General features: G+C 47.8%; 7 protein-coding genes across 11 annotated transcripts in view; 4 read left to right on the top strand and 3 right to left on the bottom strand.

The window, feature by feature from the left end:
• LOC119791975 (IQ motif and SEC7 domain-containing protein 1-like) overlaps nucleotides 1-23116 on the top strand; it is a 169442-nt gene extending 146326 nt beyond the window's left edge. Inside the window, exons 12-18 of the mRNA XM_038298381.1 lie at nucleotides 1701-1840; nucleotides 1952-2077; nucleotides 3589-3688; nucleotides 7138-7299; nucleotides 16505-16726; nucleotides 19004-19053; nucleotides 21073-23116. Of these exons, the coding sequence (XP_038154309.1) occupies nucleotides 1701-1840; nucleotides 1952-2077; nucleotides 3589-3688; nucleotides 7138-7299; nucleotides 16505-16726; nucleotides 19004-19053; nucleotides 21073-22272 (2000 nt within the window). The 3' untranslated portion in view covers nucleotides 22273-23116. The remainder of the gene's footprint in view (nucleotides 1-1700; nucleotides 1841-1951; nucleotides 2078-3588; nucleotides 3689-7137; nucleotides 7300-16504; nucleotides 16727-19003; nucleotides 19054-21072) is intronic.
• Nucleotides 23117-31278: 8162 nt separating this feature from the next.
• zgc:86609 (TMCO1/EMC3 family protein) lies at nucleotides 31279-39435 on the top strand. 2 transcript variants are annotated; one of them, XM_038298363.1, is made up of 9 exons: nucleotides 31279-31354; nucleotides 34447-34668; nucleotides 34855-34912; nucleotides 35895-35988; nucleotides 36059-36163; nucleotides 36248-36329; nucleotides 38457-38536; nucleotides 38813-38895; nucleotides 39052-39435. In XM_038298363.1, the coding sequence occupies exons 2-9, from the start codon at nucleotides 34514-34516 to the stop codon at nucleotides 39178-39180; spliced, it is 786 nt and encodes a 261-aa protein (XP_038154291.1). In that variant the 5' UTR covers nucleotides 31279-31354; nucleotides 34447-34513; the 3' UTR covers nucleotides 39181-39435. The 2 variants fall into 2 exon arrangements, with proteins under 2 accessions (XP_038154291.1, XP_038154292.1); XM_038298364.1 differs by lacking the exon at nucleotides 31279-31354 and adding an exon at nucleotides 31391-31550.
• Nucleotides 39436-42654: 3219 nt separating this feature from the next.
• usp11 (ubiquitin specific peptidase 11) lies at nucleotides 42655-65508 on the bottom strand. Its single transcript, XM_038298403.1, has 21 exons — nucleotides 65267-65508; nucleotides 57647-57756; nucleotides 57437-57567; nucleotides 57250-57367; nucleotides 57025-57170; nucleotides 56886-56947; nucleotides 52481-52577; nucleotides 50145-50318; nucleotides 49922-50080; nucleotides 49616-49840; nucleotides 49461-49544; nucleotides 47439-47533; nucleotides 47167-47361; nucleotides 46996-47087; nucleotides 46327-46725; nucleotides 45317-45387; nucleotides 45128-45240; nucleotides 44910-45059; nucleotides 43775-43890; nucleotides 43608-43696; nucleotides 42655-43343 (listed from the first exon to the last, which is right to left on the bottom strand). Exons 1-21 carry the CDS (start codon nucleotides 65386-65388, stop codon nucleotides 43176-43178), a joined length of 2916 nt encoding a protein of 971 aa, XP_038154331.1. The 5' UTR covers nucleotides 65389-65508; the 3' UTR covers nucleotides 42655-43175.
• Nucleotides 65509-67696: 2188 nt separating this feature from the next.
• On the top strand, nucleotides 67697-73584 carry rfc2 (replication factor C (activator 1) 2). Its single transcript, XM_038298367.1, has 6 exons — nucleotides 67697-67975; nucleotides 70114-70219; nucleotides 70299-70400; nucleotides 72555-72813; nucleotides 72895-73155; nucleotides 73237-73584. Exons 1-6 carry the CDS (start codon nucleotides 67741-67743, stop codon nucleotides 73345-73347), a joined length of 1074 nt encoding a protein of 357 aa, XP_038154295.1. The 5' UTR covers nucleotides 67697-67740; the 3' UTR covers nucleotides 73348-73584.
• A 4267-nt stretch (nucleotides 73585-77851) lies between these two features.
• Nucleotides 77852-97350, bottom strand: LOC119791979 (protein NDRG3-like). Of its 2 annotated transcripts, XM_038298390.1 has the most exons (16): nucleotides 97093-97350; nucleotides 93317-93407; nucleotides 87500-87532; nucleotides 86258-86363; nucleotides 85898-86018; nucleotides 85597-85659; nucleotides 85456-85516; nucleotides 85298-85384; nucleotides 85170-85226; nucleotides 84997-85100; nucleotides 84851-84916; nucleotides 84727-84778; nucleotides 84571-84618; nucleotides 84230-84265; nucleotides 84092-84143; nucleotides 77852-78754 (listed from the first exon to the last, which is right to left on the bottom strand). In XM_038298390.1, the coding sequence occupies exons 2-16, from the start codon at nucleotides 93371-93373 to the stop codon at nucleotides 78603-78605; spliced, it is 1095 nt and encodes a 364-aa protein (XP_038154318.1). In that variant the 5' UTR covers nucleotides 93374-93407; nucleotides 97093-97350; the 3' UTR covers nucleotides 77852-78602. The 2 variants fall into 2 exon arrangements, with proteins under 2 accessions (XP_038154318.1, XP_038154319.1); XM_038298391.1 differs by lacking the exons at nucleotides 87500-87532; nucleotides 93317-93407; nucleotides 97093-97350 and adding an exon at nucleotides 87091-87336.
• Nucleotides 97351-99689: 2339 nt separating this feature from the next.
• On the bottom strand, nucleotides 99690-116839 carry LOC119791978 (PHD finger protein 20-like). 3 transcript variants are annotated; one of them, XM_038298389.1, is made up of 18 exons: nucleotides 116769-116839; nucleotides 114509-114588; nucleotides 114102-114276; nucleotides 108915-108999; nucleotides 108768-108841; nucleotides 108464-108695; nucleotides 108289-108372; nucleotides 106853-106912; nucleotides 106597-106780; nucleotides 106416-106525; nucleotides 106224-106346; nucleotides 105727-105798; nucleotides 105504-105643; nucleotides 103794-103893; nucleotides 103035-103230; nucleotides 102760-102949; nucleotides 100507-100726; nucleotides 99690-100431 (listed from the first exon to the last, which is right to left on the bottom strand). In XM_038298389.1, exons 2-18 carry the CDS (start codon nucleotides 114586-114588, stop codon nucleotides 100295-100297), a joined length of 2262 nt encoding a protein of 753 aa, XP_038154317.1. In that variant the 5' UTR covers nucleotides 116769-116839; the 3' UTR covers nucleotides 99690-100294. The 3 variants fall into 3 exon arrangements, with proteins under 3 accessions (XP_038154317.1, XP_038154315.1, XP_038154316.1); XM_038298387.1 differs by having other exon boundaries at nucleotides 99691-100431; nucleotides 105727-105801; XM_038298388.1 differs by having other exon boundaries at nucleotides 99691-100431; nucleotides 105727-105801; nucleotides 116664-116813.
• Nucleotides 116840-127576: 10737 nt separating this feature from the next.
• On the top strand, nucleotides 127577-132113 carry LOC119791994 (galactose-specific lectin nattectin-like). Its single transcript, XM_038298416.1, has 7 exons — nucleotides 127577-127627; nucleotides 127707-127772; nucleotides 127868-127898; nucleotides 128023-128120; nucleotides 131599-131733; nucleotides 131818-131932; nucleotides 132049-132113. The coding sequence occupies exons 2-7, from the start codon at nucleotides 127707-127709 to the stop codon at nucleotides 132111-132113; spliced, it is 510 nt and encodes a 169-aa protein (XP_038154344.1). The 5' UTR covers nucleotides 127577-127627.
• Nucleotides 132114-140299: the final 8186 nt, after the last annotated feature.

Raw genomic sequence — 140299 nt, 5'->3', positions numbered from 1 at the left:
TGTTTTTTTTTTTTTCTCTTCCTCGGTGGGGGGGAGCGGTTGCGGGTCGGTGTCTGGTGTCCGCTGTTTTTTTTTTTTTTTTTTTTTTTTTTTTAATTAAATTTTTTTTTTTTTGGGGGGGGGTTTGGCATGTCTGTTTTCTCGGGGGGCGGGCGGGCCTGCTGGGTGGGGGTCCTGCTGGCGGCGCGCCGCTGGTATGTGGGGGTCCGGCCGGCTCCGGCGGGGGGTGGTGTTGGGGGGCCGGTCTGGGTGGGCTGGCTGCGCTGGCTAGGTATTCAGGTGGGTTTTCCCTCCTGGAGGCATGGCGGGGCTGCTCTGTTCCCGCTGATCGCGGCGGGTGGGGCTGCGGGGCGGGTGGGGGCCTGGAGTGGCTATGGCCGGCGCGTGGTGGGGGGCCGGGGCGGCGGAGCTGCTCTGGCCGTGTGTCAGGGCCTGGTGCGGGCGGCGGGGGGGGGGGCGGCGGACGTGGCTGAGCTGCTTTGGCTTCGTCCGGTGGGGGGGTGGCGCGGTTCGCTCCGCTCTGGCTTTGTGCTGCCCCTTGGGCTGCTGGGGGGGGTGGTTGCGCCGGCTGCGGTCTGCTCTTCTTGTGGTTTGCGGTTTGTGGGGGGTGGTTTGCGCCGGCCGGTTCGCGGCGGATGCGCATGGGCCCCGGCCGGGGGCCCTACTTCGGGGTGGCCGGCTGCCGGCGGGGCCCGCGGACTCGTCCCCGCGGCTCCCCAGGGCGCCGGCATGGCGGTGGCTGGGGGGCTTCTTCGTGGCTGTCTCTCCTCCTGCCTTGGTGGGGGTCTGATTTCCGGGGCTGGCCCCGCCTTGGTGCCTTCGCTTCTGGGGTCCCCTTGGGCGCCTGGGGCTTTGGGTCTCCCGGCGCTGGACTCAGTGCTCTGGGGGGTGTGCCTCTCCGGCTCTCCACAACCACTATTGAGCATTTTTTTCTATGGTTAAAACTTTACATGCACAAGTTCACCCTCACAAACAACTACAGGTGCTAGGCTTCAGGTACTTAGAGATTCACTTCCAAACAGAAACCCCACATTCATATCTTCAGGTAACACAGAGTACATGTCAGACTTAATAATATTACTTTAGCGATAGTTTCAAGGTGTTTGCTTTATTGTATATCTCGTACCATGTCTTTTGGTTGTGCTGTTCTTTTTTTTTTTTTTTTTTTTCCATCTCATTACAGGTGATGAAGCAGACTGAAAATGTTTTGTCATTGTCTCCTTCCTATCTCCTCTTTCTTTCATCTTTTGTCCTGTTTTCTTTTCTTCTTCTTTTTACTTCTTCTTCTTCTGTTTTTCTGCTCTACTTACATTGCAGTGTCCATATGAACTGTAAAACTCCCTGCATAATTATAATAAAGCAATTTATATGCATGAAACAAGTGGAGCGGTATGGCAATTGCGATACCGCTACACTTGTGAAAGTAAAATCTGTTGGGCTCCTTTTGGCATCAAGACAATTATTCTTATTGCCACCTTGCCAGACAGGACACTGTAAAAAAAAAGAAAAGAAAAAAAATGTCATCTTCATCATCATCATCTTCCATTATCATCATCATCTTCATCATCATTATCATCATCATCCTCCAGCTCTTCTTTCCGTTTTCAGTCCAGATTCATAGAATAAACTTCTATCCCTGAAACTGAGTGTAAATATTAATGCTGTGTTTCTGTGGGAGTCTAATGGTTGGTGTCCTCCAGGTGTGGATAACGGTCAGGACATCCCCAGAGACCTGCTGGTGGCCATCTACGGACGGATCCAGAAGTGGGAGCTGAGGACCAATGATGACCACGTGTCTCAGGTCCAGGCAGTGGAGAGGATGGTTGTCGGCAAGAAACCAGTAAGACCCTGAACCGGTTTAACTGTTTACATCATGAAACCAAAATGTGCTGTTTTGTGATGAAGAAGGATCTGGTTCCTCCTGGAGCAGCTCAAACTGTCTGTGCTGCAGGTTCTGTCGCTGCCGCACCGCAGGCTGGTGTGCTGCTGTCAGCTGTTCGAGGTTCCAGATCCAAACCGAGCTCAGAGGAGCGGCGTCCACCAGAGAGAAGTCTTCCTGTTCAATGACCTGCTCATGGTAGGAACAATCAGATCTCTGATATCAGATGGAGCTTGGCCATTTAAGGCTTTATATGTGAGAAGGAGGATTTTAAATTCTATTCTGGATTTAACAGGAAGCCAATGAAGAGAAGCCAGGATAGGCGAGATATGATCTCTCTTTTTCATTTTCATCAGAACTCTGGCTGCAGCATTTTGGATCAGCTGAAGGCTTTTAACTACAGTTTGTGGACTTCCTGATAGTAAAGAATTACAATAGTCCAGCCTTGAAGTAACAAATGCATGGACTAGTTTCTCAGCATCACCCCTGGACAGGAGATTGCTCATTTTTGCAATGTTCCTCAGATGAAAGAAGGAAATTCTAGAAACCTCTTTGATCTGGGATTTAAATGACAGGTCCTGATCAAAAATAACACCAAGATTTTTTACTTTATTATCTGAAATCAGTTTAATCCCATCCAGATGAAGTGACTGACTAATCAGCTTCTTTTTCAGAGACTCTGGTCCAAAGACTATAACTTCTGTTTTGTCTGCATTCAGAAGCAGAAAGTTTAGAGTCATCCAGGTTTTTATGTCTTCAAGACATGCCTGTAATCTATGTAATGGGTTAGCTTCATCTGGATTATAGACAGATATAGCTGGGTATCATCAGCATAACAGTGGAAATTAATCCCATGCTGTCTAATAATTCTACCAATTGGGAGCATGTATAAAGTAAAGAGAATTGGTCCTAGCACTGATCCCTGTGGTACTCCACAGGTAACCTTTGAGCGTGTTGAAGATCTATCATTAACATGAACAAACTGAAATCGATCAGATAGATAAGATTTAAACCAGTCTAATGCTGTTCCTTTAATTCCAACAAAATATTCAAGTCTTTCTAAAAGAATATTATGGTCAACTGTATCAAATGCAGCACTAAGATCCAACAGGACGAGCACAGATACAAGTCCATTATCTGAGGCCATGAGAATATCATTAGTGACTTTCACCAGAGCTGTTTCAGTGCTATGATGAGCTCTAAAGCCAGACTGAAACTCTTCAAAAAGTTCATTATGGTGTAAGTGATCGCACACTTGATTGGCAACTACTTTCTCAAGAATTTTGGATCAGAAAGGAAGATTGGATATAGGTCTATAATTGACCAAGTCATCTGGGTCAAGAGACGGTTTCTTAAGCAGAGGTTTAATTACTGCAACCTTAAAAGCTTTAGGTACATATCCCTGTAACAGAGATAGATTAATCACATCTAAAATGGAGGAGGAGATCAAAGGGAATACCTCCTTAAATAACCTGGTTGGAACTGGATCTAACATACAAGTTGAAGGCTTAGATGAAGACAATAGTTTTGCTAATTCAGAAAGTTCAACTGGATCAAAGCAGTCTAAACCCGGTTCAGATTCCATGACTACCTCAGATGCGGCCCCCCCCCTCAAGAGACAAACCAATCGCGGATAGAGGAGTGCTAATGATCTTATTTATAATAAAATCAATCTTATTTATAAGATTCCTCCTCCTCTTCCTCCTCAGGTAACGAAGATCTTCCAGAAGAAGAAGACGTCGGTGACGTACAGTTTCAGGCAGTCGTTTCCTCTGCTCGACATGCAGGTCCACACCTTCCAGAACACCTGTAGGTACCACTGGTTCACCTGAAGGTTCTGTGGTTCTGATCCGTTTGGTTCTGATGAGTCTGGTTCTGTTCAATCCGGTTCTGATCTATCTGGTTCTGATCCGTTTGATTTTGATCCATCTGGTCACCATAACAACCAGCAGTGTTCCTGCTGACCAACTGGATTCTGATGAAGGCAGTTCTGCAGCAGAACTCTGCGTCTTTAAGCCGTCTCTCCTGGAGGGTTTCCATTGGCTCCTCCCTTGGCTGCTTCCCTTTAATTCCTTTTTTTTTTTCACATCAATCTTTGTACTAAAATATTCTTTCTGTCATGATTTGTGGACAAGATCTAAAGAGAAGCGCCATCTGCTGGTCAGACCCTGTAATTTAGTGAAAGGGTGCATGAGGGGGTCACCGCAGTGGCAGGAAGTTGGAGGGGATTTTGCTGCCATTTGGCTGTTTTTTTTTACTGGGAAGGACCATTTTTAATGGCTGCTACTGTAATCTATTTCCAGTTGAACTGGATAAGGTTAGAAAATGCAAGAAAATATGAAAATAAGAAAATGAACTCAGTTCTTTTCTAAAGACGTCTCTAATGGGTGTTTGCCAGTGTTATAGTCTATATTCTTTATTCTTTTAGTATTGTTTGTGCTGTTCTAACATAGATCATCATAATGAGGCTGTGATTCAAGATGAACGTAGCTTTGCTTACAGTGAATGGCTGAATTCCTCCATAATGACCACAATACACAACAACTTCAGGTTTTTCCTACTGAAACAGTAGAAACTAAAAAAAACTTTCTAATGTCTATTTGTTTTATTTTCTCTGAAGTGTTTTTATTGTTTAAACAGCAGATTTCTCACCATGACGCAGCGTTTAACTTTAGGTGACGTTCCAGCGGGAGTCACTTTGAAACATACGTCTGTAAGAGACGGATGATGTTGGAATCAGTGAAAGAAAATCACCCAGAAATTCGGATAAAATACGGTTTTCTATTTAGGTGGAGAAAAGGCAGATTGAAGTGAGCTGAACGTTGCCACATGATGTAACACATTGTGGTTGCCATGACAACAATAATTCAATTCTATTCAGTTTATTTCTATAGCTCCAATTCACATCATGTCATCTCAGGTCACTTTCCAGTTCACCAGATCATCCAGTCAGATTGATTCAAAGGTTTCTATCTAAGGAAAACCAGCTGATTGCATCGACTCATTGACTCTTCAGCAATCCCTCACACTAAGCATGCTTGTAGCGACAGTGGAGAGGAAAAACTCCCTTTGAACAGGAAGAAACCTCCAGCAGAACCAGGCTCAGTGTGAGCGGCCATCTGCTGTGGCCCACTGGCGTTCAAGGAGACAGAAGCAGACATAGAAAAATCAGCTGTAAAAGGCGTAAGTTGGGAGTCGGCACGCGGACGCTGCGTTATGTTATTATTGTTGTCAGGGCAACCACAATGTTTCACATTGTGTGGCAACGTTCAGCCAATCATGTAGCGTAACGTCACTGGCATGAAGCAGGACCCGAGCAGATCTGGGAGCTGCAGCAGATCAGGAATGTGATCCTGAGAACAAACCTGAACCCGTCAGACTTCCTGCAGAACCCTGCCTTCTCATCTCCGTTCCATCATCTGAAAGCAGCCGCTGCTCCTTCAGGTTCTGCTCAGTCCGATGCAGAAACTCTGTGATGTTGAACAGAAGCTTCTTTATAATCAAAGTAAAGCTGAGAAAATCCAGGAAGGATTCAGATTCGGAAGTTCTGCTCAGGTTCCTGGTGTTTCCCTCCAATCGTTCAGAGCTTCACTCATCGCTCAGATCAGCCGCTGCCTGTTGTCACGGCGCTGGGCCGAGGAATCCATGACATCATCTCCGTCATATCAGGATGCTGTAGTCGGGGACGGTTGTGGTTCAGCAGCAGGACCCAATGGGACCTGGCAGCGTGGCGATGGCTGTGACTGGGGGGAGGTCGAGTCATCCTTCATGGCTCTGCTTCCATTATCGACAGGCTGACGATGAGCGGAGATGATCTTCATAAGTAGAAGCTCTATCTGGTTTAGCTGCAGCGCCTTGGATTTGGCAACATGTTTGGCTAGAAGGGAAACCTTCTGGTCCTGTCCAGAATCATGCATCTAATGGATTCCTGATGAGAGAAACCTGAGATCTGCTCAGTTAGTGGGAATTCCCTGTTTTATTTCTGTTCAGTTGGTAGGCAGATAAAAGGAGCTGCCAGCTCTGTGATTGGCACGCTGCCATCAGAGAAGTGACTTTATGAGAGAAGTTTAATGAACGACCGTCCAACCGTCCAATCATATCAGTCCTCCCTCCTCCTGCTGCATGGATCCACCAATCAGAGCACAGCCTGTGAGGGTTTTTATTGAGAGCTTTGATATGAAATCAGTGGCCTGATGAAAAGGCATCCTGGGGGGGGGGGATCTATTCCACAGTACAAATGGCTCAGCACCAACATGCAATTTCTATCTGGAAGGGGTGTCAGTCATGATCATCCATCTCATGCTACAGATAGAGAAATGTTAATAGAATAGACATCCATTATCTGTTCTAGGTTGTGTCCCTCTCTTCTTGTCCCTTTTCTTCTTGTTTTCCTCTCTATGTTTTGTACTCAGCTGACTTTTCATGCTGTCTCTAAAGGAATGAAAGATTTTTTCCAAGCACTAAGCTCACTTAGCTGATTGCTCCTTCCTGTGTTTCCAAAAAGGCCAAAGTAAATAACCCAGTCCTTCTTTTCACTGTAGACAAGCCATGATCTGCTTCTCTGTTCTCCATTTTTCATTTGGATGAAATAATAGCTGCATGAATCATGACAGCAGACAAGATAGAGGAGAGCAGGAGGCGGGGTTACCAATCTACTCGCTCTGGAGAGCAGAGTTCGCTGCTTTTAGATGTTGTCTCCAAAGTCTCCAGTAGCAGAAAAAAGTCTCTAGATTTGGCGCTAGGAGCTTTTTAGAAATCAAAGTGCTAGAGGGGTCTGAAAAGTGGCTAAATATAGCGACTAAAGCGCTAAGTTGGCAACACTGCTCTTTGCATGGTTTGTTTTCAAATGGTTTGCTGCTGTCTGTTTGGACCTTTCTGAACATGTGCAGCAAATGGACTGATCCAATATGGTGGACACTGAAGGGGGGGGGGGGGGGGGGGGTGCTGAGACTTAACATTATAATCATTCTGATGACATTTTAGCCAAAGGATTTTTATCAAAAACATAATTAATGTAAACAAATAATGAATATTTGTATTAACTGTACATGGAAACAGAGTTTTATGGGGCCCCCAGGAACTTGGGGCCCTAGGTAACTGCCTAGTATTGCCTAATGGTAAATCCCCCCAGACTGTGAGTTCCACACAAATCAACCATTTCTATCTTCTCTCAGCTTGGGAGAAACTTTAGAAGCTCTTTGAAAAGTTGTTGAGGATTTCCGATGTTTCGTAACATGTTGCCCGTTCTTCCTGCTTAGACTACCCTCATGGTATCCGGCTGACGTCAGCAAATCCAGGAGGAGAGAGGAAGGTGTTGATCATCTTCACAGCGCCAAGTCAGCAGGACCGAGCCCGATTCACGTCCGACCTGCGAGAGAGCATCACAGAGGTGCAGGAGATGGAGAAGTACCGGGTGGAGTGTAAGCATTTCTGTCACAGCACAGCTAGAAGGGTCTGCTGCAGGTGCTAGGTCTCTAAAACATGCAGGGGAAAATATGTGGCATTTTGACAATAATAATTTCAAAATATTATCATTAACATCAAGTGGTGAAGAAGCTTTTAGCACCTTTAAAGTTAGTTTGACCAAAATACAGCAAATGATATAGATGTGCTGGGCTTTAAGCTGACCTAGCATGCTAAAACTAAAATGAACACGCTAGCAATGCCCGCTAATGCAACAACAATAATGGGGGCATAACTGTTACCCTCAAGTGTGAAATAAGGAAAACTCATCTCCTTCTGCTAAGAAAAGTTATTTGTGGTAGCTAAAATTATTAACGATATGTAGATTTTCACTTAGCTTAAAACCTGAAATGCTTTTTGGTAATCATCATAAATATCTGCAGATAGGCAGTGTTAATTAGTGGTAACTAGATAATATAACAGTTATAGGTGGAAATTAGTAGTCTGAATGTGTGACTGGAGTCAGTCTTAAATCCTGGTTAGCATTTAGCGGGATTTGATTCCAAAGAGGGCGCTTAAGTGTGCTTTTTGCTACCGAGAGGGCTCTTTAGCACATGCTCCTGACCGCCGAGAGGGCTCTTTAGCAAATACTCCTGACCGCCGAGAGGGCGCTTTAGCACATGCTCTTGACCACCGAGAGGGCGCTTTAGCACATGCTCCTGACCACTGAGAGGGCGCTTTAGTACATGCTCCTGACCACCGAGAGGGCTCTTTAGCAAATGCTCCTGACCGCCGAGAGGGCGCTTTAGTACATGCTCTTGACCACCGAGAGGGCGCTTTAGTACATGCTCCTGACCGCCGAGAGGGCTCTTTAGCAAATGCTCCTGACCGCCGAGAGGGCGCTTTAGTACATGCTCTTGACCACTGAGAGGGCGCTTTAGTACATGCTCCTGACCACCGAGAGGGCTCTTTAGCAAATGCTCCTGACCGCCGAGAGGGCGCTTTAGTACATGCTCCTGACCACCGAGAGGGCTCTTTAGCAAATGCTCCTGACCGCCGAGAGGGCGCTTTAGTACATGCTCTTGACCACCGAGAGGGCGCTTTAGCACATGCTCCTGACCACCGAGAGGGCGCTTTAGCAAATGCTCCTGACCACCGAGAGGGCGCTTAAGCACATGCTCCTGACCGCAGAGAGGGCGCTTTAGCAAATGCTCCTGACCACCGAGAGGGCGCTTTAGCAAATGCTCCTGACCACCGAGAGGGCGCTTTAGCACATGCTCCTGACCGCTGATAGGGCGCTTTAGCACATGCTCCTGACCGCTGATAGGGCGCTTTAGCAAATGCTCCTGACCACAGAGAGGGCGCTTTAGTAAATGCTCCTGACCGCCGAGAGGACGCTTTAGCAAATGCTCCTGACCGCCGAGAGGGCGCTTTAGTACATGCTCTTGACCACCGAGAGGGCGCTTTAGCACATGCTCCTGACCACCGAGAGGGCGCTTTAGCACATGCTCCTGACCACTGAGAGGGCGCTTTAGTACATGCTCCTGACCACCGAGAGGGCTCTTTAGCAAATGCTCCTGACCGCCGAGAGGGCGCTTTAGTACATGCTCTTGACCACCGAGAGGGCGCTTTAGTACATGCTCCTGACCGCCGAGAGGGCTCTTTAGCAAATGCTCCTGACCGCCGAGAGGGCGCTTTAGTACATGCTCTTGACCACTGAGAGGGCGCTTTAGTACATGCTCCTGACCACCGAGAGGGCTCTTTAGCAAATGCTCCTGACCGCCGAGAGGGCGCTTTAGTACATGCTCCTGACCACCGAGAGGGCTCTTTAGCAAATGCTCCTGACCGCCGAGAGGGCGCTTTAGTACATGCTCTTGACCACCGAGAGGGCGCTTTAGCACATGCTCCTGACCACCGAGAGGGCGCTTTAGCAAATGCTCCTGACCACCGAGAGGGCGCTTAAGCACATGCTCCTGACCGCAGAGAGGGCGCTTTAGCAAATGCTCCTGACCACCGAGAGGGCGCTTTAGCAAATGCTCCTGACCACCGAGAGGGCGCTTTAGCACATGCTCCTGACCGCTGATAGGGCGCTTTAGCACATGCTCCTGACCGCTGATAGGGCGCTTTAGCAAATGCTCCTGACCACAGAGAGGGCGCTTTAGTAAATGCTCCTGACCGCCGAGAGGACGCTTTAGCAAATGCTCCTGACCACAGAGAGGGCGCTTTAGCAAATGCTCCTGACCACCGAGAGGGCGCTTTAGCACATGCTCCTGACCGCCGAGAGGGTGCTTTAGCAAATGCTCCTGACCCCCGAGAGGGCGCTTTAGTACATGCTCTTGAACGCCGAGAGGGCGCTTTAGTACATGCTCTTGAACGCCGAGAGGGCACTTTAGTACATGCTCCTGACCGCTGATAGGGCGCTTTAGCACATGCTCCTGACCGCTGATAGGGCGCTTTAGCAAATGCTCCTGACCACAGAGAGGGCGCTTTAGTAAATGCTCCTGACAGCCGAGAGGACGCTTTAGCAAATGCTCCTGACCACAGAGAGGGCGCTTTAGCAAATGCTCCTGACCACCGAGAGGGCGCTTTAGCACATGCTCCTGACCGCCGAGAGGGTGCTTTAGCAAATGCTCCTGACCCCCGAGAGGGCGCTTTAGTACATGCTCTTGAACGCCGAGAGGGCGCTTTAGTACATGCTCCTGACCACCGAGAGGGCACTTTAGTACATGCTCCTGACCGCCGAGAGGGTGCTTTAGCAAATGCTCCTGACCACCGAGAGGGCGCTTTAGTACATGCTCTTGAACGCCGAGAGGGCGCTTTAGTACATGCTCCTGACCGCCGAGAGGGTGCTTTAGCAAATGCTCCTGACCGCCAAGAGGGCGCTTTAGTACATGCTCCTGACCGCCGAGAGGGCGCTTTAGCACATGCTCCTGACCGCCGAGAGGGCGCTTTAGTACATGCTGACCGCCGAGAGGGCGCTTTAGCACATGCTCTTGACCACCGAGAGGGCGCTTTAGCACATGCTCCTGACCGCCGAGACGGCGCTTTAGCACATGCTCTTGACCACCGAGAGGGCGCTTTAGCACATGCTCCTGACCACTGAGAGGGCGCTTTAGTACATGCTCCTGACCACCGAGAGGGCTCTTTAGCAAATGCTCCTGACCGCCGAGAGGGCGCTTTAGTACATGCTCTTGACCACCGAGAGGGCGCTTTAGTACATGCTCCTGACCGCCGAGAGGGCTCTTTAGCAAATGCTCCTGACCGCCGAGAGGGCGCTTTAGTACATGCTCTTGACCACTGAGAGGGCGCTTTAGTACATGCTCCTGACCACCGAGAGGGCTCTTTAGCAAATGCTCCTGACCGCCGAGAGGGCGCTTTAGTACATGCTCCTGACCACCGAGAGGGCTCTTTAGCAAATGCTCCTGACCGCCGAGAGGGCGCTTTAGTACATGCTCTTGACCACCGAGAGGGCGCTTTAGCACATGCTCCTGACCACCGAGAGGGCGCTTTAGCAAATGCTCCTGACCACCGAGAGGGCGCTTAAGCACATGCTCCTGACCGCAGAGAGGGCGCTTTAGCAAATGCTCCTGACCACCGAGAGGGCGCTTTAGCAAATGCTCCTGACCACCGAGAGGGCGCTTTAGCACATGCTCCTGACCGCTGATAGGGCGCTTTAGCACATGCTCCTGACCGCTGATAGGGCGCTTTAGCAAATGCTCCTGACCACAGAGAGGGCGCTTTAGTAAATGCTCCTGACCGCCGAGAGGACGCTTTAGCAAATGCTCCTGACCGCCGAGAGGGCGCTTTAGTACATGCTCTTGACCACCGAGAGGGCGCTTTAGCACATGCTCCTGACCACCGAGAGGGCGCTTTAGCACATGCTCCTGACCACTGAGAGGGCGCTTTAGTACATGCTCCTGACCACCGAGAGGGCTCTTTAGCAAATGCTCCTGACCGCCGAGAGGGCGCTTTAGTACATGCTCTTGACCACCGAGAGGGCGCTTTAGTACATGCTCCTGACCGCCGAGAGGGCTCTTTAGCAAATGCTCCTGACCGCCGAGAGGGCGCTTTAGTACATGCTCTTGACCACTGAGAGGGCGCTTTAGTACATGCTCCTGACCACCGAGAGGGCTCTTTAGCAAATGCTCCTGACCGCCGAGAGGGCGCTTTAGTACATGCTCCTGACCACCGAGAGGGCTCTTTAGCAAATGCTCCTGACCGCCGAGAGGGCGCTTTAGTACATGCTCTTGACCACCGAGAGGGCGCTTTAGCACATGCTCCTGACCACCGAGAGGGCGCTTTAGCAAATGCTCCTGACCACCGAGAGGGCGCTTAAGCACATGCTCCTGACCGCAGAGAGGGCGCTTTAGCAAATGCTCCTGACCACCGAGAGGGCGCTTTAGCAAATGCTCCTGACCACCGAGAGGGCGCTTTAGCACATGCTCCTGACCGCTGATAGGGCGCTTTAGCACATGCTCCTGACCGCTGATAGGGCGCTTTAGCAAATGCTCCTGACCACAGAGAGGGCGCTTTAGTAAATGCTCCTGACCGCCGAGAGGACGCTTTAGCAAATGCTCCTGACCACAGAGAGGGCGCTTTAGCAAATGCTCCTGACCACCGAGAGGGCGCTTTAGCACATGCTCCTGACCGCCGAGAGGGTGCTTTAGCAAATGCTCCTGACCCCCGAGAGGGCGCTTTAGTACATGCTCTTGAACGCCGAGAGGGCGCTTTAGTACATGCTCTTGAACGCCGAGAGGGCACTTTAGTACATGCTCCTGACCGCTGATAGGGCGCTTTAGCACATGCTCCTGACCGCTGATAGGGCGCTTTAGCAAATGCTCCTGACCACAGAGAGGGCGCTTTAGTAAATGCTCCTGACAGCCGAGAGGACGCTTTAGCAAATGCTCCTGACCACAGAGAGGGCGCTTTAGCAAATGCTCCTGACCACCGAGAGGGCGCTTTAGCACATGCTCCTGACCGCCGAGAGGGTGCTTTAGCAAATGCTCCTGACCCCCGAGAGGGCGCTTTAGTACATGCTCTTGAACGCCGAGAGGGCGCTTTAGTACATGCTCCTGACCACCGAGAGGGCACTTTAGTACATGCTCCTGACCGCCGAGAGGGTGCTTTAGCAAATGCTCCTGACCACCGAGAGGGCGCTTTAGTACATGCTCTTGAACGCCGAGAGGGCGCTTTAGTACATGCTCCTGACCGCCGAGAGGGTGCTTTAGCAAATGCTCCTGACCGCCAAGAGGGCGCTTTAGTACATGCTCCTGACCGCCGAGAGGGCGCTTTAGCACATGCTCCTGACCGCCGAGAGGGCGCTTTAGTACATGCTCCTGACCGCCGAGAGGGCGCTTTAGCACATGCTCTTGACCACCGAGAGGGCGCTTTAGCACATGCTCCTGACCACTGAGAGGGCGCTTTAGTACATGCTCCTGACCACCGAGAGGGCTCTTTAGCAAATGCTCCTGACCGCCGAGAGGGCGCTTTAGTACATGCTCTTGACCACCGAGAGGGCGCTTTAGTACATGCTCCTGACCGCCGAGAGGGCTCTTTAGCAAATGCTCCTGACCGCCGAGAGGGCGCTTTAGTACATGCTCTTGACCACTGAGAGGGCGCTTTAGTACATGCTCCTGACCACCGAGAGGGCTCTTTAGCAAATGCTCCTGACCGCCGAGAGGGCGCTTTAGTACATGCTCCTGACCACCGAGAGGGCTCTTTAGCAAATGCTCCTGACCGCCGAGAGGGCGCTTTAGTACATGCTCTTGACCACCGAGAGGGCGCTTTAGCACATGCTCCTGACCACCGAGAGGGCGCTTTAGCAAATGCTCCTGACCACCGAGAGGGCGCTTAAGCACATGCTCCTGACCGCAGAGAGGGCGCTTTAGCAAATGCTCCTGACCACCGAGAGGGCGCTTTAGCAAATGCTCCTGACCACCGAGAGGGCGCTTTAGCACATGCTCCTGACCGCTGATAGGGCGCTTTAGCACATGCTCCTGACCGCTGATAGGGCGCTTTAGCAAATGCTCCTGACCACAGAGAGGGCGCTTTAGTAAATGCTCCTGACCGCCGAGAGGACGCTTTAGCAAATGCTCCTGACCGCCGAGAGGGCGCTTTAGTACATGCTCTTGACCACCGAGAGGGCGCTTTAGCACATGCTCCTGACCACCGAGAGGGCGCTTTAGCACATGCTCCTGACCACTGAGAGGGCGCTTTAGTACATGCTCCTGACCACCGAGAGGGCTCTTTAGCAAATGCTCCTGACCGCCGAGAGGGCGCTTTAGTACATGCTCTTGACCACCGAGAGGGCGCTTTAGTACATGCTCCTGACCGCCGAGAGGGCTCTTTAGCAAATGCTCCTGACCGCCGAGAGGGCGCTTTAGTACATGCTCTTGACCACTGAGAGGGCGCTTTAGTACATGCTCCTGACCACCGAGAGGGCTCTTTAGCAAATGCTCCTGACCGCCGAGAGGGCGCTTTAGTACATGCTCCTGACCACCGAGAGGGCTCTTTAGCAAATGCTCCTGACCGCCGAGAGGGCGCTTTAGTACATGCTCTTGACCACCGAGAGGGCGCTTTAGCACATGCTCCTGACCACCGAGAGGGCGCTTTAGCAAATGCTCCTGACCACCGAGAGGGCGCTTAAGCACATGCTCCTGACCGCAGAGAGGGCGCTTTAGCAAATGCTCCTGACCACCGAGAGGGCGCTTTAGCAAATGCTCCTGACCACCGAGAGGGCGCTTTAGCACATGCTCCTGACCGCTGATAGGGCGCTTTAGCACATGCTCCTGACCGCTGATAGGGCGCTTTAGCAAATGCTCCTGACCACAGAGAGGGCGCTTTAGTAAATGCTCCTGACCGCCGAGAGGACGCTTTAGCAAATGCTCCTGACCACAGAGAGGGCGCTTTAGCAAATGCTCCTGACCACCGAGAGGGCGCTTTAGCACATGCTCCTGACCGCCGAGAGGGTGCTTTAGCAAATGCTCCTGACCCCCGAGAGGGCGCTTTAGTACATGCTCTTGAACGCCGAGAGGGCGCTTTAGTACATGCTCTTGAACGCCGAGAGGGCACTTTAGTACATGCTCCTGACCGCTGATAGGGCGCTTTAGCACATGCTCCTGACCGCTGATAGGGCGCTTTAGCAAATGCTCCTGACCACAGAGAGGGCGCTTTAGTAAATGCTCCTGACAGCCGAGAGGACGCTTTAGCAAATGCTCCTGACCACAGAGAGGGCGCTTTAGCAAATGCTCCTGACCACCGAGAGGGCGCTTTAGCACATGCTCCTGACCGCCGAGAGGGTGCTTTAGCAAATGCTCCTGACCCCCGAGAGGGCGCTTTAGTACATGCTCTTGAACGCCGAGAGGGCGCTTTAGTACATGCTCCTGACCACCGAGAGGGCACTTTAGTACATGCTCCTGACCGCCGAGAGGGTGCTTTAGCAAATGCTCCTGACCACCGAGAGGGCGCTTTAGTACATGCTCTTGAACGCCGAGAGGGCGCTTTAGTACATGCTCCTGACCGCCGAGAGGGTGCTTTAGCAAATGCTCCTGACCGCCAAGAGGGCGCTTTAGTACATGCTCCTGACCGCCGAGAGGGCGCTTTAGCACATGCTCCTGACCGCCGAGAGGGCGCTTTAGTACATGCTGACCGCCGAGAAGGCGCTTTAGCACATGCTCCTGACCACCGAGAGGGCTCTTTAGTACATGCTCCTGACCGCCGAGAGGGCGCTTTAGTACATGCTCCTGACCGTCGAGAGGGCGCTTTAGTACATGCTCCTGACCGCCGAGACGGCGCTTTAGTACATGCTCCTGACCGTCGAGAGGGCGCTTTAGTACATGCTCCTGACCGTCGAGAGGGCGCTTTAGTACATGCTCCTGACCACCGAGACGGCGCTTTAGCACATGCTCCTGACCGCCGAGAGGGCGCTTTAGCACATGCTCTTTACCACCGAGAGGGCGCTTTAGTACATGCTCCTGACCGCCGAGACGGCGCTTTAGTACATGCTCCTGACCACCGAGAGGGCGCTTTAGCACATGCTCCTGACCGCCGAGAGGGCGCTTTAGCACATGCTCTTTACCACCGAGAGGGCGCTTTAGCACATGCTCCTGACCGCCGAGACGGCGCTTTAGCACATGCTCCTGACCACCGAGACGGCGCTTTAGCAAATGCTCCTGACCGCCGAGAGGGCGCTTTAGCAAATGCTCCTGACCACCGAGAGGGCGCTTTAGTACATGCACCTGACCGCCGAGACGGCGCTTTAGTACATGCTCCTGACCACCGAGAGGGCGCTTTAGTACATGCTCCTGACCGCCGAGACAGCGCTTTAGTACATGCTCCTGACCGCCGAGACGGCGCTTTAGTACATGCTCCTGACCACCGAGAGGGCGCTTTAGTACATGCTCCTGACCGTCGAGAGGGCGCTTTAGTACATGCTCCTGACCGTCGAGAGGGCGCTTTAGTACATGCTCCTGACCGCCGAGACGGCGCTTTAGTACATGCTCCTGACCGCCGAGAAGGTGCTTTAGCACATGCTCTTTACCACCAAGAGGGCGCTTTAGTACATGCTCCTGACCGCCGAGACGGCGCTTTAGTACATGCTCCTGACCACCGATAGGGCGCTTTAGTACATGCTCCTGACCGCCGAGAGGGCGCTTTAGCAAATGCTCCTGACCACCGAGAGGGCGCGTTAGTACATGCTCCTGACCGCCGAGACGGCGCTTTAGTACATGCTCCTGACCACCGAGAGGGCGCTTTAGTACATGCTCCTGACCGCCGAGAGGGCGCTTTAGCAAATGCTCCTGACCGTCGAGAGGGCGCTTTAGTACATGCTCCTGACCGCCGAGACGGCGCTTTAGTACATGCTCCTGACCACCGAGAGGGCGCTTTAGTACATGCTCCTGACCGTCGAGAGGGCGCTTTAGTACATGCTCCTGACCGCCGAGATGGCGCTTTAGTACATGCTCCTGACCACCGAGACGCCGCTTTAGTACATGCTCCTGACCGCCGAGAGGGTGCTTTAGCACATGCTCTTTACCAACGAGAGGGCGCTTGAGGGCAGTTTAGGATACACTTTGGCTTTCAATAAGGCACTTTAGCCTGCGATTGTCTCTGGCTGATTGTCCAAGAGGGATTGAAAGAGGCAGATTGTTTTTATTTTTATTCCTGGCGTATAGAATGGCTGTATGGAAGTTTATTTTGTGATTTCTGCTTTCATTCCTCCAGCTGAACTGGAGAAGCAGAAAGGCATGATGCGTCCTGGAATGCTGGCGGGATCAGGAGGGATGGGGATGTCAGGGAGCGGGACCAACTCTGCAGGAGGAACCATGAAGGGTGAGGTGGTGAACGGCACCCTGGGAAGGCCAAGCCTCGATGACACATATGCCTCAGTGGACGGACTCAAGCGCACGGCGCTCAGCTCCTCCCTCAGAGATCTCTCAGAGACGGGTAAGACCTCCATGTTGAACATCTAGACCTACCCTAGTCGTCGTTCTCCCGTCCTCATTTTTTATAGTTTAAGCTGCTTAACGTCTTTCAAATATTTCCAGCTGTGAAGGTTTTACAAAGTCATTATTGGTCACCATCTTTTTGACCAATGGAAAATCATTAATCTACTTTATAGCCCCTTCGATTGGTTTCCAAGAACAGTTTGGTCTTTGGAAACAAAGAAATAAGAATTATACAGTTCAGGCTTTTTTCTGCTGAAGGACGTTTTGATGTGTTCTGACTCACAGTGAACATACATCTGTTCTGTTATGCAACATATTATGCTCCAAAATGTTAAAGCACCAGTGATGCTCTAGTGCTGTGCTTCCACCTGCTGGACAGCAGCAGGAACTACATCACAGCTTTTTAAGACACATTATTTTGGTTTTTCCTTATTGATCAGTTTTGACCCACCAAGGGGTGGAAAATGGTCCTTGCTAAGACTTTAGACAATAGAAAAACAGAAAAAAGACTCTAATCATCGACATCTGTTTTTTTAATCTCTACATGAAATGAAAGATTGTTTATATTTTTCTAAATATCAAAACGTTTTTGAGTGAAGGAGGAAGCATTTCCTACCTACTAATGTTTATAAAAACTAAACTAATTTATGAATAAAATAGGGAACAAAGTTTTCTTTGTGGTTTGACAATTTATACTTTTATATTTCCCAACTAAGCACCAGCATCACTGATGTTAGAAAGTTGTTATTCTAGTTGAGTCTGGGGGTGGGGGGGGAACCAGCCCGTAGCAAGAGGAGACACATAAATAGGAAACAGCTGCTGTTAACAGATACGACTGTTTGTGGGAAACTAAACGTTCTTATTTCATTGATTCACTAAGGAAGTAGTCACCACCTGACAACGAGTCGGTTAGTTTAAAAGCTGGAGCACCACAGAGATCGGGGTTTTTTAAACTTTGGATTGTTTGCTCTCTCTACCATTTGCTCTACCTTGGTGGAATAAATTGTTATATGTATTTCTATTTTCATGTGATTCTCATATAATCTTAATTTTAATCCACTGGAAGACTTAAAGGGCCGGGGCTGAGTTTAAGTAGATTAAGGGTCTAAAAACTTGGCTAACAAAAACAAGAGGAAGACATAAACAACCCGATATAACTTCAATCAAATCAAACTTCTGTGAAGTCAAACTGTCCACTTAGGAAGCAGCACTGATGGACAATCAGTTTCACATGTTGTTGTACAAATGGAATGGAAAACAGGTGTTAATTATTGGCAATTAGCAAGGCCCACTCAATAAAGAAGTGGTTCTGCAGGTGGGGGCTCAAGTGGCTCAGGTAGTGCAGCTCATCCAGGATGGAGCATCAATGCCAGCTGGGGCAAGAAGGTTTGCTGTGTCTATCAGTGTAGTCGCCAGAGGGTGGAGGCGCTACCAGGAGACAGGCCAGGACACCAGGAGACAGGAGGAGTCTGTAGGAGGTCAACAACCCAGCAGCAGGATGGCTAGCTCTGCCTTAGTGCAAGGAGGAACAGGAGGAGCACTGCCAGAGCCCTACACACTGCCCTCCAGCAGGCCAACATGGGCATCAGTCTGCACAAATGGTTAGAAATCGACTCCATGAGGATGGTATGAGGGCCTGGTGTCCACAGAAGGGGGTTGAGCTCCTGGCCCAACACTATGCAGGTGGCTTGGTAAATGCCAGAGAACACCAAGATCTCCTCTGCACTCTTCACAGATAAAAGCAGTTGCTGCGCAGCCCTCCATGTGCTCCCCACAGGTAGCATAACTGCTACTAGGTACCCAGATGAGATCCTCAGAGCCCTGGTGAGACCATCCTCTGGTGGTCCTGGGTTCCTCCTAATGCGGGACATTGCCAGACCTCATGAGGCTGGAGTGGGTCAGCAGGTCCTGCAGAATGAAGGCATTGAAGCTATGGTCTGCTCGTTGGTTCATAAATTTGATTGCATTGAAGATTTTTGTTTGATTTTGTTGTCGGTGCGTTAAGCTTCATACAGAACAAAGTATTCAATGAGAATATTTCATTCATTCAGATCTAGGAAGTGTGATTTGAATGTTTCCTTTGTTTGTTTTCCAATTACACTGATCAAGGTCTCATCTAAAAACTCAGTTTAGCATCAGTTAGCTCCTCCTAGCTTAAGATAAATGCTAACAAAGGGAAAAAAACTTGATTACTTTTGTAAACACATGCAGCATCTCTTCAGATTAACCATTTCCTGTTGATGAAAGTAACAGCCTCATTCTGATTGGACAACAGGGAAGCGAGGTCGTAGGAACAGTGTGGGCTCATTGGACAGTACCATTGAAGTAAGTCTTCTTGGGGGCGGGGCTACTAACATGCATGTCTGCCGTTCTACCGCCGTCGCATGCCTCACTGCCTGCTGGGTAAAAACTCGTCTGGATGAGTTTAATAAATCTGAGCTGTTTCTGATATTCAGTGTTTCTGTTACAGAAACATCCAGATAATAATTCTCTCCGTTGAAGTAGAGACCTTCATCATACTGCACCTTAAAGGCCAATGATCTGGATTTAAGAAGAAGAAAATAGTGATTTGACTTTTTGAGTCTAGTTTGTGTCTCCTAGAGTTAAAAAAAAGAAACCTTCTTCAGTTTGACAGAAATTAATTTAAACAAAGATGGTTGAAGAAAAAGGCAGAAAGATGGAGTTGCTGCCTTCTAAGCTGCAGTATGTGGAGCTCTGCTGGTCTCTGCATGCTTTATTTTCATTCTTCAGGTATCTGATCTTCAAGGAATCAGGAAACTCTAGTATCTCCACCAGATCGTCTTTTATCCATTGGAATAATAAAAAAAAAACTTCCAACTTTTCTGTTTTATTACAGCAGTCCAAACCTGAAAGTGTTGCAGGATTTTCTGCACAGAATAGTGACAAATAGGAAGTGGAAGGAGGAGCATGTACAGTTTGTAAAGCCACGCTTTCTGCTAAAACTTCAGACTGCTGAGGCTGCTAGCAGCTTAGCCAGAGGCTTAGCTAGCAGAGGTTCCTCATGCCCAGTCAGGTCCGACTGAGAGCCTCTTCAAGTTTTGAAACAGATTCTTAGGATGTTTGCCTGGACTTTGAACACATCACTCCAACAGACAAACATGCAGCTCTGGATGTACGTTTAGGATCGTTGTTCAGCTGGAAGGCGAACCTTCTGGCTTCCTGGTGAAGGTTCTCAGTCATCCAGGTTATAGTCAATCTAAAAAAGTTAAAATCAATCCTCTGGACTTTGTTTCCCAGTTTGAAGACGTTTCTCTTCCATCCAGGAAGCTTTTTCAATCCAAAATGTCAGAAATAGCGTTTAGTTCCAGGTTTTATCCAGCAGCCCAACAAAGCCTGGTTTTAGTTTAGAAAACATGCAAATAGAAACGGATGAACGGGTCCCCCCCTTTGGAATGGGGGTCGTTTGGCTTCTTTGTTAGCCTGCAATGCCCCATACCTGTCTATGTCTCTGAAAGGGGGGTCGTTAGAGGGAATTGTTGGTCTGTATAGGTGAGGTCTTTGTTCCCCTGTAAAGGGGTTGGGGCTGTGATGATAGCGGGAAGGGATGGTGAGTCTTGTACCGAGGAGGTTGCTTTTTTGTGTTGGGCGACCTTATCGGTACATCTAAACCTGATGGACAAAGGACATTCTTTGGAGGACCAGAATGTTCACATTTGGAGAAAGAAGACAGGTGGTTTGAGAGGAAGGAAGCCATCTATGTTAAGAGAGAAAAAGCAACCTTAAACATGGGGGGGGGGACTCAGATTCCAGCTTTCAAAAACCTACAATGCAGCGATAGAGTTGATTCCTTCCTGCTATCATCGCAGCCCCAACCTCCTTTACAGGAGAACAAAGACCTCACCTGTTCATCCAGGCCAACATTCCCTCTAACGACCCCCTTTCAGAGACATAGACAGGTATGGGGCATTGCAGGCTAACAAAGAGGCCTAACGACCCCCATTCCAAAGGGGGGGACCCGTTCATCCGTTTCTATTTGCATGTTTTCTAAACAGAAACAAGGATTTGTTGGGCTATTGTATAAAAATTTGAACTCAGCGCTTTTTACTTTTATGGTTATTAACTCCAATAAAACAATCTGTTTATAAAGAAACATCAGTTTCACGGATTTTATTTGGGGATATCACTGTAAATGGGGCAGAGATCAAAAACACTACCTTCCATTTTATCGTGTTCCTGATCTGTGACATAAAATCGGCCATAATGTGTCATTATGAGAAGAAGTTCAGTGGTTATAAAGATTGTTTCCATAGAAGTCATTTGTTTGTGGTTGAGATCAAACCATCTCAGTGTTTCTCTCATGTTTTCCACTCTTCTTCCTCTCAGGGTTCCATCATTAGCAGTCCACGGCCTCACCAGCAGCGCCCCCTGCAGGGAGCCAATCTGTCCTACAGCCCCATAATGGTTCCTTCGTCTCCAGCAGCCTACCGGCCACACCGCCCTACTCAGAGCCCCGGTACAGGGGTGGGGGGTGGGCCGGGGCTCTGTCACAACCAGAGAGGGGTCGCTACGTCCCCTCTCGTGAGCGGGGTAGGGGCTGGGGGCGGCGGAGGGATAGTGGGGGTTGGCGGACAGATTCCAGGAGCCCGAATGGGGAATTTCTTCGGCAGCCGAAGAGGCAAAGTTCCTGGTCCCCTGACGATGATGTCACCACCTCCTCAGGGTCCACCCAGTCCTCTGATGATATCCTCACCCCCCCACTACCCTGCCCCCGCGCCTCCCATCGCCCTCCCCTCCTCCCCTTCCCCATGCCCCTCCCCATCTCCCAACCTCGGCTCGTCGGAATCGGCCGGAGCTGGAGGGGGAGGAGGTCCGGGAGGGGGACCGTCCAAGCTCCAGGTTCTGCACGCCCAGTATTGCCACGGCAACAGTGGAGGAGGCGTAGTCAGTGGCCACCAGCAGCAGCAGACTCCGCCGCCCCCCTACCATCACCATCACCGCTACCACATGCAGCACCACCCCCTGTCCCACCGCTTCTCCGCCCCCCCGCGGCCCGGGTGCGCTCCTGCTCACACCCAGCCCCATCAGAGGCTGCATCAAGGCTCTGCCCAGCACCCGCGCTACAACATGGCGTCCGGATTCACCACCCCTCCGCCGTTGTCCCCTCACTCCCCCGTTACCCCGACTACGCCACATGGACTCTACCATCCGGGCCGACCAGCCGGAGGCTCCAAGCTGCCTCTGACCATCTCGCACTCCCAGCCCCACCCTCACTCTCACACACACTCTCACAACCATGCCGTTCACACACACTCCCCGCTCAGCCCGTCCCCCTCCGCCACAGGCTCCACCCACTTCGTCTTCTCCACCCCGCCACCTCAGACTCCCTCAGCGCGCCTCCTCACCCAGACGCCCCCACAGCCCTACACGCCCCAGTACCCGCCCCTGTCATCTATACCGCCTCCCCCTCCGCACTCCCCCTTACCTCCCCCGTCGTCCGCCCCGCTCTCCCCACACCCGCCGGGGGTCGGGCAGGGGGCAGGTCCCAAATCAAAGCCCGTCAGCCGCATCAGCACAGTCGTGTGAAGAGACAGAGACCGAGGACAGTGGTGCTCAATCCTGCTGTGAGCCGCCAGGGGGCGATATTGAGACTGAGCGCGAGAGGTAGGAGGGGAGGAAGAGTGGGAGGACAGATGCAGGCGTTTCCAAGCGGCCGCCTGGCGAGAAGGAGAGCTTTAAGAGCGGGGAAGAGGAAGTTACTGAGCCTGTGTTATTTTCACATCGACTTCCCCCGCAGGTAGACAGCTGTTAGCGGGAACCCCCCCCCAGTCCTCGCCCCCACTGATGCTGCCCATGAGGTGAACTGGGAATCAAGCGGACATTTTTGTAGTTCTTCACTGACAGTGTTTGTCTCTTTAGCGAGTACCTGTTAACGTTTCCGTGTGGCTGTGGTGGACAACGGCTGAGGAACCAGTCAGGCAGGTACCGTTACCTGAAAACCAAGCATGAAGGTATGTGGGCGGAGCTTTAGGGACAGTTTGGGTTTTTCTGAGAGTAGAAGTAGTCCAAACATAACAGTAGTTGTTCACCATGCTGTTCAGCACAAAATTAAACTATTTCTTGACATTAATAAGCCATGAGGTAGAAGCAGGTGTGTTTGTCATTACTATGGTGGAGTCTGTGTCTTAGACAGGTGTGCATGACCTGTGCAATAGCTAACGATTACCCGTGTGTTTATGGTTGGTGTCTAATGAGCAGGGATAGACGTGTGGTGATGCAAAGCCCCGATCCAGCGTTTGGTTTCAGCTGGAGGAGAGAAGCTGCCTGGACGCTTTGCTCTGAGGACCATAAACTTCCTAAAAGCTTTAAATAAGCCATTGAAACACAAACTCCAGGTGTCTTCGTTTTTGTTCTGCAAAAACTACTCAAAGCCTTTTGGATTACAGGGTTTCAGCAGGGGGCACTGTACTGTTGCTTTGGAGGGGGACTTTTCCCAGAGCTCCTCACTTATTCCTGTAAATTTGTGAATCTCTCCTCCTTTCTGAAATATCCCAGTTATATGAACATGATTTCTGCCGTTTCTATTGAAGCTCCATGATGTGTTTGTGGCCCTCCAAGTTGCCAGAGAAGGAGATTAAGATGAAAAAAGCCAAACAGGGAATAAATGTTTTTTTTTTTTTTTTTTTCTGCTGATAAAGACGACAGAGCTGCTCAACCTAAAACCCAAACAGGAGGTTTTTAGTTTTTGATTTCATTCAAAACTGGTGTTAATGGAACTGGGTGGGAAACCATAGAGAACCGACCGGGTTTCTGCTTCCTTACACCTGAAGGTGGATTCAACTGGTCACTGAAACCAGACCGGAGAAGCTGCCTTGGTGACAATTAGTGAGTAAGTGTGAAGTGGCATCGGCAGGTTCCGTTCCACTTCATCCTGGACTCGGCCATCTTTGTAGTTTTTTAATTAAAGTTTGAACTTTCTGCTTAGGTTTCTCTCGTTCCTTCTCCTTTATGCCATTTATCTAATCTAAAGGAGCTTTAATCCCAACTCAGTCTCAGTAAAACAAGGATTCAGTTCGTTGGTGAAGATTCTCAGTCATCCAGGTCAGAGTCATTCCAAAAGTTCAAAAACAATCCACTGGACTTTGTTTCCATGTTTGAAGACGTTTCTCTTCCCATCCAGTAAGCCTTTTCACTTTGAAAGTCCAGTGGATTGTTTCTAACTTTCTTTGGAAGGATTCAGTTCATCCAGCAGTTCCAGAACAGATATAAAATGGGAGTAGGGTAGAAGAGCCTCAGATGTGGTAGTTTTCAGCATCAGACACAGAAAGACTTGGATGTCGTCTGCATATCTGGTTACTTCAGTTTAGTGATGATTTCTATGCCACACGGCGAGCAGAGTCCAGGGAACCCCTGAAGTCCTCGGTGCAGATCCCAAAATGGAAGCAGGAGTTTAAGAACAATCTCTGATTTTTACAGAACTTTCTGATTTCCCACCCAGTCCCACAAACATCGGTCTGTCGAGGGTGAAACGCTCAGAGCATTCCTAAATGGAGAAAACAAGGTGCCTTTGGACGTTAGGATGGTACAACTCATCAAAGGAAATCCTCCCGAACTAAAGACGTTTCCATATCTGAGTCCATGGGGTGTTGGTTGATGGACCGAGCTTCTGTTCACCCACATCAGGAGGACCTGAGACTCGGACCTGTGGCCTTCTGGGAGGATGGAGTTCCAACCTCATCACAGCATTTCATCTAACCTGGTTTTACTCCTTATTTATGTCCTTTGGGATTAGAAGCATCCCAGCGTTTCCCACAGAATGTCCCTGTTTTAAATCTGGAAACTGGAAACCAACGACCACTCAGCTCTGGGTTGGATTTTTTAACTGGTGGAGGGCGGATTGTTTTCCATGGATGACCCGTAGGACCAGCTGTAGATAAAAGCTGTACAGTGTGTTGATGTTTCAGTGGAGCCAACAGCGTCCATCTGTAACCAGCCTTCACAACAAGATACACACTCTAAAACCAAAGCTTCCTTCTGGTTCTTCTCTGGAAAAATACCAAAACTACAATGCTGTCTCCACACTCTCAATCTCCTGAGTCGGGCCCCTATGTTTGGGGCCCCATTGGCTTCAATCTGGAGAACCAGTTGGACTTTTTAGAGCAAAGCTTCTGGTATCAGTATTGTTGTGTGACAAGCTTTTACTAACATGGAACACTGCTTGGGCTGCGCTTAACTTTCTGCAATTTTGAATTTGTTTTGTGCTGAAAATGTGAGATGTGCTTTTCTGATTTGGGCCTCAGATCTAAACACTAGAACCTTTTTACCACTAACCTGCTTACACCAGCAACAACTGGAGAGGAGGACCCAACAAGTTCTGTTTCAGTGTACAAACAGAAATCCAACACACCCTCAGATAATCTCCATGTCTGTTTCTGCATGAGCTCTGAACTCCATATCCTCCAATGGCCGAGCGCTTCAAGGTGGGTCGGCTTCCCTCTCTGGGCTAAGTTCTACCCGCTGAGTTTTTGGATCAATGGACCCATGCCGTACCTTTTTGAGAAGGGATCCAACCATCAGCAGTGGTCCTTGGTAAATGTTTGTACCTCATGGTCCATGTGTGCCTCTAAGAGTTCTGGTAAAAAGCAGACCCACCTTTTCTCAATCAGTCTGAACTATTTCTATAACTCAGGTCCAATTTTGGATGAGAAATAGTTCCACAAACTGCTGCCAGTGTGTGTTTAACAAAATCTGACTAAATCCATCCCATGGTTCAGCTGCCATAGAACCTTCTCTAGCTGCCATAGAACCTTCTCCAGCGGTTGTAGAACCTTCTCCAGCAGTTGTAGAACCTTCCCTAGCGGCCGTAGAACCTTCTCCAGCGGTTGTAGAACCTTCTCCAGCGGTTGTAGAACCTTCGCCAGCAGTTGTAGAACCTTCTCCAGCGGTTGTAGAACCTTCGCCAGCAGTTGTAGAACCTTCGCCAGCAGTTGTAGGACCTTCTCCAGCGGTTGTAGAACCTTCGCCAGCAGTTGTAGAACCTTCTCCAGCAGGTGTAGAACCTTCCCTAGCGGCCGTAGAACCTTCTCCAGCAGTTGTAGAACCTTCTCCAGCGGTTGTAGAACCTTCCCTAGCGGCCGTAGAACCTTCTCCAGTGGTTGTAGAACCTTCCCTAGCGGCCGTAGAACCCAGCGGTTGTAGAACCTTCCCTAGCGGTTGTAGAACCCTCTCCAGCAGTTATAGAACTTTCTCCAGCGGCTGTAGAACCTTCCCTAGCGGCTGTAGAACCTTCTCCAGCGGCTGTAGAACCTTCCCTAGCGGCTGTAGAACCTTCTCCAGCGGCAGTAGAACCTTCCCTAGCGGCTGTAGAACCTTCTCCAGCGACCGTAGAACCTTTCCCAGTGGTCGTAGAACCTTCTCCAGCAGATTTGCTGAGCCACTCTGAACCAGGTCTCAGCTGATTGGACTACAGAGAAACAAGTGACTCTTGTGGTCGGATTATTCACTGTCACCAGGTTTTGTGGCTGCAAAGGAAGCCCAGATCATCACTCCTCCACCTCCATGGTTTGTGTTACTCTTTTCGTACGCTCCTTCCACCCCTCCTGCCCCGACCTTTGACCTGGGATCTGATGGAGCTCTGGATTTGCTGAGATGTCTCCTCCATGGTTTCCTTGGTGAATGATTCCTCTCTGCGGAATGATGACAGTGTGAATTTTGGGAACTTTCCTTTGCAATCCTTCCCAGTTGAGTGTTCTACCAGTGTCTCACCTTCCTGGCATTGTGTTCCTACAGCCCTGAACCCTGCAAAGCCACAAACTCCCAGCAGTCTTTCTTTTATGGAGACACTGACAGCGATGATGAGCCCTTAACTAGGATGCTACTTTCCCCCTTAGAAGCAGGAAGGTAGACCTTTTTTCACCCTTCCTCTGCATTTAGATTGACTCCTTGTTGAATACATTTGCTGTTTGGTTAATGGTTTCCTCTTCTTACTGCACAATTCAACAACCTGTGAGTGTTTTTCTAAGTGAACCATAAAGCTTCCATGAGGTAACAAATGGACCCAAGCTTTACTTTATGGGTTTTAAAAGCAGTCATTGTCTGTATATTGAGTTTAAGAACATGCAGAAACATTGTTCCGGTCCTTTAAATGCTCGGTTTCCGTATTTGTAATTTTTTTGCCAAGGCCTGCTCTCCCCTATTGGTTTGCATGTGGTATTTATTCCAGTATCTGCACTGAATGAACTGTATTATCAACATGAATGTACATATGCTGTTAATTGAACATAAGCTCCGGTCGCTTGTTAACGGGCGGGTTTTTTTCATCAGGAAGAGAGGGTTGGATCTTTTTTTACACCCCAGAAGCAGATCTGGTTCTGTAGGAAAAACAGGGAACTTTAGAAAAGAGAAAACGGACGATCAGATCTGCTGGGAATGAAAGCTCCCACTCCTCTGCCCCCCATGTTAAGGTGGCCTGCTGCTGCTGGGGTGAATGGATACAGGGACGGGTGAACAGGGCGTCTGACCACGGAGCACGCCGCCTCGTGGAGGAAACAGTTCCTGTTTATAATGTAGAGCAGAAAGAGACTCCAATAGTCCTTGTAAAATTGTATGAGTACAGTGTCAAATATATGTCCAACAGAGACGACATTATTTTAAAAATTATGTTTGGAAGATTTTAGTTGTGTACATAAATATATATTACTTGTATTTTGTTTTTTGAAATGGCAGAAATATGAACAAAGTGGAAATATTTATTGCTCTAAAGACATAAAATCTGTTCATGTGGATGAAACCTGCTGCTTGTATCGTCTTTATCAATCTTATCCATTCCGTTTGGTTTTATTCCAAAGAACCGGTTCAAACCAGTTACCAGACAAACAGTTTTTATCTAATTACATCAACCTTATTATTGCAGATCCAAATCGTTCATATTCTGATCCGGTCCAATTCAGTCTGTCATATTTTAATCTAGTCTGATTCTATTGGTTCCTAAAAACCTTTCCAAGTTATTGGCCATTTCTCAATCTGTGGATCCATCAGACCTGTCCGATCTCCGGACTGACAGCTGTCCCAGCATGCACTGCGGCAGCAGCAGCGTCCAGGTTAGCGCTCACAGAGAGATCAGAGTATTAAGTTAAAAGTTCTATTTTCTGTTGCCATTGTTCAATAAAAGTACATTTTAAGAGAAGATTATACTTTAAGCTTCACTTTATGGCCCATTTACTGATTTAGTACGTAATTTAAAATAAGTTCTGGAAGATGGACCAGATAGAAGAGCGAGGTGGGCGAGAACGCTGCGACCCTTTTTCCAACTGGATCCCCGCTCTTTTTGGCCCACATGTCCGTCCGTTCGACTGTTCAATCAATGGATCCTTATTTATCATCCATAACATTAGCCCGCCTGCAGCAGCCAGGGCTAACGTTAGCCCGCCTGCAGCAGCCAGGGCCAACGTTAGCCCGCCTGCAGCAGCCAGGGCCAATGTTAGCCCGCCTGCAGCAGCCAGGGCTAACGTTAGCCCGCCTGCAGCAGCCAGGGCTAACGGTAGCCCGCCTGCAGCAGCCAGGACTAATGTTAGCCCGCCTGCAGCAGCCAGGACTAATGTTAGCCCGCCTGCAGCGTTAGCCCGCCTGCAGCAGCCAGGGCTAACGTTAGCCCGCCTGCAGCAGCCAGGACTAATGTTAGCCCGCCTGCAGCAGCCAGGGCTAACGTTAGCCCGCCTGCAGCAGCCAGGGCTAACGGTAGCCCGCCTGCAGCAGCCAGGACTAATGTTAGCCCGTCTGCAGCAGCCCTCTCTCTGCATAGCCTTGTGTAAAGTACCGTTGGCTCTGATGGAGGTTTGATTGTTTTATTAAAAATTCATTTGATTTGTGTTTATCTGACTGTATTTATTATTATTCCCCCAATAAATGAAAAAAGTCGGAATTTATTATTATCTAGAGACTATTATTAACAGGAGGTGAAAAGCAGCTGCTGACTAGCTTTGAATGTGGTGATGTCATCAGTACGCTGCTGTTCCAGTTGACCCAGATTTATTCTGCGTGCTCCATTTCTCCCACAGTCCAGACTTTACTGGGTTCTAGTCAAGAACGGACTTTGTGAGAATACAAGTGCGTACTCGCGATCTTGTCAATTGAGAAACTACCATGAATTCCCTAGAGTTGATCAAACATGTGGCGTGAGTAGAGAGGAACCACTCTATTTTACCTGAAAGGAACGTCCATCAGAGCCAGAACCTCGCTCCATATGAGGTCAGGTCATAGTCGTTCCAAAAAAGTTCCACTGGACTTTGTTTCCAAGTTTGAACATTTTGAATTGAAAAAGCTTCCTGGATGGAAGAGAAACGTCTTCAAACTTGGAAACAAAGTCCAGTGGATTGATTTTTAGTTTTTCTGGAATTAAATCAACACCAAATAGATTTGATTCAAATCATTTCACATTGAGAAGAAAATCTAAAATTAGGTCACAAGGAAACAAAGGAGGAGATTGAAACGATTTGGTTTTGTAGGAGCCTCACTGACAGTGAGTGTGTTTGTAGTTGCTGTGGTGACGCGTGGTGACAGCTGATTAATTTATATAGGCCTGGGCTCCGGAGGAGGGAGGGGAGCTGAATATGTAAGCCACTGGCCGGCTTACATATTCTGACAATAAACCACACCGTGAGAGAAAGTGGAAAGGAGCCGCCCTCCTAACGGTGCAGCTTCCCTGGATCTCATTCAGAGTCCATAGACACATATCAGAGTACACCCTGCATTGACAATCGCGGCGCAGAAATTAGGGGCGCCATCTTGAGGAGGTCGACTTGCTAACCTAACCTGCTGGATCAGGCAGGTCGTACACTGTGCAATTTTTATAATCATTGCTTGCAGCTACAGCTCACACTGTACGACAAAACCGCAGGGTTTAAAAGTTCACAGCTCACGATGTTTGTTCTCACACTGTGACCCGACGCTCTGACGCGATCTACCTATGTATATACATATGTATATGTAAAAAAAAAAAAACAAAATATATATATATATATATATATATATATATATATATATATTTATTTTGTATACCTGTATAAATGTGTTTGTGAATATAGTGATATTAAATTATAAAAATGTATGAGTGGCTGTGCTTTGCAACTTACTGCACATCCTGTCAGAATATTCTATTACTCTCAACCTCACTAAGAATATTTAAATAAACTCAACTTTTTGCTTGTTTATAGCAAAAAAATAAAATAAAACTTTGAAAATTTGTTCAATATTCAGTGAGTTAAAGTTCTGTTCCTCCTCAACACATTACACTGAGGGAGCTGTCGACCTCCCCAAGATGGCGCCACCAAATCACGTCCAGCGCCTGTAGAAGGAAGCGGTCCCCGTATGTCCATAATGCGCCACTCACAACATGGCGGACGCGCCTGCGCTTTCCTTCCCAGTACCAGCAGAACCAGATTGCGGCCCTTTCCTCCGCCGCCATGGATTCTACCAGAGGCAGATATGGCAATAATGGAAATGAAACAAGATCAATCTTATATCCTAGATAATTATTCAGTACAGTTACATTAAACAATAATTTTCAATATATTCAAATTTATACAGATGCATCAAAAATAAATAGGAAAAGCTTTTGTAGTAGCAGAATTCAATATAAGAATAGGAAAACGAATTACAGATGGATTATCAGTATAAACAGGAGAAATGTTGGTAATATTATTAGCTTTACAATAAGTAGAAGAAATAAAACCGTTAAAATCAGTCATTTGTTCACATTCAAGCTCTGCATTATTAAGTATAAAATATAATCATTCAGATAGTAGGATGGACATTTTATTAGAAATAGTTCATACATCATTCAGAATAGAAAATATGGGTTTGATAGTTAGATTTCTGTGGTTCCAGCAGCACATATTGGAGCAGAAGGAAACGAGAGGGCAGATAAAATGGCAAAGATTCAGTATCCTATTAGTTTACAGTTAAAACAAGTAAATCTGAGGGAAAGAGTTCTATAAAAGAGAAACTGATGGAAAAATGGCAAAAAAGGTGGAATGAAGAAAAAACTGGAAGATGGTTTTGTAAAATTCAAAAGGCAGTAAGAGAAGGAGAAATGGTAAAAGAAAAGAGGAGAGAGTGATAGCTAGGTTAAGATTTGGACATACAGGACTTAATTATACACTTTTTAAAATTCAAAAACATTATACTGGAAAATGTGATTATTGTGGACAGAATGAAACAATTAAACATGTTATAATAGAACTTAATGAATATGAAAGAGAGAGAACATTTATGAAGAGAGAGTTTGAATGTATTAAGAAAAAGGTAAATGTATTAGATATTTTGAGGAAGAATTTGGGGAGTAAACAAATACAAATAGTTATTAGATATTTAAAGAAAACTAAATCATTTAATAGAATTTGATTATAGAGAGTCTTTATGATATCGATGAGTAAAATACTAAGATATATATAGATAGACATAGATATAGAAAGATATATAGATTGATAGATAAATACATCAAGAATAACACTCCATACCAGTAAGTGGCGGTAATGCTACTTAAAGTTTGTTGCCAACCGCCAATAAAGCAGAAGAAGAAGAAGAAGAAGAAGAAGAAGAAGAAGAAGAAGAAGAAGGAATCCCTCCGGGTTTAACTGATCACGTTTTCCAGGAAAAGCTGAGAAACGCGGTGAGTTCGCGGGATTCTGGCCGGTTGGTTTATCGGTAACTGGAATTCCAGCCAAGCTTGTCTGAGGCGGAAGCTTCATGCAGCTAACAGCCGATTAGCATGGCTAGCTGGAAGTTTGGGGCTTCAACAGGTGGATCGAACGGAGGTCACCTGCTGCTACTGAGACCGAAACCAGAACCAGAACCGAACCGAACCGGTAATTAAACAGAAGCTTAAAGGGAAGCAGTGATGCTGACATGAAGCCTCATTGGACCGTTTGAGCGAATTGCTTCAATGATCCCCACAGTTCATGAAGCTTTATGTGAACATGTCTCCACCTACTGGTGGAGAGCAGAACTACAGTTAGTAATACTGTGATGTTTTAGATAGTTTTCCTGTTTTTTCCATTTAAGTTCATTTGAAATTGTTCATGATTGGTGTCTAAAATTAAATCTTTTGTAACTTTTTTGGTGAGGGAAATGTGTTAATAGAGAGCAATATTTTAAAGTTCACAGCTTTTCTGTGATTTTAGTGAAATAAGCTCAAGTGAACCAGTTTTAGTCCGTGAGGCAGACACCCTGTCTACTTTTAAGGCTAGGCTTAAAACTTTCATTTTTGATAAAGCTTATAGTTAGAGTGGCTCAGGTTATCCTGAGCTATCTCTATAGTTATGCTGCTATAGGCTTAGACTTTTGGAGGACATAGGGACCCCCATTTCATCATTCTGCTTCTTCTCTGTTCTCCTATTCTGCAGAATCTGTTAGTTCAATCTCTAACCTTCTGCTCTCTCTGCTTTTCCTCAGAGTAGCTTTGCCTCGTCTGTTCCTGTTTGGCTGTGACGTCATCCTGGAAAAAAACATCAGCTGTGCTGCTTCTATCAACACCCTTGTTTATAGATGTTGGAGATCGGCCTGTTTTCCAGTGTGGTCCTGTTTCTCTGACCGTGACTGAGTGGATGTGCTCTCTTCGTCCTCTGGCATGGGAGCTGCCTTGGAGCTCGTCTGCCTGGCTGTGTGTTTCCTGGACGGGGCCGCCTTTTACAGCTGCTTTTTGTATCTCTGCTTCTGTCTCCTTGAACCCCAGTCGGCCTCGGCAGATGGCCGCTCACACTGAGCCTGGTTCTGCTGGAGGTTTCTTCCTGTTAAAAGGGAGTTTTTCCTCTCCACTGTCGCTACAAGCATGCTTAGTGTGGGGGATTGTATTTGAGTCAATGAGTCAATGCAATCAACTGGTTTTCCTTAGATAGAAAACTTTGTATCAATTTGACTGTATGATCTGGTTGAACTGTAAAGTGCCTTGAGATGACATGTGTTGTGAATTTGGCGCTATATAAATAAACTGAATTGAATTGAATTGAATTGAACCTTGGGCAAAGAAGAGCTGAATGAAAGGTAATTTTATTCATAGAAAGCAATGCTACTGAATACTAATCACTGAGCGCTTTGCTCCGTTTCTGAGCGTTATATACGCCTAACATCCACCTCCTTTTGAAGTAATACCGGCCTATTTTCCATCCCCAAATGGAAAAAAATAAATAACTGAGGAACTGATACATTATTTGAAAGCTAACATCTTATAGTTTCAGAAAATATAAATAAATATTGGGTAAAACACAGGCTAATCTGCATCAGTTCAAACATGACTCAAAGTTTTGTTTATTCTAGAAAATATTAGGTCTATTTTTGAACAGCAGTAATAAAGACATGCCTGGGAATAGGCAGGTCTCAATGTTTTCCATTGGTTCTGCATCATGTCAATCACAATGCAGAAAATGTCAGACCTCTGGCTGCAGCAGTTCCAGAGCTGTGGGGCTTTGAACCTTTGGTTTCACCAGCGTCTCCAAATCTCTCATAGGCTGCAGCCTGAAGTCACCTTAATCTGATTATTTTGCCCAGATGCGACCTGGATCTGATCGTTTCATGGCTGATAAACACAGATCCCATTTTTTCCAATGCGATCCAGGCCGCTTGGCTCTGAATCCGATACGAATCTGATCTTTTCAAATGCGACCTGTGTCTGAACGGCCATGATTCATCCGACCTGAACGTCATCAATACCCGACATAGGTCACTATTCTGCGTCTTGCTGCGCAGAAGTGGCAAGAAAAACAACAGCAGGGGGCGGATGATGATGCAGAGAGCAGTATTTATGTTTAACCATATTGAAAAGATTGATTTTATGGTTGGAAAAGACCTCTAGCTGCGCGCCGCCGCTACCATCCATGTTTACTTCCAGGAAAAAAAGAACACGCTGTCCTGTGACATCATGGCGTCCTCTACTGCGCATGCGGGACACTTGCGTTGTATGACTGCAGTTCACACAGGAGATCACATACAAGTCGCAGATATTGCGAAATGTGAACGGCGACGCAAAAAAATCGGAATTGAGCATCAAGGCCTGCAGTGAGAACGTAGCCTTGGAGCAAAATTACAAAAACCTGTGCTCTGGGTTTGACAGACTTTAAATTATATGTAAATATTTTAATATATTGTATTTTGAGCCAAAGATAAAAAACGATTTCAGGAGGCAACTGTTTTATCCAGAGGGGAAAGGTGGGCGCTCTAGCGCCACCTGGTGTCTATCTGTGCACGGCTCTGTTTGTTAGGTTTGTAGTGAGAATGTTAGCCAGAAGCAGAGAGGTAGTTTATCTCCAGGATCCTCGCTAAAGAAGCTAGAGCTTTACATTCTAGATCTGATTTCACCTGAACAGATGAAAGTCTCTGAAAGGTTCCCAGATCTAAAGAACTTCACCAACCAGACAGAAAATGCAGAAAAGCAGTTTATTCGTTTCCATTAACGATGGAAATCCGTCTTTCTAGTCAATTATTTCAAAGAGGTTTTTATAGATATAAATAAATCCCTCCTCTGGTTTATAGAGACACCAGATCTACATCAATTAGAAATCTGTCTGATAGAATCCTCTATGATCCACAACTGCAGTGCATTCTGGGAGATGTAGGCAGCGGGCCGGCCTCCTTATAAAGGTTAAAGGTTCCATTTAAAAAGGTTTAGCGTTTAAATTCAGGATCTTTTTTTTTAGACTGATGAAATAAAACGATTGATTATTTATTGACTGACGGATCCTGATTCGTTTTTCTGCCATTTTGCTTCAGAGTTCCTGGATCTTCTACATCAGCTTGGTTCTCTTCTTATTCTCCTGGACGGGTCCGACTCGGAGCCATGACCGGTCCGGAGCTCCTGCTGGACTCCAGCATCCGGGTGTGGGTGGTCCTCCCCATCGTCTTCATCACCTTCTTCGTCGGGGTGCTGCGTCACTATGTGAGCCAGCTGCTGCACAGCGACAAGAAGGTGGAGCTGGAGCAGGTGTCTGACAGGTGAGGGTTCCTCCGGGCGACAGAGGGGCCTGGTTCCTCCGGGCGACGGGGGTGGGGGGGGGGCTAGTTCCTCCGGGCGATGTAGGGCCGGGTTCCTCCGTGCGACGGGGGGGGGGGGCCGGGTTCCTGCGGGTGACGGGGGGGGCCGGAAGCTTTTCTGATGTTTGTTGTCTTCTTTGTTTCCAGCCAGGTTCTGCTGCGCAGCCGCATCCTCAGGGAGAACGGGAAGTACATCCCCCGACAGGTAACCGGAACCTTCTGGAGGAGTCGTTCAGAAGCTCCTCCCCTATTTGAGCTTGGAGCCAAAGGAAAGGAAAGCCAGGTTTTGCGTGTAAAGCCGGGCATCCACTTTTTTTTTATTTTTTTATAATGGTTGCACACAGCTACAGCTCATGATGTTTGTTCCAGCACTGTGCGTCAGTCTGGTTCCTAGAATTTCTAAGTAGAATGGGAGGTAGATCTTTTAGTTATTAGGCTGCAGAGTGGCTCAGGTTATCCTGATCTATCTCTATAGTTCTGCTGCTATAGGCTTAGACTGCTGGAGGACATAGGGACCCCTTTTTCATCATTCTGCTTCATTCTATCTCTATTCTCCCACTCTGCAGAATCTGTTAGTTCAATCTCTAACGTTCTGCTCTCTCTGCTTTTTCTCATAGTAGCTTCATCTGGTCTGTTCCTGTTTGGCTGTGACTCCATCCTGGAGAGAAATATCAGCTGTGCTGCTGCCATCAACACCTTTGTTTCTAGATGTTGGAGCTTGGCCTGTTTTCCAGTGTAGTCCTGTTTCTCTGACTGTGACTAACTGGATGTGCTCTCTTCATCCTCTGACATGGGAGCTGGCTCGGAGCTCGTCTGCCTGGCTGTGTGTTTCCTGGACGGGGCCGCCTGTGGAGCTGGTTGACAGTTGCCTTTTGTATCTATGCTTCTTTTTCTATGTCTGCTTCTGTCTCCTTGAACCCCAGTGGGCCTCAGCAGATGGCCGCTCACACTGAGCCTGGTTCTGCTGGAGGTTTCTTCCTGTTCAAAGGGAGTTTTTCCTCTCCACTGTCGCTACAAGCATGCTTAGTGTGAGGGATTGGTTCTGTGGATCCCGTTCTTTGGGCTCGTTGGTTCTGATCGTTTTTAGTGTTGAGTTTGGTCCATTGATTGATTAACTCAGCTGATGGGACTCCGGTTCCGCTGGATTCATCCCTCTGAGACGTTAAGCGGCTCGTTTTCCGTTCCAGTCGTTCGTCATGAGGAAGCATTACTTCAACAACGCAGAAACCGGCTTCTTCAAGAAGGTCAAGAGGAAGGTGGTTCCAAAGAACCCCATGACAGGTGCGTGGTTCTGCGATCCGATCAGAGGAGCCGGGTTCTCCTTCTCCATCCTAACGCTGATCCGTTTCAGACACCAGCATGCTGACGGACATGATGAAGGGGAACCTGACCAACGTTCTGCCCATGATTCTTATCGGCGGATGGATCAACTGGGCCTTCTCTGGTTTCCTCATTAGTGAGTTCCGTCCTCAGCACCTCTGCGGTTCGGCCGGCGCCGTCCCCTGGTCCAAGGTCCAAACTGTGTGTCTTTGTTTTTCAGCAAAGGTTCCGTTCCCTCTGACTCTAAGGTTCAAGCCCATGTTACAGAGAGGCGTCGACCTGCTGTCGCTGGACGCTTCCTGGTAAACCTGATGCTAGCCTAACGCTAAACTGACCGATTAGCTGCCTGGTAAACCTGATGCTAGCCTAACGCTAAACTGACCGATTAGCTGCCTAGTAAACCTGATGCTAGCCTTACGCTAAACTGACCGATAACCTCCTGGTTAAACCTGATGCTAGCCTAACGCTAAACTGACCGATAGCTTCCTGGTAAACCTGATGCTAGCCTAACGCTAAACTGACCGATAGCTTCCTGGTAAACCTGATGCTAGCCTTACGCTAAACTGACCGATAACCTCCTGGTTAAACCTGATGCTAGCCTAACACTAAACTGACCGATAGCTTCCTGGTAAACCTGATGCTAGCCTAACGCTAAACTGGCCGATAGCCACCTGGTAAACCTGATGCTAGCCTAACGCTAAACTGACCGATAGCCGCCTGGTAAACCTGCTGCTAGCCTAATGCTAACCTGACAAATAGCATCCTGATAAACCTGATGCTAGCCTAACGCTAAACTGACCGATAGCTTCCTGGTAAACCTGATGCTAGCCTAACGCTAAACTGACCGATTAGCTGCCTGGTAAACCTGATGCTAGCCTAACGCTAAACTGACCGATTAGCTGCCTAGTAAACCTGATGCTAGCCTTACGCTAAACTGACCGATAACCTCCTGGTTAAACCTGATGCTAGCCTAACGCTAAACTGACCGATAGCTTCCTGGTAAACCTGATGCTAGCCTAACGCTAAACTGACCGATAGCTTCCTGGTAAACCTGATGCTAGCCTTACGCTAAACTGACCGATAACCTCCTGGTTAAACCTGATGCTAGCCTAACACTAAACTGACCGATAGCTTCCTGGTAAACCTGATGCTAGCCTAACGCTAAACTGACCGATAGCTTCCTGGTAAACCTGATGCTAGCCTAACGCTAAACTGGCCGATAGCCACCTGGTAAACCTGATGCTAGCCTAACGCTAAACTGACCGATAGCCGCCTGGTAAACCTGCTGCTAGCCTAATGCTAACCTGACAAATAGCATCCTGATAAACCTGATGCTATTCTAACGCTAAACTGACCGGTAGCTGCCTGGCAAACCTGATGCTAGCCTAACGCTAAACTGCCTGATAGCTGCCTGGCAAACCTGATGCTAGCCTAACGCTAAACTGACCGATAACCTCCTGGTTAAACCTGATGCTAGCCTAACGCTAACCTGACAAATAGCATCCTGATAAACCTGATGCTATTCTAACGCTAAACTGACCGGTAGCTGCCTGGCAAACCTGATGCTAGCCTAACGCTAAACTGCCTGATAGCTGCCTGGCAAAACTGATGCTAGCCTAACGCTAAACTGACCGATAGCGTCCTGGTAAACCAACCATTAGCTTCCTGGTAAACCTGCCCCTAGCTTGATGCTAAACTGTTAGCTTCCTGGTAAACCTGCCCCTAGCTTGATGCTAAACTGTTAGCTTCCTGGTAAACTTACCCCTAGCTTGATGCTAAAGTGTTAGCTTCCTGGTAAACTTCCCCTAGCTTGATGCTGAAGTGTTAGCTTCCTGGTAAACTTGCCCCTAGCTTGATGCTAAAGTGTTAGCTTCCTGGTAAACCTGCCCCTAGCTTGATGCTAAAGTGTTAGCTTCCTGGTAAACTTGCCCCTAGCTTGATGCTAAACTTTTAGCTTCCTGGTAAACCTGCCCCTAGCTTGATGCTAAACTGTTAGCTTCCTGGTAAACTTGCCCCTAGCTTGATGCTAAACTGTTAGCTTCCTGGTAAACCTGCCCCTAGCTTGATGCTAAACTGTTAGCTTCCTGGTAAACCTGCCCCTAGCTTGATGCTAAACTGCTAGCTTCCTGGTAAACCTCCCCCTAGCTTAATGCTAAACTGTTAGCTTCCTGGTAAACCTGCCCCTAGCTTGATGCTAAACTGTTAGCTTCCTGGTAATCCTGCCTCTAGCTTGATGCTAAACGGACCAGTTTCTAGTCGGGTGTCTAACGACATTGAATCTTCCGACCAGAACCAGTGAATTTGGGTCAGATGGGTTCTGGTCCACCAGGTGTCGATTCTGGGCTGTTTCCAAACTTCTTCTATTTAAGCTAGCAGCTGCATCCAGAACCGGTTCTTTGGACTGATAGTTGTGGTTCTGATGTTTGCAGGGTGAGTTCTGCCTCCTGGTACTTCCTGAACGTGTTTGGGCTGAGGAGCATGTACACCCTGGTTCTGGGTCAGGACAACGGTGAGTTCTGCTTCCAGAACGTTCTGGCGCTCCAATAAATCTTCTTCATAAAAAATGATGATAGTTTTAGAACCAACAGGAAATGGATCAGAAAAAAGTTACATTTTCTAATCTAATCTAATCTTTGTACTTCTATTATTTAAACTTTTCACATTTTGGGTTTTGGACTCAGAACTTTTCCAGATCCGATCCCATTAAGTTTATGTTAAAATAGTTTTTGCTCCTGTTTCCGTGGCGACAGAACAAGGCTCTCTGATTGGTCCGTTTCCTCCACAGCTGCTGACCAATCGCGGATCATGCAGGACCAGATGACTGGTGCCGCCATGGCGATGCCCCCTGACCCCAACAAGGCTTTTAAGGTGAAGGTCAGAGAGTTTGGTTCTGGTGGGTCGGTTCTGGTGGTTCTGGTGGGTCGGTTCTGGTAGGTCGGTTCTGGTGGGTTGGTTCTGGTAGGTCGGTTCTGGTGGGTTGGTTCTGGTGCAGCTGTGACGCCTCGGCCTGTCTGCTGCTTTCAGAGCGAGTGGGAGGCGCTGGAGGTGGTGAACCACAAGTGGGCGCTGGAGAGCGTGGAGGAGGAGCTCATCTCCAAAGACCTGAACTTTGGAAGTTTTCTCGGCGCCGACGTCAAGCACAGCATGTTCTGACCCGGATCCAGACCAGTTTTTATTTCTGAGCCTCGGACCCAAACGGAAACCCGGTCCTGTTCTTCCTCAGGAAACGGATCTTGATGACCCGATGCTGCTGCCACAGACCTTCAGGAAGCCCAGAGAACCGTTGATCCAGAACATCTCCGTGGACAGAAGGTCGGACGGACCGGTCCAGAACCGGGTCAGGAGGTTATTCTCTGATGTTACAGGTTCTGCTTTGTTCTTTCTGGAATAAACCTGAATTCTGATTTCCTTCTCCTGAGTGTTTGGTCCTGCTGGGTTCTGGTCTTGGTCTGTAGTGGGAAAGAAGTATTCAACCATAAATCCCAGTTGAAACAAACTGAATAAAAACATTTTTCTTTGGATAAATAGCATCACTAAATATATTAGAGAGAAATCTAAATTTTTTCCGACCACATTTCCAACCTTTCCATTATAGAAGGATATTATCCTCGATGGTAATAAAAAAAATAAAGGAAAATTAGTGAATATATGTAAATAGAACTCAAAACTCAAAAATTGTGAAAAAAAACATATATAACATAATAAATGCACACCTGTTATCAGGTCAGATGTTAAATGATTATAATAGATGGAAAAATCATGGAAAATATTATGATAGCTAAAATATGCTGCCAATAAATAGAGCCATAGAATCACATCCTAGCTGATAAAAACATTTCACTGTTTTCCCCCATGATGATAATTTTATAGTAAAATATCTATTTTCTGAGATTTTTAAATCTTATTATCAGTTACCCATTTTTGTTTCCCTGGAAAGAGGAAAGTTCAAATCAAACAATAGACTCCTTCATCTCTACAAAGTATAAGTCAAATTATTAACCTGAGCTTCTAAACGCAGCAAACCTCATTATGAGGAAAAAAAGATCAATCAATGCAAAATGTTAAAATCATAAAAATGTTTCAAACAGACTTAGATTTTATTTATCATGTTGTTTACACCAGTGTAAAACAAAAAATAAATTTCTATTTTGGAACAGCTCTCTAGACAATTTTGTTTTGTTTTTTGAAGTGCAGCCTTGAAAAGTAAAAAAAAAAATATATATATATATATATATAAATATGACTATAAATTTACAGTTCTAACTTTTATTTTATGATAAAATACAAAACAATAACCCATTTTATCCAACAGTTCATCAGTGTGATGGCGGTGGGGAAGAAGCTGCTGCAGAACCTGCTGGTCCTGCATTGAATGCTGGGAAGCCTCTTCCCAGAGGGCAGCAGGGAGAACAGTCCATGGTGGGGGGGTGAGGGGTCATTGATGATGTCACAGGACACGCAGCGCTGGGATGAAATGTCTTTAATGGAGGGAAGAGGAGCCCCCATCATCCTCTCATTATTTCAGATTCAGTTCAGCTCTTCAGAATCAGTCAAAGCACAGATTGAAAAGTTGGAGGATTTAATCTCAGCTCTTCCCTAATGGTGGCTGAGACCCGATCATCAGAGTTCATTCTCTGATCTCTGCCAATACTGACCATCAGCCACCAGGGGGCGATCTAACAATATAAAGGAACTAATATCAAACACTCTGATACTAAAAATTTTCATCTTTCATTAAAATCCAACACATTTCCCTTCTCATCCATGTTGTATGATTAAAAATCAAAAAGCCAAAGCTGATGTCAGACATCTTCAGGTGGGCGTCTTCATCTTCCTGTTGATGTTGGTCTCTTATAGAGGCGACATTTTGAACGAGGTTCAATGGTTGGTCTGCAGAGCAGCTGGTCCTCAACACATCAGGTGGACGACTGATGTGTTCATTAACCAATCAGAGGGGATTATTCTGCCCCTTTATTCTGATTTGTTTTGTTGAAGCTTTTCCTGGTTCCTTCCAGATGAGCTCTGATGAGCTCTGATCACTTCTTTTGATGTCTTTAAGCCACGCCTCCTCCTGCTGAAGGATGGCTGAGATGGTTCCCCATCAGGATCTCCAGGCACCTTGGTCCCTCTGTAAAGCCGTCTCTGACTAAGGGAAAAAGGTCCTGTAGGTCATTTTAATGTGTCACCTGTCAGTCCCAGTCTGGCCAGAGGTCAGGTTTTCTGCCCCCTTCACAAACAATAGTGGATAAAATGAGGTCATGTAGCTTAAAGAACTTTAGATTAAAATTTAAACTTAGTCACAAATCATTGAATTATTCCATAATTTCAGTAAATGTACTTCCTTAGTGTTCGGTTCTCTTTATCACTTCTGCAGAAATCCAAACAATCTTCTCCTCAGCAGAGGCGGGAGGGAGACGCTGCAGCACAGCCTCCTGCTGCTTCCACCAGACATGATGTGTGTGGAAGAAGAATATAGGCTTTCCATCTGATTTCAAGAACGATGTTTCCAAGGCGAAGCAAAATCAAAGAACCAGAAACAAGAGTTTCATGAGGTGAAGAAACACCGAACCAAGAAGCTGAACCATCAACAAACATCAACCAAGCTGGTTTTTCCCAAACGCACATCAGACAGTCAGGCTGAGGTGTTCAAACTTCATCCAGAAGTCTAGCAGTCGTTTCTTTAGGTTGTTTATTTATTCTGCTCTCAATTATCAACCCAAATTCCAGATGGAAAAATAAACAGCATCTATATGGATCCTTATTAGTTTAGCTTTGCTGTTTTTCTCTTGTTTTATCTTCTTTCCTCCCTTTTCTTCATCAGAACAAATAAAATATGTTCTGTTGAAGAAAAACCACAAAGTTTCAGTCAATTTAACCTCCAGATATATCTGAGCTATAGATCCATGGAGAATAGATCATTTTAAAGTCTCCATCATTCATCTTAATGTAGGAATTAAATCCTGTTATTTATATCCTCTATCATTATAATCATTATTATTATTAAATAATATTATTTCCAATAGAGTAATTTGAACACCGTATAATTATTAATCAATAATTATGTTAAATAAATTAGCATATTTATTCCAGATCAGCTTAAGATAGATTTACTTCTTAAAGAATTGTAAATAATTTAAAAGCAAATTCAATCAGCCTAATTTATTTTTATACAAGTTATTTCCTCTACACACATATAGATTTATTTACCCTTAAAGTTTAATCTAAATCCATTTAGGTTAGGGGGGAAGAATGAGCCACATGAACCAGAAACTGTCCTTATTTTAATCTCACATTTAGTCTGGATTATCAGGCTCATATTTTATAATAACTCTTCCAAAAAGCGCTTTCTTCCCTAAAATGAGGAATGTGGAGCATCATGTGATGCTGAAAGGATGAATCGATGCTGAAGCAGAGAACAAACCAGCTTAGCAGGATCAAGGCCTCCAGATTACAGAGAAAACAGGTTTGGGTAAAAACTGAACGAGATTCTGATGCTGAATTATTTCAGATTAAGCTTTCATCACCTGCTATGGATTAATAACTGCTCTCCTCAGTTACAGAGGGGCGGGATTATAATCCTGTTTGGTTTTAATATGAAATAATGTGAGTCACAGACAAACGGCGCCATCTGGTGGTAAGAAGCATTTAATTCATATAAAAGATTCAAGTACAATAAAATAATTTCCTCTGATATTTGACAGAAAAGACAGAAATGAGCCCAGTGGTTCCTGCTGCTCCACCCTGGATTAATAATCTGATAATAATCTGACATTACTTACAAAAATACTGTACACCCCCCCATCTATAAATATGAAAATAAATCCTGTCACCAGCCGATCAGATCAATCATTACAAATAAATATCTGAAGAAAAAAACAAACAGCTAAATATACAAACAGATGTTTTAAAATCCCTGACAGATCGGTTCCGAGGCGCCGCCCAAACTGGGCCCACGGCGCCAGAACCAGAATAGTTCTTCCTGAAATCACAAACTGGATGTTTGGAAAAAAGAAAAATTGTTTTCAGACGGAGAAAAAAACAAAACAAAAACAGCAGATTGGTAATTTGATTTAATCTGAGGAGAAAACTTTAAAGCTTGTATTTTTGCTGCTCGGTTCCTCCAGAATCAGGACCGGTTCTGGTCCAAATCAATAAGAATCAACCTGAGAGTCCGGCGCCTGATCACAGTCAGCGGCCGCCTCTGTGATGTCATCGTCAGACAGCGAGCTGGGGGCGGAGCCTGAGCTGGGGGCGGGCAGCGTTGGTTTGCGGATCTTGTCCTGGCGCTGGTAGAACAGGACGTAGGCGGCGCTGGTCTGCAGGAGGAAACGGGTCGATCAGAACAAACCAGAACCTCTGATCATTTAGGTGAACAATAGCCGCCAATCAACCAGGCAGAATAACATATTCTACACGTTACGGTAATTATTATAACGTCTGTTAGATGGATAAATATATAGAAAAGCTGAGAAATTTAATCCCACAGCAGGAAACTGTTTGCAACCGACTGGGTTCTATGATTCTGTTCTGCCTGTGGCTCAGGTGTGATGTCACTTCCTGTCCAAACAGAAGGTACTGACCATGATCTGGTCCTCTGAGGCCACCGTCACTTTGCTGTCATCGAAGTAGAACCACTGAGCGCTGTCCTTGTTCTGGGCGTAGCTGGTGTCTGCAGACAAACACACCGTAGCAGGTCATGTGACCGGCAGACCAGGAAGTACAACCTCTATGATGGACAGGGACTCACAGTGTCCGTCTCTGAGCCCTCCGTAGTGATTGGACACGGCGATGAGGTCATAGCGGCTTGGAGGCTCCTGATTGGACGAGTCCTTCCTCAGGAGGAACCTGGAGAAATCCAGATCCCTGCAACGACATCGGAGCTGGTTTGGTTCTCTGACCGTAGAATAAGAACCTTACCCAGGGAATGCCTCGCAGAGGGAACGCCTCACCCGGGGAACTCCTCGCAGAAGGAACGTCTCGCAGAGGGAACGCCTCGCCCAGGGAACTCCTCACAGAAGGAACGTCTCGCAGAGGGAACGCCTCGCCCAGGAAACACCTCGCAGAAGGAAATCCTTGCCTGGGGAACGCCTCGCAGAGGGACACCTCGCCCGGGGAACGCCTCGCAGAGGGACACCTCGCAGAGGGACACCTCGCCCGGGGAACGCCTCGCAGAAGGTACTTCTCGCCAAGGGAACGGCTTGCCCCGGGGAACGGCTCGCAGAAGAAACGCCTCGCAAAAGAAACGCCTCGCAAAAGAAACGCCTCGCAGAAGGAACGTCTCGCAAAAGGAACGCCTCGCAGAAGGAACGCCTCGCAGAAGGAAATCCTTGCCCGGGGAACGCCTTGCAGAAGGAACGTCTCGCCAGGGGAACGCCTCGCAGAAGTAACGCCTCGCAGAAGGAACGCCTCGCAGAAGGAAATCCTTGCCCGGGGAACGCCTCGCAGAAGGAAATCCTTGCCCGGGGAACGCCTTGCAGAAGGAACGTCTCGCCAGGGGAACGCCTCGCAGAAGGACACCTCGCCTGGTGAACGCCTCGCAGAAGGAACGCCTTGCCCGGGGAAGGCCTCGCCCGGGGAAAGCCTTGCAGAAGGCACGCTTGCCGAGGAACGTCTCGCATAAGGAACGTCTCACCCGGGGAATGCCTCGCAGAAGGAAGGCCTCGCTGTGGGAACAACTCACCAGGGGAACGCCTTGCAAAGGGAGCGTCTCGCCCAGGGACCCCTGAGACCTGTCAGACCCATTCTGAACTGGTTCTGAAGGCCTGTAGATATTTTCTTCAAGGCAAAAGTTCTGAGGAACCCATATCACCTTTTCAGACAGGTAGCAACCAATCGTGGACTAAAGCAGCTCTGTGTGGTTCTGGGAGTTTCCGGGTCGGTACCTGAGGGGGAAGTCGACTATGGTGTCCAGTTTCTCTCTGGTGAACTTGGTGTAGGAGAACCTCTTGAGGTGGATGATCAGAACCTCAGGGAGGGACCACAGGTCCAGTTTCTTGGTGGCCAGCTGGTGCTTCTTGCAGACGGGACAATACCTGTAGAAACAGCAGTGAGTCCAGTTCTGCCCAGATCCTTTCAGAACTGGAGGACAGACGACGTTTACCAGGGGTTCTCCTCCTCCAGAGTCTCCATGTTAGTGAAGAGCTCGATGCAGTCCTGCAGTTGGACCGTGCTCTGCTGCTGGGGGACCTCCATGCTGGCGTGTTTCTCGTAGCGCTGCAGAACCAGAACCAGAGGGTTCAGGGTCCGGCTAAACATCTCTTCATGTGTGATAACAGAACCATGGTCCTACCTCGGCCTCATTCTCATTGTAGAACCTCTTCTTCATGTCCGAGTCCCAGTCGATGGCCACGTACGGCTGAGCTGCAGACAAAGAAACAAACCTATCAGAACCGCTTCCTTTCAGCCAATGGAGGAGCTGCTGCCTCCAATAGGACTTCCTGCTGGACGGGTTTGGGTTTCAGAACCTCATCTGGATCTCTGCTGCTCTGAGGCAGTTCCTCTATGTTTCTATCTAGAACCTTGGATCTATAACCTTATCTATACACATACCTTATCTATATACTGATCTATACACCCTAATCTATGACCCCTGATCTACACTACCGTTCAAAAGTTTGGGGTCACATTGAAATGTCCTTATTTTTTCAGGAAAAGCTCTTTACTTTTCAATGAAGATAACTTTAAACTAGTCTTAACTTTAAAGAAATACACTCTATGCATTGCTAATGTGGTAAATGACTATTCTAGCTGCAAATGTCTGGTTTTTGGTGCAATATCTACATAGGTGTATAGAGGCCCATTTCCAGCAACTATCACTCCAGTGTTCTAATGGTACAATGTGTTTGCTCATTGGCTCAGAAGGCTAATTGATGATTAGAAAACCCTTGTGCAATCATGTTCACACATCTGGAAACAGTTTAGCTCGTTACAGAAGCTACAAAACTGACCTTCCTTTGAGCAGATTGAGTTTCTGGAGCATCACATTTGTGGGGTCAATTAAACGCTCAAAATGGCCAGAAAAAGAGAACTTTCATCTGAAACTCGACAGTCTATTCTATACGATCAAAGTAGAAACTTCTGCAAGTTTCCAGATCCTGACCTAAAGTAGAGGAGACGGTGGGGGGGAACCGCTTTCCCTCTAAGATCTGAGCAAAGATCAGTTGGAATCTGAATAAACTTGTAATCATTAACAGAGTGAAGCTCAGAAAGCTTCTGGTTCTGATCCCAGCTGAAGGCTGGAACCGTCTCCCTGAGCAGAACCAGGACGGCTTATTGGACTCGGTGTTTGTTTGGACTCACAGCTGAAGGACACGGCGCTGCCCCCCTCCCCCATCCCTCGCTCCGTCGTCCCGTTGGAGTTCACGGCCTGGATGGTGAACAGGCTCCGCCTCCTCCTGCGACAGGCCTGCCTCTTTGCTGGATGCTCATTGGCTGGAGGACTGGGGGATCGGGCTTCCTCCTGCTTGTGGTCCTCCTTCTCTTCTTCTGTGGTATCAGGAGGCCCAGAATCCGCTCCCAGGTCCCCGCAGGCGTTGGTTCCGTTAGGGTCGGTGGCGAGGCTCTGGGAGCCGTTGCTGACCTCCGTGTCTCCCTGGTCCCCGGAGGCGTTGACCTCTGCTGAGGCGGCGTTGTCCGATGGGCCGTTTGGAGACGGTTCTGGTTCAGATGGTCCGGCGGCCTCTGGACGATCCTGCTCATCTGAGGAGAAAGCAGAACCGAGGAGCAGGTTGGAGAACCTCATTTAATCACTCAGATCTGGGTTCTATCATTAAGCTATGGACCACCATGACGGACCAGAACCAGTCCTGGAGGACCAGGTCTGATCAGAGGTTCTAGGGGCTTTCTGAAGGCCTGTCTGTCTTTGGACTGGTTCTGTTCCTCCAACCTTCAAAGCAGGAACATCTGAGCTACTAGCAGATGAAAACCCAGACCGGAACCTGAGGGTTTGTAGGGCGCGTCGGGTCCTACCGTCACTGACGCCGTTGGTTTGGGGTTTATACAGCTCCTCCTCCTCCTCTTCCTCTAGCTCCTCAGCAGGGTCAGGAGGTCGGACATAGCGCCTGCAAATGGCCAGAGTAAAGAAAGCTGAGACCCAGCAGAGGCTCCGCCCACTAACACGCAGTCATGTGTTCTGCTCACGCCAGCCTCTGCAGGAACAGGCCGTAGAGCGCCTCCTGGCTGCAGCTGCTGCGCGGCACGTTGAGCAGCAGCGGGTGTCCGAACAGCGAGGCGCCGTACGAGTTGCTGCCGGTGCCGTAGTCCCTGTAGTTGGAGCGCTCCCTCAGGTAGAGCGCCAGAAGAACAGAATCCTCGTTCTGCTCGCTCAGCTCATACCTGAAGGCCACAGAAGCTTCTCTGAGTGAACGTTTCTCAAGATGGCCGCCTGAGGCAGCAGCGTTTGGGTTACTTACACAAAGATGTCGTCCCGGTCCAGGATGCAGCTCAGAGATTCGTCTGGGTTGTAGATTTTATAGAAGCGATGATTGAAGACGTCAGCGACGACCATCTGGAAGACAGACGAGGACAAGAAGCTGGACAGTAAGTCTGGACCGTTACCTCTGGGTCTGAACACAGCTAGCCTCTCTGCTAGCTTCACTGCTAGCCCCAAAGCTAGCCTCTCTGCTAGCCTTACTCAGCTAGCCCCACATAGCTAGCATCTGAGATACCATCACATTGATAGTTTCTCATGTAGCCCCACAGCTAGCCTCTCTGGTAGCCACGGGCGCCTCCAGAAATGTTTCATAGGGGGGGCAAGATGGGGCAATTAAATTCATATTTTCAGGGTTTGAATCGACTATAGTGGTAAACCTGCCTGTAGAAATCAGAAATACTTCAGTAAAAACCTCCTCAGATCATGATTTATTGGCTTATTGTGAGATTTTTAATGTTAAATTACATGGGGGGGGGCATTGCACAGAGTTGATGTGGCCATCCCTGGTGGCACAGCTAGCATCTGAGCTAGTCTAACACAGCCAGCATCTGAGCTAGTCTAACACAGCCAGCATGTGAGCTAGTCTAACACAGCCAGCATGTGAGCTAGTCTCACACAGCTAGCATCTGAGCTAGTCTCACACAGCTAGCATCTGAGCTAGTCTCACACAGCCAGCATCTGAGCTAGTCTCACACAGCTAACATCAGAGCTAGTCTCACACAGCTAGCATCTGAGCTAGTCTCACACAGCCAGCATCTGAGCTAGTTTCACACAGCTAGCATCTGAGCTAGTTTCACACAGCTAGCATCTGAGCTAGTCTAACACAGCCAGCATCTGAGCTAGTTTCACACAGCTAGCATCTGAGCTAGTTTCACACAGCTAGCATCTGAGCTAGTCTAACACAGCCAGCATCTGAGCTAGTCTAACACAGCCAGCATGTGAGCTAGTCTCACACAGCTAGCATCTGAGCTAGTCTCACACAGCTAGCATCTGAGCTAGTCTCACACAGCCAGCATCTGAGCTAGTCTCACACAGCTAACATCTGAGCTAGTCTCACACAGCTAGCATCTGAGCTAGTCTCACACAGCCAGCATCTGAGCTAGTTTCACACAGCTAGCATCTGAGCTAGTTTCACACAGCTAGCATCTGAGCTAGTTTCACACAGCTAGCATCTGAGCTAGTCTAACACAGCCAGCATCTGAGCTAGTCTAACACAGCCAGCATGTGAGCTAGTCTCACACAGCTAGCATCTGAGCTAGTCTCACACAGCTAGCATCTGAGCTAGTCTCACACAGCCAGCATCTGAGCTAGTCTCACACAGCTAACATCTGAGCTAGTCTCACACAGCTAGCATCTGAGCTAGTCTCACACAGCCAGCATCTGAGCTAGTTTCACACAGCTAGCATCTGAGCTAGTTTCACACAGCTAGCATCTGAGCTAGTTTCACACAGCTAGCATCTGAGCTAGTCTCACACAGCTAGCATCTGAGCTAGCATTCTGGACCAATCTTCCCTAAAACCAGAATGAACAGAAGTTCCAGGTTTAAACCACCAAACACACCAGGAACTAGGAGTTAGGAAGAGTTTGGGTCCAGGGTTCCACCTCATGAGCGACCCTAACCGACCCTTTACTCAGCTGTAAGAAAATAAATTCAGCTGCATCATCTTATTAGATTTAGATGTTTTCTAATCCGATTATTTTGGATGTTAAATAAACTGCAGCATGAAGCATCATCCGTTTTCACCCATATTAAACCGGTCATCTCTATCTAGAATCAACGGATCTAAACTCTAGATGTTCCACTGACTGAACCAGCTTTCCCGCGGGTCGTGGACCCGTTTACCTTCGGATCTCTGAATGTTTAAACACTGATGTTAAGTCTGTGGTTCTGTCTGGTTGCAGTTATCGCTTTGATCTCAACATTTATAACTGGAAGCAAGGCCGTAACCATGGTAACCGTGGATGTTTAGGATCAGCGGAGCAGAAGTTCTGACCCGGTTACCTGTGTGGGCGGGACGCCGGTCATCTCCGACAGAGCGGCGCAGAGGTCCGACACTTTTCCTGCTTTAGGAACCACGACCCGATGCTGCGGAGACAGAGACGGGTGAGACCAGAACCGCTGACGGACCCGTTCAGGCTCCGCTCCGCGGGTCGTACCTGCACCGGCTTGGCATGGGGGTCCAGAGAGACGAAGAAGACCTCCATGACGCGCTCCTTGCTGACGGGCAGCGGGACGCTCAGGTAGCAAAAGGGGTCGAAGGTCACGGACACCTTGTTGCACTCGGGGCAGACCAACGTGGACTTGAAGAGGCCGTGGAAAGTGTCAACGATGACGGAGTCGTTCCTCCGCAGGTGGTTCCGCCACGCCTCCTCTGCCACTTCCTGTAGGGGAGACAGAAAGCCCATTTCCTGGAGGTCCACCCGGAGCTGTCCAAGGTTCCTAGTTCTGTTGGCGCCACTCACCTGGTCCGGCCGTCCGTCGGCGTCCCGCAGCTCGATGTACTCCTTGTTTTTGACCCGGTTCAGGTCCTCGTGGAGCCCGTCCAGCAGGAAGGACAGCAGCTCCTGACTGTCGTGCTGCTGGTAGCCCAGGAACTGCGACGCAAAGTGACCCACCTTGGTCTGACAGACACACAGGTTAGACACGGCGACGGCAGAACCACAAACATCCCAGACCCACCGCTACCTTGAACACCCGCGGCACCACAGAGTAATGGCGTCCGGACCACATCTGCTTGATGATGTCGGCGTACGCCTCGGCGATCTCGCCCTTCATGCCCAGCGGGTTGGTGAAATTCAACTCGTCCAGGTAGGAGCTCTGGAGGAAGTACTCGGTCAGAGGGGGCGTGTTGCTCAGGCACTGCAGGGAGGAGCAGAACCAGACCACCATCAGAACCTCAGCTCCTACCCTTTAACATCAGAATGAGGTGGACCAGAACCAGGCAGGTTCTACTGGACATTCTGCTGGTCCTGGTTCTGTTTGCCTCATCAAGCTTTAAAGTTTTAAACCATCTTTCCATCAAAGCTGCTCAACCTGTGAGATGTTCTGCTGGAGCTTTGGACCAACAGCCAGAGAGATGGTTAGAACACACCTGGGTCACATGATCTGACCTCACCGAGTACAAACATCAACAACAGGCTCAGAGCGGCGTTCTGACGGCGTGATTACAGCGTTCTGACGGCGTGATTACAGCGTCCTGACGGCGTGATTACAGCGTCCTGACGGCGTGATTACAGCGTCCTGACGGCGTGATTACAGCGCCCCGACGGCGTGATTAGAGCGTCCTGATGGCATTCTGATGGCGTGATTACAGCGTCCCGATGGCGTGATTAGAGCGTCCTGATGGCATTCTGACGGCGTGATTACAGCGTCCTGACGGCGTGATTACAGCGTCCCGACGGCGTGATTAGAGCGTCCTGATGGCATTCTGATGGCGTGATTACAGCGTCCCGATGGCGTGATTAGAGCGTCCTGATGGCATTCTGATGGCGTGATTACAGCGTCCCGATGGCGTGATTAGAGCGTCCTGATGGCATTCTGATGGCGTGATTACAGCGTCCCGATGGCGTGATTAGAGCGTCCTGATGGCATTCTGACGGCGTGATTACAGCGTCCTGACGGCGTGATTACAGCGTCCCGACGGCGTGATTAGAGCGTCCTGATGGCATTCTGATGGCGTGATTACAGCGTTCTGATGGCGTGATTACAGCGTTCTGATGGCGTGATTACAGCGTTCTGATGGCGTGATTACAGCGTTCTGATGGCGTGATTACAGCGTACTGATGGCATGATTACAGCGTACTGATGGCGTGATTACAGTGTTCTGATGGCGTGATTACAGCGTACTGATGGCATGATTACAGCGTACTGATGGCGTGATTACAGCGTTCTGATGGCGTGATTACAGCGTACTGATGGCATGATTACAGCGTACTGATGGCGTGATTACAGTGTTCTGATGGCGTGATTACAGCGTACTGATGGCGTGATTACAGCGTACTGATGGCGTGATTACAGCGTTCTGATGGCGTGATTACAGCGTTCTGATGGCGTGATTACAGCGTTCTGATGGCGTGATTACAGCGTCCTGATGGCGTGATTACAGCGTTCTGATGGCGTGATTACAGCGTACTGATGGCGTGATTACAGCGTCCTGACGGCGTGATTACAGCGTCCTGACGGCGTGATTACAGCGTCCTGACGGCGTGATTACAGCGTTCTGATGGCGTGATTACAGCGTCCTGACGGCGTGATTACAGCGTCCTGACGGCGTGATTACAGCGTTCTGACGGCGTGATTACAGCGTCCTGACGGCGTGATTACAGCGTCCTGATGGCGTGATTACAGCGTCCTGATGGCGTGATTACAGCGTCCTGATGGCGTGATTACAGCGTCCTGATGGCGTGATTACAGCGTTCTGATGGCGTGATTACAGCGTCCTGATGGCGTGATTACAGCGTGCTGATGGCGTGATTACAGCGTCCTGATGGCGTGATTACAGCGTGCTGATGGCGTGATTACAGCGTCCTGATGGCGTGATTACAGCGTTCTGACGGCGTGATTACAGCGTCCTGACGGCGTGATTACAGCGTCCTGATGGCGTGATTACAGCGTCCTGACGGCGTGATTACAGCGTCCTGATGGCGTGATTACAGCGTCCTGATGGCGTGATTACAGCGTCCTGATGGCGTGATTACAGCGTCCTGACGGCGTGATTACAGCGTCCTGACGGCGTGATTACAGCGTTCTGATGGCGTGATTACAGCGTCCTGATGGCGTGATTACAGCGTCCTGACGGCGTGATTACAGCGTCCTGACGGCGTGATTACAGCGTCCTGACGGCGTGATTACAGCGTCCTGACGGCGTGATTACAGCGTTCTGACGGCGTGATTACAGCGTCCTGATGGCGTGATTACAGCGTCCTGATGGCGTGATTACAGCGTCCTGATGGCGTGATTACAGCGTCCTGATGGCGTGATTACAGCGTCCTGATGGCGTGATTACAGCGTTAGCATCAGACCTGCAGGGCAGAGTTCATGAAGCAGGTGTTTCCCAGGTTGGTGAGACCGCAGACCCCCGGCTGTCCTCGGTACGAGTCCTGGTCCTCAGAGCTCCTCCTGCAGCAGAACACGACACCTCAGGTCAGAGGAGAACCAGAGAGGAGAACCAGAGAGGAGAAACACAGAGGAGAAACACAGAGGAGAACCAGAGAGGAGAACCAGAGAGGAGAACCAGAGAGGAGAAACACAGAGGAGAACCAGAGAGGAGAACCAGAGAGGAGAAACACAGAGGAGAACCAGAGAGGAGAACCAGAGAGGAGAAACACAGAGGAGAACCAGAGAGGAGAAACTCAGAGGAGAACCAGAGAGGAGAAACACAGAGGAGAACCAGAGAGGAGAAACTCAGAGGAGAACCAGAGAGGAGAACCAGAGAGGAGAACCAGAGAGGAGAACCAGAGAGGAGAAACACAGAGGAGAACCAGAGAGGAGAACCAGAGAGGAGAAACACAGAGGAGAACCAGAGAGGAGAACCAGAGAGGAGAACCAGAGAGGAGAAACACAGAGGAGAAACACAGAGGAGAACCAGAGAGGAGAAACACAGAGGAGAACCAGAGAGGAGAAACACAGAGGAGAAACAGAGGAGAACCAGAGAGGAGAACCAGAGAGGAGAAACACAGAGGAGAACCAGAGAGGAGAAACACAGAGGAGAACCAGAGAGGAGAACCAGAGAGGAGAAACACAGAGGAGAACCAGAGAGGAGAAACTCAGAGGAGAACCAGAGAGGAGAAACTCAGAGGAGAAACTCAGAGGAGAAACACAGAGGAGAACCAGAGAGGAGAAACACAGAGGAGAAACACAGAGGAGAACCACAGAGGAGAACCAGAGAGGAGAACCAGAGAGGAGAAACACAGAGGAGAACCAGAGAGGAGAACCAGAGAGGAGAACCAGAGAGGAGAAACACAGAGGAGAACCAGAGAGGAGAACCAGAGAGGAGAACCAGAGAGGAGAAACACAGAGGAGAACCAGAGAGGAGAACCAGAGAGGAGAAACACAGAGGAGAACCAGAGAGGAGAACCAGAGAGGAGAACCAGAGAGGAGAAACACAGAGGAGAAACACAGAGGAGAACCAGAGAGGAGAAACACAGAGGAGAAACACAGAGGAGAACCAGAGAGGAGAACCAGAGAGGAGAAACACAGAGGAGAACCAGAGAGGAGAACCAGAGAGGAGAACCAGAGAGGAGAAACACAGAGGAGAACCAGAGAGGAGAACCAGAGAGGAGAAACACAGAGGAGAACAAGAGAGGAGAAACTCAGAGGAGAACCAGAGAGGAGAAACACAGAGGAGAAACACAGAGGAGAACCAGAGAGGAGAACCAGAGAGGAGAAACACAGAGGAGAACCAGAGAGGAGAACCAGAGAGGAGAAACACAGAGGAGAAACACAGAGGAGAACCAGAGAGGAGAAACACAGAGGAGAACCAGAGAGGAGAAACACAGAGGAGAACCAGAGAGGAGAACCAGAGAGGAGAAACACAGAGGAGAACCAGAGAGGAGAAACACAGAGGAGAAACACAGAGGAGAACCAGAGAGGAGAACCAGAGAGGAGAAACACAGAGGAGAACCAGAGAGGAGAAACACAGAGGAGAACCAGAGAGGAGAAACACAGAGGAGAACCAGAGAGGAGAAACTCAGAGGAGAACCAGAGAGGAGAAACTCAGAGGAGAAACTCAGAGGAGAAACACAGAGGAGAACCAGAGAGGAGAAACTCAGAGGAGAAACTCAGAGGAGAAACTCAGAGGAGAAACTCAGAGGAGAACCAGAGAGGAGTACCAGAGAGGAGAAACACAGAGGAGAACCAGAGAGGAGAAACACAGAGGAGAAACACAGAGGAGAACCAGAGAGGAGAACCACAGAGGAGAACCAGAGAGGAGAAACTCAGAGGAGAAACTCAGAGGAGAAACACAGAGGAGAACCAGAGAGGAGAAACACAGAGGAGAAACACAGAGGAGAACCAGAGAGGAGAAACACAGAGGAGAACCAGAGAGGAGAAACTCAGAGGAGAACCAGAGAGGAGAAACACAGAGGAGAACCAGAGAGGAGAACCAGAGAGGAGAAACACAGAGGAGAACCAGAGAGGAGAACCAGAGAGGAGAACCAGAGAGGAGAAACACAGAGGAGAACCAGAGAGGAGAAACACAGAGGAGAACCAGAGAGGAGAAACTCAGAGGAGAACCAGAGAGGAGAAACACAGAGGAGAACCAGAGAGGAGAACCAGAGAGGAGAAACACAGAGGAGAACCAGAGAGGAGAACCAGAGAGGAGAACCAGAGAGGAGAAACACAGAGGAGAACCAGAGAGGAGAACCAGAGAGGAGAAACACAGAGGAGAACCAGAGAGGAGAACCAGAGAGGAGAACCAGAGAGGAGAAACACAGAGGAGAAACACAGAGGAGAACCAGAGAGGAGAAACACAGAGGAGAACCAGAGAGGAGAAACACAGAGGAGAACCAGAGAGGAGAAACACAGAGGAGAACCAGAGAGGAGAACCAGAGAGGAGAAACACAGAGGAGAACCAGAGAGGAGAAACTCAGAGGAGAACCAGAGAGGAGAAACTCAGAGGAGAAACTCAGAGGAGAAACACAGAGGAGAACCAGAGAGGAGAAACACAGAGGAGAAACACAGAGGAGAACCACAGAGGAGAACCAGAGAGGAGAACCAGAGAGGAGAAACACAGAGGAGAACCAGAGAGGAGAACCAGAGAGGAGAACCAGAGAGGAGAAACACAGAGGAGAACCAGAGAGGAGAACCAGAGAGGAGAACCAGAGAGGAGAAACACAGAGGAGAACCAGAGAGGAGAACCAGAGAGGAGAAACACAGAGGAGAACCAGAGAGGAGAACCAGAGAGGAGAACCAGAGAGGAGAAACACAGAGGAGAAACACAGAGGAGAACCAGAGAGGAGAAACACAGAGGAGAAACACAGAGGAGAACCAGAGAGGAGAACCAGAGAGGAGAAACACAGAGGAGAACCAGAGAGGAGAACCAGAGAGGAGAACCAGAGAGGAGAAACACAGAGGAGAACCAGAGAGGAGAACCAGAGAGGAGAAACACAGAGGAGAACCAGAGAGGAGAACCAGAGAGGAGAAACACAGAGGAGAACCAGAGAGGAGAACCAGAGAGGAGAAACACAGAGGAGAAACACAGAGGAGAACCAGAGAGGAGAAACACAGAGGAGAACCAGAGAGGAGAAACACAGAGGAGAACCAGAGAGGAGAACCAGAGAGGAGAAACACAGAGGAGAACCAGAGAGGAGAAACACAGAGGAGAAACACAGAGGAGAACCAGAGAGGAGAACCAGAGAGGAGAAACACAGAGGAGAACCAGAGAGGAGAAACACAGAGGAGAACCAGAGAGGAGAAACACAGAGGAGAACCAGAGAGGAGAAACTCAGAGGAGAACCAGAGAGGAGAAACTCAGAGGAGAAACTCAGAGGAGAAACACAGAGGAGAACCAGAGAGGAGAAACTCAGAGGAGAAACTCAGAGGAGAAACTCAGAGGAGAAACTCAGAGGAGAAACTCAGAGGAGAACCAGAGAGGAGTACCAGAGAGGAGAAACACAGAGGAGAACCAGAGAGGAGAAACACAGAGGAGAAACACAGAGGAGAACCAGAGAGGAGAACCACAGAGGAGAACCAGAGAGGAGAAACTCAGAGGAGAAACTCAGAGGAGAAACACAGAGGAGAACCAGAGAGGAGAACCAGAGAGGAGAAACACAGAGGAGAAACACAGAGGAGAACCAGAGAGGAGAACCAGAGAGGAGAAACACAGAGGAGAACCAGAGAGGAGAACCAGAGAGGAGAAACACAGAGGAGAACCAGAGAGGAGAAACACAGAGGAGAACCAGAGAGGAGAAACTCAGAGGAGAACCAGAGAGGAGAAACACAGAGGAGAAACACAGAGGAGAACCAGAGAGGAGAACCAGAGAGGAGAAACACAGAGGAGAACCAGAGAGGAGAACCAGAGAGGAGAAACACAGAGGAGAAACACAGAGGAGAAACTCAGAGGAGAAACTTAGAGGAGAAACACAGAGGAGAACCAGAGAGGAGAACCAGAGAGGAGAAACACAGAGGAGAAACACAGAGGAGAAACACAGAGGAGAAACACAGAGGAGAACCAGAGAGGAGAACCAGAGAGGAGAAACACAGAGGAGAACCAGAGAGGAGAAACTCAGAGGAGAAACTCAGAGGAGAAACACAGAGGAGAACCAGAGAGGAGAACCAGAGAGGAGAAACACAGAGGAGAACCAGAGAGGAGAACCAGAGAGGAGAAACACAGAGGAGAACCAGAGAGGAGAACCAGAGAGGAGAAACACAGAGGAGAACCAGAGAGGAGAAGCGAGATGTCTCCCTCTCCAGAGGAGCAGTTCTCACATGATCTGAGGTCTGGAACTGGGCCAGGTCCCGTCGGCGTTCCTGGTCTCCATGATCACCGTCTAGAACACAGAGCAGACAGCGGTTGGTTCTCCGCTCCAGCACCTCCTCCTCCTCCTCCCCCCCGGCTGCTCCTCACCATCCCGGAGCTCAGGCAGGAGTCCAGAACGCTGATGTGGACGTTCCTCAGCCGCTCGCAGCTGCTGTCGGAGCTCTTCATCCACAGACGGCACTCTGAGCCCGGAGGAACCGAGAAGGCCCGGCACACGGCCGACTGGACCGCACCTGGACCCACACACATCAGAACCCGTCAGGAAACGCAGTGGGTTCTGTAGAACCCCAGCAGAACCGGCGCCCCACTCACAGATGCTGTCGGTGCGGCTGAAACGCGCGCTGACCATGTTCTCCATGTTGCTATGGAGACACAGGAAGACCTCCACAGGATACACCTCCACCTTCATGGTGCTGGGCAGGTCCACCACCTGGAGAACACAGGGGGGCGTTCAACCCTGAGCCGGACCCCCGTAACCATAGCGACGGCTCGGTTCTACCTTCCGCTCCAGCGCCGGCTGTCCGTCCATCATCCCGTACCACAGCAGCAGCTTGTTCCACGCCGCCGCCGGCACCAGCGTGAAGTCCTCGTTCTCCACCAGCCGCTCTTTCAGGTGGAACGAGTCCAGGTCTGAAAGCGGAACAGAACCAGATCCGTCAACATCTAGCGGGCCCGGTGGGTTCTGCAGCCGACCGCGGCGTTCACTGACCCTCAAACAGCTCTGCGTTGTCGATCCGACCCGGGAAGGACGATGAGTTCTGGTCTCCGCTCTCCACAAACTCCCTCCACTGCTCGAACCAGCGCCGGTCCACAATGTACCTGCAACACAGAGACCCCGCCCACACCGCTCAGGAACCTGGGGTCTATGGTGGGAAAACCATTCATCCCAGTTCAATAAACGCAGATGGATGGATTCCACCCAGTTCATTTTCTGGTAATCAGCCCAGTTCTGATCTGAGCAGCTTCGTTTCTCCTTAACTAGAACAGAAAGTAGAACTAATCAGACTGTTTGGTTAAACAGTAACAGGTTATAATGAACCTGAGGAAGAATCTGGTTTGATCTGGGAGGAAAAGTTTGGCTTTACAGGAGAAACGGAGCAAGAAAAGAACTGGATGAATACAGGAAATAACCGGGTCAGCCCGCCGTCACCGGAGCTCAACAGAACCATCAGAACATCTACAGACGGAGACCCACATGGGTCTGGTTCAGAACCTGCAAGCAGGACCGAGTGACGATAAGAACGCCGCTTCCAGAACCACAGCGTGTGGGCCGTTTATACATTTTTAGAACTTTAACATAATCCTGCTCTAAGTAGCTGGGAACTGATCTCCAAGCGGTCCGGTTCCTGTGGTTCTTGGCTGGATCCAGGTCTTGGACCAGCTGTTTTCTGGACTCTGACCCAGAGCCTGACCTTCTTCTCTATCTTCAGGTTTCTGTTTCATTTTCTGAGAAAAGCAGCGATGGAAGCTCCTGTGGATGGACCTCCAGGTTCCTCTGGATGGACCTCCAGGCTCCTCAGGATGGACCTCCAGGCTCCTCAGGATGGACCTCCAGGCTCCTCAGGATGGACCTCCAGGCTCCTCAGGATGGACCTCCAAGCTCCTCAGGATGGACCTCCAGGCTCCTCAGGATGGACCTCCAGGCTCCTCTGGATGGACCTCCAGGCTCCTCAGGATGGACCTCCAGGCTCCTCAGGATGGACCTCCAGGCTCCTCAGGATGGACCTCCAGGCTCCTCAGGATGGACCTCCAGGCTCCTCAGGATGGACCTCCAGGCTCCTCTGGATGGACCTCCAGGCTCCTCTGGATGGACCTCCAGGCTCCTCAGGATGGACCTCCAAGCTCCTCAGGATGGACCTCCAAGCTCCTCAGGATGGACCTCCAGGCTCCTCAGGATGGACCTCCAGGCTCCTCAGGATGGACCTCCAGGCTCCTCTGGATGGACCTCCAGGCTCCTCAGGATGGACCTCCAGGCTCCTCTGGATGGACCTCCAGGTTCCTCTGGATGGACCTCCAGGCTCCTCTGGATGGACCTCCAGGCTCCTCAGGATGGACCTCCAGGCTCCTCTGGATGGACCTCCAGGTTCCTCTGGATGGACCTCCAGGCTCCTCTGGATGGACCTCCAGGCTCCTCTGGATGGACCTCCAGGCTCCTCAGGATGGACCTCCAGGCTCCTCAGGATGGACCTCCAGGCTCCTCAGGATGGACCTCCAGGCTCCTCAGGATGGACCTCCAGGCTCCTCAGGATGGACCTCCAGGCTCCTCTGGATGGACCTCCAGGCTCCTCTGGATGGACCTCCAGGTTCCTCTGGATGGACCTCCAAGCTCCTCAGGATGGACCTCCAGGCTCCTCAGGATGGACCTCCAGGCTCCTCTGGATGGACCTCCAGGTTCCTCTGGATGGACCTCCAGGCTCCTCTGGATGGACCTCCAGGTTCCTCTGGATGGACCTCCAGGCTCCTCTGGATGGACCTCCAGGCTCCTCTGGATGGACCTCCAGGCTCCTCTGGATGGACCTCCAGGCTCCTCAGGATGGACCTCCAGGCTCCTCAGGATGGACCTCCAAGCTCCTCAGGATGGACCTCCAGGCTCCTCTGGATGGACCTCCAGGTTCCTCAGGATGGACCTCCAGGTTCCTCAGGATGGACCTCCAGGCTCCTCAGGATGGACCTCCAGGCTCCTCAGGATGGACCTCCAGGCTCCTCTGGATGGACCTCCAGGCTCCTCAGGATGGACCTCCAGGCTCCTCAGGATGGACCTCCAGGCTCCTCAGGATGGACCTCCAGGCTCCTCTGGATGGACCTCCAGGCTCCTCAGGATGGACCTCCAGGCTCCTCTGGATGGACCTCCAGGCTCCTCAGGATGGACCTCCAAGCTCCTCAGGATGGACCTCCAGGCTCCTCAGGATGGACCTCCAGGTTCCTCAGGATGGACCTCCAGGCTCCTCAGGATGGACCTCCAGGCTCCTCAGGATGGACCTCCAGGCTCCTCTGGATGGACCTCCAGGCTCCTCAGGATGGACCTCCAGGCTCCTCAGGATGGACCTCCAGGCTCCTCAGGATGGACCTCCAGGTTCCTCAGGATGGACCTCCAGGTTCCTCAGGATGGACCTCCAGGTTCCTCAGGATGGACCTCCAGGCTCCTCTGGATGGACCTCCAGGCTCCTCAGGATGGACCTCCAGGTTCCTCAGGATGGACCTCCAGGCTCCTCAGGATGGACCTCCAAGCTCCTCAGGATGGACCTCCAGGCTCCTCAGGATGGACCTCCAGGTTCCTCAGGATGGACCTCCAGGCTCCTCAGGATGGACCTCCAGGCTCCTCTGGATGGACCTCCAGGCTCCTCAGGATGGACCTCCAGGTTCCTCTGGATGGACCTCCAGGCTCCTCAGGATGGACCTCCAGGCTCCTCAGGATGGACCTCCAGGCTCCTCAGGATGGACCTCCAGGTTCCTCAGGATGGACCTCCAGGTTCCTCAGGATGGACCTCCAAGCTCCTCAGGATGGACCTCCAGGCTCCTCAGGATGGACCTCCAGGTTCCTCTGGATGGACCTCCAGGCTCCTCAGGATGGACCTCCAGGTTCCTCAGGATGGACCTCCAGGCTCCTCAGGATGGACCTCCAGGCTCCTCAGGATGGACCTCCAGGCTCCTCAGGATGGACCTCCAGGTTCCTCTGGATGGACCTCCAGGCTCCTCAGGATGGACCTCCAGGCTCCTCTGGATGGACCTCCAGGCTCCTCAGGATGGACCTCCAGGCTCCTCAGGATGGACCTCCAGGCTCCTCAGGATGGACCTCCAGGCTCCTCAGGATGGACCTCCAGGCTCCTCAGGATGGACCTCCAGGCTCCTCAGGATGGACCTCCAGGCTCCTCAGGATGGACCTCCAGGTTCCTCAGGATGGACCTCCAGGCTCCTCAGGATGGACCTCCAGGCTCCTCAGGATGGACCTCCAGGTTCCTCTGGATGGACCTCCAGGCTCCTCAGGATGGACCTCCAGGCTCCTCAGGATGGACCTCCAGGCTCCTCTGGATGGACCTCCAGGCTCCTCAGGATGGACCTCCAGGCTCCTCAGGATGGACCTCCAGGCTCCTCAGGATGGACCTCCAGGCTCCTCAGGATGGACCTCCAGGCTCCTCAGGATGGACCTCCAGGCTCCTCAGGATGGACCTCCAGGCTCCTCAGGATGGACCTCCAGGTTCCTCAGGATGGACCTCCAGGCTCCTCAGGATGGACCTCCAGGCTCCTCAGGATGGACCTCCAGGTTCCTCTGGATGGACCTCCAGGCTCCTCAGGATGGACCTCCAGGCTCCTCAGGATGGACCTCCAGGCTCCTCAGGATGGACCTCCAGGTTCCTCAGGATGGACCTCCAGGTTCCTCAGGATGGACCTCCAGGCTCCTCAGGATGGACCTCCAGGTTCCTCTGGATGGACCTCCAGGCTCCTCAGGATGGACCTCCAGGTTCCTCAGGATGGACCTCCAGGCTCCTCAGGATGGACCTCCAGGCTCCTCAGGATGGACCTCCAGGTTCCTCTGGATGGACCTCCAGGCTCCTCTGGATGGACCTCCAGGTTCCTCTGGATGGACCTCCAGGTTCCTCTGGATGGACCTCCAAGCTCCTCAGGATGGACCTCCAGGCTCCTCTGGATGGACCTCCAGGCTCCTCAGGATGGACCTCCAGGTTCCTCTGGATGGACCTCCAGGCTCCTCTGGATGGACCTCCAGGCTCCTCTGGATGGACCTCCAGGCTCCTCTGGATGGACCTCCAAGCTCCTCAGGATGGACCTCCAGGCTCCTCAGGATGGACCTCCAGGTTCCTCTGGATGGACCTCCAGGCTCCTCTGGATGGACCTCCAGGTTCCTCTGGATGGACCTCCAGGCTCCTCAGGATGGACCTCCAGGTTCCTCAGGATGGACCTCCAGGCTCCTCTGGATGGACCTCCAGGTTCCTCAGGATGGACCTCCAGGCTCCTCTGGATGGACCTCCAGGTTCCTCTGGATGGACCTCCAGGCTCCTCTGGATGGACCTCCAGGTTCCTCAGGATGGACCTCCAGGCTCCTCAGGATGGACCTCCAGGTTCCTCTGGATGGACCTCCAGGCTCCTCTGGATGGACCTCCAGGCTCCTCTGGATGGACCTCCAGGTTCCTCAGGATGGACCTCCAGGCTCCTCTGGATGGACCTCCAGGTTCCTCAGGATGGACCTCCAGGCTCCTCAGGATGGACCTCCAGGTTCCTCTGGATGGACCTCCAGGCTCCTCAGGATGGACCTCCAGGCTCCTCTGGATGGACCTCCAGGTTCCTCTGGATGGACCTCCAGGCTCCTCTGGATGGACCTCCAGGCTCCTCAGGATGGACCTCCAGGCTCCTCAGGATGGACCTCCAGGCTCCTCAGGATGGACCTCCAGGCTCCTCAGGATGGACCTCCAGGCTCCTCAGGATGGACCTCCAGGTTCCTCTGGATGGACCTCCAGGCTCCTCAGGATGGACCTCCAGGCTCCTCTGGATGGACCTCCAGGTTCCTCTGGATGGACCTCCAGGCTCCTCTGGATGGACCTCCAGGTTCCTCTGGATGGACCTCCAGGCTCCTCAGGATGGACCTCCAGGTTCCTCTGGATGGACCTCCAGGTTCCTCTGGATGGACCTCCAGGCTCCTCTGGATGGACCTCCAGGTTCCTCAGGATGGACCTCCAGGCTCCTCTGGATGGACCTCCAGGTTCCTCTGGATGGACCTCCAGGCTCCTCAGGATGGACCTCCAGGTTCCTCAGGATGGACCTCCAGGCTCCTCAGGATGGACCTCCAGGTTCCTCTGGATGGACCTCCAGGCTCCTCTGGATGGACCTCCAGGTTCCTCAGGATGGACCTCCAGGCTCCTCAGGATGGACCTCCAGGCTCCTCAGGATGGACCTCCAGGTTCCTCTGGATGGACCTCCAGGCTCCTCTGGATGGACCTCCAGGCTCCTCTGGATGGACCTCCAGGTTCCTCTGGATGGACCTCCAGGCTCCTCTGGATGGACCTCCAGGCTCCTTCACCCGTTTTTATGGATCCGGTTCTGCTCATCTTCTAGAACCTTGTTTGACCCTCTGCCAGATCTCCATCTTCTCCAACATGATATTCTGACTGGTTCTGGTTCTGTTTAATTGTTTGTTCTGACACGAAACATCAAAGTAATCAGCAGAACCTTCAGTCTCTGAGGTTCTAAAGAACCTTCTGATGGACCTCTCTGGTTCTGCTGAGGTTCTGATGGACCTCTCTGGTTCTGCTGAGGTTCTGATGGACCTCTCTGGTTCTGCTGAGGTTCTGTTGGACCTCTCTGGTTCTGCTGAGGTTCTGTTGGACCTCTCTGGTTCTGCTGAGGTTCTGTTGGACCTCTCTGGTTCTGCTGAGCTTCTGATGGACCTCTCTGGTTCTGCTGAGCTTCTGATGGACCTCTCTGGTTCTGCTGAGGTTCTAATGGACCTCTCTGGTTCTGCTGAGGTTCTGATGGACCTCTCTGGTTCTGCTGAGGTTCTGTTGGACCTCTCTGGTTCTGCTGAGCTTCTGATGGACCTCTCTGGTTCTGCTGAGGTTCTGATGGACCTCTCTGGTTCTGCTGAGGTTCTGATGGACCTCTCTGGTTCTGCTGAGGTTCTGATGGACCTCTCTGGTTCTGCTGAGGTTCTGATGGACCTCTCTGGTTCTGCTGAGGTTCTGATGGACCTCTCTGGTTCTGCTGAGGTTCTGATGGACCTCTCTGGTTCTGCTGAGGTTCTGATGGACCTCTCTGGTTCTGCTGAGGTTCTGATGGACCTCTCTGGTTCTGCTGAGGTTCTGATGGACCTCTCTGGTTCTGCTGAGGTTCTGATGGACCTCTCTGGTTCTGCTGAGGTTCTGATGGACCTCTCTGGTTCTGCTGAGGTTCTAATGGACCTCTCTGGTTCTGCTGAGCTTCTGATGGACCTCTCTGGTTCTGCTGAGGTTCTGTTGGACCTCTCTGGTTCTGCTGAGGTTCTGATGGACCTCTCTGGTTCTGCTGAGGTTCTGATGGACCTCTCTGGTTCTGCTGAGCTTCTGATGGACCTCTCTGGTTCTGCTGAGGTTCTGATGGACCTCTCTGGTTCTGCTGAGGTTCTAATGGACCTCTCTGGTTCTGCTGAGGTTCTGATGGACCTCTCTGGTTCTGCTGAGGTTCTAATGGACCTCTCTGGTTCTGCTGAGGTTCTAATGGACCTCTCTGGTTCTGCTGAGGTTCTGATGGACCTCTCTGGTTCTGCTGAGGTTCTGATGGACCTCTCTGGTTCTGCTGAGGTTCTGATGGACCTCTCTGGTTCTGCTGAGGTTCTAATGGACCTCTCTGGTTCTGCTGAGCTTCTGATGGACCTCTCTGGTTCTGCTGAGGTTCTGTTGGACCTCTCTGGTTCTGCTGAGGTTCTGATGGACCTCTCTGGTTCTGCTGAGGTTCTGATGGACCTCTCTGGTTCTGCTGAGCTTCTGATGGACCTCTCTGGTTCTGCTGAGCTTCTGATGGACCTCTCTGGTTCTGCTGAGCTTCTGATGGACCTCTCTGGTTCTGCTGAGGTTCTAATGGACCTCTCTGGTTCTGCTGAGGTTCTGATGGACCTCTCTGGTTCTGCTGAGGTTCTGTTGGACCTCTCTGGTTCTGCTGAGCTTCTGATGGACCTCTCTGGTTCTGCTGAGGTTCTGATGGACCTCTCTGGTTCTGCTGAGGTTCTGATGGACCTCTCTGGTTCTGCTGAGGTTCTGATGGACCTCTCTGGTTCTGCTGAGGTTCTGATGGACCTCTCTGGTTCTGCTGAGGTTCTGATGGACCTCTCTGGTTCTGCTGAGGTTCTAATGGACCTCTCTGGTTCTGCTGAGCTTCTGATGGACCTCTCTGGTTCTGCTGAGGTTCTGATGGACCTCTCTGGTTCTGCTGAGCTTCTGATGGACCTCTCTGGTTCTGCTGAGGTTCTAATGGACCTCTCTGGTTCTGAGTTTCTGTTCCGACTGAGAATCGAAACTGAAAATGTTTCTGATTTCATGAAAAATCCAGAAAGTATCGATGAAGCTGGACTGACAGGAAGCAGCAACAGATCCGAACCGAACCGAACCAAACCGAACCGAGCCGAGCTGAAGAAACGAACCTTAGAGCTGCTAGAAACTGTTAGCATTAGCAGTTAGCAGCTAGCGGTCAGCTAGCTCAGGCTAACAGGAAACACCGAACTGTTAAACAGACCCAGCTAACCCAACCGAACCGAACCGACACCAGAACCGCCCTCAGCCAGTGTCCCGGTCCCAGTGACCAGCGGCGGTACCGGTCCAGCAGCTCCGGGAGGCGGTCCGTCACTCACCAGCTGTCCCCAGCCCTGAGCTCGCTGTCCCGCAGCAGGCTTTCGATCTCCCGCCGCTGGGTCTCCAGACCCGGAGGCTCCGCGGCCGAACAGCGGCTGTTGGCCGTCATGCTGCCGGTCATTCAGTCATTAATGTCGGAGCGGAGGCTCCGCTGCCTGGAGGAGCAGAGAACCAGAAGCAGAACTCTGTTTGCGGAAGAAGGAACCGGTTCTGCCCCAAAATGATGACGGCTTCCTGGGAAGCAGCTGCTGTTCCTCCCCTGACCGCAGGGGGGCGCTGCACCTGTCCGGACCGACCGAACAATTCAGCTTAATGAGCGAAAAAGTTTAAGATGAAAAGAAAATGATTAAAAATAAAGTGCAGGAGGAGGAAACAGACGGATCCTAACTAAATGAACCCCCCCCCCCACACACACACACACACACCATACTGGTTCAGCTGGTGCTGAACTGGAGAGCTCCTTCAGTGACAGACTGCTGCACCCTAAATGCCCCAGGGAGCGTTATCACAGATCCATCCTGCCAGCAGCTGGAAGACTCTAGAACCACCACTGTTCCCAACAACCTCAACCAGTTCTTCCATTCAGGCTGATTTCTACCTCAGTCGGTTCAATAACCTGCTGCTGCAGGATGATGGTAAACAGTCTGTGGTCCTGCTGGGAGAAGCAGAGATTATTGAGGCAGCTGGAATAATGCATCTGAGGAGATCAATAATCCAAATAAATAAACCATTTCCATCTCTTTTTGTTGTTTTTATTAATTTATTTTTGTTTTCATTTACAAATATAGCCATTTTATCAATGACCTGGAAAAAGTCATTAAATTAAATCAGCATGGATGCTGCCTGAACATACTGTAACCCCTCCCCAAAAGGAAAATATATAAAGGTTTATGAACATCGATAAGATTCCAAAGGATCGGTCTGAGATCCAGGAATAAAACACTGAAGTCTGTTTTGTTGGGATTAGGAATGTGAGCTGCCAGCGCTGAGATGATGAACAAACAGAAACCAAGACGTTGTTCTGCTTAGAGTTTGGTGAATTTGGCTTCGCTTTCCTCAAGCTGCAGCTTTAACAGCAACACTTCCATCTGTGACACAGTGGAGCTTTTCCAGGTGAGCTGGAGGCTCCTTCAGCCAACAGGCCTCATGTTCTACATATTTACTGTTTGGGAGACAAGATGCATTCAAAACTGGAGCGAGGAGCAGATCACACAACTATAAATACAATGAATAAATAGATAAAATAAAAAAAATTAAGAAATAAGTCATTCAGCTTTTTAACTAGAAGAACAAAAATCAACATAATTGTTATAAAGCTGACAGGTTGTACGAAGCAACAAAAAAAAACTATTTTGGCTAAATGTCCAATCCTTTAATTGATCCTTTTAATTCTGCCTGATTTACCTTAATATAGGAATCTTTACTAAACCATCAGTAACTTTCACCATATTCTAAGCGGTTCTGATGTTCCTCTAAGCTGCCCAGAACTTTGTCCTCTTCCCTTGTGACTAAACATGAAAAATTAATGTTTAAACCCAGAAAGCTTCTGGGTCACAGGGAGACATGGAGGCCTAAGCTCCACCCACTGGCTTCACCTGCTGGTAAACGATGCAGAGCCACTCTGCTTCTAGACTTACACAACTTTTATTGTTATTTTGTACAGAGAGAATACAGAACGAAAGCTTCTAGACAGTCAATGAACATTTCCATTCCTTAAAGTGCAGCAGATATAAACAGTGTGGGAGAAAAAACATGGAAATGCAAAAAAGCGCAGTGATCTGGAAGTTCACAGCATTAATATCTATGATGCAGATATGCGTCATAGATATACCTCTGCTGATCAATCTGGATCTGGATCCGGATCCAGACCTGGATCTGGCTCCATAGAGGAAATCATTTCTAAGCAAACTCAGACTCATCAGACTGGAAACCAGTTTAACCATAAAACCCAGTCACCATCTCAGAACATAGAAGTATCAGTCAAATATTACAGCTGTTAACTTTCACAGCTCGTCCACTAATTACTAATTTATATCACTGATTTCACTTTTAGAGTGTATTTTATATTTTTTGCTTTTTATATTCTTTTAATTTGTGTTTGAAACTGAATTCATTTCTCATTTCTTATTTAAAGCTCGTTTTCAAAATACCTAGTCTTTAACAAGAATAAAAAAATACTTGATCATCAGGAATCATCTAGATAATTTAATCAAACCAAAGATAAATTATATAAAAAAAAACAGAACTTATTTATTTGATGAAAAAAAGAGCCGTCGGGAGGAAATCTAAACATTTTAAATGTGATTCACCGCTTGGTGGCGGTAATGCGATAATAGGCTGTTGGAGGCAAAAGCCGAAGAAGAAACAGAAGAAGAAAACAATCCTTCTCGTCCAATCAGTGGCTTCGAAAATAAGCCGCCAGCCAATGAGCTTCCTCTGCTCTGTTCGCGCGCTGACAGCCGGAGAAGACAACATGGAGGTAGAAATGAGCGAGACAGAAAACAACCAGAAACCGGCTGGTAGTGAGCTGAAGACGGACACGGAGGCCGGGGCCTCCTCATCCAAAGGCCCCGGCGGCTCCTACGAGCTTCCCTGGGTGGAGAAATACCGGCCGGTGAAGCTGAACGAGATCGTTGGGAACGAGGAGACGGTGAGCCGCCTGGAGGTGTTCGCCAGGGAGGGGAACGTCCCGAACATCATCATCGCAGGTGGGTGGAGAGGAAACATGGAGGAAACGGGGAGGAATGGGGAGGAAACAGGAAGGAAATATGGAGGAAACGGGGAGGAATGGGGAGGAAACATGGAGGAGACAGGGAGGAAACATGGGGGAAACAGGGAGGAAACATGGAGGAAACAGGGAGGAAAAATGGAGGAAAAAGGGAGGAAACATGAAGAAAACGGGGAGGAAACATGGAGGAAACGGGGAGGAAACAGGGAGGAAATGGGGAGGAGACATGGAGGAAACATGGAGGAGACATGGAGGAAATGGGGAGGAAACGGGGAGGAGACAGGGAGGAAACATGGTGGAGACAGGGAGGAAACATGGAGGAAATGGGGAGGAAACATGGAGGAAACATGGAGGAAACATGGAGGAAACGGGGAGGAGACAGGGAGGAAACATGGAGGAGACAGGGAGGAAACGGGGAGGAGACAGGGAGGAAACATGGTGGAGACAGGGAGGAAACATGGAGGAAATGGGGAGGAAACATGGAGGAGACAGGGAGGAAACATGGAGGAAACATGGAGGAGACATGGAGGAAACGGGGAGGAGACAGGGAGGAAACATGGTGGAGACAGGGAGGAAACATGGAGGAAACGGGGAGGAATGGGGAGGAAACAGGAAGGAAATATGGAGGAAACGGGGAGGAATGGGGAGGAAACATGGAGGAGACAGGGAGGAAACATGGAGGAAACGGGGAGGAATGGGGAGGAAACAGGAAGGAAATATGGAGGAAACGGGGAGGAATGGGGAGGAAACATGGTGGAGACAGGGAGGAAACATGGAGGAAACGGGGAGGAATGGGGAGGAAACAGGAAGGAAATATGGAGGAAACGGGGAGGAATGGGGAGGAAACATGGAGGAGACAGGGAGGAAACATGGGGGAAACAGGGAGGAAACATGGAGGAAACAGGGAGGAAAAATGGAGGAAAAAGGGAGGAAACATGAAGAAAACGGGGAGGAAACATGAAGAAAACGGGGAGGAAACATGGAGGAAACGGGGAGGAAACAGGGAGGAAACATGGAGGAAATGGGGAGGAGACATGGAGGAAACATGGAGGAGACATGGAGGAAACGGGGAGGAGACAGGGAGGAAACATGGTGGAGACAGGGAGGAAACATGGAGGAAATGGGGAGGAAACATGGAGGAAACATGGAGGAAACGGGGAGGAGACAGGGAGGAAACATGGAGGAGACAGGGAGGAAACGGGGAGGAGACAGGGAGGAAACATGGTGGAGACAGGGAGGAAACATGGAGGAAATGGGGAGGAAACATGGAGGAGACAGGGAGGAAACATGGAGGAAACATGGAGGAGACATGGAGGAAACGGGGAGGAGACAGGGAGGAAACATGGTGGAGACAGGGAGGAAACATGGTGGAGACAGGGAGGAAACATGGAGGAGACAGAGAGGAGACATGGACGAAACGGGGAGGAAACATGGAGGAGACAGGGAGGAAACATGGAGGAGACAGGGAGGAAACATGGGAGGAGACGGAGGAAACGGAGAGGAAACATGGAGGAAACATTGGAGGAGACGGAGGAAACGGAGGGGAGACGGAGGAAACGGGGAGGAAATGGGGAGGAGACGTGGAGGAAACAGGGAGGAGACATGGAGGGAACAGGAAACAACAATAATGTTCTCATTTTCAGGGGGACTTAAGATTTTTAAAATAAAGATAAATTCATGTCCTATAGAACTATCCAGAACCATCCATAACAAATGGATGGATGGTTCTGGATGGTTCTCCGTGGGGTTCCTCAGGGTTCACTGTTACCCACACTTTAGCTCCATGACGGAGCAGCTCCTGCTCCACCCAGATGTCTTCAACCGGAGGAGGTCAGAACTTCCTGCAGCAGAACCTGGACAATAAGCGATGCTCCGGTTCAGTCGCTCCATTCTTTGGGTTGTTCCTATTTCCATGTCTAGGGAGACGTTGATCATTATTTTATTTCCATCCATGATGGTGGTTCAGAGGAAGGTCCATAGCTCTGTAGACCCTGCATGCACAGCGGTGGAGGGATGATACTTTGGGCTTGTTTAGATCATCTACAGCGAGCAGCTGAAGCGATGACCCCCAAGATGCTGTTTGTTCTTCTCTCCTTGCTGCTGGGTTCTGTGGTCCAGGACCTCCAGGGACGGGAAAGACCACCAGCATCCTGTGTTTGGCTCGAGCTCTGCTGGGAGCCGCCATGAAAGACGCCGTCCTAGAGCTGAACGCCTCAAACGACAGGTCAGACTCGGGTCGGCTGCTCTGACCGGGGGAGGGGGGGTAGAGACAGGAGTCCTGATGTTGGACATTTGTTCTGCAGGGGGATCGACGTGGTGAGGAACAAGATCAAGATGTTTGCTCAGCAGAAGGTCACGCTGCCCAAAGGGCGACACAAGATCATCATCCTGGACGAGGCGGACAGGTGGGTCAGGCTCAGATCCAAACATCTGGACCGCTGAAGCTACCACAGCTGCTCGGGTTCTGCTTCATGCCTGCATGGCTGAACGTTGCCACATGATGTAAACATTGTGGTTGCCCTGACAACGATAATAACATCACGCAGCGTCCGTTAGCGCGTCCAATGACGGATGAAGTTTTACCTGAAATAAAATCTGTTAAACCGTGATATAGAGCTGGGTAGCACTGTGGCTAGCTGTGCTCAGTAGCTAACATGTTAGCCTCTTTTAGCTCGCTCAGTTAGCCACATTAAGCTACACTCAGGGTTCCCATGGGTTAATAAAAATAATGAAAAGTCATTTCATTCTTTTTTAAATTAAGGCCTTAATTGGCATTAAAATGAATTTAAAGCGATTAACGTGGCATTTAAAATGCTTTATTTACAAAAAAAAGTTTATTAAAACAATTTCTTCAGATATATTGCGATATGTTAGCATGGAACTGCTTCCGTTTGATCGTAAAGTCGTATGTTTGGGAAAAAAGCTTGAGAAAAGGCTAAAGAATGGCGCTAATGCTAATTTGGTCGAACACTGGTTGGCTGTTTTGGAGGCGGATGAAGGCGAATAATCAGTTTATTCAGTTAAACCTCCGCCTAGGATCCATTAAACAAACGAAAAATGAAATATATTTAGCCTTGCCAATCTTTTTTTCCAAAATAAACTCTGCAAAACAAAGCTGATTTGAAACTCTGGATGAACCCTCAGACTTTATAGATCCACATCTTGACTAGAACTCAGGCTAATCTGGACTGAACCAGTTGAAGCAGGTTTGTTCCACAGAGGTTTTAGTGAGCAGCGTTCTAGGAGGAAATGGGATTTTAGCACAGTGCCAAAAGTGCAAAAATGCATTTTTTCCTCTCATAAAAGGGAATCTGGTCAAACAAATATGCTGATTTCCATTATTGGAGACCTTCTGCATGAGGCAAAGCCTTTGCTCCTCAGATTTAGCCAATAATTTCATCAAACTGGATAGAAAATAAGAATAGCAGAGCAGCTTATGTAACACACGCTGGTTACATCATGTAGAGGACTGAGGCCTCCCTATATGGCTCCTGTGCGCTAACCACTGCACCACCAAAGCATCCACCTTCATGTTTCTGAGTGGTTTTGTATTTCTTGTGTTGCTCTCTATTGCCCCCTTGTGTTTGTTTCCTTTCCTTTTAGCTTCCTTCCAGTTAGAGAGACACCCTGTCTACTTTTAAGGCTAGGCTTAAAACTTTCCTTTTTGATAAAGCTTCTAGTTAGAGTGGCTCAGGTTATCCTGAGCTATCTCTATAGTTCTGCTGCTATAGGCTTAGACTGCTGGAGGACATAGGGACCCCTTTTTTATCCTTCTGCTTCATTCTATCTCTATTCTCCCACTCTGCAGAATCTGTTAGTTCAATCTCTAACGTTCTGCTCTCTCTGCTTTTTCTCATAGTAGCTTCATCTGGTCTGTTCCTGTTTGGCTGTGACTCCATCCTGGAGAGAAATATCAGCTGTGCTGCTGCCATCAACACCTTTGTTTCTAGATGTTGGAGCTTGGCCTGTTTTCCAGTGTAGTCCTGTTTCTCTGACTGTGACTAACTGGATGTGCTCTCTTCATCCTCTGACATGGGAGCTGGCTCGGAGCACGTCTGCCTGGCTGTGTGTTTCCTGGACGGGGCCGCCTGTGGAGCTGGTTGACAGTTGCCTTTTGTATCTATGCTTCTTTTTCTATGTCTGCTTCTGTCTCCTTGAACCCCAGTGGGCCTCAGCAGATGGCCGCTCACACTGAGCCTGGTTCTGCTGGAGGTTTCTTCCTGTTCAAAGGGAGTTTTTCCTCTCCACTGTCGCTACAAGCATGCTTAGTGTGAGGGATTGCTGAAGAGTCAATGAGTCGATGCAATCAGCTGGTTTTCCTTAGATAGAAAACTTTGAATCAATCTGACTGGATGATCTGGTGAACTGGAAAGTGACCTGAGATGATATGATGTGAATTGGAGCTATAGAAATAAACTGAATAGAATTGAATCAAAGCATCTGCTAAATGGTTAAATGTGGAGATGGCGGCTCTTTTAAAAAATGTCCTCCACTATAACTCTAATAGAGAAGGTGTAAGTACTGAGCAGATCTAGTAGCTGATACTCTGCTGCTTCCAGCATGACAGACGGAGCTCAGCAGGCGCTGAGGAGGATCATGGAGATCTACTCCAAGACGACGCGCTTCGCTCTGGCGTGCAACGCCTCCGATAAAATCATCGAGCCGATCCAGTCCCGCTGCGCCGTGCTGCGCTACTCCAAGCTGACGGACGGACAGATTCTGGCCCGGCTGCAGGAGGTGGTGGAGAAGGAGCGCCTGGCGGTGTCCGACGACGGGCTGGAGGCCGTCATCTTCACGGCACAGGGGGACATGAGACAGGTGAGGGGGCGGAGTCAGGAGCGCGGCTCTGAGGCAAGGCGTGTTTCTGTGCTGACGGCGCCGGTTCTGCTCCTCCTTCAGGCGCTGAACAACCTGCAGTCCACCAACTCTGGGTTCGGCTACATCAACAGCGAGAACGTCTTCAAGGTGTGCGACGAGCCCCACCCCCTGCTGGTGAAAAGCATGCTGGGACACTGCGTGGAGGGGAACATCGACGCGGCCTACCAGGTGGTGGAGCAGCTGTGGGCGCTGGGCTACTCCCCAGAGGACATCATCGGGAACATCTTCAGGGTCTGCAAGACCTACCAGATGGCAGAGTTCCTCAAACTGGAGTTCATCAAGGTGAGGCTGCTCCTCCTGTTCTGGTTGGTCGGGTCGGGTCCGGTCCAGTCCGCCGCCTCAACCTGTTCTGTTGCTCCGCAGGAGATCGGCTTCACTCACATGCGGGTCGCTGAAGGCGTTAACTCCCTGCTGCAGATGGCCGGCCTGCTGGGGCGGCTCTGCAGTAAGACGGCACCCCCTGCTGCCAGCTGAACCGCCGTGGTTCTGATGCCTCAGAGCCGCCGCGGACCCTCAGACTGAGCTCACCTGTTTGGTTGGATCTACAGAACCACCTGGAAGGTTCTCCACCTTCTGTAAACTGGACCTTCAGATGTTCTGCTGATAAACATTCTTTAACCACAGGGTTCAGAACCATGACGTTTCCTCACATCAATTAGTTTGATTATTTTCTCTCTAAAGCTTCAGAATAAAATGACATTTCAGAAGCTGCTTCGTTTCCAATCCTTCAACATCTAAGCTCAGGAGGTTCCCCACAGCTCTGGTCCTGCAGGAAACACCGGATCATCAGAGCCAGACTGGCTGAGCCCATCTGAATGATGTCATTTAAAGGAAATGTCCGGTCAGCGAGGAGTGATCAATAGATCATTATTTATACCTTTAAACTAATATGTTCGTGGTGATTTAAAGGGGTCATAGATGCAAAACTGGGTTTCCATTATCATAGATGAATAACGAAAGTTCAGAGGGTGAAATAGACGTACAGAGAAGATCAAACCTCATCGACCTCCTTTCTCTGCAGATCTCACAGCTCTCTAAGCTAACAGCTGTTAGCCGCGACCCCCGGCTGGTTCTCTGGTGGAGGATTTCATCCAGAGGATGAACGTTTTCTCATCTTTACCAGAAACCTTAAACCTGCTGGTCCAAACTGGTCTGATTCCAGAACCAGAACACAGACTGGGTCATTTAGTGACAGTGCAGTACTGCCAGTGGCCTGCGGGGGCACTAATCCTGGAAGTAACAGCCTGTTCATTCCAGGTTTAGCTCCCCCTAGTGGCTAAAAGTGAAGCAGCTGCTTCACAGAAGGCTCGGTTCTGATCATTTGGACAATAATTTGGCTTCAGCCTTAAAGGAATAGTACACCCAAAACATGATTAGCCTTCATTTTCTACTCCCCCCCATGCTGAACAACACTCTGGAGTACTTTTTTGATATCTCAAATGCATCTGGAGATCTGGGAGGCTTCTTGCTGTCTGCTGACATTCAAATAATGGAGGTCTATGGCGCCCGAGACAGAAAGGTCCATAAAAGTCCACAAAAAACGTGTCAATATTCCTCCATACTGCTCGTCCAATGTATTCCAAGTGTCCTGAGTGGGTAGCGTCTAGAATTTACTCGAAACGAAGTCATTTAGAATGTTCTTAGAGCATAAACAGTAGTGTATAGGATTTCCTGAAAGCGCGTTCACGAGTCTACGGAAACCGCGGTAGACCAAACCAGATGAAAGTGCGCATTCAGCTCGGCAAAGAACTCATGCTCTTCCTCAACACTGAAGTCCTCAGACATTTTTCTTTCGTTGTTTCTTTCTTTGCACAGGTAAACGGCACATTTCTTCTTCTACGCTTGCATTATCGGCAGAGCAGACGCTGAATGCGCACTTTCATCTGGTTTGGTCTGCCGGCTTCCGTAGCGTCGTGAGCGCGCTGGCGCGCGCTTTCAGGAAATCCTATACACTACTGTTTATGCTCTAAAAACATTCTAAATGACTTCGTTTAGAGTAAATTCTGGACGCTACCCACTCAGGACACTTGGAATACATTGGACGAGCAGTATGGAGGAATATTGACACGTTTTTGTGGACTTTTATGGACCTTTCTGCCTCGGGCGCCATAGACCTCCATTATTTGAATGTCAGCAGACAGCAAGAAGCCTCCCAGATCTCCAGATGCATTTGAGATATCAAAAAAGTACTCCAGAGTGTTGTTCAGCATGGGGGTGAGTAGAAAATGAAGGCTAATCATGTTTTGGGTGTACTATTCCTTTAAAGGTTTAGTGGAGGATGTTCTGTTTCCTCCTGTCAATCATTCTGGTGATGCGTTTAAGGCGGTCCTACGCGCTCGTCTCCATTTTCACTGACAGCTGCTGAGGCTGACGTGGAAAAATGGCAAATCTTTTGGAAAGTAAGTTTGATGGATGCAGACAGACACTTTTAAACGGAGCGTGCACGAGGAGAAATGGGCTCGTGCACGCTCTCGCACGCCTATTAAAGACGTGCGAGAGTGTGCACTCAAGTGGTACGTCAGCTGACCCATACACAGGAGGTCCCGGGTTCGAATCCCAGCCAGGGGGAATGAGCTGCCAGTGTGGGTCCTTAAGCAAGACCAATCAGACTAACGCTGATTTGTAAGTAACTTTTTCTAAAAGCAAATTACCTGAATGTTCTTATTATTTTTCCAAGTGGGGAGGGAGGGTCTTTTCAAAACTCTACCTTTAATATTTTCACTCATTACTTAGAGATGGGGGGTGTTCTGTGCGGTCGTCCCGGCAAGGAAGTATGAAAACTGCTTCCAGGTTCTGAGAAATCATCTTTATTTCATTACAAACAGGAAATCCATGCTTCAGCACAACCCGCCAAAATAAGAGCACATATAAACCAGCGGCGTTTGGGACCCAGGGGTCCGTTTCACAAAGCAGGTTGACTGAAAGTTTTCTAAACCTGAAATCAGGGAAACTCTGAGTTCTCCGTTTCACAAAGAGAGTTTCCTCATCCTCTGTATCTGTTACCATAGTAACCTCCTCCCAGAGCTAACCTGGTCAGCAGCAGGTTTCCTTCAGTAAACTCAGTGTCCTCTGTCTCCGCTCTCCTCACGCCAATCACGCCGCTTTATTTGCTGATTTAGTCAGATTTTGGTCGTAGTGAATATATATATATATATATATATATATATATATATATATATATATATATATATATATATATATATATATATATATATATAATTCACTGGGTCTGTCAGACACATTAGGTTTTGAAAACACATTTCACGTCCATTTGATGAGGATCTTATTAAAGAATGATCGGCATTAATTGCCGATCAATCTGAAGCCGTTCTATGGGACTGATAGCTGCTAATAACGCCCATTTATTGGGATGATAAGATCCGAAGCGCAGCTTCAAACAGCCTCTTAACTGTAAAACAGACTGAATCAACATGAGGAGGAACCCATGAGGTGATGAACAGGTTCTATTTATTAGAACAATGTTTTTATTCTTCACCTGCTAACAGAAGATTTCATCTTAATAGATACATTGATCTACTACCATAAAAAAAAAATCCCATAATAATTTTACAGTAAAACTGTGGCAAGCCATTTTGACATGTATTAGTTTTACTGAATTCCTAAAATCTGAATAAAAACATTTCTCTGTGTCTAAATGACCATTTCAAGCAAAATAACATTCTCCACATCTAGAATAAACATCCCGGATGTCTAGAAATCTCCAGATCTCCATATTCTTAATATTACTGGTTATCATTTGTATTACTTTAACTATTAAAAAATATTTTTTAGATATCATAAATACATTTTCAGTCAAGCTGATAAATGTCAGAACGGCCACTTTAAATGTGTAAACATTTATAGATATATAAAACTCTTATTTTTATATATATATAATTATATATATATAAAATTCTTATTCTAATTTATCTTTTTTTACTTTCTAAAATTCTGTTTCTTCTGCAAAAATGTAATTTAGAAAATCTATTATTACAGTTCAGTGGGAGTGTGACTTTGATCAGGGAGAATCTTATTTTAGTGAACCAGAGAGAGGAGAGTGATTTTAATAAATGATAATACGGCCTGCCATAGGTCACTTCATATAAACTTATACATTAACTGGAGCAACAATCTTCTCCATCTTCCTCTCCTTTGCAGCTCTAGCCTGTTTCTCTCGGCGTTTCTCAATTCACGAGAACGCGAGTACGTACTCGCGTTCTCGTCAAGTCCGATCTTCCTGCGTTCTCGCCAAGAACGGACTTGACGAGAACGCGAGTACGCAAGCACGTATGTGTATTGGAGCAGAAGTGTACTCGTGACGTCATCACATGCAACGTTGTTTAGCATTTCTTTAACAGTCAAAACTATTTATTCCCTACACAAAACATGTTGAAAACAATATTTTTTATTTCTAAAGCTTAAAAAACATTTTAAAAAATTACCGAACCGCAAAAAACGCCATCAGAACGAGCGGTAGTTCACACATAACTAGACCGAGAGAAGTGCACTACAGACGGGGTAAATTTAGCCCTGGCTGCGGTTACCCTCGGAGGTCTGCTGGTCACTCTGGTCCGCTCAACATCGGACTTTTTTTTTTATTTCGCACTAACTCTGTAAACAGGCCACACAGGGAGGCTTCAATGTATAATGTTATCGCCTCAAACGATTTCAAAACGTACTTTTGAAGAACAACAGCAGCAGAAAAGGGAATGTTTAACTTACCACTGTGAGTGCTGTCTGGAATCAAGCTGCGGCCGCGGGGCATTCTGGGGAAGCGGTCAGTCTGAAGAACGCACAAGCCTGCTCTGATGCATGCTCGATAAAGAGGGCGGGGCGAGAACAACATCCGGGGATTTGATGCGTTCTCAATCTGGCGTTCTTGAGAATTGGAACGGTACTCGGGCTGAGGCTGATGACGTGTCACGAGTACACGAGCACACGAGAACGCTCAAGAACGCATATTGAGAAACGGCCTCTGTCTTTTAATTAAAACCTCTTGTTCCAGTGGAGTGAAATAGGCACTTCCTGTTGCCTGTTGTCATGGTGACTCGCTAAAGCTGTGCTCCCCTGATAATGAATTTTCATATTTGTTACGCACCGTTTAAATCTGAGTAGATCTAGTAAGAATTGACTGAACTATTGATTGAAGCTAACTGTTTATAAAACCGAACACTCAGAGTTCCTGACTTTAGGCTAGACTAATTTAGAGGTGAAGATGTGAATCTGTTAAACCTGCTTCATGAATCGGACCCCAGGATGTGGAGCGGCTTCTGGTGCTGTTTGGGTCCATTTAACATCACAGAGGGGATCCATCAGATCCAGAACCACTTCACTGCCAACATTCAGCATGCGGACTGAGATAAAACAGGAAAACTAGGGTCCGATTGGGCCGTGACTGTCAGGTGGTTCTACCGTAACGAGGTGTTCTGGCGTCTAATTGAAGGTTTCCGTCCAAACAGAAACAGTTTGACCCAAAAGTCTGAGCGTCAGAACCGAAGATTTCTATAAACATCCCACAGAAAGATAGAGTCCAAAGAAAAAGAACATCTAACCCAAGAGAAACGGAACCACAGAACAACACCTGAACTCATGAAGATAGAAAGTGTTACCGCGGTAACGGCCGGGCCCCACAGAGGGGAACTAACAGAACCACACAGGTCCGCTCTACTCCACTCTGAGATCCTGCAGGAAGAACCGAGGCTGTTGGAGAACCTGAACCGGCTCTGGTTCTACGCCGTCATCTCAATGGTTTGGACCGCTGGGTTCTGGGGGTCGGCGCCCTCCAGGACGCTGCTGCGGCTCCGGGCCCCCTCCGAGGAACCCGCGCTGGAGGCCGAGTGGGTTCTGGAGCGAACCAGACGGGTCATCCCGGCTGTGGGCACTAGAGGGAGACACACAGGGAGCGGGTAAGAACCTTTTACTGGACTTCAGGGTCAAACAGGAAGTCCGTCAGAACCAACGAAGGTTCTGGTTGATGGAAAACCTTCAGGTTTATATGGGTCCGATTGGACCCAGCGGAGGGGAACCAGAACCAACCAGAACGGGTTGGAACGCATCAGGCTGCTAAGACTGGGAGCCTGAAGAAACAAGCAACCAGAGGTTCAACATCTGGAGAGGTTCAACATCTGGATCCTCTGGTGGAACGAGAACCAGAGGTTCAACATCTGCATCCTCTGTTGGAACGAGAACCAGAGGTTCAACATCTGGATCCTCTGGTGGAACGAGAACCAGAGGTTCAACGTCTGGATCCTCTGGTGGAACAGGAACCAGAGGTTCAACATCTGGATCCTCTAAAGGAACGAGAACTAGAGGTTCAACATCTGGATCCTCTGGTGGAACATGAACCAGAGGTTCAACATCTGGATCCTCTGGTGGAACGAGAACCAGAGGTTCAACATCTGGATCCTCTGGTGGAACAGGAACCAGAGGTTCAACATCTGGATCCTCTGGTGGAACGAGAACCAGAGGTTCAACATCTGGATCCTCTGGTGGAACGAGAACCAGAGGTTCAACATCTGGATCCTCTGGTGGAACGAGAACCAGAGGTTCAACGTCTGGATCCTCTGGTGGAACAGGAACCAGAGGTTCAACATCTGGATCCTCTAAAGGAACGAGAACTAGAGGTTCAACATCTGGATCCTCTGGTGGAACATGAACCAGAGGTTCAACATCTGGATCCTCTGGTGGAACAGGAACCAGAGGTTCAACATCTGGATCCTCTGTTGGAACGAGAACCAGAGGTTCAACATCTGGATCCTCTGGTGGAACAGGAACCAGAGGTTCAACATCTGGATCCTCTGGTGGAACGAGAACCAGAGGTTCAACATCTGGATCCTCTGGTGGAACAGGAACCAGAGGTTCAACATCTGGATCCTCTGGTGGAACGAGAACCAGAGGTTCAACATCTGGATCCTCTGGTGGAACGAGAACCAGTGGTTCAACGTCTGGATCCTCTGGTGGAACAGGAACCAGAGGTTCAACATCTGGATCCTCTAAAGGAACGAGAACTAGAGGTTCAACATCTGCATCCTCTGTTGGAACGAGAACCAGAGGTTCAACATCTGGATCCTCTGGTGGAACAGGAACCAGAGGTTCAACATCTGGATCCTCTAAAGGAACGAGAACTAGAGGTTCAACATCTGGATCCTCTGGTGGAACAGGAACCAGAGGTTCAACATCTGGATCCTCTGGTGGAACAGGAACCAGAGGTTCAACATCTGGATCCTCTGTTGGAACGAGAACCAGAGGTTCAACATCTGGATCCTCTGGTGGAACAGGAACCAGAGGTTCAACATCTGGATCCTCTGGTGGAACGAGAACCAGAGGTTCAACATCTGGATCCTCTGGTGGAACGAGAACCAGAGGTTCAACATCTGGATCCTCTGGTGGAACAGGAACCAGAGGTTCAACATCTGGATCCTCTAAAGGAACGAGAACTAGAGGTTCAACATCTGGATCCTCTGGTGGAACATGAACCAGAGGTTCAACATCTGGATCCTCTGGTGGAACAGGAACCAGAGGTTCAACATCTGGATCCTCTGTTGGAACGAGAACCAGAGGTTCAACATCTGGATCCTCTGGTGGAACAGGAACCAGAGGTTCAACATCTGGATCCTCTGGTGGAACGAGAACCAGAGGTTCAACATCTGGATCCTCTGGTGGAACAGGAACCAGAGGTTCAACATCTGGATCCTCTGGTGGAACGAGAACCAGAGGTTCAACATCTGGATCCTCTGGTGGAACGAGAACCAGTGGTTCAACGTCTGGATCCTCTGGTGGAACAGGAACCAGAGGTTCAACATCTGGATCCTCTAAAGGAACGAGAACTAGAGGTTCAACATCTGCATCCTCTGTTGGAACGAGAACCAGAGGTTCAACATCTGGATCCTCTGGTGGAACAGGAACCAGAGGTTCAACATCTGGATCCTCTAAAGGAACGAGAACTAGAGGTTCAACATCTGGATCCTCTGGTGGAACAGGAACCAGAGGTTCAACATCTGGATCCTCTGGTGGAACAGGAACCAGAGGTTCAACATCTGGATCCTCTGTTGGAACGAGAACCAGAGGTTCAACATCTGGATCCTCTGGTGGAACAGGAACCAGAGGTTCAACATCTGGATCCTCTGGTGGAACGAGAACCAGAGGTTCAACATCTGGATCCTCTGGTGGAACAGGAACCAGAGGTTCAACATCTGGATCCTCTGGTGGAACGAGAACCAGAGGTTCAACATCTGGATCCTCTGGTGGAACGAGAACCAGAGGTTCAACGTCTGGATCCTCTGGTGGAACAGGAACCAGAGGTTCAACATCTGGATCCTCTAAAGGAACGAGAACTAGAGGTTCAACATCTGGATCCTCTGGTGGAACAGGAACCAGAGGTTCAACATCTGGATCCTCTGGTGGAACAGGAACCAGAGGTTCAACATCTGGATCCTCTGGTGGAACAGGAACCAGAGGTTCAACATCTGGAGAGGTTCAACATCTGGATCCTCTGGTGGAACGAGAACCAGAGGTTCAACATCTGGATCCTCTGGTGGAACAGGAACCAGAGGTTCAACATCTGGATCCTCTGGGGGAACGAGAACCAGAGGTTCAACATCTGGATCCTCTGGTGGAACGAGAACCAGAGGTTCAACATCTGGATCCTCTGGTAGAACGAGAACCAGAGGTTCAACATCTGGATCCTCTGGTGGAACGAGAACCAGAGGTTCAACATCTGGATCCTCTGGTGGAACAGGAACCAGAGGTTCAACATCTGGATCCTCTGGTGGAACGAGAACCAGAGGTTCAACATCTGGATCCTCTGGTGGAACGAGAACCAGAGGTTCAACATCTGGATCCTCTGGTGGAACGAGAACCAGAGGTTCAACATCTGGATCCTCTGGTGGAACAGGAACCAGAGGTTCAACATCTGGATCCTCTGGTGGAACAGGAACCAGAGGTTCAACATCTGGATCCTCTGTTGGAACGAGAACCAGAGGTTCAACATCTGGATCCTCTGGTGGAACAGGAACCAGAGGTTCAACATCTGGATCCTCTGGTGGAACGAGAACCAGAGGTTCAACATCTGGATCCTCTGGTGGAACGAGAACCAGAGGTTCAACATCTGGATCCTCTGGTGGAACAGGAACCAGAGGTTCAACATCTGGATCCTCTGGTGGAACGAGAACCAGAGGTTCAACATCTGGATCCTCTGGTGGAACAGGAACCAGAGGTTCAACATCTGGATCCTCTGGTGGAACGAGAACCAGAGGTTCAACATCTGGATCCTCTGGTGGAACGAGAACCAGAGGTTCAACGTCTGGATCCTCTGGTGGAACAGGAACCAGAGGTTCAACATCTGGATCCTCTAAAGGAACGAGAACTAGAGGTTCAACATCTGGATCCTCTGGTGGAACAGGAACCAGAGGTTCAACATCTGGATCCTCTGGTGGAACAGGAACCAGAGGTTCAACATCTGGATCCTCTGGTGGAACAGGAACCAGAGGTTCAACATCTGGAGAGGTTCAACATCTGGATCCTCTGGTGGAACGAGAACCAGAGGTTCAACATCTGGATCCTCTGGTGGAACAGGAACCAGAGGTTCAACATCTGGATCCTCTAAAGGAACGAGAACCAGAGGTTCAACGTCTGGATCCTCTGGTGGAACAGGAACCAGAGGTTCAACATCTGGATCCTCTGGTGGAACGAGAACCAGAGGTTCAACATCTGGATCCTCTGGTGGAACAGGAACCAGAGGTTCAACATCTGGATCCTCTGGTGGAACGAGAACCAGAGGTTCAACATCTGGATCCTCTGGTGGAACAGGAACCAGAGGTTCAACATCTGGATCCTCTAAAGGAACGAGAACTAGAGGTTCAACATCTGGATCCTCTGGTGGAACAGGAACCAGAGGTTCAACATCTGGATCCTCTGGTGGAACAGGAACCAGAGGTTCAACATCTGGATCCTCTGGTGGAACAGGAACCAGAGGTTCAACATCTGGATCCTCTGGTGGAACAGGAACCAGAGGTTCAACATCTGGATCCTCTGGTGGAACGAGAACCAGAGGTTCAACATCTGGATCCTCTGGTGGAACGAGAACCAGAGGTTCAACATCTGGATCCTCTGGTGGAACAGGAACCAGAGGTTCAACATCTGGATCCTCTGGTGGAACAGGAACCAGAGGTTCAACATCTGGATCCTCTATAGGAACGAGAACCAGAGGTTCAACATCTGGATCCTCTGGTGGAACAGGAACCAGAGGTTCAACATCTGGATCCTCTGGTGGAACGAGAACCAGAGGTTCAACATCTGGATCCTCTGGTGGAACAGGAACCAGAGGTTCAACATCTGGATCCTCTGGTGGAACGAGAACCAGAGGTTCAACATCTGGATCCTCTGGTGGAACAGGAACCAGAGGTTCAACATCTGGATCCTCTAAAGGAACGAGAACCAGAAGTTCAACATCTGGATCCTCTGGTGGAACGAGAACCAGAGGTTCAACATCTGGATCTCCTGGTGGAACAAGCAACCAGAGGTTCAACATCTGGATCCTCTGGTGGAACGAGAACCAGAGGTTCAACGTCTGGATCCTCTGGTGGAACAGGAACCAGAGGTTCAACATCTGGATCCTCTGGTGGAACAGGAACCAGAGGTTCAACATCTGGATCCTCTGGTGGAACGAGAACCAGAGGTTCAACATCTGGATCCTCTGGTGGAACGAGAACCAGAGGTTCAACATCTGGATCCTCTGGTGGAACGAGAACCAGAGGTTCAACATCTGGATCCTCTGGTGGAACGAGAACCAGAGGTTCAACATCTGGATCCTCTGGTGGAACAGGAACCAGAGGTTCAACATCTGGATCCTCTATAGGAACGAGAACCAGAGGTTCAACATCTGGATCCTCTGGTGGAACGAGAACCAGAGGTTCAACATCTGGATCCTCTGGTGGAACCAGATGTTGAACCTCTAGAATTAGATTCTTACAGTAACCAGAACATGAGGGACGTTGAATGTTCTGTTTTTCTTCTCAGGTCAAAAAAGGAGAACCGGAACAGTTGATGTTTCATCACCAAGGTAGGATGTGTTGCCATGGTGATAGAATGGCGGCTGTGATCTGCGGTTCATTCGTGTTTATTCAAACCTACAGACAGAGCAATGTTGGACCTGACCCATGAGGTCAAAGGTCATCCTAAACTCCAGAGCTATGGCCGATGGGAGCCATCAGGTACTCACTGTAGCCCATCCCCTGGACGAAGTACTTAAAGGCCTCGGCCAACTTTCCAGGCTGAGGAGAAAAACAAAACATGGTTTTTGTACCCAAACAGAACCAGAACCAGAACCTGAGCTGTTGCGGTTGTTTTTGAGACCCACCTGGACCACCTGTGGAAGTCCACCGCAGTCCGCCATCTAGAGGGGAAACACAGAACAGCACCGTCAAGCTAAATGTGTGGCGACTCGGTTCCTCTGCTGTTTACACTGGTTCTGATCCAGTCTCAATGGGTCAGAACCAAAGCTGCTATTCTGGAGAACATCTGAGGAACATCTGATGGGTTTCAGGAAGCCGCTGCCGTTTCAGAGACACAGACAGCTGAGATGTTTGAGGACGTCCAGGAGGATGAAAGACCAGCTGTTCTGTTTAGGACATGACGTCTAAAACCATCTAAAGCACCAGGATGATGAGGATGATGATGATGATGAGGGGCAGACGGTACCTTCAGCAGTGTGGTCCTGGTGGGATTCAGCCTGGAGTTACACTCCACCTGCAGACAAACAGACCAACACCTCAAAATGTTGGTCCAGTGATCTGAGGTTCTCCTTCTAGATGGTTCCTGTTCTGGATAAAGTTCTCAAAGGAGACAAACACTCACCACGGCGTCCACCGCTGGAGACGTGTCCCCAACCACCAGCAGAGTGGGACACCTGAAGAGAGGACAGCCAATCAGAATGGATGTGGCCTCTGAGGCGTGTTCAGGGCGGGGTGGGCGGGGCTACCTGAGAGTGCTGGAGGTGTTCTGGTCCAGTCCGGGGACGGGCCGCTCCATCTGCAGCTCCGATCGGCTAGCAAACACACAGTGGGACAGACAGTTGGACAGGGACAGGGGGCCGAGGGGGGACGGGTGTCTCAGGCTGCGTCCCACCTTTCATAGCTGCTGTAGAACATGGCCAGGTTCTCCTGAGGAACGTCCTGCGACATGTGGAGTCTGTAGGTCTGGACGATCTCCTGGTTCTCGGCCAGCTGGTCCTGTTGGCACACAGAGAGTCCAGTTAGTCAGCAGTTCTGGTTCTCTAGAACCGTCAGCGTGGTTCTCACGGAGCTGAAGTGGTGTCCCATGATGACGTCCACCAGGCTGCTGGTCCAGCCGCTCAGCTGCATGAAACAGAAGAGGTCCGGTTCAGATGGACACCTGGACTTGTTCTGACCCGATGGTTCGGCGTTACCTTAGAGGCGGCCCAGTCCACCCAGCCTTTGGCACACGGGTTGATGTCTATCAGAACCAGTCCTTCCACCAGGCTGGGCTCGTTCAGCTGAAACAACAGCTGGGTTAACTGGGAGCTGTGGTTCTGAAACCACTGCGTGTTGGATGGGTGTTCCTTACAGCCAGCCTGGTGAGGATGTGGGCTCCGGCTCCGACTCCGATGCCGATCACGCTCTTCACCCTGAGGACACAAACCCAGACCCGGCGTGAACCCAAACAGCCGCTTCCTGTCCTGAAGGTCCAGAAGGACGGGGGACTTACTGCAGCTGGACGAGGACCGGCGGCAGCATCTCCGCCAGCTGCTCCAGACTGGGGTACTGGTACCTGACAACACAGGAAGGCTGCCGTCACCGCAGGGACCAAAACCACCGAAAGAACCAGCGTCTCCAGAAAGACACAAGCAGCTGGAGGTTCTGGTTCCGACCAGCTGAGGTCAGAACCTGCTTCCTGTTACACCTAGCTAACCTCTGACCTTTGTTTAGAAGAACTTAGAAAGGTTAATGGATTCATTAGAAGACGGAGGTCAGACGGATCCCGTCACCATGACACCCCGGTTTGTTACCCTGGGGGGAAGGTGGGGGCGTTCTCCTGCTGCCCGGGGGCGTCCACGTGGAGCACAGAGAAGTTCTGCGTCACCTCCTGCATGTCCTCGTAGTTGAACAGGCTGTTGAAGCAGGACTTATCTGCACACAGACAAACGTCACAGAGACGTCACAGAAGGGCCTCCTCTGGACCCGGCCGGGTCCAGAGACACGGTTCAACCGTGTCTTTGGACCCGGCCGTGTCCCGTACGCATCGTTCAACCGTGTCTTTGGACCCGGCCGGGTCCAGAGACACAGTTCAACCGTGTCTTTGGACCCGGCCGTGTCCCGTACGCATCGTTCAACCGTATCTCTGGACCCGGCCGGGTTCCCATACTCACGGTTCAATCCCACGTCGTGGTAGGTGAGGATCGTGGGTCGGTTGCCCCTGGTGACGCCCCTCATGGTGACGTGCAGAACTCCGTGGGCCGTCTCCACGTCATGTTCCTGGACAGAAGGACACCATCAGCCTGAGCAGAACCCGGACCGACCTGAGCCTGGCGGTACCAGGATCTGATAAACACCAGAACCATCTGAGGTAAGATCCTGTGGGCTGCTGGGATCCAGAACCCATCGTCACACATCTACCAGCTGATAACCATCTAGGCCAAATGTTGGCCCAAAAACCACAGTCAGGTGTTTTCCAGAACCACGGAGCGGTTCTGACCCAGTCTGGGAACTGGGCTTGAACTGTGACTAGGCAGCTTTTCATGTTTTTGACCAAATTAGAGGTGGAACTCCTGCTGATGAGGGTTCTGGTCCTTTGGTGGCGCTGCAGTTCCCTTTAACGGGTCCGGCTGGTCCGGATCCCTGAGATGATTTAAGGACTCAGATTATCTCAGCTGTTTGATTCTAGAAGGAAATTAAACATCTAATGAGGAAAGAATCAGGCTGGAGTCACCAGAGAGGGACCAGAACCCAGAACCTGGACCCAAAGACTGGACCCAAACCTGATTTAAAGACCAGAGCCCAGAACCTGGACCCAAAACCTGTACCCAAACCCGGATCTTAAGACTGGACCCGAAACTAAGGCCTGGACTTGAACCCAAAAACTGGACCCAGAACCTGGACCCAGGAGGGAAACAGACGCTTAGCAAAAAGGCGGCGAGCGGAGCGGAGGATGAAGTTGAGCAGGAAACATGGCGGCCAGCAGGTGAACCAACAGCTCACTCACCACCTGACCTCCTAGAGAGCAGGAGATCTGATGCAGCTCCAGACAGTCCCTCATCCTGAGAACGGCGCCGCTTTGTGCGAGGAATGAGGAGGAATGAGAGATGGAGGAGATGATGGGATCAGCAGCAGTAATCTGCTCCCTGATTGGCTGAGAGGAGGAACAGCTGAGCCCCTAAGCCTGGCCTCAGCTGAGCTGCTCCTCTCCCTCTGTTCACCATCTTCCCATGATGCTGTTTTACCACCTCCTCCTTCATCAGGACAGTTATTCACTTTTTAAAACCCTTTGGATCATTAAGGAAGGATCTCAGTAGTTCTGCTGAATTCATGGTGAATGTATTGATCTCTGTTCACAAGACCCAACATCACCACAGCACAGCATGGCGGACTGATGATGATGATGATGAACTCACCTGACAGTCAAAGTCCTGCAGGTTTCCTCCGTTCTGCAAGAAAAGGAGAACCAGTGAGGAACCGAGCTGCTGGGAACCAAACTACGAACAAACGAGCAGCGGAAGGATTTGAGTCACAGGGAGAACTAGAACCTGGTTTATGCTCAGAAACCAGGCCGTCTGCGTGTGTCGCAGTTAACGCAGATATGCCCCGCCCCCTTCCACAGACACTCTGCTGCACCTCTCTAAAATTCTAGTTGTCCGCAGACAGGAGGCCTCTGATTGGTCAGTTCTCCATCCGCTCTACGCTCTGCGTATTTCCTGTTTGGTCCCTAATGGCAGAAACTCTGGCTGTAGCTCCGCCCACAGGGCCTGGCACACCTCGGACTCTATCCCAGACACCGTGCAGGACGCTAGTTTGTAGCTCTGAGCGACGGTCTGTTGGTTTGGACCTGAAGCCAAAACGCAGCGCCACGGCCGGTCTCTAGGGAACACTCACGGGGGAACTGCGTGTCGTCAATATTGGGCATAAATCAAAAATATCTGCGACGAGCTCACTGCGACACGCTGCTGCGGGACGATAACCAGCCCTTAAGGCCGGGCGGACTTTGATGATTTTTTTTGCCCTTTCGGGCTGATTCTCCAGTCGTGTAGCGTACATGGGGTAACGAGGGGCGATCAGCCTCTAACGACCGCCCCCCCATCAGGAATCAGAAGGTTGGGAGAAAATCAAACATGTTTAAACAGGGTTCCTACAGCATAAGACAAGTTAAATTCAAGACTTTTTAAGACTTTTTAATGCCACTTGAAATAAAAATTTAAGACCAAATTCACAAGAAACACAAGAAAAACCTGCTTGCGACAACTTAACCCAAAGGTTTATTTTAACATAAACCACTGCACTAATGTTTCAAATGTTGAAAAGCTTCCCATACAGGAAGAAAGCTAAAAACACACAAATGACAGATATATTTTAACAATTATTTAACTGAATTCCCAAACTTTGTTTTAGCAGGGAACAAAACAAATCAGTTTTAAAGCCCCAACATAACCAGTGCTAAGTCTTTTTAGCAGCTATTTTTCTTTGTATGGTTTTCTTAGTATGTTTGATTTGGTGATAAGTGGAGGCGTTTGCAGAGACAAGGGTGGAACTAAACTGAGAAATACCGGCTGTTTCTCTCTAACTCCATTTTGACGCTTTGTGTTTCGTGCTTCGCATGTGCGACTCCACTGCCTTAATTCCCATCGTTCTGAGCTTCAATGACTTCTTGCATAAATCCACTGAGCCTCATGTATGTTCCCTGGTTTTAGCCATGGAGGAAACTCTTGGCTGGAGACAATTTTGGTTACATTTACACTGGCTCAGATTTTCTAGATAAAAAGTTAATGGTGCATCTCCCAAATGTCCCGGCAGCAACAACGCTTTATTGGTTCCGCTATCGGGACGGAACCAATAATGGCGAGCCGTTATTTATTTTTTATTAAAAAAATTTTTTTGTCAATTTTAACGTTTTATTAAGATAACAAAAATAAATCATAATAAAAATAATCCTATTTATGATGTTTTAAAAATTAAGACCTACAACAGACTGATTTAAGACATTTTAATACCAATTAAGGCCTTAGTTTTATTTTGAAGAATTCAATGCCTTTTAAGACTTTTTAAGGACCCGCGGGAACCCTGTTATAATCCAGTCGGCCGTCTTAAGGTGGTCGTGGGTCGTGTGTGAGCTGTGATTGACACTCCATCAGACACTCATCTGGCTGTGATTGGTTGTTTTGACTCGTCCCGAATTATTCTTTCCAGATTGAAATACAGGCAGTAGGCGGGACCAATTGAAGCAGTTTTTTTCACAGGTTACATATCACATGTACTGCTGTCTGGGCATAGGGACAGTTTTAGCCAATATGACAAAAAAGTGATTTTTAAAAACTTACAGACTTCAGCTTTAATGCAGCTGTTTATATTGGGAATAAAGGGGATTGATATGAGGTTCAAATATCACAACAAATAAAGTTTAATGAAACAGATTTTAAAAATTAAATCAAATGAACACATTTTGCTTGTTTAACAATAATTGGGCATTTCTTCAAATAATCAAGGACCTGTGTCATTATTTAAATGCTAAAGTTTAATTTTTTAACCTTAATTCTTTAAGATTTAGATTAAACTTTAAGGGTAAATAAATCTATATGTGTGTAGCGCAAATAACTTGTATAAAAATAAATTAGGCTGATTGAATTTGCTTTTAAATTATTTACAATTCTCATGGCCTCAGATAATGGACTTGTATCTGTGCTCGTCCTGTTGGATCTTAGTGCTGCATTTGATACAGTTGACCATAATATTCTTTTAGAAAGACTTGAATATTTTGTTGGAATTAAAGGAACAGCACTAGACTGGTTTAAATCTGATCTATCTGATCGAATTCAGTTTGTTCGTGTTGGTGATGGATCTTCGACACGCTCAGGGGTTACCTGTGGAGTACCACAGGGATCGGTGCTAGGACCAATTCTCTTTACTTTATACATGCTCCCAATCGGTAGAATTATTAGACAGCATGGGATTAATTTCCACTGTTATGCTGATGATACCCAGCTATATCTGTCTATAATCCAGATGAAGCTAACCCATTACATAGATTACAGGCATGTCTGAAGACAGAAAAACCTGGATGACTCTTAACTTTCTGCTTCTGAATGCAGACAAAACAGAAGTTATAGTCTTTGGACCAGAGTCTCTGAAAAAGAAACTGATTAGCCAGTCACTTCATTTGGATGGGATTAAACTGATTTCAGATAATAAAGTAAAAAATCTTGGTGTTATTTTTGATCAGGACCTGTCATTTAAATCCCATATCAAAGAGGTTTCTAGAATTTCCTTCTTTCATCTGAGGAACATTGCAAAAATTAGAAATATCCTGTCCAGGGGTGATGCTGAGAAACTAGTCCATGCATTTGTTACTTCAAGGCTGGACTATTGTAATTCTTTACTATCAGGAAGTCCACAAACTGTAGTTAAAAGCCTTCAGCTGATCCAAAATGCTGCAGCCAGAGTTCTAATGAAAATGAAAAAGAGAGATCATATCTCTCCTATCCTGGCTTCTCTTCATTGGCTTCCTGTTAAATCCAGAATAGAATTTAAAATCCTCCTTCTCACATATAAAGCCTTAAATGGCCAAGCTCCATCTGATATCAGAGATCTGATTGTTCCTTATGTTCCTAACAGAGCACTTCGCTCTCAATCTGCAGGTTTACTAGTGGTTCCTAGAATTTCTAAAAGTAGAATGGGAGGCAGATCTTTTAGTTATCAGGCTCCTCTCCTGTGGAACCAACTACCAGTTTTAGTCCGTGAGGCAGACACCCTGTCTACTTTTAAGGCTAGGCTTAAAACTTTCCTTTTTGATAAAGCTTATAGTTAGAGTGGCTCAGGTTATCCTGAGCTATCTCTATAGTTCTGCTGCTATAGGCTTAGACTGCTGGAGGACATAGGGACCCCCATTTCATCATTCTGCTTCATTCTATCTCTATTCTCCCACTCTGCAGAATCTGTTAGTTCAATCTCTAACGTTCTGCTCTCTCTGCTTTTCCTCAGAGTAGCTTTGCCTCGTCTGTTCCTGTTTGGCTGTGACGTCATCCTGGAAAAAAACATCAGCTGTGCTGCTTCTATCAACACCCTTGTTAATAGATGTTGGAGATCGGCCTGTTTTCCAGTGTGGTTCTGTTTCTCTGACCGTGACTGAGTGGATGTGCTCTCTTCGTCCTCTGGCATGGGAGCTGCCTTGGAGCTCGTCTGCCTGGCTGTGTTTCCTGGACGGGGCCGCCTTTTACAGCTGCTTTTTGTATCTCTGCTTCTGTCTCCTTGAACCCCAGTCGGCCTCGGCAGATGGCCGCTCACACTGAGCCTGGTTCTGCTGGAGGTTTCTTCCTGTTAAAATGGAGTTTTTCCTCTCCACTGTCGCTACAAGCATGCTTAGTGTGGGGGATTGTATTTGAGTCAATGAGTCGATGCAATCAACTGGTTTTCCTTAGATAGAAAACTTTGTATCAATTTGACTGTATGATCTGGTTGAACTGTAAAGTGCCTTGAGATGACATGTGTTGTGAATTTGGCGCTATATAAATAAACTGAATTGAATTGAATTTAAGAAGTAAATCTATCTTAAGCTGATCTGGAATAAATATGCAAATTTATTTAACATAAATTTTTTTTATAATTAAATGGTGTTCAAATGATTCTACTGGAAATAATAACATTATTTAATAATAATAATAACGATAACATTAATAATAATGATTATAGTGACATATAAATAACAGGATTTAATTCCTACATTAAGATGAATGATGGAGGCTTTAAAATGATCTATTCTCCATGGATCTATAGCTCAGATATATCTGGAGGTTAAATTGACTGAAACTTTATGGTTTTTCTTCAACAGAACATATTTTATTTGTTCTGATGAAGAAAATGGTGGAAAGAAGATAAAACAAGAGAAAAACAGCAAAGCTAAACTAATAAGGATCCATATAGATGCTGTTTATTTTTCCATCTGGAATTTGGGTTGATAATTGGAAGCAGAATAAATAAACATCCTAAATAAAATACTAAATTATGACTAAACCAGTAAAGTAAATAAATAAGGGAATAAAATGGCCTTATAAAGGAAAATGATCTATTAAGGTAATTCTTAGCAGCAGAGGACAGAAACGACTGCTGGATGAAGTTTGAACACCTCAGCCTGACTGTCTGATGAGCGTTTGGGAAAAACCAGCTTGGTTGATGTTTGTTGACGGTTCAGCTTCTTGCTCTTCTTGTGAGATCAGAGGGAGGTTTGTGTGCGAAGAGCAGGAGGCGAGAGAGAGAAAATATCTGTGCAAGAAGAAATAAATCTGAGAGCAGAAACAGAGATTTGATGGAGAAGAGAGAGAAAGCAGATGTTTTGGGTGCAGCTCAGACTGGGAACGATCTACACCGGCCCACTTATGGTCCCCCCCCCCGTGAAACACGATACGAACCACATTGTGGATTAACCGATCCATCTTCAAGCATCAAACCACAACCATCACCTAGACCTCTGTGGTTTTGGTTATTAACGGACGCCACAGTGACCGCCGCTGCGTAACGTCCACGCTCACCGCATCAGCAGGGCTGCCTGATGTCACTGACTCACTTTTCCAGCCCAAAAATGTTCATAAACCGCCTGGATTTATTAAATCTGGCCCAATTTGAACCAAAGTCTGTTGATCTTTTAGGCCATAGATCTAAAGAAAAACATTTTTCACCCACAGACGCCCGTCCTAAACGCGGGGAAGATGGGAAACGTCAGCCTTCAGATGCTAAACCCATCATTCACCACAACAGATTTCTGCAAAATATTCAAACATAAATTCGCCAAATATAAGAGGAACATCGTAGTTTGGTTTAAAGAAAGCATTTTAGTTTTATTAATTAGTTTGTTGCAAGGATTTTACAGTTAGAAGAAATAGAAAATGACCCCATATGATAACCGTCACCAGGATGAGCATGAAGGAAGGGCTAAAGATGCTGCATGCATCATTTAGAGAGTTAACATTGGATTACTGCTGCAGCTCCTTCAGTTAGTTACTGTCACAGCTAACTAACATCCTGTGGTTTTGGTCACAGACGGATGTGAGGAACCGTTCTGGTCAGAGTCTTTCTGGGTGTCCTACTTCCTGCTGCTTAAAGGGTTCATTAAAAGCTGATCTGGATGCTCCTTTCTTCTCACCGTGTCGCAGCTTCTGCTCTAACAGTCTGGAATAGTTAGACCCTGATTATCAATAATGTCCCCCCGTCCCAAAGCCCCGCCCCCTCACCTGTCCTGTGAGCAGAGGTTTGATCTCCGTCAGCTGCACGTCATGAAGTTCCTCCATGATGGGAAGGTTTCAGCAGCAGATAGAAGACGCCCTGAGCAGAGACAGAGGAGGAAGCATCAGAGGAAGCTGCTGCTGGTCATGGGGCGCCGTGAAGATCGCCGTCCATCTTGGACGACGCCTCCCACCGCCCTGTATCTGGATGCTCTGTTTACTTCATGCACCTCCTTCCTGCTCCGCCTGTTTGTTTATAAGAGCCGATGTCTCCATTGTGAGATCAATGAAGTTCTATTCTATTCTGTAGGATCTATGTGAACCGATATGCTGGAGCAGCTGCTAACAGGTCTGCTCACATTGAGAGCTGACGGCCATCGGGTTCCGGTCCATGTCAGACGTTCCTAATCCCTCTGATTTGGAAAAGATCTCATGTCTCCTCCTCTGGTTGCAGAGCAGCTGCTTCCTAACGTGGAGCTGAAGATCTCTGCTTTAAAAACAGGTTTAGTCCAGAGGAAGCAGCTGGAGGCCTGAACCGCACCCAACTGCTCCCAGTCCTTCAGCATTTTTCATTTCATTTTTATCAATAAATATCGTTTCTGGAAATAAATAATATCCGTGTTTGATTAATATTTAAGGAACATTTTATCTACAAACTACTTTTTAACCCAGTGCATGCCGTTCAAACCCATAAAATGCTTTTTCTGTTATAAATTATGTAATCGTGCTAATTCCATCGAGGTTCATTGAATAAAATGAAAATTAATAAAAAAAAACAACTTTAAATGAAGAGTTGAGGTTCTATTAAAAAGAGTCAATAAAGCTTTTTTCTGTCACGTTTCTAACCTTTTTTAACCTGTGTTCCCCTTTGGGCGGCAGCCAGGGCTAACGTTAGCCCGTCTGCAGCGGCCAGGGCTAACGTTAGCCCGTCTGCAGCGGCCAGGGCTAACGTTAGCCCGTCTGCAGCGGCCAGGGCTAACGTTAGCCCGTCTGCAGCGGCCAGGGCTAACGTTAGCTCGTCTGCAGCTGCCAGGGCTAACGTTAGCCTGTCTGCAGTGGCCAGGGCTTACGTTAGCTCGTCTGCAGCGGCCAGGGTTAACGTTAGCTCGTCTGCAGCGGCCAGGGCTTACGTTAGCTCGTCTGCAGCTGCCAGGGCTAACGTTAGCTCGTCTGCAGCGGCCAGGGCTAACGTTAGCCCGTCTGCAGCGGCCAGGGCTAACGTTAGCTCGTCTGCAGCGGCCAGGGCTAACGTTAGCCCGTCTGCAGCGGCCAGGGCTAACGTTAGCTCGTCTGCAGCGGCCAGGGCTAACGTTAGCTCGTCTGCAGCGGCCAGGGCTAACGTTAGCTCGTCTGCAGCGGCCAGGGTTAACGTTAGCTCGTCTGCAGTGGCCAGGGCTTACGTTAGCTCGTCTGCAGCGGCCAGGGCTAACGTTAGCCCGTCTGCAGCGGCCAGGGCTAACGTTAGCTCGTCTGCAGCGGCCAGGGCTAACGTTAGCTCGTCTGCAGCGGCCAGGGCTTACGTTAGCTCGTCTGCAGCGGCCAGGGTTAACGTTAGCTCGTCTGCAGTGGCCAGGGCTTACATTAGCTCGTCTGCAGCTGCCAGGGCTAACGTTAGCCTGTCTGCAGTGGCCAGGGCTTACGTTAGCTCGTCTGCAGCGGCCAGGGTTAACGTTAGCTCGTCTGCAGTGGCCAGGGCTTACGTTAGCTCGTCTGCAGCTGCCAGGGCTAACGTTAGCTCGTCTGCAGCGGCCAGGGCTAACGTTAGCCCGTCTGCAGCGGCCAGGGCTAACGTTAGCTCGTCTGCAGCGGCCAGGGCTAACGTTAGCCCGTCTGCAGCGGCCAGGGCTAACGTTAGCTCGTCTGCAGCGGCCAGGGCTAACGTTAGCTCGTCTGCAGCGGCCAGGGCTAACGTTAGCTCGTCTGCAGCGGCCAGGGTTAACGTTAGCTCGTCTGCAGTGGCCAGGGCTTACGTTAGCTCGTCTGCAGCTGCCAGGGCTAACGTTAGCTCGTCTGCAGCGGCCAGGGCTAACGTTAGCTCGTCTGCAGCGGCCAGGGCTAACGTTAGCTCGTCTGCAGCGGCCAGGGCTAACGTTAGCCCGTCTGCAGCGGCCAGGGCTAACGTTAGCCCGTCTGCAGCGGCCAGGGCTAACGTTAGCTCGTCTGCAGCGGCCAGGGCTAACGTTAGCTCGTCTGCAGCGGCCAGGGCTAACGTTAGCCTGTCTGCAGCGGCCAGGGCTAACGTTAGCTCGTCTGCAGCTGCCAGGGCTAACGTTAGCCTGTCTGCAGCTGCCCTCTCTCTGCATAGCCGTGTGTGAAGTACCGCTGCCTCTGATGGCGAGATTTTTGTTTTATTTGGTAAAATGTTCATTTGATTTGTGTTTATCTGACTGTGTTCATTATTATTCCTCCACTAAATGAAAAAAGACATAATTTATTATAATCTAGAGATTATTAATAACAGGAGGTGAAATGCAGCTCCAGACTAGCTTTGAATGTGATGATGTCATCAGCACGCTGCTGTTTGACCCAGATTTATGCTGCGTTCTCCCATCCTCCCAGAGTCCAGACTTTCCTGGGTTCTTCTCTAGAACAGACTTGGCGAGGACACGAGTATTTCTAGAGAATTAAAAAACAGCCTTTGTTCATTTTACAAAGAAAAACATAAATAAATCAAAAGAAATCATTTTGAAAAGTTCCGTATTCATTCTTTTCCTGCTTTGTGTGTTGAAGATGCATATACATGTTTAAGCTGAAAGAAGTAAAGAGCTAAGTTAAAGTTGCAGCCAAACGTATTGTTGTCGTATCGGGGCAGAATAACAGGACAGGTGTAAAACCAACAGGTGCAGATGGGAGGCTGAGCAATGCTGATTAACAGGGGAAATGGACAGGAATGTAGGGAGTACGATCACTCTGTAACTCCTTGTGGGAGCGTCTGTGTGACAAGATAATAAAAAGAGCCCGTGTTGGAGAGGAGGTCAGAGCTGCTGCTGGCAGGAGCAGCTGATAGCTCCTGCTGCTCCCTTTTGCAAAAGGCGAATCGAACCTTAATTGTAAATTTCATTCCATCTAAGTGACCTGCACGTGAATCAACAGACCCGGGGAAGCCAAGACGTTTTCAACACTGTCAACTGTTGCGGTTGCTAAGCGACAGAGCGGAAGGCTGGACCTGTTTGAACTGGTCCTGTTTTCATGGACTTTGGAGGTCCAGGTAAGCCGGGTCCCTGGAGGACGCAGCCCGTAAATTTGAAGGCAGCCTTTGATTTCGCTTCATGTTGTCATGACGATGACCTTTAGGCCCCCCCCCCCCCTCCCTTTGAAAATCCTGGATCCGCCCCTGATAAGGTCAAACTTCTGGACTCACCTGTCTGTCCAGGAAGAAAGGGGGAGGAGCCTAACATCAAGGTGGATCCCAGTAGAAACAGGGAATGATGATCGATTATTCAGGCGCTCAGAGGCAGAATATCACAGTCCTCTGGTTAATGGAGGCTGAACCCAGCAGGCTGCTGGACCAGAACCAGAACCAGAACCAGCTTTGGATATCTTTGATTAATGATTTAATGACTCGGAGATCCAGTTCTGAGGTTCGGTTCCGTCCAGCTGTCCGCCCTCAATCAGCCAAGATCCAGTGATGACGTCACCTCCACAGTCAGGGAGCCTTAGCAACCAGCCGTTACCATGGGAGACATCTCCTCCCCCGCGCGCGCACATATACACCTGTAACCCTGAACCATCGTCACCGCGAGCTCCATCAGAACCGGCGGTACCGGCTGGTTCTGGTGACTTACCGTCGGTCGGTCCGCTCCTGGAACGGCTCGGTAACCGGTTCGGTCCGGATTGGGAGCAGGTAACCCTTGGTAACCAGCGGAGATGACTGATTCTGGTCGCGAGGCTTCTCTGTCTCTCCGCTCCGGGGGCGGGGCTTAACCACAGGGGGCGGGGCCAATGAGATGGAAACAAGAAGAAAAAAAACAAACGGATGAGATGAGAGGCTCCGATCAGAGGCTAACCAGTTTAACCAGTTTAACCAGTCCACAGCAGCGTCACCAGGCTGCTCATTAACTCTCTAAATGAATCCAGCCTGAACTGATCATAGAGCTATAAAGGGGCGGGTCCAAGAAGTGAGCTGACCAATCAGAGCCCTGAGCGCAGTTTTTCCTGAAGAATAAAAACTCATCAGTTTGATGGAGGATTAGAGATTTATTGTACTTCTATTACGAGAATAAAGTCATAAAATTAATCATCTCTTCCAAGAAGCCCTTTCTTCCCTAAAATGAGGAATGTGGAGCATCATGGGAAGTTCTACTTTAGCATCGTTTTGACGAATCAGGAAATCATTTAGCAGCAGCGTCAAAGTGGACTCTGGTTGCTGATTGGTGGAGCTGGTCGGCCGTCACTGTTTCCTAGCAGCTGATTGGCTGCTGTGTGAGCCATCCTGAAAGGTTACCATGGTGACCAGCTCTGCAGTACCGGAAGGTCAGGCTTAAACCTGAAGTTATCTGGATAAACCGGTAATCCTGCTTCAGGATTCTGGTTTCTGTGATTCCTGGAAAATTCTTCCCAGATTCCCAATAAATATTTTAAAATCAAAGTTTGGATCCATCCAGCATTCATCAGAGCTTTATTGAACTTTAGAGATAATTACATCATGTTTTTAACATTTGAATTTAAAATTATTTACAAAACTTTACTTATAATTTAATACAGAAATTCAGATCTTCTCTTCGATTTGCTGCTGAAGAATTAAATATAGTTTATGATTTTCTTTAAGGCATATGGAAAGCTTTTGTTTTTTAGCTCAAGATTTAGAAATATTTAAATATTCTCATTTTTTCAAAAATCAAAATACTGAAGCAAAAATGAAAAAAAATGAAAATCAGTTGATAATAAACATTGTTTCATAATCTAAAAACTGAGGTCATAATAATAAAATCAACATATTTTAAGTTTAATAATTGACAGTTGAAGAGCGTTAAATGTGTTTTTGTGAGCGGCCGGTTGAATCTGTGAGTCCGGATGGTGGCTCAGCGGGACCATCTGCTGTCATCCGACGCAGCAGCAAACTGCACCAGAAATACGGAGGTCAGAGGAAATGAACGGCCACCTGATTGACGGGTCGGTAGGATTTATCTCATCGTTTGGTCTTTGACTCATGATCTAAAACATTTAATTGGAACAAAAATGAGCAAAAACTGCAGAAATGTCTGAGGTGACAAATGAAGCACCGCAGCTACGCAAAGTTAAAATATAAGAAACACCAAAGATCAAAGGACTCACAGCCGTTAGAAAAATCTGGTTCTGCAGCAAAATGATTAAAAAATGACCTGAACTTATTTCTGCCTGATCTGAGACAGAAGATGAGACGCTATCTGGGAGAAAAATAAAATCTTGTATGCTTGTAGCGACAGTGGAGAGGAAAAACTCCATTTTGGCTCGGAGCTCGTCTGCCTGGCTGTGTGTTTCCTGGACGGGGCCGCCTGTGGAGCTGGTTGACAGTTGCCTTTTGTATCTATGCTTCTTTTTCTATGTCTGCTTCTGTCTCCTTGAACCCCAGTGGGCCTCAGCAGATGGCCGCTCACACTGAGCCTGGTTCTGCTGGAGGTTTCTTCCTGTTCAAAGGGAGTTTTTCCTCTCCACTGTCGCTACAAGCATGCTTAGTGTGAGGGATTGCTGAAGAGTCAATGAGTCGATGCAATCAGCTGGTTTTCCTCAGATAGAAAACTTTGAATCAATCTGACTGGATGATCTGGTGAACTGGAAAGTGACCTGAGATTAAATGATGTGAACTGGAGCTATAGAAATAAACTGAATAGAATTGAGTTATGAGGAGCAGGTTCTGCTGGTCTGAAGGACCAGCAGAGGAACCGGCTTTGGTTTGACCAGAACAGACCAGAACAAATGGTCCAAAGTGTTGAATATGTTTATTTCCTCCCTCAAAAACAGTCCAGCTTGGAATCAATCATCTACCAAAATAAATCTACGGGTCTAAAAACATCAGATGAACATTTGTCGATCTGAGCTGCTGCTGTTGGAAGCTGCTGTCTTCTTCTCTGGTTCACTTAGAAATGAAGTCCATCCATTTTCTCACCTTTGAAGATCAGCTGGACTGAAAATCACAGAACCGACATCTCAACCGGTCTGAACCGGACCAGCACCTGCATGTGGTGCAGAGCTACAGGTCAGCCTGAGGGTCAGATGAGCTCCATCCAGGCCAGAACCCTCAGACCTTCAGGGTCCAGCCCGGTCAGCACCAGCTTCTGAAACGGTCCAGCAGGTACCAGAACCGGATCCATTGAAGGTCCAAACGAAGAGGACTGGATCTGAGCCAGAGGTGGAAGACCTGATGTGTGTTCTGATGATCCTGGACCCTCTGAGACAGAACCACAGCAACCAGTCCAGGACTGGAGGAGAGAACATTTCTGGAGAACGGGTCAGCAGAACCAGGTGAAGGTAGCGGACCTGCAGGCAGCATTCTGATCCACTATTTACAGAACTGGATCAGCACAGAACCAGAACCTCCTGTGGCTTCATACGGATGAAGGTGGGAAATAGAAACAGCAGCAGCAGCGGATCATCAGAACCTTCTCCTGCTCTGACTGGACCCATCTGAGGGTCTCAGTCAGCCAGGAACGTCCCGGTAAAAACCCCCAGCAGAACCGCCTGACCCGCTAACCTTCAGCCCCCCCACTGGTTCATTTAAACCAGCAATGAACCTGGATCCTCACAGGCGCCCCCTACAGGCCGTCAGGTTTTTTAAATTCTGTTTCTGGGGATAAAACTGCTGCTGGTTTCTAGAAACATCTGCTAAAAAACAAAAAGGTTTAAAAAACTAATTACAGTTTGGATGAATATTAGTGCGTTAATATAAGGATGTCTGCAGGGAGCCGTCGTCCTGGTATCGATGGACCGGCCCGGTTCTGGTCCTGGTTCAGTCTCTGTAGAGGAGAAGGTTTTCCCAGCAGGAACAGCTGAGTGTTTTCTCCTTCATCATCAGCGGCAGACCGCCAGGCGTCTCACCGTGCACAGGTCGCTCAGCAGCCGCCTGATTCGCTGCTTAAGCTGCGGGAGGCGGGACAGAGGGTCCGGTGGCTCCAGCTCTCCTGAGTGGTCGAGCCATGACTCCAGAACTGCAGGAAGAAACCAGCTTTGCTCACTTTTCTCATCAGGGAGGAAACGAAGCCCCCCAGCTGTCCTGCTCTTACCGTCCAGCTCTCGCTCGATCAGGTCCATCCTGGAGCTGATCTGATGATGGAGCGACTCCACGTGCTCCAGCAGGTTCAGCCGGCACTGAGCCGCCGACATCTGGCTGCGGGTCGGGCCCTCAGCCTGGTTCTCTGGTGCCCTGCTGAGGAGGCTGTGACTGTGGGTCCCAGTGACGGTGTCCACAGCGCTCAGAGAAGCCGCTCTCCTCACATCTTCAGGCTAACAGAGAGAAACAGAAACACGCCGAAATGTTTTCACTTATTAAATTATGATTATTGTGATTGGATGCCCTCTGGACTCAGTGCAGGAGGTGGGAAACAGACACATCCTCACTAAATGCTGGTTCAGCTGGTGCTGAACTGGACAGCTCCTTCAGTGACAGACTGCTGCACCATAAATGCACCAGGGAGCGTTATCACTACCCGATCCGCCCCGGAAGCATGATCCGTTCTGCTCATGCGCCAACAGATATACATACTGTAAGTACCATAGTTACATAAATAATGTAACTATGGTACTAAAATGAGTTATTTCTATCTTTAACTCACCAAAGAATGCTAATACACATCTTTGAAAAACGTTTTATGACTTCTGTGAGACAATTTTTATGCTTTGAACATTTTCGGCGTTAAACAGCTTCTCTGACGTCATCATGGGACACGCTCAGAGCAGTAAATCTGATTAAACTGTTTATCTGCATTTCAGTTGTTTCTTTCTTCAGATTACACACTATATAGAATTACGCTAAAACGAAACAAAAACATAAAACTCAAAAAGACTAGATTTGTGTTTAAATCCAAAGCCGAGAAAGTTAGCACCCAAAGTAGCGTAGCATCCCATTTCTGGTGCAGATCGGGAACAGAGCAAAAAAACAGATTTTAAGGCATTTAATTTCTCAGGAAATAAATTATTAACCTTTAAAACATTATATTTTAGTACGTTTACTATTTCTGGGGAGGGAAAACGCCATTTAGGTTTTTTTAACAAAGTAAAATGGAGGACGACCCGATGTATATCTGGATGCACAGATGAGCTGCATGATCCGCAGAACGGATCCGGTAGCATCATCACAGATCCTTCCTCCCGCCACCTGGAAGATGCTGATTCTGCTCAGTTTCTACCTTAGTCAGTTAAATAACCTGCTGCTGTCATTCTGCACATCTCTGATGTTGCTGCTATTTTCAAATTACTGGAAAAATGTCCACAGCTGCATATTGGTTATTTATTCTCCAGGTGCTCAGTTTATATTGTTAAAACACTTTACAGTATTTTATTGTTTATCCCTTAATTATAGGGATGCAGGATATTGGGATTTTGGCCGATATCCGATATGCCAATATTTTAAAACTCATGTAGCCGATAACCGATATCGATACCGATGTTAAAGCTGGACAAAAATAAGTAGTCATTGAAAATAGCAGTTTTGTTATCCATTTCTGACACTGAAAAATAATATACTCAAATATATTTTCATGTGCTGATATCAAATAGATTTTTAAAAACGCGGTATCGATCTATTTTACTTTGAAGATCTGGTGAAATTTCATCGTTCTGTTACAAACTCTCGTGATATTTTGCAAATTCTTGTGAGATTTTGTTAGTAAAATAGATCGATACCGCGTCAATATATCAACATATAAAAATATGGCAACATTTGGTTAATTTTCGGGGGATTTCGTAGCATAACGATGACATATAGCAATATTTCATTACTAAAAGAGATTGATATGGTGTTTTTAAATGGCAATATATCAGCATATGAAGATATTGGGATATTTTAATGTATCAATATTTTTTCCCTCGTCTTTAGAAGTTTTTAAGTCTGTAAAAAAGAAGTTTTTGAGGAAGAAGAAGTAGTATTTTTTTTTTTTTTTTTTTTAGACTTTAGAAACTCAGAAGCTGATCAAATATCGGGTTAAATATCGGTGGGGTGGCCGATGTCCGATATTCAGTTTTAAGGCCGATACCGATAGGGGGCCGATTATATCCTGCATCCCTACTTAATTCTTCACTATTATGTTATTCTGATACATTTTTCTAAGGTCCATATTTGTGCGACTTCGTTTTGCTGCTATAAACACCAGAATATTCCCATTGTGGGACAATAAAGGGATTTTCTATTCTATTCTATTAATAATTTAGTTTTCACGGTGCTCCAATCGCAGCTCTCTGATAAGACGATCACAGATCTGAGTTTAGACTGCGTCACACTGATCCATCACCACATCTATCCTGATGCAAGCGCACGCTACCTGCTGCTGGCCATCTCCCACCATCAGCTCCTCCTCAGCCGTTTCCAATGATGCCTCTGGTTTCTGATAGCAGTGCTCGCTACTGACGTAACAGATGGGAGGCTCATCTTTCTGGCTGGATGTCAGCCTCAGCGCCTCTTCCTGTCTCCATGGTGACCTCCACAGCTGCAGGTCGGGGTGTGAGGGAGAGCTGGGGGAGGCAGACATATGGAGAGGCAGTGAGTGGACGTCACTGCAGAATGGAATGGAACAGCGCCGCCAGGCTCTCTTCTCACCGTAGCAGGCTGATCTTTAGCTGCAGGCCACTGAGGACCTGATGGAGGGCGTGTGTCTGCGCCAGCAGGTGGCTGGTATGGGAGATCTTTGAGGCGTTGATCTCTGAATAGTTCTCCTTCACACATGACAGGCCGAACATGTGACCTGAGATCAGCAGGTCAGGTTCAGAGAGGAACCGCTGCGCTCGCCTCCAACCTACAGCAGAAGAAGAAGGTTTTTCAGAGGAAGGTTTTTGTTTAGACTTTGGCTGTTTTCTTCTAAATCAGGAGTCTTCAGACGTTTTCCAGGCCAAGGACCCCAAACTGATGGCAGATGGAGCAGGACCCCCTAATGATATATATTGTATGAAATAGTGTTCTATCCAACCGCTCATATAGTCGCTCTATTACAGATGGAGTAATGTAACTAAAGTAATCCCTCCCTGGGATTATTAAAGTATTTCTGATTCCTGGTTGATGGTACAGGTGTTGTGAATGAAACGGTGTCCAGCTTGAAAGAGCTCCTGTGTGTCTCTGAATGTGAGCATTGATGACTGAAAGACATCTTCTGCCTCCATTTATCTGTTTACTACAGTCTGTCGGATTCATGTTCATGTGGATTTAAAGACATTTCAATTAGTGGAAATAATTGCAGGAGGGAAAATAAAAAAAGTCTAATCAACCAAAACTTTTCGACCCCCATGCAGTACCTCTATAGACCCCCTGTTGAAGACCTCTGTTCTAAAGCTTCCAGGAGGCCTCTGCAGCTGTAGCACCTACCTGAGGTCTGCCTGCAGTAGTAGCAGATGTAGTTGTGAGGGACATTGTCTTCATATAAACCCATACAGGTTCCATGCTGCCAGCAGAGACACGACTCACACTGCAGACACACAGAAACAGACCTGAGGTCAGTCAACCCTCCTTACAAACCTCCATGGTTTGGTCACGCATCACAGTTTACAGTCATTAAAGTTTTAATGTCAGACAGAGAGGCACCGGTTAGAGCAGGCACCGGTTAGAGCAGGCACCGGTTAGAGCAGGCACCGGTTAGAGCAGGCACCGGTTAGAGCAGGCACCGGTTAGAGCATGCACCGGTTAGAGCAGGCACCGGTTAGAGCAGGCACCGGTTAGAGCAGGCACCGGTTAGAGCAGGCACCGGTTAGAGCAGGCACCGGTTAGAGCAGGCACCGGTTAGAGCATGCACCGGTTAGAGCAGGCACCGGTTAGAGCAGGCACCGGTTAGAGCAGGCACCGGTTAGAGCAGGCACCGGTTAGAGCATGCACCGGTTAGAGCAGGCACCGGTTAGAGCAGGCACCGGTTAGAGCAGGCACCGGTTAGAGCAGGCACCGGTTAGAGCAGGCACCGGTTAGAGCAGGCACCGGTTAGAGCAGGCACCGGTTAGAGCAGGCACCGGTTAGAGCATGCACCGGTTAGAGCAGGCACCGGTTAGAGCAGGCACCGGTTAGAGCAGGCACCGGTTAGAGCAGGCACCGGTTAGAGCAGGCACCGGTTAGAGCAGGCACCGGTTAGAGCAGGCACCGGTTAGAGCAGGCACCGGTTAGAGCAGGCACCGGTTAGAGCATGCACCGGTTAGAGCATGCACCGGTTAGAGCAGGCACCGGTTAGAGCAGGCACCGGTTAGAGCAGGCACCGGTTAGAGCAGGCACCGGTTAGAGCAGGCACCGGTTAGAGCATGCACCGGTTAGGGCAGGCACCGGTTAGGGCAGGCACCGGTTAGAGCAGGCACCGGTTAGAGCAGGCACCGGTTAGAGCAGGCACCGGTTAGAGCAGGCACCGGTTAGGGCAGGCACCGGTTAGAGCAGGCACCGGTTAGAGCAGGCACCGGTTAGAGCAGGCACCGGTTAGGGCAGGCACCGGTTAGAGCAGGCACCGGTTAGAGCAGGCACCGGTTAGAGCAGGCACCGGTTAGGGCAGGCACCGGTTAGAGCAGGCACCGGTTAGAGCAGGCACCGGTTAGAGCAGGCACCGGTTAGAGCAGGCACCGGTTAGAGCAGGCACCGGTTAGAGCAGGCACCGGTTAGAGCAGGCACCGGTTAGAGCAGGCACCGGTTAGAGCAGGCACCGGTTAGAGCAGGCAACGGTTAGAGCAGGCACCGGTTAGAGCAGGCACCGGTTAGAGCAGGCACCGGTTAGAGCAGGCACCGGTTAGAGCAGGCACCGGTTAGAGCAGGCACCGGTTATAGCAGGCACCGGTTAGGGCAGGCACCGGTTAGGGCAGGCACCGGTTAGAGCAGGCACCGGTTAGTTAGGTACTGTTTATGCCAGGGTAGGGGTTAGTTAGATATTGTTAATGGTTAGTGTAATGATTTGTTAGGTACAGGTAATGATTAGGGTAATGGTTAGTGAGGTATAGGTAATGGTTATTTAGGTACTGGTAATGGTTAGGACATAGAAAAGTTTACAATAAACACAAATCAGAGCAGGGTCCTCAGTAGGTTTGTGAAACACAGGTGTGTGTTGAGTATTACCTGAATCATGAAGTCGTTCTCTTCGTCCACCTCACACACGCACCTCACCACCTCACAATCGTCCATCTCCATAGTGACAGGCCAGGAGGATTCCTCTCCGCTCTCAGCCGTTAATGTTGACCAATCGCTGCCATCGTCCACTGGGGGAAGAGAAAACCACAGCATTCCTGTTTCTGTGTTCCTGTGAAGTCACTGGTGTTGATTGGTTCTGGTGTGCAGCTACCGTGCGAGTGTGAGAGCTTCAGGGTGATGGGCGGTCTGTCTGACATCTCGTCGTCACTACTGCCCCCGAATCCTGCTGAGAGGTCAGAGCAAACACGAATCACTCAACCTAAAGGCCAAACATGGTCCACCTGCCAGTGAAGGACACGGTGCTGCAAAGCTGGAATGAAAGTCAGGTTGGAGTCTGGACTTTAACTAGGACATTGCTGTAGATCTGCTGAGGAACAGGTGTCACCAGCTCAGTGACTCCAGAGGGCCTGAGTTTGCAGAGAGAGGAGGGTTTCTCCTTCATGGGACCCCAGTAGGCTGCCTGGCATCTCCAGGAGGAGGTGTCACACCTGACTGCTCCTCCCAGTACACTGAACAACCAGCAGCTGAGTATTTCTGAGCAGCTGAGGTCGGATCCAAATGATCCGAGAACCAAATGAAGCTTCCTCAGATATGGAAACATACCAGAAGTGACGACAGATGGATGAAAGGATGGAGATCAGATATTACCTGACTGACTCTTCTTCTTCTTCTTCTTCTTTTTCTTCTTCCTCAGTTTGACTCGTAGAAAGTGCTTCCTGTCCTTCCGGTCGTGTCCTCCTGGCTTCTCCTTCTTCTCATCCTTCTTCGTCTCTGGAAACAGAAGCGAGACGTTTACCTCCTGCTGTTCTGAAGACGTCCGTTTCTAAGAGAGTGACCCACCTGTTGACATGATGCCCAGCTCTCTGTCGTCATGGTGACAGCTGCCGGCCTGGATCTCTGCCTTCTTGCTGGAAGGGAAATCTCCTCCTTCAGAAGACGACCTCTTCCTCCTGCAGTGGCGAGCACAGCAGGTGAGAGGCAGCCGCGGAGGCTGCAGAGCGGCCGCGGGAGCAGAACTCACCTGGAGGTCTCCGGCTCGCCGCCCGCGTCCAGCTGCTGGTCAGAGTGGTAGTATTTGATGTGGTAGTGAAGCAGGCTGGCCTTCCTGAAGGACTTGGAACAGCCAGGAGATGGACACTTGAAGGGGTTGTGGTCCAGCTCGATGGAGAGGATGGGAGGAGGCTGGTTCTTTATCACCCTGTAGACTGAGAGGGGGAAACGCTGAGTTACACGCCAGCCGGCTGACCTCTGACCCCGAGGACAGTGGAGATGCTTACGTGGCTCTCTGCTGAACTTATGCGTGGTGGGAAGGTGAGCCTGACGCTCCATCAGGACATCTGAGGAGGAGAGGGACAACGTTAACCCTTCAGAACCTGCTCACAGAACCACATGCAGAGATCAGATGATGGGGTCCAGCATACTGTCCCCCCCCCACAGGGGTAACTTTGTGAAGGACTGGTGTGGACATGTCCCCACCAACTCTGGACTGGTTTGGACAGTCTCCATCAATAATCTCAGTTGTTTCCCCTTTCCGCTCATTTACTTTAGCCAAAGGTAGCAGAGGTTGGGTGCAGCTAACTGTGCTCAGAGCGTTTTCAGTCCGTGTTTATTTTTTCTCTCTTGCTCTGCTCCCATGTCCCGCCTCTAGGTGTTACATCATCGGATCTGTGAGACATCTGATCTGCCTTTACATTTCACTGCGTACAGAGTCGCTCCGTGGAGGAGGAGAGACACAAAGCAGCATCAGACGGGAGCTACTGGGATTTATGTTTAAGTGAAAATTAGGAGATGGGTTGGTTAAACAACTTAAAGACGTCACCGAAAAATCTGTTCATTAGACCCACAGAGTTTGTTCAGCTAAATGCAACAGATTGTAAGTTTATAAAAGTTAGTATTATAATGCAAGAAGCTTGTTCTTCTTTACTACTTAAAAAAAGGACCATGACTCCCAGTTCCAGGTTCAAATGTTTTCTTATTGAACAGACAGAATCAGACTGCAGAGCTTCTACAGATCTAGAAACTTTGTTTCTAGCATCATTATATCAGTAAAGAGGTTGATAAATGTTTTTAAACAGAGAGAAGCAGGGAGAGCTGCAGATTTAAAGGTGGAACAGGTTTACTGGGATATTCTGTTACAATAAAAACGACCCGATGTATATCTGGATGCGCAGATGAGCTGATAGTGCATGATCCGCAGAACGGATCGCGCTTCCGGGACGGATCGGGTAGCGGCACTACCATTGGCTGACAAACGCAACGGGGATTTAGTCTTTTTTTTTTTTTTTTTACTTATTTACTGTCAATTTATTTTCGAGTAATTTCATTTACCCGCAGGAAATCACTACGAGACAGAAATCCAGCCTGGAGCTGGATTACTGTAATCCCTGTGCACATCAGCAGATCTGGAAAAACCTTCCATAAAAGAATAAGAACTTTTTAGCGACATTGAGAGATGTTTTAAACAGCTTTACCAGATTATATTGTAATCTATAGGTCATATAATTGTGGAGAAAATGAAGGACCGTCAGAGCATCAACTAACTGATCCATTCAGTGATTGGTCAGATTAATCGGGTGACATCATCTTAAAGTCCATAAGGCTGTGCAGCGACCCGCTCAGAAGTCCATCTTCTAACTTGTTCCTCTGACGGAAATCTTTGGACCGACCCTGATAGTGAGCGTGTTCGGGGGTGTAAAGCGACCTGCTGGTTTACCTTTGTCGATGTGGGCGGGGTTAGGAACAGCTGCCGGGGCGGGGTCTGCTGCGATTGGCTGTTGCTGGACTCCATCACTCCTGTCTGAGCAGAACCAGAGAAACCAAACAGGATTCACCTTCTAGCTGGAAACAAAGGGAAGGAGCAGACATCAGAGGTCAAAGGTCATCATTACTGCTTTCTGCTTTCTTCTTCGCTGTTGGATGGATGGATGAGGATTCTGCTCTCCTCCCTCCCTCCTCCACTCCCTCCTTCTCCTCTGATGCTTCTTCTTCTTCTACATTCTTCTTCCTCTGCTCCTCCTCCTCCGCGTCTCCCTCTGCTTTAGGGTTCTGCTCCTCCTCCTCCTCACTCTCTCCTTCCTCGCATCCCTCGCTCCCAACGGCGCTCTTCTCTGATCTGGACCTCTGAACAGAAACAGGACCTTCAGTGAAGAAGCAGGAGAGCTTAGATGGACCTGATGAAGCTGCTGCTCTGACCTGCTGGAAGGGTTTGATCTTGGTGGGCTTCACCGTCTGGACCACGCCGTCATAGAACCGCACCGTGCAGGACTCTGAAACGGAGCAGATTCTGATTCACTTCATGGTCTTCATGGACTGAAACCAGTCCGACCCTGAAAGTCTCACCGTCTTTGTTGACTTTGAGGATTTTTGCTGGGTAGAAGCGGCAGTCGGTCCAACAGGCCAGAACTTTGGTTCCTGAAGCAAACATCTGAGACGGAAACAGGAGACATCAGAACGGGAACCTTCAAAGGTTCCGTCTGCGGAGTGACTGGAGATCAGGTCACCGATCATCTGCTCCTCATTTCATTACCAGGTTTCTGAGATTCAATGACTTCAGAAAAATTATTTGATCTGATTATTTATTAGTTCTACACTGCAAAAATGATCTAAAGTAAAAACTCTCTTAAATGAAGTGTGTTTCCCTTTAATCTGAGTTTCTAAATAAGATGATTGACCAATGGAATGAATATTTTTACCTCCTCAATTCAAGAACTAATCCACTTATTTTAAGAAAAAACGACTAATTTTTAGCATTTTTCAATCAGATTTCATACTTTGATTCAAAAACCTGAATAAATAATCAGGTTAAAATTTCATAAAATGTTTTTGGTTATCACGTGTAAAATGGTTTAACAGGATTTTTCCCCCCCCAGCCCCCCAGCCCCCCCCCCCCCCCCCCCCCCCCCCCCCCACAATGAAGATAAAACTAAAAACATAAATTTTAATCAATAATTAAAACAAATAAACGAATCTAAAGCAGATTTTATTCTGTAAACTAATTCTAATTGACAGAATAAAGTCCAAACTTTCATAATGAGCTCAAACAGACCGAGCCGGAACCTTCTACAGTGAACCCATCAGATGAAGGCCCACAGCATGAACCTACTCCATCGTGTAATTCTATTCCAGCCTTCCTCCAAATGTTCATAAATTTATCTTGTTCCACATCAAACCTCTTTAGGTGATTCTACAAAAGAGCAAAATGAGAATCCATTTCCAGAAGTTTTCACACCCCTCATACTTTGCTGACCCTCCTTTAGCTGCAACCTCAGCCTTCTTGGACCCCATGCCTCCATCTTTCTTGGACCCCACGGCTCCATCTTTCTTGGACCCCACGCCTCCATCTTTCTTGGACCCCACGCCTCCAGTCTTCTTGGACCCCATGCCTCCATCTTTCTTGGACCCTATGCATCCATCTTTCTTGGACCCCACGCCTCCATCTTTCTTGGACCCCACGCCTCCATCTTTCTTGGACCCCATGCCTCCATCTTTCTTGGACCCCATGCCTCCATCTTTCTTGGACCCCATGCCTCCAGCCTTCTGGGACCCCATGCCTCCATCTTTCTGGGACCCCATGCCTCCATCTTTCTTGGACCCCATGCCTCCATCTTTCTTGGACCCCACGCCTCCATCTTTCTTGGACCCCACGCCTCCATCTTTCTTGGACCCCATGCCTCCAGCCTTCTGGGACCCCATGCCTCCATCTTTCTTGGACCCCATGCCTCCATCTTTCTTGGACCCCATGCCTCCATCTTTCTTGGACCCCACGCCTCCATCTTTCTTGGACCCCACGCCTCCATCTTTCTTGGACCCCACGCCTCCATCTTTCTTGGACCCCATGCCTCCAGCCTTCTGGGACCCCATGCCTCCATCTTTCTTGGACCCCATGCCTCCATCTTTCTTGGACCCCATGCCTCCAGCCTTCTGGGACCCCATGCCTCCATCTTTCTGGGACCCCATGCCTCCATCTTTCTTGGACCCCATGCCTCCATCTTTCTTGGACCCCATGCCTCCATCTTTCTTTGACCCCATGCCTCCAGTCTTCTTGGACCCTATGCCTCCAGTCTTCTTGGACCCTATGCCTCCAACCATTAATGGACCCCATGCCTCCTGCCTTCTTGGACCCCATGCCTCCAGTCTTCTTGGACCCCATTCCTCCAGTCTTCTTGGACCACATGCCTCCAGTCTTCTTGGACCACATGCCTCCAGTCTTCTTGGAGCCTATGCCTCCAACCATTAATGGACCCCATGCATCCATCTTTCTTGGACCCCATGCCTCCATCTTTCTTGGACCCCATGCCTCCATCTTTCTTGGACCCCATGCCTCCATCTTTCATGGACCCCATGCCTCCAGCCTTCTTGGACCCCATGCCTCCATCTTTCTTGGACCACATGCCTCCATCTTTCTTTGACCCCATGCCTCCAGTTTTCTTTGACCCCATGCCTCCAGTCTTCTTGGACCCCATGCCTCCATCTTTCTTGGACCCCATGCCTCCATCTTTCTTTGACCCCATGCCTCCAGCCTTCTTGGACCCCATGCCTCCATCTTTCTTGGACCCTATGCCTCCAGTCTTCTTGGACCCTATGCCTCCAACCATTAATGGACCCCAAGCATCCATCTTTCTTGGACCCCATGCCTCCATCTTTCTTGGACCCCATGCCTCCATCTTTCTTGGACCACATGCCTCCAGTTTTCTTTGACCCCATGCCTCCAGTCTTCTTGGACCCCATGCCTCCAGTCTTCTTGGACCCCATGCCTCCATCTTTCTTGGACCCCATGCCTCCATCTTTCTTTGACCCCATGCCTCCAGTTTTCTTTGACCCCATGCCTCCAGCCTTCTTGGACCCCATGCCTCCATCTTTCTTTGACCCCATGCCTCCAGTCTTCTTTGACCCCATGCCTCCAGTCTTCTTGGACCCCATGCCTCCAGTCTTCTTGGACCCCATGCCTCCAGTCTTCTTGGACCCCATGCCTCCAGTCTTCTTGGACCCCATGCCTCCATCTTTCTTGGACCCCATGCCTCCAGTCTTCTTTGACCCCATGCCTCCAGTCTTCTTGGACCCTATGCCTCCATCTTTCTTTGACCCCATGCCTCCAGTCTTCTTGGACCCCATGCCTCCAGTCTTCTTGGACCCCATGCCTCCAGTCTTCTTGGACCCCATGCCTCCAGTCTTCTTGGACCCCATGCCTCCAGTCTTCTTGGACCCCATGCCTCCAGTCATCTTGGACCCCATGCCTCCAGTCTTCTTGGACCCCATGCCTCCAGTCTTCTTGGACCCCATGCCTCCAGTCTTCTTGGACCCCATGCCTCCAGTCTTCTTAGACCCCATGCCTCCAGTCTTCTTTGACCCCATGCCTCCAGTCTTCTTGGACCCCATGCCTCCATCTTTCTTTGACCCCATGCCTCCAGTCTTCTTTGACCCCATGCCTCCAGTCTTCTTAGACCCCATGCCTCCAGTCTTCTTGGACCTATGCCTCCAACCATTAATGGACCCCATGCCTCCAGTCTTCTTGGACCCCATGCCTCCAGTCTTCTTGGACCCTATGCCTCCAAAAATTAATGGACCCCATGCCTCCAGTCTTCTTGGACCTATGCCTCCAACCATTAATGGACCCCATGCCTCCAGTCTTCTTGGACCCCATGCCTCCAGTCTTCTTGGACCCCATGCCTCCAGTCTTCTTGGACCCCATGCCTCCAGCCTTCTTGCACCCCATGTCTCCAGCCTTCTTGGACCCCATGCCTCCAGTCTTCTTGGACCCCATGTCTCCAGTCTTCTTGGACCCCATGCCTCCAGCCTTCTTGCACCCCATGTCTCCAGCCTTCTTGGACCCCATGCCTCCAGTCTTCTTGGACCCCATGCCTCCAGTCTTCTTGCACCCCATGTCTCCAGCCTTCTTGGACCCCATGTCTCCAGTCTTCTTGGACCCCATGCCTCCAGTCTTCTTGGACCCCATGCCTCCAGTCTTCTTGGACCCCATGCCTCCAGCCTTCTTGCACCCCATGTCTCCAGCCTTCTTGGACCCCATGTCTCCAGTCTTCTTGGACCCCATGCCTCCAGCCTTCTTGCACCCCATGTCTCCAGCCTTCTTGGACCCCATGCCTCCAGTCTTCTTGGACCCCATGCCTCCAGTCTTCTTGGACCCCATGCCTCCAGTCTTCTTGCACCCCATGTCTCCAGCCTTCTTGGACCCCATGTCTCCAGTCTTCTTGGACCCCATGCCTCCAGTCTTCTTGGACCCCATGTCTCCAGTCTTCTTGGACCCCATGCCTCCAGCCTTCTTGCACCCCATGCCTCCAGCCTTCTTGGACCCCATGCCTCCATCTTTCTTTGACCCCATGCCTCCATCTTTCTTTGACCCCATGCCTCCATCTTTCTTTGACCCCATGCCTCCATCTTTCTTTGACCCCATGCCTCCATCTTTCTTTGACCCCATGCCTCCATCTTTCTTTGACCCCATGCCTCCATCTTTCTTTGACCCCATGCCTCCATCTTTCTTTGACCCCATGTCTCCAGTCTTCTTGGACCCCATGCCTCCATCTTTCTTTGACCCCATGCCTCCATCTTTCTTTGACCCCATGCCTCCATCTTTCTTTGACCCCATGCCTCCATCTTTCTTGGACCCCATGCCTCCATCTTTCTTTGACCCCATGCCTCCATCTTTCTTTGACCCCATGTCTCCAGTCTTCTTGGACCCTATGCCTCCAACCATTAATGGACCCCATGCCTCCAGCCTTCTTGGACCCCATGCCTCCAGCCTTCTTGCACCCCATGTCTCCAGCCTTCTTGGACCCCATGTCTCCAACCATTAATGGACCCCATGCCTCCAGCCTTCTTGGACCTCATGCCTCCAGTCTTCTTTGACCCCATGTCTCCAGCCTTCTTGGACCCCATGCCTCCAGGTCAGGTCTCCATCAGCTGTCAGTTCTTTTTTCGGGAACATATAATCTCCATCAGGCCTCCATTTATTGGTTCATCCATCTCTCCCTCACCAGTCTGCCAGTTCCTGTTGCTGATAAACATCCCAGAGCTTGATGCTGCCACTACCGTGCTTTACAGTAGGGATGGTAGGCCATGGAGAGGAGTAGTTCCTTGTTTGCTCCAGAGAACTTGTTTCTTGAGGACCTTCAATAGCAGCAGAAAGGTTTCTGGATCCTTTCTGCAGACAGTTCCTCTGACTTCCTACAGTGCGGGATCTTCTGTAGATTGTGAGACTTTCCTGATTGGGTCCAACCAGCTGGAACCTAAGCTCAGCTTGGAGCATCATGGAATAGGCTTTGAAAACTAATAGAAATTGAACTTCTTAGTTTTCTGTCTGGAATAAATTTGCTAGATTAAAAAAAAACAACAAAAAAAGAAACCATATTGAGGTTTTATGTGAAGAATTTACCATTAATTTAATTTCGACAAAGGCTGGAACAGAGAGAAAGGAGGAGAAGATGCTGAGAAAACCTTCTGATGTTCTGTACATGCTGCTGAAGTTCTGGTTGTGTTCTAAGGAAACAGCTGAAGTAGGAACAGCGGTGGTACCGGCTGAGCCTGCTGCTGGGAGCCCAGGCCCTGCCTCCTCAGGCTGACCCGCTCCAGAGGCCGGAGATACGGCGAGCTCCAGTGAAACCACTCGTTGTACCGGCGGCTCCACTGGCGGTAGTGGACCAGAACTCGCTCTTTATCGTAGTCGATCTTCTCGATGGTGGCAGCATACCTGATGGGAAACCAAGCAGAGGTCAGATGGTTCCCACTTCTATCTGACCACTAACAGCTTTCCTTTCCTGTCCCACTTCCTGTTTCTGTAAAAAATTTTCATTTTTTTCATTTTCAATGAAGCAGCTTCCATGAATACCAGAGGAGGCTTTCCAGGAAGTGGTTCTAAATACAGGATGTGAAGTCAAACCATTTGATGTGTAATGGTGAACGTGTGTGAGAGTAGAACAGACCAGTTCTTCTGCCGATCACGAGCCTCTAGCTGAGCCCCGATTTCAAAGGTGATTCCAGATCTGTCTGGTGGAGTTTTCATCTGCCAGAAAATGACACAGAGCAGCTGTTAAAGCTCAGAATCAGAACGACGGTAAAGATTCCAGCTGGAAATGATCTTTGTTACACGCAGGAATACAAACAACATATTGCACACATTCATCATCTAAAGAAATTAAATACAACAAAGAAAAACAATACAACTTTCCACACAAAAATTAAAAATATATACATATGTAACTGTATATATTTTAAGGCTAGGCTTAAAACTTTCCTTTTTGATAAAGCTTCTAGTTAGAGTGGCTCAGGTTATCCTGAGCTATCTCTATAGTTCTGCTGCTATAGGCTTAGACTGCTGGAGGACATAGGGACCCCCTTTTTCATCATTCTGCTTCATTCTATCTCTATTCTCCCACTCTGCAGAATCTGTTAGTTCAATCTCTAACGTTCTGCTCTCTCTGCTTTTTCTCATAGTAGCTTCATCTGGTCTGTTCCTGTTTGGCTGTGACTCCATCCTGGAGAGAAATATCAGCTGTGCTGCTGCCATCAACACCTTTGTTTCTAGATGTTGGAGCTTGGCCTGTTTTCCAGTGTAGTCCTGTTTCTCTGACTGTGACTAACTGGATGTGCTCTCTTCATCCTCTGACATGGGAGCTGGCTCGGAGCTCGTCTGCCTGGCTGTGTGTTTCCTGGACGGGGCCGCCTGTGGAGCTGGTTGACAGTTGCCTTTTGTATCTATGCTTCTTTTTCTATGTCTGCTTCTGTCTCCTTGAACCCCAGTGGGCCTCAGCAGATGGCCGCTCACACTGAGCCTGGTTCTGCTGGAGGTTTCTTCCTGTTCAAAGGGAGTTTTTCCTCTCCACTGTCGCTACAAGCATGCTTAGTGTGAGGGATTGCTGAAGAGTCAATGAGTCGATGCAATCAGCTGGTTTTCCTTAGATAGAAAACTTTGAATGTTGACGTCTGAAGCCTCTCCTCCCCACCATACCACGTCACCATGGGAACTTGTTTAGATCGTCGGCAGAAATTTAAACAGCCTCAGTTTTCAGTCAAGATGTGGGAGTTTGGAGGAGAGCTGCTGTCAGTTGGATAGATCCTAAAAATAGATTGGTTGGAAAAATAACCAATCTAGTTGGTTACAACTAGTTTGGTTAGATTAAACAATGTAATGATCAAAACCTGAGCAGGCCGCTGGTTATAGTTGTAACATTGTGTTAAATAGTGATACTGTCTGTTGAGCAGTTACCAGTGTTAGTGATTAGTTAACTAACTAAGGTTTCTATCATCACTTTGCTTTTATTAGTTCCTGCTCCTGGTGCTTGGAACCTTTATTCCACTCTGGATTCTTTGTTCAGTTTATGGTTAAAAAAGATTAAAATTAAAAGGAAACAGTTTTGAAAAGTTCAGTATTTATTGTTCTCCTGCTTTGTGTGTCAGCTGTTACGGTTGCTAAGCGACAGCGCGTGCGGCGGTAAAAGCCTCAGAAGGTTGGACCTGATGGAATTAACAGCTTAAACTCTTCCGGTCTCCTTATTTTCACGGACTTCAAAGGATCCAGTCCAGGTAGGCCGCGTCCTTGGAGGATGCAGCCCAGGTTTTCGAACAGAGCCCATCTCTAGTGTTTGCTGTTCTCCAGGCTGCCCAGCAGAAGGCGCTGTTTTCAGTTTTCTGATTGACAGGTGTCAAACTCCGCCCAGTCTGAAGCCCAGACTGCTTTGAAGCTTAACAGGAGTTCATTAAGTCACTTTCAGTTCAGATGGTTCAGGATCAAACGGGCCGATAATGAATAAAAAGTTACAGAATCAGAGACACGCCTCCCAGCCCGGGGCGCTGATTGGCCCAAACAGCTGTCTGTAAACAACAAGACCCGCCTCCCGCATCATCAGATATCTGACAGTGGCTAAAGGCTAATGCTATCTGTGGTTGTTAGCGTCAAACTGCAGCGCGCGGCCACATGGCTAAAGGCTGAGAGCTGAGCAAAGACACGCGCTGATGAACTTTAAGGACATTTAACACCAAACGCTTGAAGTTTTAGAGCGCGGCCTGAGGCAACATTGACTGAATATGTGAGCTAACAGCTAACGGTTAGCATGAGCTGAGCTGCAGCAGCTGGATCACCTGAACCGCTCCAGGTGAGACTGGGAGCTGCAGCCGCAGCAGGAGGCCTCCTCCCCGCTGAGGAGGAGCATTATGAACCAGCCTGGGGAGAGGAAGCAGCTTTACCTCCGGATCTGCTCCTCAGCTGCTCCGCAGACTCCGACCGATGCACTGCGCATGCGCGAGGACGGAAGCCCAGCTGTTTTTTTTTTTTTTTTTTTTATATAAATAAACTTTATTAGAAAATTCTTTATAGAACAAAAGAAATAAGAACAATTTCCAGTGAACAATCGCCAGGGGATTGAACAATAATAACGATAAATAACTGAATAAAAGTAAAAATAGTCATAGTGATTAGATACACATAGAAGGATGTAAAGGGATTACATCAATACTTTGAATTTAGCATAAGATAAAGTTTATCTTTATAAACTAGAGGCTCAGACCTTTCCAAGGAGGGGTCAGAGGTCATAGTGCGAGCATTTCAGGTGATGTAACCGGCATGCGTTACATAAGCTGCTCTGTTATTCTTATTTTCTATCCAGTTTGGTGAAATTAGTGGTAAATTTCAATAAAACAACGACTAAATCTGAGCAGCAAAGGCTTTGCCTCATGCAGAAGGTCTCCAATAATGGAAATCTCCTAGCTCACTGCTCACTAAACCCTTCATGGAACAAACCTGCTTCAACTGATTCAATCCAAATTAGCCTGAGTTCTAGTCAAGATGTGGATCTATAAAGACTGAGGTTCATCCAGAGTTTCAAATCGTCTTTCATGGTGTTTTGTTGGGGTGTAAATAATAATTGTTTTGTATCGATGCATCGATCCAACAGCCGACGATCCGATGCATCGATACGTCCGCAAGATAATCGATTCATGATTTTTTTTCCTCCGGTCTATTTTTATCCATTTGCTCCTGGATGTAATTCTCCTCCCGTGCTGCGGTGGCGCTAAACCTATTTTGCCCTCCTACCTCGCTTCCTGGTTATACTCTTACAGCAGTGTGTTGCAGTTAGCTTGATGCAGACATTTTTGATTTATGCTCAATATTGAAGCGTGGTCTGTGCTACACGCTGTGGGTCTAGATACGGCCGAGGCGGAGAGGAAGTGGGGGCGAGTTTAGTCCGACGACGGAGGGACATGAGGGCCAAAAAGAGCGGAGATCCAGGTGGAAAAAAGGTCCCAGCATTCTAGCGCACCTCGCTCTTCTAGCGGGTCAAACTTCACGAGTGTTTTTACGCAATTTCGGTCATAAAAACAAAACAAGCCGGCCTCCTGTCTGCAGCGCTGTCTGCGGTCAGCTACAGTTTGGGAGAGGAGCAGCGGAGCGTCTCTCAAGGGGGCGGGACGTCTGGAGCCGAGAATCGCCATGATGGGTGTGATTTACACCCCTAGTTTTTTGCAGTGATTATTTTGGGAAAACATTGGCGAGGCTAAATATTAAATATTATTCTTCATCCGCCTCCGACACTGCCAACCAACGTTGAACCACGCCGCCACGAAAGCCAATCAGCATCCAAAGTTCATCTAAAAAGGTCTCCAATCCACAGCTCAGTCTGCTACCCAGAGCGCAGGCGACGAATGCGCCGTGTGACTTCATTCAGATGACCCCGTTCCAACCCACCTCCAGCCCCTCCTCCACCATCGTAGCTAAAGCTTCATTAGCGCGTCATTCCTCCTGGACTCTCACTGCGTTCCCTGTCAACATGGCAGAAGACCGCCATGTTGAGCCTGGTTCTGCCAGAGGTTTCTTCCCAACGGGGAGTTTTTCCTCTCCACTGTCGCTCCATGCTTGCTCATCATGGACAGGTTCTCTCAACCTGTGATTTCCAGCTGGACTTCCATCTTGCAGGAAGTGAAGCTCTAGTATCAGCTCATGCAGTCCACTGGATCTCCTCATAAAGCTCAGCAGACCGTCTCTCCAACCAGCAGTCTACAGACTGACCAACTCTATCTATCTCCACTTTAACCAGCAGTCTACAGACTGACCAACTCTATCTATCTCCACTTTAACCAGCAGTCTACAGACTGACCAGCTCCATCTATCTCCACTTTAACCAGCAGTCTACAGACTGACCAACTCCATCTATCTCCACTCCACCACCAGTTTCAGGCCTGGGGGGGAAACAGCCCTGTTCTCTGCTCCTGTTCATGCATATCTATCAAAATTCAGCGCTATGTTTCCTGCCGAGGTCTGAGCGCCAAAGACTAAAGTAATTGCATATATAAAATTCTTCTAATTGTCTTTTCTCTCCGTGTGAGTTTTTCAGATTGAAATCACCTTTAAATCAGACATGGGGACATTTGAAATAGTGGCTCCATCTGCAAAATATTCATCAGTGCCTTTCTGTCATAAAAACACAAACATTTGTATTTCCTATCCAGAGTTTGGGAGCTGTACTTCATTTAATTTACATATTTAATTTGCTGCTAAGACCCTCTGAGCTTCAGGCGTTCAATGACTTCTTACCCACTGAATCATTTAAGTTTAAGCAACATTTTGTTTTTAGAGTGAAAGATCATGAGTGTTCTGGTTTATTATCAACTGGGAAACATCCAGATCCTTTACTTTCGTTAGTTTCACTATGTTTACAGGTTTTTTTAATATTGATATTTTGTGGCCAACAGGAAAACACCCTTAACTTCCTCTAATTCAAGAGAATCACATATTTCCAGTTTTTTCACCTCCTCTTCAGTGACTCAGAGGAATAAATCCTGTCAAACAAAGGTAGGTATGCACCATTAAACCAACCTTTATTAAAGCTTCTTCCTCATAACCAGCTGCATAACTTCCTGATGCTAACGTGATTCCAGAACAGGGAAGTAATTTCACTCAGAACGTTTCCCTCACTGGGAATCAAGCAGCACCAGGAAGCTGCAGACGAAGCGCTGAGCGGATTCCTCACACGCTGACAGGCTTTACTCTCTGCAGCCAGAACATCTGTTCATCCTGATGACATGAAGAAGAACTTCATGGAGAGGGTGACGAGATAAAGTCTGATAAAAGGATTTGCATTGAGAGATGACTGAGTTCATGCAGAAACACGGCATTTAAACGTTGCTTTATTTATTTAAAATATTATTTAAACCTTAAATGAATGAATTTCCCCACTGTGGAACTGGGTTGTTTTCCTCAACGATTAACGAAATCATTTCATTGCCGCTCCTTTTTTTCATGACGAGCTAAACATGGATCTTTGACGATGAAAATATGGCGAGTCATGGGTGCGAGTTTTGGCTGATGAGACTAGCAGGTCGTTGGTTTAAATGCATCATTGTGCTGTAATCTGCTAAGCAGCATCAGCCGTGCCGCCGCGTTCTGTTCGGCGACGCCGCAGCTTTGCTCATTCTGCACGACCCCAGATGGATCATGGCAGCAGCAGGGAGGAAAATAACCCGGAATGATCCGTTACGGCGCGCTCTGATCTTCCAGCTGTGCAGAAATGCATCATTGCATAGCTTAGCTCAGAGTCTGCGCTTTACGCTCCACTGTGATGGTTCGCTCTCAGCAGTACGGCTTTTCCTGCTCTCGCTACTTAATAAACTAGATGTGGCTGATCATCCTTTTGTCAACAGTGGGTTGTAAGGTTGCTTAAGGACCCAGATGCAGAGCCGAGTGAAGCAGAGATGAGTTCCAACTGATTTATTTAAGGAAAACAGGAAACAGAGGTACAAATCCAAAAATCTAACTAAAATGTTTAACAAACCAAAAACCATGGAGACATCAGGGGAAAAAATTAGCCTGAGGAGCCACATGGAGACAAGCTGAGTTGACCAGTACAGCAAAGAGAAGGAACCAGCGCTGAGTGACTGCAGAGGTGGAGTATTTAGGGAGAACAGAACAAAGGATGGACTAACGAGCTGAATAAGGGGCAGGTGTGGGTGGAACTGGTAAGAGGGAATCCAAGGGGAGAGAAAACAATCACAAGGGGGCGACAGAGAGTCACTAAAGAATGCTTGAATATCATGGAAAATAAAAACAAAACAACTGATAACAGAAAACTGAAAACTCACAACAAATGGGAAGAACCATAACACCTCCGCCAAGCATGAAAATTGCCTAACTATCAAGATTTTATTTTATGCAGCTCAAAAGAGGTGATGCTAAACATTCTTTCATTTCTACCAAAATTAATCCTTAAATTATATTCGAAGAAGATATTTAATAGCATTCTCTTTATTTTTGGATAAAGAGCCGGATGTACATAAATCTTTGACTATTTCTCTCTCGTAGTTCTTGTTTCTGTCTATTTTAATATTTCAGCATTTCAGTTAACACATTTTTTACATTTAGGTCTGGATTGCCATGACATTATAAGGCAATTATCTAGGTTCTCTGTGTCATTTTATACATCCGACCCTTTTGAATTTAAATCTATTTTGACCCCTGAGCAGTGGGAACCAAGGAGGAAATTCTTAGAAATGAAGCTAAAATTGCAAAAGTAGAAAGAAGAATGTTTTTGTAATGAAAATGAACACTGCTGTGAGACAATAAAGGGATTTTCTATTTTATTTAACCGGGGTTTTCCCAATGAGTCTTATAAACAAAGTAGTCCTGATTCAGAGGCAACAGCAATTAAAAGTTACATAATAAAAGGAAATCAAATGATGAAAAACCGGTTAATGTCACTGAATCAGTCGGAAGTTTGGACTCTAGCAGTAAAACCACAGAGTGAGAAAAGTTCAGGTAAAAGTTTTCTGAAGTTCAGAAGAAACTGAACGAACTCTATGGAGTCAGAAACGGTCAAACTTTTGTAAACTTCTAAATCTGAGTTAAAACGGGAAAAATAGAAGTTGATATTTAATGTGAAATTTTAATCTTATAATGTGAGAAACTAAAAAGCAAACATAAAATAATAACAATTTAATCTAAATTGTATTTAGTATTTTAATTACACTTTTTCTTTTTTAATTATTTTCTTTATTGCAGTTTTAAATTTTACCTTTTCAGGTTCAAATCCATTTCTGTCAGTTTCTTTATTTTTTTGTTTCAAATTGCTTTTTCTGTTTCAGGATTTTTATTTTTTTTTTTTACTTTTAAATCATTTTTTTTCACCTTCAGATTTTGACCCCATTCTGACCGCAGTGGGCGGGGAAACGTGAGTGACAGCTTGCAGCAGTGCTGGAGACTTAGACTTACACAACTTTTATTATCATTTCTTTTACACATTGTGTATATAAAAACGAAATGTAATTTTCTTAGAGCTTTCAGACAGTAAATGAGCAGCTTAGCAGTGAAATGAACATTTCTATTTCCTAAAGTGCAGCAGGGATCAAATGTCCTTTTCCATGTTGCATTCTTGGACTGTGGGAACTTCAATTACTTGCTCAAGTATTTGGAGTTTCCACAGTCCATGAATGCAACATGGCTCCCACATGGGGACATTGCTCCAGCGCTGCTGCAAGCTGTCAATCACATTTCCCCGCCCACTCCCATCAGACTAGGGTCAAAATCTTAAGGTGAAAAAAACTGAATTGAAAGTGTAAAAAAAAAAACGTATAAAAAAAGAAAAGTTTAATTAAAATACTAAACTGAATTATGAGTTTTTTTCAAGCTCAGGGGAAGAATTTTTATTTAATTCTTCTTATTTTTTTTTGCTTTTTTCGTTTCTGAGATTATAAGGTAATTATTTGACATTCGATACAACTTTTATCAATATTTGATCAAGATTTGTAAGTTTACAAAATGTTGACCCCTTTCTGACTCCATAGAAGCTTTCTGTCCAATAAAGTCCCAGAAAAAACCAACAAACAAAAAAAAAACAGACAGAAGGTGAACGACCGCACATTTCTCCGCGGTCCAAGCAATCAACCAACTGTGGATAGTAACCATGGTGGGTTCCTGACATTTGTTTCTAACCTATGAAGGAGATGTTGAGAAGAATCAATCATCTACAGGATTTCTCCATAATCTAACGATTGCAGCAAACAGCATCTTTCTAGCAGCTTATGAAAAATAAAACAGCTTTAATTTGAGCCTTTTCCTCAGAGGCTGTAGGAATCATCAGAATGAGCAGATATTATGTGAGCAGCAAATTTCCTCCACTAAGGAAAAACTGAGGGGATCTTTGGAGAACCAATAGATCTGGAAAAAATATGAATGCGCTTTAATCAGTTTAATAAACAAGAGTTAAATGTAATAAAGAGGACAGAACCTACTGACTCAGTAGGAGAGGCTCCACTGGCATAAATGAAGGTGTCATCTGCATAAAAATACAAGTTTACATCAGATCCATTCCCTCTCAAATGGTTGAGGTGAATTATGAAAAGAAAAGGACTGAATTTCACCAGGTGGTGCCCTCTTCTCGTTGGTCCTCTCGCACACCTGCGGCCGGTTGGTTCATCACTGAGGACTACTTAAGCGGTGGTCTGTCACTATCTCGACGCCAGAGTGTTTGCCAGTTTTGGGTACCTAGCCAAGCTGAGATTAGCTGAGTCTAACTGAGTCTTTGTTTCTCTGAGTTCTAACTGTATGTTTGTCTTTTGCCTTTCGGCAGGAAGCCATCCTGCAAGCTGGATGTTTTTGGCCTTCTTCCAGTGGAAGGATTGTTTGAGTCTCACATTGAGCAGGGGATTAACCTCCACAAGTTCCGTTCAAGACCTCCTGGATTCCAATCGACAGTGCCTCAGGAACCAACCAAATCAAAACATGTCCGCCCTCCAACTAGTTCCTCCCTCTGGTTAACCCACACAAGACTGGATTCTGGGAAGAAAGTTCTCTCCACTAACGTGAGTCCCGTTTTCTCTGTTTTTCCAAAGTCGTCATTCAAAGTTCCAATGGGCCCTGAACTAACCTCTGATACTTCCCGTCCCATTTCCAGTTCCGGTTCACCAGTACCCTGAGTTTCCTGAATCCAACCCCTCAATAAACCTGTTAAACTTTTACCCTGGTTTCTGCATGTGGGTCAGATCCCTTAAGAAAATCATGACAGTATCAGGCGGGGCATTAAAATGGTGGTATCGGTGTTGGCGAGGACCAACAAACAGGGCACCGATACCATTTTGATGTTTCTATTTTACTCGAACGCAGCCTTTTCTCTCTCTCGACACTCACTACTGTTAACTATGGATATGGGCCTGATCCAGACCAGCGAGAGTTATTTTACTGTCTTACTGTTGCACTACTATGATACATGTTATAATTTCACTATTTTGGCCTTTGAGAGCCAAAAGTTTCTTCAACTATTGTCGCCCATTCCAGGTAGGCAATAAAAAGTTCTACTGGATTCACTTTGTATTACTCTGTTTCCTGCTTCACAAAGGCAGGCAGCAGCTTGACAAAGCCAATTATTTTACATCCCAGTAGTCTGCAGTTCTTCATAGATACACACACATATCAATTTCAAACAGATGGTATCGGCCGATCCTGCACAGCCAGGTATCAGGGCCAAAAAATGGCATCGGCTCAAAAAATAGTTTAAAGGGGTGATAGAATGATTCTATAGGGCAGAGGTCTTCAACAAGGGGTCCACAGAGGTACTGCATGGGGGTCGCGAAAGTCTTGGTTGATTACTTTTTTAAATATTCCCTCCTGCAATTTTTTCCACTAACTGAAATGTCTTTAAATCCACATGAACATGAATTGAACAGACTGTAGTAAACAGATCAATGGAGGCAGAAGATGTCTTTCAGTCATCAATGCTCACATTCAGAGACACACAGGAGCTCTTTCAGGCTGGGCACCGTTTCATTCACAACACCTGTCCCATCAACCAGGAATCAGAAATACTTTAATAATCCCAGGGAGGGATTACTTTAGTTACATTACTCCATCTGTGATAGAGTGACTATAGGACCAGTTTGATAGAACACTATTTCACACCATATCTATAATTAGGGGGTCCCCGCTCCATCTCACAATCAGTTCCTGGAAAACCTTGAAGACCGCTGCTATAGGGTATCTGGTCCTTCAGGTCTCTAATAGGGTGATAGAATGATTCTATTGGGTATCTGGTCCTTCAGGTCTCTAATAGGGTGATAGAATGATTCTATAGGGTATCTGGTCCTTCAGGTTTCTAATAGGGTGATAGAATGATTCTATAGGGTATCTGGTCCTTCAGGTCTCTAATAGGGTGATAGAATGATTCTATAGGGTATCTGGTCCTTCAGGTTTCTAATAGGGTGATAGAATGATTCTATAGGGTATCTGGTCCTTCAGGTCTCTAATAGGGTGATAGAATGATTCTATAGGGTATCTGGTCCTTCAGGTCTCTAATAGGGTGATAGAATGATTCTATAGGGTATGTGGTCCTTCAGGTCTCTAATAGGGTGATAGAATGATTCTATAGGGTATCTGGTCCTTCAGGTCTCTAATAGGGTGATAGAATGATTCTATAGGGTATCTGGTCCTTCAGGTCTCTAATAGGGTGATAGAATGATTCTATAGGGTATCTGGTCCTTCAGGTCTCTAATAGGGTGATAGAATGATTCTATAGGGTATCTGGTCCTTCAGGTCTCTAATAGGGTGATAGAATGATTCTATAGGGTATCTGGTCCTTCAGGTCTCTAATAGGGTGATAGAATGATTCTATAGGGTATCTGGTCCTTCAGGTCTCTAATAGGGTGATAGAATGATTCTATAGGGTGTCTGGTCCTTCAGGTCTCTAATAGGGTGATAGAATGATTCTATAGGGTGTCTGGTCCTTCAGGTCTCTAATAGGGTGATAGAATGATTCTATAGGGTATCTGGTCCTTCAGGTCTCTAATAGGGTGATAGAATGATTCTATAGGGTATCTGGTCCTTCAGGTCTCTAATAGGGTGATAGAATGATTCTATCGGGTATCTGGTCCTTCAGGTCTCTAATAGGGTGATAGAATGATTCTATAGGGTATCTGGTCCTTCAGGTCTCTAATAGGGTGATAGAATGATTCTATAGGGTATCTGGTCCTTCAGGTCTCTAATAGGGTGATAGAATGATTCTATCGGGTATCTTGTCCTTCAGGTCTCTAATAGGGTGATAGAATGATTCTATAGGGTATCTGGTCCTTCAGGTCTCTAATAGGGTGATAGAATGATTCTATAGGGTATCTGGTCCTTCAGGTCTCTAATAGGGTGATAGAATGATTCTATAGGGTATCTGGTCCTTCAGGTCTCTAATAGGGTGATAGAATGATTCTATCGGGTATCTGGTCCTTCAGGTCTCTAATAGGGTGATAGAATGATTCTATAGGGTATCTGGTCCTTCAGGTCTCTAATAGGGTGATAGAATGATTCTATAGGGTATCTGGTCCTTCAGGTCTCTAATAGGGTGATAGAATGATTCTATCGGGTATCTGGTCCTTCAGGTCTCTAATAGGGTGATAGAATGATTCTATAGGGTGTCTGGTCCTTCAGGTCTCTAATAGGGTGATAGAATGATTCTATAGGGTATCTGGTCCTTCAGGTCTCTAATAGGGTGATAGAATGATTCTATAGGGTATCTGGTCCTTCAGGTCTCTAATAGGGTGATAGAATGATTCTATAGGGTATCTGGTCCTTCAGGTCTCTAATAGGGTGATAGAATGATTCTATCGGGTATCTGGTCCTTCAGGTCTCTAATAGGGTCATATAATGATTCTATAAGGTATCTGGTCCTTCAGGTCTCTAATAGGGTGATAGAATGATTCTATCGGGTATCTGGTCCTTCAGGTCTCTAATAGGGTGATATAATGATTCTATAAGGTATCTGGTCCTTCAGGTCTCTAATAGGGTGATAGAATGATTCTATAGGGTATCTGGTCCTTCAGGTCTCTAATAGGGTGATATAATGATTCTATAAGGTATCTGGTCCTTCAGGTCTCTAATAGGGTGATAGAATGATTCTATCGGGTATCTGGTCCTTCAGGTCTCTAATAGGGTGATAGAATGATTCTATAGGGTATCTGGTCCTTCAGGTCTCTAATAGGGTGATAGAATGATTCTATAGGGTATCTGGTCCTTCAGGTCTCTAATAGGGTGATAGAATGATTCTATAGGGTATCTGGTCCTTCAGGTCTCTAATAGGGTGTGTAACATTGGTTGGTCTGAAAATGGCATATTAGCTGTTCTATGAGCCCTAATGCAGCCTGGTTAAAAGCCCTAGAATGAAACCACAGGTTTTCTTCCTTTTATCGTTTGATCATGAATATTTAGATGAGCTGTGCTCTGATTGGTTGGTTTACAACGAGCCAAGCTGCTGAGCAAAGACGCATCATAGCAACAAGCACTCACTCACTGAAACATCCGATTGTTGATATGGTAGTAAAATAATCCTTGCCTGTTGAGTCTTCAGATCCTTGGGAAGACTGAAAATGTCTTCGCAGTCCGTATGTGAATGTATGTCAATTGCGGAGCGTGACAAAAGTAGGGGCCAGAGCCAAGTAAGGCAACATCCCCATAAGTTTAGAATTGTGAGATTTGCAGAGAAAGGAGGTGTTGATGGGTTAGAACTTCTCTGTACGTCCATTTCACCCACTGAACTATCGTTATTCATATATGATAATGGAAACTCGGTTTTGCATTCTATTACCACTTTAAGTCTATTTTTCATTCAAAACATAAGTGATAAACATGTGTTGACAATGGGTATGCTGATCTGACTGGGTATGCTGATCTGACAGAACACCGCCATCAGCTGCATTCACGCTGTTTCCAGGCAAATATCTTCCAACAGGAAAGACGGGTTCCTGCACTGATATCATTATATTTCAGACTCAGCTTCGCAGCCAGGCTGGAGAAAGGCAGGGACCCCCTGAAGCTGCTGCCTGAAGTAAGATGAATTCACCAGCCTGTCTGCCTGGAAGAACTTCCTGTTGGTTAAACTTCAGGCATCAATCAACCAAACAGGACTAATTAAGGTGTTTGGAAAGTCAGGCGATGTCAGGAGGAGCTTTCTCTCTCATGTTCCCTCGTTAATTAAAGGAGACGTGAAATGTGGCCATTCAGCATTCCAGACTGAGACACTGACAGGCTATATAAGATCCTTCCTCCAGCTGGGATCATCTGTTGGAGGATCAGAGGAGCAAAGGTAACATCTAACAGCTTTCTTTTCTCCTTTAGCAGTGATTGAATGCAGCCTTAATTGATCCTCAGTGTCCGTCTCTTAGATGCCGGCTGCTCTCCAGCTGACGTTCCTCCTCGGCTCCATCATCAGCCTCCTGGCTGTTAAAGCTGTGAGTCACATGAACTCTGACTTTCATTAATGTGGTGAAAAGCTTTGGACGATTGATCCGATGGTTTCTGGTTCCAATGTTTTGTGTCTCTGCAGGCGTTTGCTCAAAGTGAGAACCTCGGGGCAGGTTGGTTCTGTTCCCTCAGAGCCGTCAGCATCAGCCTGAACTCTAGTTTCTATGAACATGCCTTACCGGATGGTTTTCCTGACTGATTTCTACTTCCTTTGTGTGATTTCTGGGTTTGTTGCAGCTCCGGTCTGTGCCGCTCCTTGTCCTCCTGGTTGGACGCAGTTTGGTTCTCGCTGTTTCATCTTCTACTACGAGTCCAAGACATGGGTCGATGCAGAGGTACCGGACAGAACTGCCTTTGTTAGCGCATTGTCCTTTAAGGCTGCAACTCAGTAGCGGCTGGTCAATAGAGGGCGCTAGGGCACCGCCCCACCCACCCAATGACCCAATGAATTAAGACATTAAAAAAATATATTTTTTATGATTTAATTTTAAATTAACATTTAAAATATTTCAAAATATATTAATTGAAATGTATTTTTTAGATGTGCAAGATAAATATTTAATCTTTAATGACTAGTAAAGCGTCATTCTATTTTCCTTCAGATTGGTGACGTATTTCCACCCTAGGGTGCAAACATCTTTGCCCATTTGCAGCTAAGCAGCGACTTGAGGTGACAGGAAGTGTATTTACTCACCATCTCCCGCCACAGCTCAGACGTTTAGCAGGTGATTGGCAGGTCGAGTCGCGGGAGTAAGACACGCATAAGAGAGAGAGAGAGAGAGAAATGGCGGCCCTTTTCCAGGGCCTGGTTTAGCTCCAAGGTGAGGCTAACTGCACGCAGCGAGGCTAACTGCACGCAGCGATGCTAACTGCACGCAGCGAGGCTAACTGGATGCAGCGAGGCTAACTGCGTGCAGTGAGGCTAACTGCATGCAGCAAGGCTAACTGCATGCAGCGAGGCTAACTGCGTGCAGCGAGGCTAACTGCATATAGCAAGGCTAACTGTATGCAGCGAGGCTAACTGCATGTAGCGAGGCTAACTGCGTGCAGTGAGGCTAACTGCATATAGCGAGGCTAACTGCGTGCAGCGAGGCTAACTGCATATAGCGAGGCTAACTGCGTGCAGCGAGGCTAACTGCATATAGCGAGGCTAACTGCATGCAGCGAGGCTAACTGCATGTAGCGAGGCGAACTGCGTGCAGTGAGGCTAACTGCATATAGCGAGGCTAACTGCAGATAGCGAGGCTAACTGCGTGCAGCGAGGCTAACTGCGTGCAGCGAGGCTAACTGCGTGCAGTGAGGCTAACTGCATATAGCGAGGCTAACTGCGTGCAGTGAGGCTAACTGCATATAGCGAGGCTAACTGCGTGCAGCGAGGCTAACTGCATATAGCGAGGCTAACTGCGTGCAGCGAGGCTAACTGCATATAGCGAGGCTAACTGCATGCAGCGAGGCTAACTGCATATAGCGAGGCGAACTGCGTGCAGTGAGGCTAACTGCATATAGCGAGGCTAACTGCGTGCAGCGAGGCTAACTGCGTGCAGTGAGGCTAACTGCATATAGCGAGGCTAACTGCATGTAGCGAGGCTAACTGCGTGCAGTGAGGCTAACTGCATATAGCGAGGCTAACTGCATGTAGCGAGGCTAACTGCGTGCAGCGAGGCTAACTGCGTGCAGCGAGGCTAACTGCATATAGCGAGGCTAACTGCGTGCAGCGAGGCTAACTGCATATAGCGAGGCTAACTGCATGTAGCGAGGCTAACTGCGTGCAGCGAGGCTAACTGCGTGCAGCGAGGCTAACTGCATATAGCGAGGCTAACTGCGTGCAGTGAGGCTAACTGCATATAGCGAGCTAACTGCATGTAGCGAGGCTAACTGCGTGCAGCGAGGCTAACTGCATATAGCGAGGCTAACTGCGTGCAGCGAGGCTAACTGCATGTAGCGGGGCTAACAGCGTGCAGCGAGGCTAACTGCGTGCAGCGAGGCTAACTGCATGTAGCGAGGCTAACTGCGTGCAGCGAGGCTAACTGCATATAGCGAGGCTAACTGCGTGCAGCGAGGCTAACTGCATGTAGCGGGGCTAACAGCGTGCAGCGAGGCTAACTGCGTGCAGCGAGGCTAACTGCATGTAGCGGGGCTAACAGCGTGCAGCGAGGCTAACTGCGTGCAGCGAGGCTAACAGCGTGCAGCGAGGCTAACTGCATGTAGCGGGGCTAACAGCGTGCAGCGAGGCTAACTGCGTGCAGCGAGGCTAACTGCATATAGCGGGGCTAACAGCGTGCAGCGAGGCTAACTGCGTGCAGCGAGGCTAACTGCATGTAGCGGGGCTAACAGCGTGCAGCGAGGCTAACTGCGTGCAGCGAGGCTAACTGCATGTAGCGAGGCTAAGGCTTTATCCTACTTTGCCTGCCTTCTTTTTCAAAGGTCAGGATCTGATCCAGCATGGATAAAGACAGCTAGGACTGATTTAAAGCACTTGGTAGAAAAGAAGAATGAACAATCTGGGATTCACATGGAAAATAATAGAATCTAGTCTACTTTTTCTAGATGTTTGTTAATTTGCATAGATGCTCTTAAATAAACACATTCTCAGAAAAGAAATAGTTTTTATAGCTATTATTATCATTATTATTATCTTTTTTTAGGTTTGTGACACAATTTTGGACCAAAACACAGTTTTACCTTCACAGCCTCAGAAGCACAAGATTTATGGACAAAAAGTAAACCAGTGTTTTTATAATGTTTTTTGTTGTTGGCATTAATATAACTATACTGGTGTGATAACTTAGTATACATTTGATTGGTTTTAAATCCCCCCCAGAGAAAACTCCACCGGCCTCCACTGATGCAGCTGAAATAGAAATGACTTTTATCAAAAGCAAAAAGGTGCAAAAAATACTATTTAATATGAATAAGATCTGAACAAAAAGTTTGTTAAAAAAATACACTGGAAGGGAAAAACAAACAAGAAATGAAAAACTTTTCTTGATTATTTCAGCTCTGTCTGGTGTTTTAGAAGAAAACAGGAACAAACAATTTATCAACTTACTTCAGAAGAAACGTCGGCTATCTAAACTTTACTGCAGTAATTATTCTTTTTCAACTTTTTCCTTCTACTCCTTACATTTTAAAAATAGACTCGTTAGTTTAGTTTCATTTCAGCTCATTTTCATTCTGGTCTGTTGGTATTTAAAAAAATAAAAAACATCAAAATAATTAGTTTCATCCAGACTATTAATTTCTTTGTGGTTGGACTCGGTGCTGCCCCAACTTGTTGCTCACCACATACCAAAATAAATCGTTTTACAAGATGATGCAAAGTCAAATGTTACCATTAGTTATAAAACTAAGAAATTAAGTCTAAGGAAGTTATCATCCAGAATAGTAGAAAAATATTCCTTTAATAGAGTAGAGCAGGAAAACTCCTGACCTCAACAACCTGCATTACTTTTACTTTTATACTTCAAGTACTTTTAAAAATGGTACTTTTACAGTTTTAAACATTAATAACTGATTGAAGGAGTAAGTTTATCAGCTCATCTCAGGATTAATCCGCCCGTTGTCACATTGCATGTTTTGAAAACATGCAAATTCCAAAGGGGGGGACCCGTTCATCCGTTTCTATCTGCATGTTTTCTAAACTAAAACCAGGCTTTGTTGGGCTGCTGGATAAAACCTGGAACTAAACGCTATTTCTGACATTTTGAACTGAAAAAGCTTTGGATGGGAAAAAAAAGTCCAGTGGATTGTTTCTAATTTTTTTGGAAAACATCTAAGATCTTTTTCATCAGCATCTAAACTTTGACCTTTCAGAAATTCTGCATATCTATTGGCGGGAATCTGGCGTCCATCCACAGCTCAGATGAAAACACCTTCCTCAGTACGATGGTGGAAAGAGTGACGGGTAGAACTCACTTCACCTGGGTCGGCGGCTACGACGCCGTCAACGTAAGTCCTGCAAACGCACAGGGTTTACCAGCCTGACAATCAGGGATCAATAAACCGCTCCTACATTTGATCTGATGTCATCAGGACAGTACCTGGCTGTGGAGCGACGGCTCAGAGTTTAATTATGAGAACTGGTATCCGGACGAGCCAAACAACCACAGAGGAAACCCAGAACACTGTCTGGAAATAAACCTGGGAGGTTAGTCAGTGTTTAGGGACTATAACCTGATTTACAGATGAATCTCTTAAACTCCTCAGACTGTTGACCTTAAGCAGAAGATTGACCAAAACTGTTCGTCCCTCTAATCCCAACAGGAGAGCAGTGGAACGACATGCCCTGCTCCTCCAGCAGGCCTTTTGTTTGCTCCAGGAACCTCTGATGCATCAGTTTGATCCTTTGTCTCCATGATGAACTGCAGTTATTTCAATCAATTGGACCTTCTTATGTCAAAGATTATTTCTCTGTAATGCTGTAAAATTAAGTGAAGAAATTGGAAATAAACCGAAGAGCAAAATCCTCCTAGACTTCTGAACATTTACTGAGGATCAGTGAACCTTTACAAAAGGAAATGATATTTACCAATATCATGATTGATTGATTGGTTGATTGATTGATTTATTGGTTGGTTGATTGATTGACTTTATTCATTTCACAGTGGAGAAATGTACTTGTTACTTGAGCTCAATAGTCAAAAAGAGAAGGTGCCGAAAGGAGAAAAAGGTGAATGGGGTATATACAGTATATACAGTGCGTCCACATATATGTTGTATAAATAAATATATATATATTTTTTTTTTTTAGGTGTTCTTACTTGAATAACTGTAGCTTTAATATGCTAACTTACCAGGTTTGTGCCTTTAACCTACAGGTGGCTCTGGACCGGCTGTTAAAATCCAGTTATTCCCCAGTTTAGTGACCCAGGCTGGGCTATTAGCAGAGCTATTAATTATCAATCAAAGAACTATTTATCTCTGTTTATTCAAACTGTTACCAAAAGAGGGCGGATCTAACCTGAGTGATAAATCATTCATGTATGAATTACAAAACCACTACAAGTTAAACAATGATGTCTCTATTCTAATAATTCAGGATTACAGAAATCTGACATCGATGCAAAACACTTTACGCTATTAGAAAATAAACACAAGGTAGATTAAATGACTAGCTTTGAAAGAAAAAGAATAAAATCCTAAAAAGGTGGTTTGAATAGCAGCAGATATAACAGTAGTGCAGTTAAAACAATGTAACTTCATTCAGCTTTTTATGACACTTTCTAAAGAATCTGAAGAATCTGAGATCAGTCTGATGCAACAGCAGAGGGATTCCATGGGCTTTTCCAGGTAATAACTTACAGTTATCAACAAGGGCGTCCCCTCATCGTTTCAATGATCTGCTTCCCGGTCCTCAAAAGGGGGGAGTTCCACAAACAGCACGCAGAAGGAGACTCAGTTTCTCACCCAACTGAACGGGGCACTAGGCACGATAAATACACTGCGGTCCGTGACTTTTGACGCAGGAAACGAATGCTACTTTCAGATAGCTTCTAGGGGATATCAGGCACGATAAATACACTGCGGTCCGCGACTTTTGAGGCAGGAAACGAACACTACTTTCAGATAGCTTCCAGGGGATATCAGGCACGATAAATACACTGCGGTCCGCGACTTTTGACGCAGGAAACGAACGCTACTTTCAGATAGCTTCCATGGGATATCAGGCACGATAAATACACTGCGGTCCGCGACTTTTGAGGCAGGAAACGAACACTACTTTCAGATAGCTTCCAGGGGATATCAGGCACGATAAATACACTGCGGTCCACGACTTTTGACGCAGGAAACGAACGCTACTTTCAGATAGCTTCCAGGGGATATCAGGCACGATAAATACACTGCGGTCCACGACTTTTGACGCAGGAAACGAATGCTACTTTCACATAGCTTCCAGGGGATATCAGGCACGATAATTCACTGCGGTCCGCGACTTTTGAGGCAGGAAACGAACGCTACTTTCAGATAGCTTCCAGGGGATATCAGGCACGATAATTCACTGTGGTCCGCGACTTTTGACGCAGGAAACGAACGCTACTTTCAGATAGCTTCCAGGGGATATCAGGCACGATAAATACACTGCGGTCCGCGACTTTTGACGCAGAAAACGAATGCTACTTTCAGATAGCTTCCAGGGGATATCAGGCACGATAATTCACTGCAGTCCGCGACTTTTGAGGCAGGAAACGAACGCTACTTTCAGATAGCTTCCAGGGGATATCAGGCACGATAATTCACTGCGGTCCGCGACTTTTGACGCAGGAAACGAATGCTACTTTCAGATAGCTTCCAGGGGATATCAGGCACGATAATTCACTGCAGTCCGCGACTTTTGAGGCAGGAAACGAACGCTACTTTCAGATAGCTTCCAGGGGATATCAGGCACGATAATTCACTGCGGTCCGCGACTTTTGACGCAGGAAACGAATGCTATTTTCAGATAGCTTCCAGGGGATATCGGGCACGATAAATACACTGCGGTCCGCGACTTTTGACGCAGAAAACGAACGCTACTTTCAGATAGCTTCCAGGGGATATCAGGCAGGATAAATACACTGCGGTCCGCGACTTTTGACGCAGGAAACGAACGCTACTTTCAGATAGCTTCCAGGGGATATCGGGCACGATAAATACACTGCGGTCCGCGACTTTTGACGCAGAAAACGAACGCTACTTTCAGATAGCTTCCAGGGGATATCAGGCAGGATAAATACACTGCGGTCCGCGACTTTTGACGCAGGAAACGAATGCTATTTTCAGATAGCTTCCAGGGGATATCAGGCACGATAATTCACTGCAGTCCGCGACTTTTGAGGCAGGAAACGAACGCTACTTTCAGATAGCTTCCAGGGGATATCAGGCACGATAATTCACTGCGGTCCGCGACTTTTGACGCAGGAAAGGAACGCTAATTTCAGATAGCTTCCAGGGGATATCAGGCACGATAATTAACTGCAGTCCGCGGCTTTTGAGGCAGGAAACGAACACTACTTTCAGATAGCTTCCAGGGGATATCAGGCACGATAAATACACTGCGGTCCGCGACTTTTGACGCAGGAAACGAACGCTACTTTCAGATAGCTTCCAGGGGATATCAGGCACGATAATTCACTGCGGTCCGCGACTTTTGACGCAGGAAACGAACGCTACTTTCAGATAGCTTCCAGGGGATATCAGGCACGATAATTAACTGCGGTCCGCGGCTTTTGAGGCAGGAAACGAACACTACTTTCAGATAGCTTCCAGGGGATATCAGGCACGATAATTCACTGCAGTCCACGGCTTTTGAGGCAGGAAACGAATGCTACTTTCAGATAGCTTCCAGGGGATATCAGGCACGATAAATACACTGCGGTCCGCGACTTTTAAGGCAGGAAACGAACGCTACTTTCAGATAGCTTCCAGGGGATATCAGGCACGATAAATACACTGCGGTCCGCGACTTTTGAGGCAGGAAACGAACGCTACTTTCAGATAGCTTCCAGGGGATATCAGGCACGATAAATACACTGCGGTCCGCGACTTTTGAGGCAGGAAACCAACGCTACTTTCAGATAGCTTCCAGGGGCTATCAGGCACGATGATTCCCTGCAGTCCGCGACTTTTGAGGCAGGAAACGAACGCTACTTTCAGATAGCTTCCAGGGGATATCAGGCACGATAATTCACTGCAGTCCGCGGCTTTTGACGCAGGAAACGAATGCTACTTTCAGATAGCTTCCAGGGGATATCAGGCACGATAATTCACTGCAGTCCGCGGCTTTTGAGGCAGGAAACGAACGCTACTTTCAGATAGCTTCCAGGGGATATCAGGCACGATAATTCACTGCAGTCCGCGGCTTTGACGACAGGAGGAGAGGAAGCTAATTCTATTAGACTCCATCCACTTAGAGTCTGTCTGTCTTAACAGCGCGGATAAACCAGGGTAAAGAGAAATTGTTGTTGCCGCCTCTGGTTTTAAAACATCAAGGGGTTGGTCCTGCTGAGATCACAGCTTTCCTTTCAGCTGATTGGTCTGTGAGTCAGCTGACTGCAGAAGGAGCCGGAAGCCTCTATAATCTTTTTGTCTCAGCTGCAGGAGTGTCGGGAGGGGCTCACAAAAGGAGGAGGGGATTCAGAGCTTTAACTTGGTCTTTGGTGATGTCCTCCAACATATATATATATTTAACAGCTGAATTCTCTTATTTAACAGGGTTATTGCACAGGGTATTAATAGTAATTATTCTCCATTGCAGCAGTTATTGTGGTTGTAGTGTCTCACTGTAGAGTCTGGTTGCAGCAGGAATGAATGACCTGCAGTAGCGCTCCTTTTTCCAAGCAGGGTGTAAAGGTCTCTGACTAAAGGAGCTGCTCAGCTCCTCTCCAGTCTGCTGCAGAGGGTGGAAGGTGGCGTCCATGATGGATGGAAGCTTGGACAGCACCCTCCTCTCAGCCACTGAGTCCAGAGTGCAGCCTTGGACAGAAACGTCTCTTTCTGTCCCGCTCTGCGCTGCCAGTGGCCCAGCAGACCACAGCGTAGAGGAGGGCTGATGCCACCACAGAGTCAGAGAAGGTTTGAAGCAGGAGCCTGATCACTGCAAAGGACCTCAGCCTCCTCAGGAGGTGGAGGGAGGCGGCTCTGGCCCTCCTTCTGCAGGGCGTCGCTGTCCTGCCCTGGATGTTCATGGGGGAGAGAGGTGGGGGTCTTCTCCTGAAGTCCATCACCATCTCCTTGGTCTTACTGGACTTCAGACACAGGTGGTTCTTCTCACACCAGTCCACAAAGTTCATTATGACCTATCAATCCTCCAGCTCCTTCCCCTCAGAAACACAGCCTACAATGGCCGAATCATCGGAAAAAATCTGGAGATGGCAGCTGTCCATGTTGGAGGTGAAGTCCAAGGTGTAAATGGTGAAGAGGAATGAAGACAGAACGGTGCCCTACTGCAGACCTCTGACTGACAGCCGTGCAGCCAAACGTACTAATGGTGTTCGCTGAGGTAGTTGATGGTCCAGGCAGCAGATGTCTGTCCACTCCAGTGTCCTCCAGCTTCCCCCTCCTGTGTAAACAATAAGTCGTTGGGAGTCGGGGACCAAGAGGAAGCTCAACCTTACAGTCCCAGAGGTTTGCTTCCTCTGTGAGCATACGTTCAGAATATCAGACGCTGATTCGCTAAAAGAAAAACATTTGAAAAACATCATAAAGAAGAGAAAGCAGGAAAGGAGAGCCGACGTAACAGGCTGCTGCATGTGCAGCGCCATCTTGGCTTGAAATATATTCTAATATATTAGTTTCCTAAAATATTTCTAATATATATTATATAGTGTTAATTAGGGTTGCAACAACGAATCGATAAAATCGATAAAAATCGACTTTTAAAAGCGATGGCAACGAATTTCATCATCGATTAGTTGTGTTGCGCGATCAATGCGTCATCCGCCGCCGGCGTAATCACATCCACTTGACTGAAACGGGGGAAGAAAAATATTTAGCGACTTTTCAGACCCCTCCAGGGACTATTTTTCAAAAAAGCGACTACGACAAATCTGGCGACTTTTTACGGTGTCACTGGCGGCTTTTGGAGACTCTTACGTGAAAGCATGTATCGTTCCTACTCTGCCGTGAGGCGCCTCCCCCATCCCAACCCCGTTCTCCCGCAGGAGTCCCTCTCAGCGCTGCAGTCAGAGCAGCAGGATGTTTCAGTGTCCAGACTGCAAATGAAGCGCGCATGCGCCGGGATTGACGGCGCAAATTGGTCACAATAATTAAAATAGCCTGCGCTTTGTAAAGTGAAAAAAGTCGTAACATGCAACTTTTGTAAAAACAAATGAACATGGCGCGGAAGCACCGCTGTTATGACGCAGCACCTGAAAAGGAAACACGATGGAGCCTTCGATGGCAGTGAAGAGAGCTGATCAGCAGGGTGAGCGGCCATGTTTGTTTGGTTTTAAAGTGAGGAAACGTAACGTTAGTTTCTCAGGTAGCTCATCTGATGCTTTCCTTACCGTGTTAGTAGGTTACAGACAGTGATAAGGTTGGCTACTTATTTTACTTTTAATTTCATTTGAATTAGCTTAAGCAGCGTTTATATTTTCTTTATAAATAAATTAACTTGCAAATTATGAGGGCAAGGCTTTTAAAGTTTAAATCTTCTGGCAAAGATAAAGTAAAGAAGATCCTGCAATTTATGGAAGTAAAGCAGATTAAATTCCAGCAAGATCAGTAATATGTCCATTAATTATCTGCCACATTCCCATGTAAATATCTGTCTTTGGAGGATGTGTTTTTTAGCACCCCTAGTTCTCTCATTTTTATTCCAAATACAATTTATAATTTGAATCACAGGCTATTTTTATCTCTATGGTTCAGTATTTTCTCAAGTAGCAACTTTAACTGCTATACTTTCCTGTCTTAAAAGGCAGAACTCTAAAAAAAAACCTCATTTGTTGAAATGGGGGGGCCTATTGTTTGAACCCCTTAGGGGCTTTTAAAAACAAAATTGTCTTTTTTTGCGCTTTATGAAACAAAGTAGCCTATATTTTCTGGATGTACAGCTACATTTCTCATGTAAGTTTGCGTAGTTTTAACACAAACATTTATTTTTCATATTGCACCAGGGCAGTTAATGAGCAACCTGTATGTGAAGCCATGTTGTCCGACGAAGTCACGTTATAGCTCGCGTTTCCGGTTTCAAAAACAAAAGATTTATTTTCTCCAAAAAATGCTAATAAAACGGTACAAAAACTGAAAAATGCTTATAAACTAATTCTTTTAACTTATGTTCATGTTCTTAATTCTTTAGACCTAAAACTGCGGTCAGAAAAGGTGAAGCTCCGTCACATCAAACACCTAGTGGCTTGCTTCCTGAACGTGCCTGACGTGCCAGACCTTCCAACTCAGAAATTACCTACAACAAAGATCGCTATTGCCACCTAGAGGCTACTAGTGGAAATACACGTATTCAATCTTGTCAATTCTGGCACTTACACTGTACTTGTGTGCTTGTTTGTTCTGTCTAAAATGTTTATTTTGGAATAAAGAGGTTAATATAAAAAATAGTTTTTGTCCGATTCATCGATTAATCGAAAAAATAATCGGCCGATTCATCGATTTTTAAAATAATCGTTAGTTGCAGCCCTAGTGTTAATACACAGAATTTATATGGATGAAACATATATTATGCAATACATGATATATTCATGTAATAAATGGCAAAATATACAAATGATTGCCGCTTTTGCCGTATATTGTAATATATAATGCACGTGTTTTTATACCCCCCAAAAAATTTTATTTTATATTTATAAATATCCACCCTCATGTATTGCAATTTACATAGAAAATGTGTGGTTAATAAATGTAAATATATATAGTGTCACATGTATGTTTATGGGCGACTATATGGAAGCATAAATGAATGAAAACATATGGTAGAATATAATTTATAACATTATATAAAACAAAAATAATTTATGTATACATTCAATATATGGCACAATACATTTTAAATATATTTGTAAAATATCTAAATTCATTAATATATTTATTTGTATAACAATAAACACAGATTTGTATTCTAATTAATAATATATATCAAGAGCCATCTTTATTTTCTGTCAAATCCAGAGGCTGTAGAGGTAGTTCTACATTTCAACAGCACAGCTTTTAATGGCGCAAATTCTTAAGAGCGCAATTCTAGACATATTCAGATAAACCCATTTAACTTCCTGCAACAGTGCAACATACCAGAAGAAAATACAAAATACAAATTCACACAGCAGAGTAGATAATAGTTATAAAACAGAACTAAAACACAATTGCAATTCTTTGCAGTGCTGCTGTAGGGACCAGATGTGCTTTGGGCCCCGCCCCATTTATGACGTCAATATATGGCAACTCCACTCGAACAAACTGTATTGCACCGTTTCATAAAGTTAAAGGGAAATCATATTTAAATGTCAAAGCATTCTGACTTATACATGTATATAAATGTTCTCTTTATCAGACAATATTGTTCCAAAATTTAGAACATTTTTATTTAAAAAAAATTTATTTATTTAAAAATCCCGACTTAAAATCTGTGTTTTTTCGGTCATAGCATCTTGATTCATGTGTCGCAGCTAATATACGCAACGGTTGAAACCAGAGTCCTTTCCTTTCCCATTGAGTTGCGTCCCAGTGTCCACGGGGATGGACGTCTGTGTCTTCGGCAGGCGTAGAGCTAACAGAACTGGCAGCGTTGCGAGGCAAGGGCTCAAACATGTACGGCTGGAAGCCTTCTACACCAAACCAAGCTTCTGCCGCCCTGGCGTCCTCTTCCACAACATCTTCGTCCCCGCTTTCCTCCTCTAAATAAAAAATGGATGACGGAGGAGACTCATCCACGACCTCTGACACTAAACTCTCCTCCTCTTGCATGTTTCCGCTGTCCATAGCGTTCCTTGACAGCGTCGTTTCTAAGTCACCAATTTAGTGCTACTTGGTCCCAATGGAATTTCCCATTGGGAACCTGCTAGCACTAAGATGCTAACTGGTT

The sequence above is a fragment of the Cyprinodon tularosa genome, unplaced genomic scaffold (assembly GCF_016077235.1).
Source record: "Cyprinodon tularosa strain WSP-4 unplaced genomic scaffold, ASM1607723v1 ctg407, whole genome shotgun sequence".
In the NCBI taxonomy this organism is placed as follows: Eukaryota; Metazoa; Chordata; class Actinopteri; order Cyprinodontiformes; family Cyprinodontidae; genus Cyprinodon; species Cyprinodon tularosa.
Note: the sequence above shows the minus strand (reverse complement) of the source record. Positions and strands in the feature narration are given on the sequence as shown.

Bases quoted from the DNA above. Each gene is read 5' to 3' on its own strand.
- LOC119791979 (XM_038298390.1), bottom strand. From the start codon at position 93,373: ATGGAGGAACTTCATGACGTGCAGCTGACGGAGATCAAACCTCTGCTC. The intron at 87,533-93,316 runs GTGAGGGGGCGG...CTTTTCTTGCAG, and splicing joins AACCTCTGCTCACAGGACAG to AACGGAGGAAACCTGCAGGA. The intron at 85,517-85,596 runs GTAAGTCCCCCG...TTGTGTCCTCAG, and splicing joins CCGGTCCTCGTCCAGCTGCA to GGTGAAGAGCGTGATCGGCA.
- zgc:86609 (XM_038298363.1), top strand. From the start codon at position 34,514: ATGACCGGTCCGGAGCTCCTGCTGGACTCCAGCATCCGGGTGTGGGTG. The intron at 34,913-35,894 runs GTAACCGGAACC...TTTCCGTTCCAG, and splicing joins GGAAGTACATCCCCCGACAG to TCGTTCGTCATGAGGAAGCA. The intron at 36,164-36,247 runs GTGAGTTCCGTC...TTTGTTTTTCAG, and splicing joins CTTCTCTGGTTTCCTCATTA to CAAAGGTTCCGTTCCCTCTG.
- usp11 (XM_038298403.1), bottom strand. From the start codon at position 65,388: ATGACCGGCAGCATGACGGCCAACAGCCGCTGTTCGGCCGCGGAGCCT. The intron at 45,388-46,326 runs GTGAGTCCAAAC...CTTTGTCTGCAG, and splicing joins CAGCGCCGTGTCCTTCAGCT to CTCAGCCGTACGTGGCCATC. The intron at 45,241-45,316 runs GTAGGACCATGG...CTGGTTCTGCAG, and splicing joins ACAATGAGAATGAGGCCGAG to CGCTACGAGAAACACGCCAG.
- rfc2 (XM_038298367.1), top strand. From the start codon at position 67,741: ATGGAGGTAGAAATGAGCGAGACAGAAAACAACCAGAAACCGGCTGGT. The intron at 67,976-70,113 runs GTGGGTGGAGAG...TCTGTGGTCCAG, and splicing joins CCCGAACATCATCATCGCAG to GACCTCCAGGGACGGGAAAG. The intron at 73,156-73,236 runs GTGAGGCTGCTC...GTTGCTCCGCAG, and splicing joins TCAAACTGGAGTTCATCAAG to GAGATCGGCTTCACTCACAT.
- LOC119791994 (XM_038298416.1), top strand. From the start codon at position 127,707: ATGCCGGCTGCTCTCCAGCTGACGTTCCTCCTCGGCTCCATCATCAGC. The intron at 128,121-131,598 runs GTACCGGACAGA...TTGACCTTTCAG, and splicing joins AGACATGGGTCGATGCAGAG to AAATTCTGCATATCTATTGG. The intron at 131,933-132,048 runs GTTAGTCAGTGT...TAATCCCAACAG, and splicing joins TCTGGAAATAAACCTGGGAG to GAGAGCAGTGGAACGACATG.
- LOC119791978 (XM_038298387.1), bottom strand. From the start codon at position 114,588: ATGAAAACTCCACCAGACAGATCTGGAATCACCTTTGAAATCGGGGCT. The intron at 109,000-114,101 runs GTACCACCGCTG...TTTCCGTCTCAG, and splicing joins CCCAGCAGCAGGCTCAGCCG to ATGTTTGCTTCAGGAACCAA. The intron at 108,696-108,767 runs GTCAGAGCAGCA...GTTTCTGTTCAG, and splicing joins AGATCAAACCCTTCCAGCAG to AGGTCCAGATCAGAGAAGAG.